Below are 117,078 nucleotides of genomic sequence, written 5' to 3'. Positions count from 1 at the left end.
GGACATCCATCAATCAGCCGCGAGAATAGACTTAATTGTCACAGACATCCACTCCCTGACAAAATTCAAGGAAATATCAATTGGAGTTAGGTCAATTTCGGACCATGCTCCTGTCTACGGGAAACTCACAATAGGTCCCCCTCTCCTAAATGCCAGATTATGGAGATGTAGCGCCAAAATCCTACACAATCCAACTAATAAAAACACTATACAAAGCGCAATAAATAACTACTTTGAGGTCAACAAATCAGAGTCAACCAATCCTTGCATCAATTGGTGCGCACACAAGGCAGTTATCAGAGGACTGTTGCTGGGAATGGCATCCAGGGAAAAAAAGGAGTCTAGGAGAATAATTAAAGACCTATCTAATAAAATTCGGACACTAGAAAACAATATACTAAACAATAACACAGCCCCCCAGAACACCCAAAAGGAGCTTTCCAAACTAAGATCAGAATTAAGAGAGACCCTATTTTCGCCATATGACAACATAGTTAAAATGTCAAACTACAAATTTTATACATCACACAACAAACCTACTAAATACATGGCCAATAAAATAAGAACGAACAGAATCAAAAGTAGCATCAACAGAATTAAAATCTCCCACCCTAACGAGATAGCAAATGAATTTGCAACATTCTACACCAAGCTTTATAACATAAACCCCCAAAATAACGACTCCACAGACAATTTGGTCAAAATAGACAGAATCAAAGACTTTCTAAAACAAATAAACCTCCCCACCCTAACCCTAGAAGAACTTACCGCCCTCAAAGCCCCTATAACGCCCAACGAAATAGAAAACACTATCCAAGGGTTTGGCCTTCACAAGTCCCCAGTCCCCGATGGATTCGCAAATGCATACTATAAAACTTTCTCAAAAAATCTTTCCCCACACCTAGCAGAGGTTTTCAACTTTATCTTCCATGGCGGCTCCTTCCCCTCAGAAATGTTAGCGGCCACAATTTCGGTTATCCCCAAATTAAAAGGAGATCCTGAGGCCATGGAAAATTTTAGACCTATCTCCCTAATAAACGTTGATGTCAAGATTTATTCAAAAATCCTTGCAGATAGGATCGGCCTGGTGATTCCAAGGTTGATTCAAAACGACCAAATGGGATTCGTGAGAGGTAGGCAACCAGCGGATTCTACTAGAAGAATCATTAATATCTTAAGCTGGGCTAGGAAACAGGGAATCCCCATGACTCTACTGTCGCTTGATGCTGAAAAGGCCTTCGACAGAGTGGATTGGGATTTCTTGAGAGAATGCCTAAACAAATTTGGCTTCGACAAACCCCTGACATCACACATAATGGCCCTATACTCAGATCCCAAGGCCAGCGTCTACTGCAACTGTCAAATTTCGGACCCCTTTAGTATCAGGAACGGTACTAGACAAGGTTGCCCACTCTCCCCGATCCTATTTAACCTAGTAATTGAACCACTGGCAGAAATTATAAGATCCAATAACAAAATAACAGGCATTTCCACACCCACCAGACACCACAAAATCTCCCTCTTTGCAGACGACATTATTCTATCCCTCTCCAACCCAGAAACCTCAATTCCCGAAGCAATCCAAACTATCGAAAGATTCTCCTCATTCTCAAACTTTAAAATGAATAAAGCTAAATCCAATATACTCCCAATAGGTCTTAGTGAAGCCCAAGCCCATACTATAAAAAACCTAACAACCCTAAACTGGTGTGAAAAAGAACTCACTTACCTAGGTATCATAATAAATAAAACAAATATAGGGACAATAAAATCTAACTTCAATCTACTGAAAGAAATATTAAACAAGGAAACCATAACACATAGGCACAACACACTTACATGGTGGGGCAGAGCTCTGACAATGGGTCTATTCATTCTACCTAGACATTTATACATCCTGAGATGTGTCCCCCTACCATTTTCAGACATCAGCTTCACACACCTACAGGAACAGATAAAAACCTTTATCTGGAACTCAAAAAAGCCACGTACTGCCACCCAAACTCTTTTTAAAAGAAAAATAAACGGAGGGATTAATATCCCAAACATAAAAGCCCACTTCCACACACTGCTTATAAAACAGAGTATCCACTGGATGCAGAACTCCAACCCGCCAGTATGGCTTGATCTCGAGACAGCTCTAAATAACAATAGCCACCCAAAATCGATTATATACAAATCAATATTTGGCAACCTCCCAAATTCAGTCTCCCACCCCATCTTTCAGGCAACAGCCTGGAAAAAATTATCACTCCAAAAGAAAGGCCTTAAACACTCAGCTATATTAAGATACATTCCCATCTCCTTGGCCTATTCCATAATTGGCCAAACTTTCCCAAAAATTTGGTCAGACTCAAAAATTAAGAAGATTGGGGACATACACTCAGGAGAGACCTTTATAAGCTTCCAAAATATGAAACGCCAATATGGCACTCAACCATCCTCTTTCCTAGAGTTTCTTATACTCAAAAAGAACATAGGATCTTTTATGGGGAGGAGACCCAAATTATCAGAATCATCCATTAAACTCCTAAGCAATATTGGACATAGCATATTTTGGAGCCACAAATTCATTTATAGCAATTTCAACTCTGACTTTACTCTCTCTAAAAGTCCCCCAATGTTCAAATTGGAACAAGATTTAAAAAACACTTATAGTATTGAAGAGTGGGAAGAGGCTTTCACCACCTCTTACCAGTCCACTCTTTCAATGGCCCTACAAGAAACACACTTCAAGGTAGTATCAAGATGGTATTACACCCCCAGCAGATTGGCGCACATGGACACCATAAATTCTGCCCAATGCTGGAGAGGCTGTGGCCAAAGAGGAGACATTATGCACATTTTCTGGAGCTGTCCCGTGATAAATCCCATATGGAAAAAATTATCTAAAGAAATCATCAACAAACTTACTAGCACACCCTTTGACTTGAAGCCCCAGGGGGCTCTGTTGTCTCTTGGACTCGGTCAGCTCGACCATAACCAAAAACTACTGATAACTCATATCTGCTTAGTCGTAAAAAATCTCATAGCATCAAATTGGAAAACTCAACAAACCCCATCAACAAAAGACATCATCTCAAGGATCTCTCTTCATAGATCCCATGAGTCTCACTTCGCAATTGCCAATAACCAGTACTTAAAGTTTGCAAAAAAGTGGTCCAGATGGGATCAGCAATTTCCCACACCCATCACCTGAACACCAGTCAAGTTCATGCTCCATTTGCCAAGTATAAAATAGTCCTACTGTTTTGGTGCTGTTGTCGACTCATAAAGAGTCAAATATTGTGTTGTTTTGTGTTATTACTGCTTTTTCAAATATCACAAAAAAGCTCTATAGCTTATGATGCTCTCTTCAACTCATAAAGAGTCAAATTCCATGTCGTTTGTGATACTACTGCTATTTCAAAAGTTTTGTTTTGTGTTATTACTGCTTCTACACATATCACAAAAAAAAAAAAAAGTTCTATTGCTACCGATGCTCTCTTCGACTCATAAAGAGTCAAATTTCACGTCGTTTGTAACACTACTGCTATTTCACAAGTTCATTACTATTATGTTTTTGTATCTGTACATAGTTCCTGCAATTTCTACATTTATGCACTTCAAATGTGAAAATGGTTCTGTTTTCTCCCCCTCCCCCTACTTTGGCAGGGGGTCTGACCTTTCCCTCCCCCTTTTCCCATCCCTACCCTCCTTTCTTTCCCTCTTCCTACCCCCCCCCCCCCCCACCTTTCCCTTCTCAACTCCCCTCCCCCTCTCCTCCTTTTCTCCCTATTAAAGTTGAAAATCCAATAAAAGATTTTGAAAGTAAAATTTATTGTGGTAATGTCTATAACCAAAATTAGAAAAATGTTGTCTTTGTCCAAATATATATGGACCTAACTGTACACTGTCATGGTTACCTTCAGCTGCCACATGAGTACCCAATGGGAAGTGGTCAATTAAGCACTTTTTTCCACCTCCTGTTTTACTATTTAAATACAAGCCCTACGCTGTTGCCACTCTCTGCAGGACAGCATAGAGGGTGGCAGGACACTTCGTGTCCCTCCTTTCTAGCACATAGGCACTTTATCTCCATGCACAAGCAAGTCCCCTGAAGAATCGACTTGGATGAAACGCGTCGGGATGAACGATATAGGGAGAGTGCAGGGCATGTGTACATAGGGGTAGCTGTGGACTGCCCTTGTAAGGGCAGGAGCTCTGGGGATAGCTGATTGATAGCCCCATTGGGACTGACATAGGGTTTGTCGTCCCTCTTTTTCCGGATCATCCCCTGACCAGAGGCCATCCGGTGCTCCTTGTGCCCACACATTGGAACTGGTGAGATTGTTCCTTTTTTACTATGTATATAGCCACCAGTGGTATTGACCATATGATATGCTTCCACTGCTGGCTAATTGTTGTTTTTACATGCAACTAGGTATATGGTGCTGTATGTTTCTTCATTTCAGCTGGTCATAACCTAGTCTTTTGATTTCACTAATATATTATAGGTGGAATCATATAATCCTGTCAGGGGTTAATCGTCTCTGTGGTTACCATACCATTAGGTTGAGATTTTTTCCCCTTTTTTTTATTTACTTGGGTGTTTGTTTGTTTGTTTTTTTGTGTGGCTTTAGTTATAATAAAAGTTACGTTTTATATTTCCACTTTCGCTTTGTTAGATATCATTTATAGTGGTTTTTTCTATGTGACTTACAGTCAATATATCGAAACTTGCTTTTCGCATGTATACTAATGCCAGAAGCCTCGCCAACAAAATGGACGAATTAGAATTAATGTTGGAGCATAATTATGAGATGGTGGGGATATCTGAAACATGGCTGGATGAGAGCCATGACTGGGCTGTTAACTTGCAGGGTTATAGTCTGTTCAGAAATTACCGAATGGATAGGCGAGGGGGAGGGGTGTGTCTATATGTAAAATCATCCTTAAAACCCATCCGGCATGATAATATAGGTGAATCTAATGAAAATGTAGAATCCCTGTGGGTGGAGATATGGGGAGGGGGAAAAAATTATAAATTACTGATAGGGGTTTGTTATAAATCTCCACAAATAATGGAAGCAATGGATAATATCCTCGTAAAGCAAATAGATGAAGCTGCGACTCAAGGAGAAGTCATTTTTATGGGGGACTTCAACTACCCTGAAATAGATTGGGGAACAGAAAGCTGTAGTTCCAGCAAAGGTAATCGGTTTTTGACAACTATGAGAGACAATTACCTTTCACAACTGGTTCAGGACCCAACAAGAAGGGGGGCACTGCTAGACCTAATATTACCAACAGGCCAGACCGCATATCAAATTGGGGGTCACTTGAGGAATAGTGATCACAAAATTATAAGTTTTCATGTATCCTTTAATAAGATGTATAGTAGAGGGGTTACAAGGACACTAAACTTCAGGGGGGCAAATTTCCAACGGATGAGATGAGAGGATCTTGGTGCAATTAACTGGGACGATATCCTGAGACATAAAAATACACAAAGAAAATGGGAGACGTTTATTAGCATCCTGGATAGGACCTGTGCACAATATATACCGTATAGGAATAAACATACTAGAAATAGGAGGAAACCAATATGGCTAAATAGAGCTGTAAGGGGCGCAATAAGTAACAAAAAGAAAGCATTTAGAGAATTAAAGGAAGTAGGTAGTGAGGAGGCATTAAATAAATACAAAAAGCTAAATAAATTCTGTAAAAAGCAAATCAAGGCAGCAGAGATTGAGACAGAGAGATTCATTGCCAGAGAGAGTAAAAATAATCCCAAAATATTCTTTAACCCCTTCCCGACCCATGACGCCACGTAGGCGTCATGAAAGTCGGTGCCAATCCGACCCATGACGCCTATGTGGCGTCATGGAAAGATCGCGTCCCTGCAGATCGGGTGAAAGGGTTAACTCCCAATTCACCCGATCTGCAGGGACAGGGAGTGGTAGTTTAGCCCAGGGGGGGATGGCTTCACTCCCCCCCGTGGCTACGATCGCTCTGATTGGCAGTTTCACTTTCAAGAGCCAATCAGAGCGATTTGTAATATTTCACCTATTATAACTGGTGAAATATTACAATCCAGCCATAGCCGATGCTGCAATATCATCGGCCATGGCTGGAAACACTAATGTGCCCCCACCCCACCACACCGATCGCCCCCCCAGCCCCCCGATCTGTCCGGTACACTGCTCCGGCTCCCCTCCGTCCTCCTGTCCGCTCCCCCTGTGCTCCAATCACCCCCCCCCCCCCCGTGCTCCAATCACCCCCCCTGCACTCCGATCCACCCCCCATGCTCCGTTCCACCCCCCGTGCTCCGTTCCAGCCCTTCCGCGCTCCGATCCACCCCCCCATGCTCCGATCCCCCCCCCCCCCCCGTGCTCTCCCCCCACCCCATCATACTTACCGATCCTGCCGGGGTCCGTCCATCTTTCTCCCTGGGCGCCGCCATCTTCCAAAATGGCGGGCGCATGCTCAGTGCGCCCGCCGAATCGGCAAGCAGATTCGTTCCAAAGTGAATTTTGATCACTGAGATAGATTATATCTCAGTGATCAAAATAAAAAAAATAATAAATGACCCCTTCCCCTTTGTCACCCCCATAGGTAGGGACAATAAAAAAAATAAAGAATTTTTTTCCACTAATGTTAGAATAGGGGTAGGGTTAGGGCTAGGGTTAGGGTTTCGGTATGTGCACACATATTCTGTTCCTCTGCGGATTTTTCCGCTGCGGATTTGATAAATCCGCAGTGCTAAACCGCTGCGGATTTATGGCGGATTTACCGCGTTTTTTCTGCGCATTTCACTGCGGTTTTACAACTGCGATTTTCTATTTGAGCAGTTGTAAAACCGCTGCAGAATCCGCAGAAAAAAGTGACATGCTGCGGAATGTAAACCGCTGCGTTTCCGTGCAGTTTTTCCGCAGCATGTGTACAGCGATTTTTGTTTTCCATAGGTTTACATTGAACTGTAAACTCATGGGAAACTGCTGCGGATCCGCAGCGTTTTCCGCAGCGTGTGCACATACCTTTAGAATTAGGCTATGTGCACACGGTGCGGATTTGGCTGCGGATCCGCAGCGGATTGGCCGCTGCGGATTCGCAGCAGTGTTCCATCAGGTTTACAGTACCATGTAAACCTATGGAAAACCAAATCCGCTGTGCCCATGGTGCGGAAAATACCGCGCGGAAACGCTGCATTGTATTTTCCGTAGCATGTCAATTCTTTGTGCGGATTCCGCAGCGTTTTACACCTGTTCCTCAATAGGAATCCGCAGGTGAAATCCGCACAAAAAACATTAGAAATCCGCGATAAATCTGCAGGTAAAACGCAGTGCCTTTTACCCGCGGATTTTTCAAAAATGATGCTGAAAAATCTCACACGAATCCGCAACGTGGGCACATAGCCTTAGGGTTGGAATTAGGGTTGTGGTTAGGGTTAGGGGTGTGTTGGGTTAGGGGCAGGGGCGTAACAACTGCGGTCGCAGGGGTCGCGACTGCGACGGGGCCCACAGTGTTTTTAGGGCCCGCCCAGTCCAGCAAACAAGTAGCAGGGGAAGGAGACAAGTCACGCACGCATCCTGCTGGCCACGCCCACAGCTTCCCCAGACTTTCAGCAGTGTGCGGCGAGTGGGCGTGTCCGTGAAGGACATGTGACCTAGCAGAAGGGCTGTGCGTGTCACTGACTGAAGCTGGAGAGATGGCAGGCATTAGCTGGTGAGTGATGTGCTGCTTACACCTGACACACACACACACACACACACACACACACACCTACCTGTTCTATGCGCACAGGACCTGTGATGAGGTCACAGGAGGGGAGGAGTCAGGGGTCACATGATCAGTGGCCTCAGTGTATGCACTATGCAGGACTCTGCTGTGCTTGATTGTCATGGTGCTGAATGAGGGGATGTTTATGTAACAGAGCCGTGTGTGTACAAGGTGTTCAGAGCGGAGCCGTGTATGTATGTAGTGGAGCAAGGTGTACGGAGTGGAGTCAGGTGTGTACAAAGCTGAGCCGTGGGTGAAAGAGTTGAGCGGATTCGTGTATGTATGGGGTGTATGGAGTGGTGCTGCGTGTGTAAGAGGTGTATGGAGCGGAGCCGCGTGTGTACAAGGTGTAAGGAGTGGAGCCGCGTGTGTACAAGGTGTACGGTGCAGAGCCGCGTGTGTACAAGGTGTAAAGAGCGCAGCCGCATGTGTACAAGGTGTAGGGAGCGGAGCCGCGTGTGTACAAGGTGTAGGGAGCGGAGCCACGTGTGTACAAGGTGTAGGGAGCGGAGCCGCGTGTGTACAAGGTGTACGGTGCAGAGCCGCGTGTGTACAAGGTGTAAAGAGCGCAGCCGCATGTGTACAAGGTGTAGGGAGCGGAGCCGCGTGTGTACAAGGTGTAGGGAGCGGAGCCACGTGTGTACAAGGTGTAGGGAGCGGAGCCGCGTGTGTACAAGGTGTAAGGAGTGGAGCCGCGTGTGTACAAGGTGTACGGTGCAGAGCCGCGTGTGTACAAGGTGTAAAGAGCGCAGCCGCATGTGTACAAGGTGTACGGAGCGGAGCCGTGTGTGTACAAGGTGTACGGAGCGGAGCCGTGTGTGTACAAGGTGTACGGAGCGGAGCCGTGTGTGTACGGGTTCTCGGAGCGAAGCCGTGTGTGTACGGGCTGTACACGGCTGTGGGCAGAGCCCAGCATGTGCATTGTGGGTTAGTATTGCGTGTACTCGCCAGTGTCAGAATGTGCAGTGCGTATGCTCCAGAGCCAACCAGTACACCCAATACACCCCCACACTGCAGAGGTCCGGAAATGACGCACTGCAGCGTCATACCAGGAAGAAACAGCACACAGAGTTCAAACGCCGGGAGTGCGCTTGGAATTAGAGCGAGGGAGGACATATTACTATAGGGACATGTTAGTTATAAGATCATTTTTCTCAGCGAGTACAGGGCAGTATTAGGTCAGACTACACAACATTGCAACACGACTATAGTGTGCGAAATGAATAGGGAAAATGTGAATTTCGGTGGGAAATATTTTGGCGCGGGGGGGCCTCATTTGAAAGTTCGCATCGGGGCCCCTCACTTTGTAGTTACGCCACTGGTTAGGGGTGTGATTAGGGTTATGGCTACAGTTGGGATTAGGGTTAGGGGTGTGGGGGGTTAGTGTTGGAGGTAGAATTGAGGGGTTACCACTGTTTAGGCACATCAGGGGTCTCCAAACGCAACATGGCGCCACCATTGATTCCAGCCAATCTCGTATTCAAAAAGTCAAATGGTGCTCCCTCAATTCCGAGCCCCGACGTGTGCCCAAACAGTGGTTTACCCCCACATATGGGGTACCAGCATACTCAGGATAAACTGCGCAACAATTACTGGGGTCCAATTTCTCCTGTTACCCTTGTGAAAATAAAAAATTGCTTGCTAAAACATAATTTTTGAGGAAAGAAAAATGATTTTTTATTTTCACGGCTCTGCGTTGTAAACGTCTGTGAAGCACTTGGGGGTTCAAAGTGCTCACCACATATCTAGATAAGTTCCTTGGGGGGTCTAGTTTCTAAAATGGGGTCACTTGTGGGGGGTTTCTACTGTTTAGGCACACCAGGGGCTCTGCAAATGCAATGTGACGCCCGCAGACTATTCCATCAAAGTCTGCATTTCAAAAGTCACTACTTCCCTTCTGAGCCCCGACGTGTGCCCAAACAGTGGTTTACTTCCACACATGGGGTATCAGCGTACTCAGGAGAAACTGGACAACAACTTTTCGGGTCCAATTTCTCCTGTAACCCTTGGGAAAATAAAAAATTCTGGGCTAAATAATTATTTTTGAGGAAAGAAAACGTATTTATTATTTTCACGGCTCTGCATTATAAACTTCTATGAAGCACTTGGGGGTTCAAAGTGCTCACCGCACATCTAGATAAGTTCCTTTCGGGGTCTAGTTTCCAAAATGGGGTCACTTGTGGGGGGTTTCTACTGTTAAGCCACATCAGGGGCTCTGCAAACGCAACGTGACGCCCACAGAGCATTCCATCAAAGTCTGCATTTCAAAACGTCACTACTTCACTTCCGAGCCCCGGCATGTGCCCAAACAGTGGTGTACCCCCACATATGGGGTATCAGCGTACTCAGGAGAAACTGGTCAACAACTTTTGGGATCAAATTTCTCCTGTTACCCTTGGGAAAATAAAAAAATGCAGGCTAAAAGATCATTTTTGAGAAAATAATTTTTTTTTTAAATTTTCATGGCTCTGCGTTATAAACTTTTGTGAAGCACTTGGGGGTTCAAAGTCCTCACCACACATCTAGATTAGTTCCTTTGGGGGTCTAGTTTCCAAAATGGGGTCATTTCTGGGGGATCTCCAATGTTTAGGCACACACGGGCTCTCCAAACGTGACATGGTGTCCGCTAATGATTGGAGCTAATTTTCCATTTAAAAAGCCAAATGGCGTGCCTTCCCTTCCGAGCCCTGCCGTTCGCCCAAACAGTGGTTTACCCCCACATATGGGGTATCAGCGTACTCAGGACAAACTGGACAACAACATTTGGGGTCCAATTTCTCCTATTACCCTTGGCAAAATAGGAAATTCCAGGCTAAAAAATCATTTTTGAGGAAAGAAAAATTATTTTTTATTTTCATGGCTCTGCGTTATAAACTTCTGTGAAGCACCTGGGGGTTTAAAGTGCTCAATATGCATCTAGATAAGTTCTTTGGGGGGTCTAGTTTCCAAAATGTGGTCACTTGTGGGGGAGCGCCAATGTTTAGGCACACAGGGGCTCTCCAAACGCGACATGGTGTCCGCTAACGATGGAGATAATTTTTCATTGAAAAAGTCAAATGGCGCTCCTTCCCTTCCGAGCCTTACCATGTGCCCAAACAGTGGTTTACCCCCACATGTGAGGTATTGGTGTACTCAGGAGAAATTGCCCAACAAATTTTAGGATCCATTTTATCCTGTTGCCCATGTGAAAATGAAAAAATTGAGGCTAAAAGAATTTTTTTGTGAAAAAAAAAAAGTACTATTTCATTTTTACGGATCAATTTGTGAAGCACCTGGGGGTTCAAAGTGCTCACTCTGCATCTATATAAGTTCCTTGGGGTGTCTAGTTTCCAAAATGGGGTCACTTGTGGGGGAGCTCCAATTTTTAGGCACACGGGGGCTCTCCAAACGTGACATGGTGTCCGCTAAAGAGTGGAGCCAATTTTTCATTCAAAAAGTCAAATGGCGCTCCTTCCCTTCCAAGCCCTGCCGTGCGCCCAAACAGTGGTTTACCCCCACATATGGGGTATCAGCGTAGTCAGGACAAATTGGACAACAACTTTCGTGGTTCAGTTTCTCCTTTTACCATTGGGAAAATAAAACAAATTGTTGCTAAATGATAATTTTTGTGGCTAAAAAGTTAAATGTTCATTTTTTCCTTCCATGTTGCTTCTGCTGCTGTGAAGCACCTGAAGGGTTAATAAACTTCTTGAATGTGGTTTTGAGTACCTTGAGGGGTGCAGTTTTTAGAATGGTGTCACTTTTGGGTATTTTCAACCATATAGACCCCTCAAACTGACTTCAAATGTGAGGTGGTCCCTAAAAAAAATGGTTTTGTAAATTTCGTTGTAAAAATGAGAAATCGCTGGTCAAATTTTAACCCTTATAACTTCCTAGCAAAAAAAAATTTTGTTTCCAAAATTGTGCTGATGTAAAGTATACATGTGGGAAATGTTATTTATTAATTATTTTGTGTCACATAACTCTCTGGTTTAACAGAATAAAAATTCAAAATGTGAAAATTGCGAAATTTTCAAAATTTTCGCCAAATTTCCGTTTTTATCACAAATAAACTCAGAATTTATTGACCTAAATTTACCACTAACATGAAGCCCAATATGTCACGAAAAAACAATCTCAGAAACGCTAGGATCCGTTGAAGCATTCCTGAGTTATTACCTCATAAAGGGACACTGGTCAGAATTGCAAAAAACGGCCAGGTCTTTAAGGTCAAAATAGGCTGGGTCATGAAGGGGTTAACTACGTAAATAGTAAGAAACTAAAAAATGATAGTGTGGGTGAAATGGTGGATGAGGATGAGGAAAAAGCCAATATGCTAAATGACTTTTTTCATCAGTATTTACACACAAAAAATCCCATGGCGGACAAAATGACTAGTGATAAAAATTCCCCATTAAATGTCACCTGCTTAACCCAGCAGGAAGTACGGCGGCGTCTAAAAATCACAAAAATTGACAAATCTCCGGGATCGGATGGGATACACCCCCGAGTACTGCAGAAATTAAGTACAGTCATTGATAGACCATTACAGTTATATGAAAAAGTTTGGGCACCCCTATTAATCTTAAGCTTAATGTTTTATAAAAATTGTTGTTGTTTTTTTTGCAACAGCTATTTCAGTGTCGTATATCTAATAACTGTTGGACACAGTTATGTTTCTGCCTTGAAATGAGGTTTATTGTACTAACAGAAAATGTGCAATCTGCATTCAAACAAAATTTGACAGGTGCATAAGTATGGGCACCCCACCAGAAAAGTGACATGAATATTTGGTAGATCCTCCTTTTGCCAAAATAACAGCCTCTTCCTGTAGCTTTTAATGAGTTATTAGATATATGAAACTGAAATAGCTGTTGCAAAAAAAAAAACTATTTTTAGAAGACATTAAGGTTTAGATTAATAGGGGTGCCCAAACTTTTTCAAATAACTGTATTTTTAATCTTTAAAGACTCCAAAATAACAGGGTCTGTACCACAGGACTGGGGTATAGCAAACGTGGTGCCAATATTCAAAAATGGGACAAAAACTGAACTCCATAATTATAGGCCGTTAAGCTTAACCTCTACTGTGGGTAAAATCCTGGAGGGCATTCTAAGGGATGCTATACTGGACTATCTGAAGAGGAATAACCTCATGACCCAGTATCAGCACGGGTTTACTAGTGACCGTTCATGTCCGACTAATCTGATCAGCTTCTATGAAGAGGTAAGTTCCGGACTGGACCAAGGGAACCCAGTGGACGTGGTGTATAAGGACTTTTCAAAAGCTTTTGATACGGTGCCACACAAAAGGTTGATACATAAAATGAGAATAATGGGGATAGGGGAAAATATGTATAAGTGGGTTAAGAGCTGGCTCAGGGATAGGAAACAAAGGGTGATTATTAATGGAGCACACTCGGACTGGGTCGCGGTTAGCAGTGGGGTACCACAGGGGTCAGTATTGGGCCCTCTTCTGTTGTGAATTCTGTTGTCGGGCTCCCTCCTGTGGTCATGAATGGTACTTCGGCTGGTTCTGTCAATGGACTTCCTCTGGTGGGTGTTTCTGAGTTTCCTTTCACAGGTGACGAGGTTAATTCGTTAGCTGCTGCTCTATTTAACTCCACTTAGATCTTTGCTCCACGCCACCTGTCAATGTTCCAGTATTGGTCTAGTTCACTCCTGGATCGTTCTTGTGACCTGTCTTCCCATCAGAAGCTAAGTTCCAGCTTATACTTCTTTGGTTTGCTATTTTTCTGTCCAGCTTGCTATTTAATTTGTTGTCTTGCTTGCTGGAAGCTCTGGGACGCAGAGGGAGCGCCTCCGCACCGTGAGTCGGTGCGGAGGGTCTTTTTGCGCCCTCTGCGTGGTCTTTGTAGGTTTTTGTGCTGACCGCAAAGTAACCTTTCCTATCCTCGGTCTGTTCAGTAAGTCGGGCCTCACTTTGCTTAACCTATTTCATCTCTGTGTTTTGTATTTTAATCTTTACTCACAGTCATTATTTGTGGGGGGCTGCCTTTTCCTTTGGGGAATTTCTCTGAGGCAAGGTAGGCTTTATTTTCCTATCTTCAGGGCTAGCTAGTTTCTTAGGCTGTGCCGAGTTGCATAGGGAGCGTTAGGGGCAATCCACGGCTGTTTCTAGTGTGGTTGATAGGTTTAGGGATTGCGGTCAGCAGAGTTCCCACGTCCCAGAGCTCGTCCTTTATTATCAGTAACTATCAGGTCATTCCGTGTGCTCTTAACCACCAGGTCCATTATTGTCCTGACCACCAGGTCATAACACTCTTCTTTTTAATATATTAATGGGCATTCAGAGCAGAATTTCAATATTTGCAGATGATACTAAGCTCTGCAGGGTAATCAATACAGAGGAGGACCATTTTATATTACAGGATGATTTATGTAAACCAGAAGCTTGGGCTGATAAATGGCAAATGAGCTTTAATGGGGATAAATGTAAGGTCATGCACTTGGGTAGAAGTAATAAGATGTGTAACTATGCACTTATTTCTAAATCTCTGGGCAAAACCGACAATGAAAAAGACCTGGGAGTATGGGTGGATGACAAACTCATGTTCAGTGGCCAGTGTCAGGCAGCTGCTACAAAGGCAAATAAAATAATGGGATGCATTAAAAGAGGCATAGATGCACATGAGAAGAACATAATTTTACCTCTATACAAGTCACTAGTTCGACCACACTTAGAATACTGTGCACAGTTCTGGTCTCCGGTGTATAAGAAAGACATAGCTGAACTAGAGCGGGTGCAGAGAAGAGCGACCAAGGTTATTAGAGGACTGGGGGGTCTGCAATACCAAGATAGGTTATTACACTTGGGGCTGTTTAGTTTGGAAAAACAAAGACTAAGGAGTGATCTTATTTTAATGTATAAATATATGAGGGGACAGTACAAAGACCTTTCTGATGATCTTTTTTAATCATAGACCTAAGACAGGGACAAGGGGGCATCCTCTACGTCTAGAGGAAAGAAGGTTTAGGCATAATAACAGACGCGGGTTCTTTACTGTAAGAGCAGTGAGACTATGGAACTCTTTGCTGTATGATGTTGTAATGAGTGATTCATTACTTAAATTTAAGAGGAGATTGGATACCTTTCTTGAAAAGTATAATGTTGCAGGGTATACATACTAGATTCCTTGATAGGGCGTTGATACAGGGAACTAGTCTCATTGCTGTATGTGGAGTCGGGAAGGAATTTTTTTCCCCAAAGTGGAGCTTACTATTTGCCACATGGTTTTTTTTTTGCCTTCCTCTGGATCAACATGTTAGGGCATGTTAGGTTAAGCTATGGGTTGAACTAGATGGACTTAACGCCTTCCTTCAACCTTAATAACTATGTTACTATGTTTTCAGTCAAACGGATCAAATTTAAGTTCGCTCCAAATTCAATCATTTGTAGTGAACATGGAAAATATTGTCCTTCATTTAAAATTGGCAAGACATGTGGCAAGGGACGGGGAACTGGAGGTGATGGTGATGGTTCATGCAGAGGCCGAGGCCAAGCTGAAATTGTGCCACAACAAACACCCACATCTTCTCGCCCGACCATCTTGTCCCAATAACTAGGGGACTGCAGCACACCAATATTGAACTCAGAGCAGTGTCAAAAGGTTTTTGTTTGTATAGCGGCTAATGCTTCCAGTCACTTTGCCACCACCAACCTGTCTTCCACTCGGTCAAGTCTCAGTAGACATGAGTATGGACCGCATATTCCTGATCCTTCTTCCTCCCACCATGCCGAGTGCCTGGAGACAACTGATCCCACACTTGGACACTCCAAAGAGCTGTTCACTTTTCCATTTACAGATTCGGGCTTCTCGCCCGGTCCTCTTGAAGCGGAGCAAGAGGAGATCGCATGTAGCGATGCCCAATTATTTGAGCAGCCACGGTCACACAAAGGCGACGTTGTGAAAGTGTCACAAGAAGTGGACAATGATGACACACAATTGCCAGAAAGTCAGGAGGAAGACCAGGGTGCGGAATTGGAAGAAGAGGTGGTGGATGATATAGTAACTGACCCAACCTGGCAGGAGGACATGGAGAGCGAGGATAGCAGCACACAGGGGAGGGAAGGCGTAGCACCCTAACAGGCAGGAAGAAACAGTGTGGTGGCCGCAGACAAGACGGGCAACCGTTCCCTGTAACACCAACACAACGGAAGTTTCCAGTACAACTGTTAGGTCTTCTCGAGTCTGGTTGTTTTTTATAGACTGCTGATAACCACAAAAAGACCATTTGCACCACCTGCCAGGCCAGGGTAGCAAAACTACCAGCCTGACTACCACCAGCATGATCAGGCATGTGGCAGCAAAGCACCTGACTTTGTGGGCTGAACCCCAGGATCCAAGAACAGTGTCTGCGGGTAACACCACTGCTTCTTCTGCTGATATGTGGGCTAGCCAATCCCCTGTCCATAGTGCATACGAAGATGCCTCCAGCCCTGCACCTGTCGTTGCACACACTCAACTAGCACCATCAGCAAGCACGTCCACATCCTTGTCCCAGCCCAGTGTTCAGTTGTCCATACCCCAGTCCTTGGAATGCAAGTGCAAATACACAGCCAACGCCCCACAGGCTACACTACTAAATTCCCACATTTCACGACTGCTTGCACTCGAAATATTGCCTTTTAGGCTTGAGGAGACGGAGCTTTCTGCAACCTGATGGCAACGGCCATCCCTCGGTACTCTGTCCCCAGCCACCACTTTTTCTTACGGTGTGCTCATTACATAAGCACATGTCCCACAACATTTGCCGCACCCTCAACAATGCTGTTACTGGGAAAGTCCATCTGTTATGATCTGGTGGCCTAGGAGCAGCATGAGACGGACTCTGGAGAAGGTGGTCCCTATACTGACCGCAAACCCTGAACCTAGCAGCGCAACTGGAAGTAGCCGTGGGGGGTGCCTAACACTCCCTAGACCCCTCGGCACAGCCTAAGATCTAACTACCCCTAAAGACAGAAACAGGAAACCTATCTTGCCTCAGAGAAAATCCCCAAAGGCTAGATAGCCCCCTACAAATATTGACTGTGAGAGGAGAGGGAAATAACATGCACAGATATGAAATCAGATTTTAGCATAGGAGGCCATACTAGCTAAAAAGAAAGAATAGAACAGAGTACTATGCGGTCAGTATAAAAACACTAGAAAATATCCACCGCAGAAAATACGAATCACCACATCTGACTAAAGACATGGAGTTTATATCTGCATCTCCAGAGAAATAGCTAGGCTGCAAAAAATCCTTCACAGACTAAGCTGGACAAGACAAAAACAAGAAAATGCACAGAACTATAAGGTCCACAGCGGTGGACAGCAAAAACAAAGCCAGGACTTATCTTTGTAGAAAAACACAGCAAACTGGAGAGACCAGCAGGGAAGTGAATCCTTCAAGAACAATGAACAACTGGCACTGACTAAAGGATCCTGCAAAGCTATATACCCCAGTCAGTTTTGCAATTAGTAGATACACCTGTCCACTCCTGCAGTCCAGGCACAACTGCATTACCCTCTACAACCACCGGAGGGAGCCCAAAAGCTGAATTCACAACATCCATCTAACCATGGACATGTGGACAAGTGCTTGTGGGCAGGGATGGTACAACTTGCTGACAGCACACTGAGTTAATATAGTGGAAGCCGCTACCCAGTCGGACCTTGGGATGGAAATCGCCCTCCAGACGCTGAGGATTGCGGGCCCTAGGTATATCGGTTGCCCCCACAGTCAACAGCTCCTGTATCTCATACTCCTTCTCTTCAGCCTCCCTCTCCGAAATGACCACATCAGTCACAAGCTGGAAGCACTGTAGCACTGCCTCAGCCAAGCGGCAACAAGCTGTGCTGAAGCTAATATGCTTAGGTGACAAACCACACAATGCTGAAGAGTTGTGGACAGCTCTGATAGACCAGGCAGATCTGACCAGCATCAACAAGACTGTCGGTATTCAGTTCAGACTCCACACATAAGACCTCAGGAGTGGACATGGATGTCAGACATATGTGCCATTCTCCAAAACTTTGAGGACTCCACCAAAATGGTAACCGGCGATGATGCCATTATTAGCATCCCCATCCCGCTTCTGTGTGTTCTGCTTACAATCAAAGAGGATGCATTGCAGGCGAAGCACGATGAGATGGAGCAAGGAACCATACAGGGTGATTACACACAGCCCAGCCTCATCTCATCCAAAAGTGGATTGGGTGACAAAGAGGAAGAGAAGGAAGAACAGGAGCTAGTTTCATGCGCTATAGACGGTACTACCTGCACAACTGTCATACCGTCAGTTCAGCGTGGAAGGCCTGAGGACAGGGAGGAGGAGGAGGAGAGCATGGTCAGTCGTCCTCTTGGTGAGGACATGGATGTCTTGCCTGTTAAACTCAGCCATGTGTGCCAGAGTGCTATGTTATGCTGCTTTTCCCATGACCATCGTGTTCTCAAAATTTGGGTGACAGTCATTACTGGTTGGTGACACTTCTAGACCCACGTTACAAGGAAAGTGGACAGGTTTACTAAAATGGGGCAGTACCAAAATGCCCTTGTTGTGGAATTATTTAAAAAATTTCCATCTGAAAATGCTCGCAGCAGAGGTCACAGTTCATTGGACAACTAAGGAGTACAGGTGAGAGAGACACAACTCCAATCCAGCAGAGGCGGTGGAACACTGGCAAAGTTCCGACAGAGTTTTCTCAGACCCTTCCATCGTACAGGCCCTGAGGCGTGGGGTACTCTCGCAAGGAGTGCAAAGTTTTTGAAGATCCTGAGGGAATACCTTGCTGACTGTACCAACGGCCTCTGTGATTCCTCTGTGCCTTATAATTATTGGGTATCCAAGCTGGACACGTGGCATAAACTGGCTCTCTACGTCTTGGAGGTCCTGGCCTGCCCAGCCGCTAGCGTTTTGTGAGAGTGGGTTTTTAGTGTCGCTGTTGGAATTATAACTGATAAGCGCATCTGCCTGTCAACTGAAAATGCTGACAGGCTGACTCTTATAAAAATGAACAAGGGCTGGATTGGGCCAGACTTCTCAACATCAACGAATGATAGCAGCGTACCATAAACTCTAATCAGGTGTCTTTTTTTGAGAGGTCTATTCACATGCACCTCTTCACACCCACACATGGGTATACGCTTCCTGATTTTGGCTATTGGCTGTTGTCCTCCTTCTCTTCCTCATCCTCCACCACAATATCACCAGGGTAACCGTGGTCCATGATGCAAAACCCACATAATTTTTTTTAAAGGTTGTTTATGATGCCCGTAAAAAAAAAATTGGTATACAGTATGCTCATGTATACACCCTAAGGGAAAATGTTTGTCAGCCCATACACTTAGTGCATGGGCATTACAAGTCTAGGAGACCCGCTACTTTCTAATGGAATCTTTTTATGAGGCCCTCCTCCACGTGTCTTCCAAGGGGCATTGGAGTGCCTCCAAATTTTTGGCAGCCCTTGCATTCACTCATTAGGCAAACAGCATGGGAGATCCACTTCCTAATAATGGGAACATTGTTTTCATGAGGCCCTCTATGCCTCTTCAAAGGGGCTTTGTAGTGCCTCCACATTTTTGGCAGCCCTTGTATTCACTGCATAGGCAAACAGTATGGGAGACCCTCTGTGCAAAGATGGGGAGGTTTCCCAAGCCCCCCAGGGCAGCCCATATCGGGGAGAGGAGGGTTAAGCTGCCATAATTGTGGACGCATGGGACACTGCCAGGGAATGCCGGGAACTTTCTAACCCACATCATCCACGTCCCAAACTGGTGAATACTGTGCTACAATGGGGCTGGAATGCTGAAGGAGAGAGGATCCCACTACCCCGACCGGAAGAGGACGAGGCATATGTGGTACAAGGACAAGTGTCCCAGACTAGACGGGACATCTCAGCGGCCATGAACCAGCATCTGCAGCTGGTCGGGTAGAGGGCGTGGAGGCTGTGGGGCTCTGTGACTCAGGAGCTTCTGTTACATTGATCAAAGAACATCTAGTACCGGATCAATGTATTGTTCCAGGCAGCTGGATGTTAGTCAACGTAGCCGAAGGAGAATCTCTGAACATTCGGAGGGCCCGGCTGCATTTAGACTGGGTTCACAGACAAGGAATGGTGAATATAGGAGTAGTGCGACGCCAACTAGTAGATGTGTTGCTGGGAAACAACCTAGGAGCAGGGTTGGTGTGCCACTGGACCAATGTCGTAACCCCAAGCCCATTGTGTGGATGGGAATGTTGCGGGGGCAAGGAGTTTTTGCTTATAAGTTAAAGTTACCGTAGTCCTTCTGGAGGGTTTACTCCCTCTAATTTTTTTTTTGTTTGTTTTCTCTCTTTTATGTAAGATTTATGCAAGGTTTGTGAATGAGTGTTTTTTGTGTTACTCTTCTCGAATTGTATATTATAAGGAAAAGTACTTTGCTCATTGTCGTAGTTTTTAACTACTGTTTTTCTTGTAAAATTCTCTTCTCTTTAATAAAAATATATTTACAAAAAAAAAAAAAAAAAGTTTAACAAGAGCCTGAAGATCAAAGCTCAGGAAAGGCAACCAGGAGAACACCTTGGAGCGGCAGACACTGGTAGTAGGCCCCAACCCAACTAGTAGCCCCACTGCAGTTTGATTAAAAAAATGTTTAACAAGAGCCTGAAGATCGAAGCTCAGGAAAGGCAACCAGGAGAACACCTTGGAGCGTCAGACACTGGTAGTAGGCCCCAACCCAAGTACTAGCCCCACTGCAGTTTGATTAAAAAAATGTTTAACAAGAGCCTGAAGATCGAAGCTCAGGAAAGGCAACCTGGAGAACACCTTGGAGCGTCAGACACTGGTAGTAGGCCCCAACCCAAGTACTAGCCCCACTGCAGTTTGATTAAAAAAATGTTTAACAAGAGCCTGAAGATCGAAGCTCAGGAAAGGCAACCTGGAGAACACCTTGGAGCGGCAGACACTGATAGTAGGCCTTAAACAAAAAATTTGGCTCAATGCAGTTTATAAAATGTTCCAGGGGTACACAGGCAGCATTGGTGTGGTAAGCGGAGGACAATTTCAATTAGGGACTGCAGACAGACTTAGTAGGCTGTCCCCTGTGGACCATGCATCCACCACATTAACCCAATGCGCCGTAATGGACATGTAAACTTCCGTGGACATGCCTACTGGTCCATGCATCTGTTGTCAGGTGCACCTTTCTACTATTAGATTACCTGAGAGCATGGACAATGCGGATTTTTACATGATGGTGGAGGGCTGGGATGGCTTTTCTCGCAAAAGAAGTGACGACTGGGTAGCTCGTACCGTGGTACAGCATAGTCCATCTGGGCTTTATAATTTTAAAATAAATTAAAAAAGTAGGCTGTAGGCACTTTAAAATAGGTTCCAGGGGTACACGGGCAGCAGTGGTCTGGTCAGTGGAGGACTGGTGGAAGGAGGGACCGCAGACAGGCTTAGTAGGCCTAACATAACAAAATTAGGCTGTAGGCACTTTAAAATAGGTTCCAGGGGTATACGGGCAGCAGTGGTCTGGTCAGTGGAGGACTGGTGGAAGGAGGGACCGCAGACAGGCTTAGTAGGCCTAACATAACAAAAGTGGGCTGTAGGCACTTCAAAATAGGTTCCAGGGGTACACGGGCAGCAGTGGTCTGGTCAGTGGAGGACTAGTGGAAGGAGGGACCGCAGACAGGCTTAGTAGGCCTAACATAACAAAACTGGGCTGTAGGCACTTTAAAATAGGTTCCACGGGTACACGGGCAGTAGTGGTCTGGTCAGTGGAGGACTAGTGGAAGGAGGGACCGCAGACAGGCTTAGTAGGCCTAACATAACAAAATTAGGCTGTAGGCACTTTAAAATAGGTTCCAGGGGTACACGGGCAGCAGTGGTCTGGTCAGTGGAGGACTAGTGGAAGGAGGGACCGCAGACAGGCTTAGTAGGCCTAAGATAACAAAAGTGGGCTGTAGGCACTTCAAAATGGGTTCCAGGGGTACACGGGCAGCAGTGGTCTGGTCAGTGGAGGACTAGTGGAAGGAGGGACCGCAGACAGGCTTAGTAGGCCTAACATAACAAAAGTGGGCTGTAGGCACTTTAAAATAGGTTCCAGGGGTACACGGGCAGTAGTGGTCTGGTCAGTGGAGGACTAGTGGAAGGAGGGACCGCAGACAGGCTTAGTAGGCCTAAGATAACAAAAGTGGGCTGTAGGCACTTCAAAATGGGTTCCAGGGGTACACGGGCAGCAGTGGTCTGGTCAGTGGAGGACTAGTGGAAGGAGGGACCGCAGACAGGCTTAGTAGGCCTAACATAACAAAAGTGGGCTGTAGGCACTTTAAAATAGGTTCCAGGGGTACACGGGCAGTAGTGGTCCGGTCAGTGGAGGACTAGTGGAAGGAGGGACCGCAGACAGGCTTAGTAGGCCTAACATAACAAAATTAGGCTGTAGGCACTTTAAAATAGGTTCCAGGGGTACACGGGCAGCAGTGGTCTGGTCAGTGGAGGACTAGTGGAAGGAGGGACCGCAGACAGGCTTACTAGGCCTAACATAACAAAAGTGGGCTGTAGACACTTGGAATTCTCTTGCAGGGGTACACAGGCAGCATTGGTGTTGTCAGCGGAGGCCGCTTGTAATGAGTGTCTGACAGTTAGTACTCACAAAAAATAAATAGATGTCAATGTCTCGCAATACAACAAAACGAAAACACAAAAGGGTGGAATAATTAGGTACAGGGGTGGGCTACTCTGCTGAGTTTCAGACCTAGTAATTTGGCGCTAAGTATTTACTGGTGTAAATATAGGACACTGCCCCTGACTATTTAAAGTACCATCATACATGTCAACACATTGGTATTGTCAGTGCCAGGCATTGAATGATGTCAGCGCATAGACTAAACATTGGTGGAACTGTGAGAGATAATTTTGCAAGCGGTAGAGCACTGTTTGAGCTGGGGGGGAACTCTCTTGTGGCCGGTGGTACAGGCCCAGGGCCCCTCATGTTACAACGGTGTGTCTGACGTTGGGTGCGCACCACCACCGCCAGAGACACTTTATTGTACTATGAGGGACCCAGTATCAGTGCCGTCGACCAAAAGCGTGCACACCCACCTCTTCAGACAAACGGCACTCTCATGGGTGCTTCCGAAAAGTGGCGAGACCACGGCCCCGTGGGGGGAGTTTGGCCATTTAGGGAGGTGTAAACATGTCGTATGCTGGACAAACAGCTGCTGCAAATTACGAGATTGGAAAAGTCAGTCAGAGCAGTCCACAAGCAAGACCTTTTCATAGGAAAGCTAGGTGTCATCCGGGCAAGGTGGGGCAAAATAATTCGAAATCCAGTTGTGGTTCATTTTAATGAAGGTTAGATCATCTACATTTTGGGTAGCCAGACGAGTCCTTTTTTCGGTTAATATTGAACCTGCAGCACTGAATACTCTTTCTGATAGGACACTAGCTGCTGGGCAAGCAAGCTCCTGTAATGCATATTCTGCCAATTCTGGCCAGGTGTCTAATTTGGATGCCCAGTAATCAAATGGGAATGATGGTTGAGGGAGAACGTCGATAAGGGATGAAAAATAGCTAGTAACCATACTGGACAAATGTCTCCTGTGACTTTGAATTGATGCTGCAGTACCTGTCCTGTCTGCGGTCATAGCAAAATCACTCCACAACCTGGTCAGAAAACCCCTCTGTCCAACGCCACTTCTGATTTCTGCCCCTCTAACACCTCTGGCCTGCTGCCCCCTACAGCTCGTGTGATAACGATCACCGGTGCTGTGTGCTGGGAATGCCTGAATCAAACGGTCAACAAGAGTTGATTGTTTGGTTGCTAATATTTGTTCCAGGTTTTCATGTGGCATAATATTTTGCAATTTGCCTTTATAGCGAGGATCAAGGAGGCAGGCCAACATGTAATCGTCATCGGCCATCATTTTACAAATACGTGTGTCCCTTTTGAGGATACGTAAGGCATAATCCGCCATGTGTGCCAAAGTTCCAGTTGACAAATCTGCGGTTGTGCTGGGTTGAGGGGCAGTTTCAGGCACATCTAAGTCACTTTGCAACGCCACCAGTTGCTATTGGCCCCGGAGAAGCTTCCTCATTACAAAAATACTCATCCCCATCATCCTCCTCGTCCTCCTCCTCCTCCTGTTCGCCCGCTACCTCGTCCTGTACACTGCCCTGACCAGACAATGGCTGACTGTCATCAAGGCTTTCCTCTTCCTCTGCTGCAGACGCCTGCTCCTTTATGTGCGTCAAACTTTGCATCAGCAGACGCATTAGGGGGATGCTCATGCTTATTATGGCGTTGTCTGCACTGACCAGCCGTGTGCATTCCTCAAAACACTGAAGGACTTGACACATGTCTTGTATCTTCGACCACTGGACACCTGACAACTCCATGTTTGCCATCCCACTGCCTGCCCGTGTATGTGTATCCTCCCACAAATACATAACACCACGCCTCTGTTCACACAGTCTCTGAAGCATGTGCAGTGTTGAGTTCCACCTTGTTGCAACGTCGATGATTAGGCGATGCTGGGGAAGGTTCAAAGACCGCTGATAGGTCTGCATACGGCTGGAGTGTACGGGCGAACGGCGGATATGCGAGCAAAGTCCGCGCACTTTGAGGAGCAGGTCGGATAACCCCGGATAACTTTTCAGGAAGCACTGCACCACCAGGTTTAACCCCTTTACCCCCAAGGGTGGTTTGCACGTTAATGACCGGGCCAATTTTTACAATTCTGACCACTGTCCCTTTATGAGGTTATAACTCTGGAACGCTTCAATGGATCCTGGTGATTCTGACATTGTTTTCTCGTGACATATTGTACTTCATGACAATGGTAAAAATTCTTTGATAGTACCTGCGTTTATTTGTGAAAAAAACGGAAATTTGGCGAAAATTATGAAAATTTCGCAATTTTCCAACTTTGAATTTTTATGCAATTAAATCACAGAGATATGTCACACAAAATACTTAATAAGTAACATTTCCCACATGTCTACTTTACATCAGCACAATTTTGGAACCAAAATTTTTTTTTGTTAGGGAGTTATAAGGGTTAAAAGTTGACCAGCAATTTCTCATTTCTACAACACCATTTTATTTTAGGGACCACATCTCATTTGAAGTCATTTTGAGGGGTCTATATGATAGAAAATACCCAAGTGTGACACCATTCTAAAAACTACACCCCTCAAGGTGCTCAAAACCATATTCAAGAAGTTTATTAACCCTTCTGGTGCTTCACAGGAATTTTTTGAATGTTTAAATAAAAATGAACATTTAACTTTTTTTCACAAAAAATTTAATTCAGCTCCAATATGTTTTATTTTACCAAGGGTAACAGGAGAAAATGGACCCCAAACATTGTTGTACAATTTGTCCTGAGTATGCCAATACCCCACATGTGGGGGTAAACCACTGTTTGGGCGCATGGCAGAGCTCGGAAGGGAAGGAGCGCCGTTTGACTTTTCAATGCAAAATTGACAGGAATTGAGATGGGACGCCATGTTGCGTTTGAAGAGCCACTGATGTGCCTAAACATTGAAACCCCCCACAAATGACACCATTTTGGAAAGTAGACCCCCTAAGGAACTTATCTAGAGGTGTGGTGAGCACTTTGACCCACCAAGTGCTTCACAGAAGTTTATAATGTAGAACCGTAAAAATAAAAAATCATATTTTTTCACAAAAATGATCTTTTCGCCCCCAATTTTTTATTTTCCCAAGGGTAAGAGAAGAAATTGGACCCCAAAAGTTGTTGTACCATTTTTCCTGAGTACGCTGATACCCCATATGTGGGGGTAAACCACTGTTTGGGCGGATGGGAGAGCTCGGAAGGGAAGGAGCGCCGTTTGACTTTTCAAAGCAAAATTGACAGGAATTGAGATAGAACGCCATGTTGCGTTTGAAGAGCCACTGATGTGCCTAAACATTGAAACCCCCCACAAATGACACCATTTTGGAAAGTAGACCCCCTAAGGAACTTATCTAGAGGTGTGGTGAGCACTTTGACCCACCAAGTGCTTCACAGAAGTTTATAATGCAGAGCCGTAAAAATAAAACAAAATTTTTTTCCCACGAAAATTATTTTTTTAGCCCCCAGTTTTGTATTTTCCTGAGGGTAACAGGAGAAATTGGACCCCAAAATTTGTTGCCCAATTTGTCCTGAGTGCGATGATACACCATATGTGGGGGGAACCACTGTTTGGGCGCATGGGAGGGCTCGGAAGGGAAGGAGCTCCATTTGGAATGAGGACTTAGATGGAATGGTCTGCAGGTGTCACATTGCATTTGCAGAGCCCCTATTGTACCTAAACAGTAGAAACCTCCCACAAGTGACACCATTTTGGAAACTAGACCCCCTAAGGAACTCATCTAGATGTGTTGTGATAGCTTTGAACCCCCAAGTGTTTCACTACAGTTTGTAACGCAGAGCCGTGAAAATTAAAAAAAAAATCTTTCCCCCCAAAATTATTTTTTAGCCCCCAGTTTTGTATTTTCCCGAGGGTAAGAGGAGAAATTCGACCCCAAAAGTTGTTGTCCAATTTGTCCTGAGTACGCTGATACCCCGTATGTTGGGGGAAACCACTGTTTGAGCGCATGGCAGAGATCGGAAGGGAAGGAGCGCCATTTGGAATGCAGACTTAGATGGAATGGTCTGCAGACGTCACATTGCGTTTACAGAACCCCTAATGTACCTAAACAGTAGAAACCCCCCACAAGTGACCCCATATTGGAAACTAGACCCCCCAGGGAACTAATCTAGATGTGTTGTGAGAACTTTGAACCCCCAAGTGTTTCACTACAGTTTATAACGCAAAACCGTGAAAATAAAAAATCTTTTTTTTTCCCACAAAAAATATGTTTTAGCCCCGAGTTTTGTATTTTCCCAAGGGTAACAGGAGAAATTGGACCCCAAAAGTTTTTGTCCTATTTGTCCTGAGTACACTGATACCCCATATGTTGGGGTAAACCCCTGTTTGGGCACACGGGAGAGCTCGGAAGGGAAGGAGCACTGTTTTACTTTTTCAACGCAGAATTGGCTGGAATTGAGATCGGACGCCATGTCGCGTTTGGAGAGCCCCTGATGTGCCTAAACAGTGGAAACCCCCCAATTATAACTGAAACCCTAATCCAAACACACCCCTAACCATAATTCCAACGGTAACCCTAACCACACCTCTAACCCTGACACACCCCTAACCCTAATCCCAACCCTATTCCCAACCGTAAATGTAATCTAAACCCTAACTGTAACTTTAGCCCCAACCCAAACTGTAGCCCTAGCCCTAACCCTAGCCCTAACCCTAGCCCTAACCCTAGCCCTAACCCTAGCCCTAACCCTAACCCTAACCCTAGCCCTAACCCTAGCCCTAGCCCTAACCCTAGCCCTAACCCTAGCCCTAACCCTAGCCCTAACTCTAACCCTAGCCCTAATGGGAAAATGGAAATAAATACATTTTTTTAATTTTTCCCTAACTAAGGGGGTGATGAAGGGGGGTTTGATTTACTTTTATAGCGGGTTTTTTAGCGGATTTTTATGATTGGCAGCCGTCACACACTGAAAGACGCTTTTTATTGCAAAAAATATTTTTTGCGTTACCACATTTTGAGAGCTATAATTTTTCTATATTTTGGTCCACAGAGTCATGTGAGGTCTTGTTTTTTGCGGGACGAGTTGACGTTTTTATTGGTATCATTTTCGGGCACGTGACATTTTTTGATCGCTTTTTATTCCGATTTTTGTGAGGCAGAATGACCAAAAACCAGCTATTCATGAATTTCTATTGGGGGAGGCGTTTATACTGTTCCGCGTTTGGTAAAATTGATAAAGCAGTTTTATTCTTCGGGTCAGTACGATTACAGCGACACCTCATTTATATCATTTTTTTTATGTTTTGGCGCTTTTATACGATAAAAACTATTTTATAGAAAAAATAATTATTTTGGCATCACTTTATTCTCAGGACTATAACTTTATTTTTTTGCTGATGATGCTGTATGGCAGCTCGTTTTTTGCGGGACAAGATGACGTTTTCAGCGGTACCATGGTTATTTATATCTGTCTTTTTGATCGCGTGTTATTCCACTTTTTGTTCGGCGGTATGATAATAAAGCGTTGTTTTTTGCCTCTTTTTTTTTTTTTTCTTACGGTGTTTACTGAAGGGGTTAACTAGTGGGCCAGTTTTATAGGTCGGGCCGTTACGGACGCGGCGATACTAAATATGTGTACTTTTATTGTTTTGTTTTTTTTATTTAGATAAAGAAACGTATTTATGGGAATAATATTTTTTTTTTTTTCATTATTTTGGAATATTTTTTTTTATTTTTTTTTACACATTTGAAAATTTTTTTTTTACTTTTTTACTTTGTCCCAGGGGGGGACATCACAGATCAGTGATCTGACAGTTTGCACAGCACTCTGTCAGATCACTGATCTGACATGCAGCGCTGCAGCCTTCACAGTGCCTGCTCTGAGCAGGCTCTGTGAAGCCACCTCCCTCCCTGCAGGACCCGGATCCGCGGCCATCTTGGATCCGGGGCTCGAGCAGGGAGGGAGGGAGGCAAGACCCTCGCAGCAACGCGATCACATCGCGTTGCTGCGGGGGGCTCAGGGAAGCCCGCAGGGAGCCCCCTCCCTGCGCGGTGCTTCCCTGCACCGCCGGCACATCGCGATCATCTTTGATCGCGGTGTGCCAGGGGTTAATGTGCCGGGGGCGGTCTGTGACCGCTCCTGGCACATAGTGCCGGATGTCAGCTGCGATAGGCAGCTAACACCCGGCGGCGCTCCCCCCGTGAGCGCCGCCGATCGCGCTGGACGTACTATCCCGTCCATGGTCATAGGGGCCCACCCCACATGGACGGGATAGTAAGTCCGATGTCAGAAAGGGGTTAAGGTGTGAGCCAGGCAAGGAATGTGTTTCAGTTGGGAAAGGGAGATGGCAGCCATGAAATTCCTTCCGTTATCACTCACTACCTTGCCTGCCTCAAGATCTACAGTGCCCAGCCACGACTGCGTTTCTTTCTGCAAGAACTCGGACAGAACTTCCGCGGTGTGTCTGTTGTCGCCCAAACACTTCATAGCCAATACAGCCTGCTGACGCTTGGCAGTAGCTGCCTCATAATGGGACACCTGGTGTTCAACAGTGGCAGCTGCGGATGGAGTGGTTGTGCGACTGCGGTCTGTGGACGAGCTCTCGCTTCTGCAGGAGGAGGAGGAGGGGGTGCGAACGGCTACAGCCAACTGTTTCCTAGACCGTGGGCTAGGAAGAACTGTCCCAAAATTGCTGTCCCCTGTGGACCCTGCATCCACCACATACACCCAGTGTGCCGTGATGGACACGTAACGTCCCTGGCCAGGCCTACTGGTCCATGCATCAGTTGTCAGGTGCACCTTTGTACTCACAGACTGCCTGAGTGCATGGACGATGCGCTCTTTAACATGCTGGTGGAGGGCTGGGATGGCTTTTCTCGAAAAGAAGTGTCGACTGGGTAGCTCGTAGCGTGGTACAGCGTAGTCCATCAGGGCTTTGAAAGCTTTGCTTTCAACTAACCGGTAGGGCATCATCTCTAACGAGATTAGTCTAGCTATGTGGGCGTTCAAACCCTGTGTATGCGGATGCGAGGCTAAGTACTTCCTTTTTCTAACGAGAGTCTCATGTAGGGTGAGCTGGACTGGAGAGCTGGAGATCGTGGAACTAGCAGGGGTGCCAGTTGACATGGCAGACTGAGAGACGGTTGGAGACGGTATTGTTGCCGCCGGTGCCCTAGATGCAGTGTTTCCTACTACGCAACTGGTGATTCCCTGACCCTGACTGCTTTGGCCTGGCAACGAAACCTGCACAGATACTGCAGGTGGTGCGGAAAATGGTGGCCTTACAGTGACGGAAGGGATGTTGCGTTGCTGACTAGCTTCATTGGCCGAGGGTGCTACAACCTTAAGGGACGTTTGGTAGTTAGTCCAGGCTTGCAAATGCATTGTGGTTAAATGTCTATGCATGCAACTTGTATTTAGACTTTTCAGATTCTGACCTCTGCTTAAGGTAGTTGAACATTTTTGACAGGTGACTTTGCGCTGATCAATTGGATGTTGTTTAAAAAAATGCCAGACTGCACTCTTTCTAGCATCGGATACCTTTTCAGGCATTGCAAACTGAGCTTTAACCGGATGGCCACGCTGTCCTCCAACAGGTTTTGGCTTTGCCATGCGTTTTGGGCCAGATACGGTCCCGGCAGATGGAACCTGTTGCGATGTTGATGCCTGCTGCGGCCCCTCCTCCTCCGCTTCAGAACTACTGCCGCCTGCACCCTGTTCCCCCAATGGCTGCCAATCGGGGTCAACAACTGGGTCATCTATAACCTCCTCTTCTATCTCGTGTGCAACTTCGTCTGTTTGACCGTGTAAGTCGGTGGTATAGCGTTTGTGACGGGGCACCATAGTTTCATCAGGGTCTGATTCTGGATCAGTACACTGGGAGGGCAATGCTGTGGTCTGAGTAAAAGGAACAGCATAGTAATCTGGCTGTGGCTGTGCATCAGTGCACTCCATATCCGATTCAACTTGTAATGAGCATGGCCTCTTAACTGTTTCACTTTCTAAGCCAGGGACGGTATGTGTAAAGAGCTCCATGGAGTAACCCGTTGTGTCGCCTGCCGCATCCTTCTCTGTTGTTGTTTTTGCTGAAGAGGACAAGGAAGCGACTTGTCCCTGACCGTGAACATCCACTAACGACGCGCTGCTTTTACATTTACCAGTTTCAGAAGAGGAGGCAAAAGAGCTAGAGGCTGAGTCAGCAAGGTAAGCCAAAACTTGCTCTTGCTGCTCCGGCTTCAAAGCGGTTTTCCTACTCCCAGAAAAGGGAGCGTTCGAGGCCTTGTGTAGCCAGACGACGAACCTGGCTCCACAGCTCGAGACTTAGGTGCTATATTGTTTTTCACACAACCACCTGATGCTCCACCACCACTACCATCATTACCAGCTGGCAATGAACGCCCACGGCCACGACCTCTTCCACCAGACTTCCTCATTGTTTTAAAAACTTAACCAAAGTAACGGTATTTGTTACTGTAAAACAACTTACAAGGTGAACTCAAACTTCTGTAGGATTCAGATCTCCCTTTATAGGTGGGTAAGATTGCAAGGAAAATCAGGCACAATGTTACACACTCGGTTTTCTGTGGCACCAAATGAGAGAGATGCCACACACGCAGGACTGGCACACAAGCACAAAGGCCAATATTAATCTCCCACTGTTTTTTTTTTTTTCAGGGATAATTTTAAAACCAAAATCAGACACTAGGCTTTCTGTGGCCCAATATTTGAGAGATGGCACACAGGACTGGCACACAAGCACAAAGGCCAATATTAATCTCCCACTGTTAATTTTTTTTCAGGGAGAATTTAAAAAAAACAAAAAAACAGGGACTGTCCTACAATTACTAACTCCCTGCAGTAGTCTCTGCCAGGTATGGCAGGCAGCAATAACAAGGAGTGGACTGCTGCACAAATTAAATCAAAAGTGTTGTGGACAAACAAACAAGATAGCTGTGCAGAAAGGAAGGAACAACAGGATTTGTGCTTTAAAAAAAGCAGTTGGTTTGCACAGCGGCGTACACACAGCAATGCAGCTATCAGGGAGCCTTCTAGGGCAGCCCAATGAGCTACAGCGCTGAGGAAAAAAATGTAGCTTCCACTGTCCCTGCAAACAAAAGGTGGTGTTGGACAGTGGAAATCGCTACAGCACAAGCGGTTTGGGGGTTAATGGACCCTGCCTAACGCTATCCCTGCTTCTGACGAAGCGGCAGCAACCTCTCCCTATGCTCAGATCAGCAGCAGTAACATGGCGGTCGGCGGGAACGCCTCTTTATAGCCCCTGTGACGCCGCAGACAGCAAGCCAATCACTGCAATGCCCTTCTCTAAGATGGTGGGGACCAGGACCTATGTCATATCGCTGCCCACACTCTGCGTCCACCTTCATTGGCTGAGAAATGGCGCTTTTCGCGTCATTGAAACGCGACTTTGGCGCGAAAGTCGCGTACCGCATGGCCGACCCCACACGGGTCGGGTCGGGTTTCATGAAACTCGACTGTGCCAAAAGTCAGCGACTTTTGAAAATGAACGATCCGTTTCGCTCAACCCTACTCGGTACATTAACTCCTGAGGGGCTTAACTTAATGATTGAGAAAGTAGCTAGATAAGTCGTAATTATTGAGCACGTAACTTTTTGTCTATATAGGTGTAGATTCATAATGACTTTTATTTTTTATCTGTGATATGGTTTTAAATATTATAAATAAAAAATTCTCTTGTTTTTATGATTTTAATGTTATATTTGAATTTATGTGATTACATTTATCAGTGAATGTTCCTTTAAATTTGTAAATCTGTGAACAGCGTTGTGATTGGCTGTTTATTGTTTAAATACTGCCTTCCTGTTCCCATTAATAAACTCCCACCTGAAGAAGACGGTGTTTACCGTCGAAACGCGTTGTGGTAAACTACATATGTTGTCTGAATTTCCTTCAGCGCTCCTGGGACTGATTTCTGTTTGACAAAAGCTGATTATAGTCATGGCTCCGCTCCGTAAACCTCGCACACACGCGGCTCCGCTCCGCACACCTCCTACACATAAGGCTCCGCTTCGTACACCTCGTACACACGCGGCTCCCCTCCGAACAGCTCGTACACATGCAGTTCCGCACCGTACAGCTGATACACACAGCTCCCCTCTGTACACCTCGTACACTAAGCTCCGCTCCATACACCTCGTACACACTGCCCCGCTCAGTACACTTTGTACACACATGGCTCCGCTCCATACAAATCGTACACACACGGCTCTGCTCCGTACACTTTGTACACACATGGCTCTGTTCCATACACCTCGTACACACACGGCTTCGCTCCGTGCACCTCGTACACACGCGGCTCCGCTCCGTACACCTCATACACGCACGGCTCTGCTCCGTACACCTCGTACACACGGCTCTGCTACATCCACCCTGTACACCCCTCCTGACCCCACACATAAACTTCCCCTCATCCAGCACCATGACAACCAGCACAGCATAGTCCTGAGTACAGGGAGGCCCCTGATCATGTGACCCCTGGCTCCTCCCCTCCTGTGACCTCATCACAGGTCCTGTGTGCACAGAGCAGCTGTGTTGTGGGGCTCTGCAGGTGGAGGTAGGTGCTGGAGGTTCCCCATTACTGAGCGGGGGAGGGTGGGTATTAACCCCTTCAGCACTGAGATTCGTTTGGGGTTTTTTGTTGCCACTTTAAAAGAATCATAACGTTTTTGTTCTGTTTCCTGTAATAGATACATACGACCGAACTATGGAAGACAGGAAGTGGGGGAAGGGATTGTTCTCATAGTACAGGGCCCCATTCTGGCCCCTCACATAGTGTAATGTCTTATGCAGTACTGCCATCCCCTCACACACAGTATAATGTTCCCAGAGTACCTCCTGAGGTGCACGAGGCTGAAGTTGGTTTCTTATTCGTCAGTTTCTTATTCGGCATTTTTTTCATTTCTGTTTTTTATAGGGTTAGCAATAAAAAATAATCATCACAATAATAAAAGACAATGCAGCGAGGAACCCTGATGTGAATACACTTAAAAACGGCAACAAAAACAATAAAACTGGCACAAAAATGGGCATCAAAGTGGGCACCAAAGAGTGCTGAAGAAAGGGTTAAATGCCTTTAGGCCACTGATCTCACACTGCAGACATATAGAACAGGGCGCCCCACATCCAAACCAGTTATTTCCAGCCTGGCCCAAATGGGTTCTGGGCATCAGAACTGGCATCAAAGTGGGCAAACAGCCCATTTTCACAGATTTGAATACGTAACTGATGTTTTTAAGGGGTTAAATGCCTTTGGGCCACTGATCTGATGCACAAAATACACAGACAGTGATGCCCTGCATCAAATCCATGTCCCTCCAGACTGGCCCAAATGGGTTCTGGGCACCAGAACTGACATTAAAGTGGGCAAACAGCCCATTTTCTCAGATTTGAATAAGTAACTGATGTTTTTAAGGGGTTAAATGCCTTTGGGCCACTGATCTGACACTTAAAATACACAGATAGTGATGCCCTGCATCAAACCAAGGTCCCTCCAGCCTGGCTCAAATGGGTTCTGGGCACCAGAACTGGCATCAAAGTGGGCAAACAGCCCATTTTCACACATTTGAATAAGTAACTGATGTTTTTAAGGGGTTAAATGCCTTTGGGCCACTGATCTGACACTTAAAATACACAGAAAGTGATGCCCTGCATCAAACCAAGGTCCCTCCAGCCTGGCCCAAATGGGTTCTGGGCACCAGAACTGGCATCAAAGTGGGCAAACAGCCCATTTTCACACATTTGAATAAGTAACTGATGTTTTTAAGGGGTTAAATGCCTTTGGGCCACTGATCTGACACTTAAAATACACAGAGAGTGATGCCCTGCAAGCAACCCAGGTCCCTCCAGTCTGGCCCAAATGGGTTCTGGGCACCAGAACTGGCATCAAAGTGGGCAAACAGCCCATTTTCACACATTTGAATAAGTAACTGATGTTTTTAAGGGGTTAAATGCCTTTGGGCCACTGATCTAACACTTGAAATACACAGATAGTGATGCCATGCATCACACCAAGTTCCCTCCAGCCTGGCCCAAATGGGTTCTGGACACCAGAACTGGCATTAAAGTGGGCAAACAGCCCATTTTCACACATTTGAATAAGTAACTTATGTTTTTAAGGGGTTAAATGCCTTTGGGCCACTGATACCACAGTGCAAACATATAAAACAGGGAACCCCACATCAAAAACAGGTCTCTTCAGCCTGGCCCAAATGGGTTCTGGGCATCAGAACTAGCATCAAAGTGGGCAAACGGCCCTTTTTCACAGATATGAAAAAGGGGTTAAATGCCTTTGAGCCACTGATACCACAGTGCATATGTCAGGAAATAGGAAGAAGTCCTGATTACTTCAATTACACATACAGCGCTCTGAGCTGCAATTTCCTCTGCTTGCCAGCACAAGGCTGGAATTCTAAGCCACTCTTTCTCCCTCCTCCCACTATACAGCCATCATGTAAGATGAGCCTGCCAGCTTCATTGAAGAATTTATATGGCCCTGTGCTGCTGTCACGATAATGCCAAAAAATGTCATACTGTGAATGTAGTTTCAGAAGGACATGGCGAACTACACACACACAATCACAATTCAGTTGCGACCCCTTGCTCTCCTGCCCCCTCCCCCCCCTCAGCTTCACTCCTACCCGAAACAAAGCCTATGATAGAGATTGGGCAACCTGATTCTAATTGTGGGCAGGGTGTGGCTTTAAACTGCAGGTGACCAATCCGGCAAAGCCACCCATTGTCCCTCCCCTCTCACTCAGGAATGCCTTTGTCTGAGACCTTGGAATAAGGTAAAGAACTATCCGATCAGTGCATATCATTAACCAGCCCTTTAGTGATGTCACAAGCTCAGAAGTATAAGTCACTATAGTCTTAGACCAGCCATCAGTCTTGGCCGGGAAGCGATCCAACACAGCTTGGCAAAGCTGTTCCATGCATCTGGATGTATTTATCCTCCTAAGCCACAGGCCAGCCAAGATGATACCATGACATAACCTGTAAGTTTTCTTTTCAACGTTAATCCTATTTTATTTTGTAATCTGTAATGTACCGTATTTTCCGGCGTATAAGACGACTTTTTAACCCCTGCAAATCATCTCAAAAGTCGGGAGTCATCTTATACACCGGGTACGGCATGTGCAGGGAGCGGTCCTGTATGGTTCCCAGGATCTAAAGGAGAGGAGACTCTCCTTCAGGCCCTGGGATCCATATTCATGTAAAAAAAAAAAAGGGATATACTTACCCTCCGACGACCCGCGGCTCTCAGCGGTGCAAGCGGCGGCCTCCGATCCTAAGGATGCATTGAACTAAGGACCTTTGATGACGTTGCGGTCGTGTGACTGTGACGTCACAGAAGGTCCTTCGCTCAATGCATCCTTAGGATCGGAGGCCGCCGCTTGCACCGCTGAGAGCCGCGGGTCGTCGGAGGGTAAGTATATCCCTTTTTTTTTTTTTACATGAATATGGATCCCAGGGCCTGAAGGAGAGTCTCCTCTCCTTTAGATCCTGGGAACCATACAGGACCGCTCCCTGCACATGCCGTACCCGGCATAGAAGACGACCCCCGACTTTTGAGATGATTTGCAGGGGTTAAAAAGTCGTCTTATACACCGGAAAATACGGTACATTACAGATTACAAAATAAAATAGGATTAACATTGAAAAGAGAACTTACAGGTTATGTCATGGTATCATCTTGGCTGGCCTGTGGCTTAGGAGGATAAATACATCCAGATGCATGGAACAGCTTTGCCAAGCTGTGTTGGATCGCTTCCCGGCCAAGACTGAAGCTGGTCTAAGAGTATAGTGATTTATACTTCTGAGCTTGTGACATCACTAAAGGGCTGGTTAATGATATGCACTGATCGAATATAGTTCTTTAAATTATTCCAAGGTCTCAGACAAAGGCATTTCTGAGTGAGAGGGGAGGGACAACGGGTGGCTTTGCAGGATTGGTCACCTCCAGTTTAAAGCCACACCCTGCCCACCATTAGTATCAGGTTGCCCAGTCTCTATCATAGGCTTTGTTTCGGGTAGGAGTGAAGCTGAGCGGGGGGGCAGGAGAGCAAGGGGTCGCAGCTGAATTGTGAGTGTGTCGTTCGCCATGTCCTTCTGAAACTACATTCACAATATGACATTTTTTGGCGTTATCGTGACTGCAGCACAGGGCCATATAAATTCTTCAATGAAGCTGGCAGGCTCATTTTACATGACGGCTGTATGGTGGGAGGAGGGAGAAAGAGTGGCTTAGAATTCCAGCCTTGTGCTGGCAGGCAGAGGAAATTGCAGCTCAGAGCGCTGTATGTGTAATTGAAGTAATCAGGACTTCTTCTTATTTCCTGATATATGCATTGTGGTATCAGTGGCTCAAAGGCATTTAACCCCTTCAAAACATCAGTTACTTATTCAAATCTGTGAAAAAGGGCCGTTTGCCCACTTTGATGCTAGATCTGGTGCCCAGAACCCATGTGGGCCAGGCTGAAGGGACTTGTTTTTGATATGAGGCTCCATGTTCTGTATGTATGCACTGTGGTATCAGTGGCCCAAAGGCATTTTACCCCTTAAAAACATCAGTTACTTAAATCAAATCTGTGAAAATGGGCTGTTTGCCCACTTTGATGCCAGTTCTGGTGCCCAGAACCCATTTGGGCCAGGCTGGAGGGACCTGGGTTTGATGCAGGGCATCACTTTCTGTGTATTTTAATTGTCAGATCAGTGGCCCAAAGGCATTTAACCCTTTAAAAACCTCACTTAGTCAAATCTGTGAAAATGGGCTGTTTGCCCACTTTAATGCCAGTTCTGGTGCCCAGAACCCATTTGGGCCAGGCTGGAGGGACCTGGGTTTGATGCAGGGCATCACTTTTTGTGTATTTTATGTGTCAGATCAGTGGCCTAAAGGGATTTAACCCCTTAAAAACATCAGTTACTTATTCAAAACTGTGAAAATGGGCTGTTTGCCCACTTGGTTGCCAGTTCTGGTGCCCAGAACCCATTTGGGCCAGGCTGAAAGGACTTGTTTTTGATGTGAGGCTCCATGTTCTGTATGTATGCACTGTGGTATCAGTGGCCCAAAGGCATTTAACCCCTTAAAAACATCAGTTACTTATTCAAATCTGTGAAAAATGGGCTGTTTGCCCCTTTTTAATGCCAGTTCTGGTGCCCAGAACCCATTTGGGCCAGGCTGGAGGAACCTTGGTTTGATGCATGGCATCACTATCTGTGTATTTTAAGTGTCAGATCAGTGGCTCAAAGGCATTTAACCCCTTTACCCCCAAGGGTGGTTTTCATGTTATGGACCGGGCCAATTTTTACAATTCTGACCACTGTCCCTTTATGAGGTTATAACTCTGGAACTCTTCAGCGGATCCCGGTGATTCTGACATTGTTTTCTCGTGACATATTGTACTTCATGATAGTGGTAAAATTTCTTCGATATTACCTGCGTTTATTTGTGAAAAAAACGGAAATATGGCGAAAATTTTGAAAATTTCGCAATTTTCCAAATTTGAATTTTTATGCAATTAAATCACAGAGATATGTCACACAAAATACTTAATAAGTAACATTTCCCACATGTCTACTTTACATCAGCACAATTTTGGAACCAAAATTTTTTTTTGTTAGGGAGTTATAAGGGTTAAAAGTTGACCAGCGATTTCTCATTTTTACAACACCATTTTATTTTAGGGACCACATCTCATTTGACGTCATTTTGAGGGGTCTATATGATAGAAAATACCCAAGTGTGACACCATTCTAAAAACTGCACCCCTCAAGGTTCTCAAAACCACATTCAGGAAGTTTATTAACCCTTCAGGTGTTTCACAAAAAATTTACTTCAGCTCCAATTTGTTTTATTTTACCAAGGGTTACAGGAGAAAATGGACCCCAAACCTTGTTGTACAATTTGTCCTGAGTACGCCAATACCCCATAAGTGGAGGTAAACCACTGTTTGGGCGCATGACAGATCTTGGAAGCGAAGGAGCGCCATTTGACTTTTTAATGCAAAATTGACTGGAATTGAGATGGGACGCCATGTTGCGTTTGGAGAGCCACTGATGTGCCTAAACATTGAAACCCCCCACAAGTGACACCATTTTGGAAAGTAGACCCCCTAAGGAACTTATCTAGATGTGTGGTGAGCACTTTGACCCACCAAGAGCTTCACAGAAGTTTATAATGCAGAGCCGTAAAAATAAAACAAAAATTTTTTCCCACAAAAATTATTTTTTAGTCCCCAGTTTTGTATTTTCCCAAGGGTAACAGGAGAAATTGGACCCCAAAAGTTCTTGTGCAATTTGTCCTGACTGCGCTGATACCCCATATGTGGGGGGGAACCACCGTTTGGGTGCATGGAATGGCTCGGAAGGGAAGGAGCGCCATTTGGAATACAGACTTAGATGGAATGGTCTGCAGGCGTCACATTGCGTTTGCAGAGCCCCTAATGTACCTAAACAGTAGAATCCCCCCACAAGTGACCCCATATTGGAAACTAGACCCCCCAAGGAACTTATCTAGATGTGTTGTGAGAACTTTGAGCCCCCAAGTATTTCACTACAGTTTCTAACGCAGAGCCGTGAAAATAAAAAAAAAAAATTCCCCCCAAAATTATTTTTTAGCCCCCAGTTTTGTATTTTCTCGAGGGTAACAGGAGAAATTGGACCCCAAAAGTTGTTGTCCAATTTGTCCTGAGTGCGCTGATGCCCCATATGTGGGGGGGATCCACCGTTTGGGCGCATGGGAGGGCTCGGAAGGGAAGGAGCGCCATTTGGAATGCAGACTTAGATGGAATGGTCTGCAGGCGTCACATTGCGTTTGCAGAGCCCCTAATGTACCTAAACAGTAGAATCCCCCCACAAGTGACCCCATATTGGAAACTTGACCCCCCCACGAACTTATCTAGATGTGTTGTGAGAACTTTGAGCCCCCAAGTGTTTCACTACAGTTTATAACGCAGAGCCGTGAAAATAAAAAATCTTTTTTTTTTCCCACAAAAATTATTTTTTAGCCCCCAGTTTTGTATTTTCCCAAGGGTAACAGGAGAAATTGGACCCCAAAAGTCCATGTCGCGTTTGGAGAGCCCCTGATGTGCCTAAACAGTGGAAACCTCCCAATTATAACTGAAACCCTAATCCAAGCACACCCCTAACCCTAATTCCAACGGTAACCCTAACCACACCTCTAACCCAGACACACCCCTAACCCTAATCCCAACCCTATTCCCAACCGCAAATGTAATCCAAACCCTAACTGTAGCCCCAACCCTAACTGTAGCCTTAACCCTAGCCCTGACCCTAGCCTTAACCCTAGCCCTAACCCTAGCCCTAACCCTAGCCCTAACCCTAATGGGAAAATGGAAATAAATACATTTTTTTAATTTTTTTTATTTTTCCCTAACTAAGGGGGTGATGAAGGGGGGTTTGATTTACTTTTATAGCGGGTTTTTTAGCGGATTTTTATGATTGGCAGCCGTCACACACTGAAAGACGACTTTTTATTGCAAAAAATATTTTTTGCGTTACCACATTTTGAGAGCTATAATTTTTCCATATTTGAGTCCACAGAATCATGTGAGATCTTGTTTTTGCGGGACGAGTTGACGTTTTTATTTGTAATATTTTCGGGCACGTGACATTTTTTGATCGCTTTTTATTCCGATTTTTGTGAGGCAGAATGACCAAAAACCAGCTATTCATGAATTTCTTTTGGGGGAGGCGTTTATACCGTTCCGCGTTTGGTAAAATTGATAAAGCAGTTTTATTCTTCGGGTCAGTACGATTACAGCGACACCTCATTTATATCATTTTTTTTATGTTTTGGCGCTTTTATACGATGAAAACTATTTTATAGAAAAAATATCTATTTTTGCATCGCTTTATTCTGAGGACTATAACTTTTTTTTGCTGATGTTGCTGTATGGCGGCTCGTTTTTTGCGGGACAAGATGACGCTTTCAGCGGTACCATGGTTATTTATATCTGTCTTTTTGATCGCGTGTTATTCCACTTTTTGTTCGGCGGTATGATAATAAAGCATTGTTTTTTGTCTCGTTTTTTTTTTTTCTTACGGTGTTTACTGAAGGGGTTAACTAGTGGGACAGTTTTATAGGTCGGGTCGTTACGGATGCGGCGATACTAAATATGTGTACTTTTATTGTTTGTTTTTATTTAGATAAAGAAATGTATTTATGGGAATAATATATATATATATTTTTTTTCATTATTTAGGTTTTTTTTTTTTTTTTACACACTTGTAAAAAAAATTTTTTAACTTTTCTACTTTGTCCCAGGGGGGGACAATACAGATCGGTGATCTGCCAGTTTGCACAGCACTCTGACAGATCACCGATCTGTCTGAGAGCAGTGCAGCGTTACCAAGTGCCTGCTCTGAGCAGGCACTTGGTAAGCCACCTCCCTCCCTGCAGGACCCGGATCCGCGGCCATCTTGGATCCGGGACTTTCTGCAGGGAGGAAGGTAGGAGACCCCCGGAGCAACGCGATCACATCGCGTTGCTGCGGGGGTCTCAGGGAAGCCCGCAGGGAGCCCCCTCCCTGCGCGATGCTTCCCTGCACCGCCGGCACATCGCGATCATGTTTGATCGCGGTGTGCCGGGGGTTAATGTGCCGGGGGCGGTCCGTGACCGCTCCTGGCACATAGTGCCGGATGTCAGCTGCGATAAGCAGCTGACACCCGGCCGCGATCGGCCGCGCTTCTCCCGTGAGCGGGGCCGATCGCCTATGACGTACTATTCCGTCCGTGGGAAGTAAAGCCCACCCCACATGGACGGAATAGTACGTCTAATGGCAGAAAGGGGTTAAAAACATCAGTTACTTAGTAAAATGTGTGAAAATGGGCTGTTTGCCCACTTTGATGCCAGTTCTGGTGCCCAGAACCCATTTGGGCCAGGCTGAAGGGACTTGTTTTTGATATGAGGCTCCATGTTCTGTATGTATGCACTGTGGTATCAGTGGCCCAAAGGCATTTAACCCCTTTAAAACATCAGTTACTTATTCAAATCTGTGAAAATGGGCTGTTTGCCCACTTTGATGCCAGTTCTGGTGCCCAGAACCCATTTGGGCCAGGATGGAGGGACCTGGGTTTGATGCAGGGCATCACTGTCTGTGAATTGTATGTGTCGTATCAGTGGCCCAAAGGCATTGAACCCCTTAAAAACATCAGTTTCTTATTCAAATCTGTGAAAATGGGCTGTTTGCCCACTTTGATGCAAGTTCTGATGCCCAGAACCCATTTGGGCCAGGCTGGAAATAACTGGTTTGGATGTGGGGCGCCCTGTTCTATATGTATGCACTGTGAGATCAGTGGCCCAAAGGCATTTAACCCTTTATTCAGCGCTTTTTCGTGCCCACTTTGATGCCCATTTTTGTGCCAGTTTTGTTGTTTTTGTAGCCTTTTTTAAGCGTATTCACATTAGGACACCTCACTGCATTGTATGTTATTATTGTGATGATTATTTTTTGTTGTTAAACCTATAAAAAACAGAAAAGAAAAAAATGCCGAATAAGAAACCAACTTCAGATTCCGAATAAGAAAATGAACGAATAAGAAACCAACTTCAGCCTCGTCTGAGGTGCTGCAGTTGGAATAATCCATCTGGAGAATGCTTTTACCTCTGCCTGCTCCCCTACATGTATACCCTGTAGGCCGTACCGTATATCGAGGCTTTGTACAGTAATATACCACATGAGGATGGTATCAGAGGAGTAAGAGATATCTTGAAATCAAGATGAATAGAGTGTACCAGACACAATGACTTCATAGAGGATCTGCTAAAATTCAGTCTTATAACTTCTTTCTTTTTGACAGGAAGTACTTCCACCAGCTCAGAGGTACTGCAATGGGGAGCCCCTGTGTCACCGTATATGCTAATCTATTCCTGGGCTGGTGGGAGGAAACCACAATATTCAGGGGTGATCATAAATAGTGGCATCCATATATTTGGGTATAGTATAGATATATTGATGACATTTTTAGTATCTAGGCAGGAACGAGTGAACAATTTCATGAACTGGTCAGGGAACTGAACATCAATAGAGTGGGCCTAAGCTTTAGATAGGAATTTAACCCCATTCTGACATCTGACGTACTATGCCGTCGAGGTGGCTTGGGCCCGTATGACCACCGACAGGATAATACGTCATATGCGCTCAGCCGTGCTCACGGGGGGAGCGTGGCCGATCGCGGCCGGGTGTCAGCTGATTATCACAGCTGACATCCAGCACTATGTGCCAGGAGCGGTCACGGACCGCTCCCAGCACATTAAGCCCCGAAACACTGCAATCAAACATGATCGCAGCATTCCGGTGGCATAGGGAAACATCACGCAGGGAGGGGGCTCCCTGCGTACTTCCCTGAGACACTCAGAACAATTCGATGTGATCGCGTTGTTCCCGGGGGTCTCATCCGATCTCCCTACAGGCCCCAGATCCAAAATGGCCACGGGGGTCCTGTTGTGAGTTCTGTTTTTGGGCTCCCTCTGGTGGTTACTGATTGTACTGGGTGATTTGTGTTCTGCTGTCTCTGGTGTCCACCTGTTCTATTAGGATTTGGGAGTTTCCTATTTAACCGGGCTTTCTTGTCATTTCCCCGCCGGCTATCAAGGTTATCAGAGTGTTTTGTTACCTCAGCTTCTGGCTTCAGTAATCTTCAGGACAAGCTAAGTTTTTGATTTTCTTGTTCCACGTTTTGATTTATTTTTGTCTTGTCCAGCTTGCATATAATTGTTTCTTTGCTGCTGGTTGCTCTAGCGGGCTGTAATTGCTCCTCATGTTCCATGAGTTGGAACATGAGTTCAAGTAATTACAGGATGGTTTTTGAAGGGTTTTTTGCTGACCGCGCAGTTTACTTTTGTATCCTCTGCTATCTAGTTTTAGCGGGCCTCTTTGCTGAATCTGATTTCATACAGTGTATGTGCCTTCCTCTCATTTCACCGTCATTATATGTGGGGGTCTGCTATTTCTGTGGGGTATTTCTCTGGCGGCAAGAGTGGTCTGTGTTTCTTCTAATAGGGGAAGTTAGATCTTCGGCTGGTGCGAGACGTCTAGGATCAACGTAGGCACGTTCCCCGGTTATTGTTATTTGTGTGTTCAGGTTTAGGGTCGCGGTCAGCTCAGGTTCCATCACCCTAGAGCTCGTTGGTGCTTGTCCTTTTCTGATTCCCTGCCATTGGAATCATGACAGTATAGCCGGCCAAAAATGTTTGGGCTGAAGTAGGAGGAAAAGTAGTCTGAGGAAGTTTTTTTTTTTTTTTTTTTCTTCTAGGTTGCTGCCTAGCCCTAATTGCAGCCTGGCTGATTTTTTTTATTTTTTTTCCTCCTTTTAATCCTTGAATGGCTCTGACCTTAGCTGTTTATCATGGACGTCCAGAGTTTAGCTTCCAGCTTGAATAATCTTGCTGCTAAGGTTCAAAATATACAAGATTTTGTTGTACATGCTCCTATGTCTGAACCTAGAATTCCTATTCCAGAGTTCTTTGCTGGAGATAGATCTAGTTTTCTGAATTTTAGGAACAATTGCAAGCTGTTCCTTTCTTTGAAATCTCGCTCTTCTGGAGACCCTGCTCAGCAGGTTAAGATTATTATATCTTTCCTGCGGGGTGACCCTCAAAATTGGGCATTTGCATTGGCACCAGGGGATCCTGCGTTGCTTAATGTGGATGCGTTTTTTCTGGCATTGGGTTTGCTCTATGAGGAACCTAACCAAGAGATTCAGGCTGAAAAAGCTTTATTAGCTCTCTCTCAGGGGCAAGATGAAGCAGAAATATATTGTCAAAAATTTCGGAAATGGTCAGTGCTTACTCAGTGGAATGAGTGCGCCCTGGCTGCAAAGTTCAGAGATGGCCTTTCTGAGGCCATTAAAGATGTTATGGTGGGGTTCCCTGCGCCTACGGGTCTGAATGAGTCTATGACTATGGCTATTCAGATTGATCGGCGTTTACGGGAGCGCAAACCTGTGCACCATTTGGCGGTGTCTTCTGAACAGGCACTTGAGACAATGCAATGTGATAGAGTTCAGTTTAGAAGTGAACGGCAAAACTATAGGCGGAAAAATGGGTTGTGCTTTTATTGTGGTGATTCAGCTCATGTTATATCAGCATGCTCTAAACGCACAAAAAAGGTTGATAAGTCTGTTGCCATTAGTACGTTACAGTCTAAGTTCATTCTGTCTGTGACTCTGATTTGCTCATTATCATCCATTTCCGTCGATGCCTATGTAGATTCAGGCGCTGCCCTGAGTCTTATGGATTGGTCATTTGCCAAGCGATGTGGGTTTAGTCTTGAGCCTCTGGAAGTCCCTATTCCTTTGAAGGGAATTGACTCTACACCTTTAGCTATGAATAAACCTCAGTACTGGACACAAGTGACCATGCGTATGACTCCCGTTCATCAGGAGGTGATTCGCTTCCTGGTGTTGTATAATTTACATGATGTTCTAGTACTTGGTCTGCCATGGTTACAAACTCATAATCCAGTCCTTGACTGGAAAACAATGTCTGTGTTAAGCTGGGGATGTCAGGGGGTTCATGATGATGCACCTCCGATTTCTATCGCTTCATCTACTCCTTCTGAGGTTCCTGTATTTTTGTCGGATTATCGGGATGTTTTTGAGGAGCCTAAGCTCAGTTCGATTCCTCCTCACTGGGATTGCGATTGTGCTATAGATTTAATTCCTGGTAGTAAATTTCCTAAAGGTCGTTTGTTCAATCTGTCAGTGCCAGAGCATACTGCTATGCGGGATTATGTTAAGGAGTCCTTGGAAAAGGGACATATCCGTCCATCTTCGTCCCCTTTGGGAGCAGGTTTTTTTTTCGTGGCCAAGAAAGATGGGTCCTTGAGACCTTGTATAGATTATCGTCTTTTGAATAAGATTACCGTAAAATATCAGTATCCTTTGCCTTTGTTGACTGATTTGTTTGCTCGCATTAAGGGGGCTAAATGGTTCACTAAAGGTACCTTCACACATAACGATATTGTTAACGATATCGTTGCTATTTGTGACGTAGCAACGATATCGTTAATTAAATCGTTATGTGTGACAGCGACCAACGATCAGGCCCCTGCTGGGAGATCGTTGGTCGCTGAATAAAGTCCAGAACTTTATTTCGTCGCTGGACTCCCTGCTGACATCGCTGGATCGGCGTGTGTGACACCGATCCAGCGATGTCTTCACTGGTAACCAGGGTAAACATCGGGTAACTAAGCGCAGGGCCGCGCTTAGTAACCCGATGTTTACCCTGGTTACCATGCTAAAAGTAAAAAAAAACAAACACTACATACTTACCTACCGCTGTCTGTCCTCCAGCGCTGTGCTCTGCACTCCTCCTGTACTGGCTGTGAGCCGGAAAGCAGAGCGGTGACGTCACCGCTCTGCTTTCCGGCTCCCAGACAGTACAGGAGGAGAGCAGAGAAGCAGAGCGCAGCGCTGGAGGACAGACAGCGGTAGGTAAGTATGTAGTGTTTGTTTTTTTTTACTTTTAGCATGGTAACCAGGGTAAACATCGGGTTACTAAGCGCGGCCCTGCGCTTAGTTACCCGATGTTTACCCTGGTTACCGGCATCGTTGGTCGCTGGAGAGCGGTCTGTGTGACAGCTCTCCAGCGACCAAACAGCGACGCTGCAGCGATCCGGATCGTTGTCGGTATCGCTGCAGCGTCGCTAAATGTGAAGGGGCCTTAAGATTGATCTCCGGGGTGCGTATAATCTTATACGAATAAAGCAAGGTGATGAGTGGAAAACCGCATTTAATACGCCTGAGGGCCATTTTGAGTATTTGGTAATGCCTTTCGGACTTTCTAATGCTCCTTCAGTCTTCCAGTCCTTTATGCACGATTATTTTCCGTGAATATCTGGATAAATTTATGATTGTGTATTTGGATGATATTTTGGTTTTTTCTGATGACTGGGAGTCTCATGTTCAGCAGGTCAGGAAGGTGTTTCAGGTCCTGCGGGCTAATTCCTTGTTTGTAAAGGGCTCAAAGTGTCTCTTTGGAGTCCAGAAGATTTCTTTCTTGGGGTATATTTTTTCCCCTTCTACTATTGAGATGGATCCCGTCAAGGTTCGGGCTATTTGTGACTGGACGCAGCCTGCATCTCTTAAGAGTTTGCAGAAGTTCTTGGGCTTTGCTAATTTCTATCGTCGTTTTATAACTAATTTTTCTAGTGTTGTTAAGCCTTTGACGGATTTGACTAAGAAGGGTGCTGATGTTGCTGATTGGTCTCCTGCGGCTGTGGAGGCCTTTCAGGAACTTAAACGCCGGTGTTCTTCTGCTCCTGTGTTGCGTCAGCCTGATGTTTCGCTTCCTTTCCAAGTTGAGGTTGATGCTTCCGAGATTGGAGCGGGGGCGGTTTTGTCACAGAGAAGCTCCGATTGCTCGGTGATGAAGCCATGTGCGTTCTTTTCTAGAAAATTTTCGCCCGCTGAGCGGAATTATGATGTGGGTAATCGGGAACTTTTGGCCATGAAGTGGGCATTTGAGGAGTGGCGTCATTGGCTGGAGGGTGCTAGACATCGTGTGGTGGTCTTGACTGATCACAAAAATCTGATTTACCTTGAGTCTGCCAGGCGTCTGAATCCTAGACAGGCTCGTTGGTCACTGTTTTTCTCTCGTTTCAATTTTGTGGTTTCATACCTGCCAGGTTCAAAGAATGTGAAGGCGGATGCTCTTTCTAGGAGTTTTGTGCCTGACTCCCCTGGAAATTCTGAGCCCACTGGTATCCTTAGGGATGGGGTGATTTTGTCGGCCGTCTTCCCAGACTTGCGACGTGCTTTGCAGGAGTTTCAGGCGGGTAAACCTGATCGTTGTCCGCCTGAGAGACTGTTTGTTCCGGATAGCTGGACCAGTAGAGTCATCTCTGAGGTCCATTCTTCTGCGTTGGCAGGTCATCCTGGAATATTTGGTACTAGAGACTTGGTGGCCAGGTCTTTTTGGTGGCCTTCCTTGTCTAGGGATGTGCGTTCTTTTGTGCAGTCTTGTGAGGTTTGTGCTCGGGCTAAGCCTTGCTGTTCTCGAGCCAGTGGATTGTTGTCACCTTTGCCTATCCCGAAGAGGCCTTGGACGCACATTTCCATGGACTTTATTTCGGATCTCCCTGTCTCTCAAAAAATGTCCGTCATCTGGGTTGTGTGTGACCGCTTTTCTAAAATGGTTCATCTTGTACCCTTGCCTAAGTTGCCTTCCTCCTCTGAGTTGGTCCCTCTGTTTTTCCAGAACGTGGTTCGTTTGCATGGGATTCCGGAGAACATCGTTTCTGACAGGGGATCCCAGTTTGTGTCTAGATTTTGGCGGACGTTCTGTGCTAAGATGGGCATTGATTTGTCCTTTTCGTCTGCATTCCACCCTCAGACGAATGGCCAGACGGAGCGAACTAATCAGACCTTGGAAACTTATTTGAGGTGTTTTGTTTCTGCTGATCAGGATGACTGGGTTACCTTTTTGCCGCTGGCCGAGTTTGCCCTTAATAATCGGGCTAGTTCTGCTACCTTGGTTTCTCCTTTCTTTTGTAATTCGGGGTTTCATCCTCGTTTTTCCTCTGGTCAGGTGGAGCCTTCTGATTGTCCTGAAGTGGACATGGTGGTGGATAGGTTGCATCAGATTTGGAGTCATGTGGTGGACAATTTGAAGTTGTCCCAGGAGAAGGCTCAGCAGTTTGCTAATCGCCGTCGCCGCGTGGGTCCTCGACTTCGTGTTGGGGACTTGGTGTGGTTGTCTTCTCGTTTTGTTCCTATGAAGGTCTCTTCTCCTAAGTTCAAGCCTCGGTTCATCGGTCCTTATAGGATCTTGGAAATTCTTAACCCTGTGTCGTTTCGTTTGGATCTCCCGGCATCGTTTGCTATTCATAATGTGTTCCATCGGTCGTTGTTGCGGAAGTATGAGGTACCTGTTGTTCCTTCGCTTGAGCCTCCTGCTCCGGTGCTGGTGGAGGGAGAATTGGAGTATGTTGTGGAGAAGATCTTGGATTCTCGTGTTTCCAGACGGAAACTCCAATATTTGGTCAAGTGGAAGGGTTATGGTCAGGAGGATAATTCTTGGGTGGTTGCCTCTGATGTTCATGCTGATGATTTGGTCCGCGCTTTTCATAGGGCTCATCCTGGTCGCCCTGGTGGTTCTCGTGAGGGTTCGGTGACCCCTCCTCAAGGGGGGGTACTGTTGTGAGTTCTGTTTTTGGGCTCCCTCTGGTGGTTACTGATGGTACTGGGTGATTTGTGTTCTGCTGTCTCTGGTGTCCACCTGTTCTATTAGGATTTGGGAGTTTCCTATTTAACTGGGCTTTCTTGTCATTTCCCCGCCGGCTATCAAGGTTATCAGAGTGTTTTGTTACCTCAGCTTCTGGCTTCAGTAATCTTCAGGACAAGCTAAGTTTTTGATTTTCTTGTTCCACGTTTTGATTTATTTTTGTCTTGTCCAGCTTGCATATAATTGTTTCTTTGCTGCTGGTTGCTCTAGCGGGCTGTAATTGCTCCTCATGTTCCATGAGTTGGAACATGAGTTCAAGTAATTACATGATGGTTTTTTGAAGGGTTTTTTGCTGACCGCGCAGTTTACTTTTGTATCCTCTGCTATCTAGTTTTAGCGGGCCTCATTTTGCTGAATCTGATTTCATACTGTGTATGTGCCTTCCTCTCATTTCACCGTCATTATATGTGGGGGGCTGCTATTTCTGTGGGGTATTTCTCTGGAGGCAAGAGAGGTCTGTGTTTCTTCTAATAGGGGAAGTTAGGATCAACGTAGGCACGTTCCCCGGTTATTGTTATTTGTGTGTTCAGGTTTAGGGTCGCGGTCAGCTCAGGTTCCATCACCCTAGAGCTCGTTGGTGCTTGTCCTTTTGTGATTCCCTGCCATTGGAATCATGACAGGGTCCTTCCCGATCCTGCAGGGAGGTGGCTTGCGAGTGCCTGCTGAGAGCAGGCGCCGGCAAGCCTCCTGCACTGCCTGTCAGATGGCTGATCTGACACAGTGCTATGCAAAGTGTCAGATCAGCGATCTGACAATATATAGTGATGTCCTACCCTGGGACAATGTAAAAAAAAATACATTGTGTAAAAATATATTTTTTTTAAATTCCTAAATAAAAAAAAAATATTGTTCCAATAAATACATTTCTTTATGTAAAAACAAAAAAACAATAAAAGTACACATATTTAGTATCACCGCGTCTGTAACGACCCGACCTATAAAACTGTCCCATTAGTTAACCCCTTCAGTGAACACTGTAAAAAAAAAAATTAAAAATGAGGCAAAAAACAATGCTTTACCATCATACCGCCGAACAAAAAGTGGAATAAAACGCAATAAAAAAGACGGAAATAAATAAACATGGTACCGCTGAAAATGTCATCTTGTCCTGCAAAAAACGAGCCGCCATACAGCGTCATCAGCAGAAAAAAAAAGTTCTAGCCCTCAGAATAAAACGAAGCAAAAATAATTATTTTTTTATATAGAATAGTTTTTTTGGAAAAAAAGGGCCAAAACATAAAAAAGATATACCGTATATACTCGAGTATAAGCCGAGATTTTCAGCCCAAAATTTTGGGCTGAAAGTGCCCCTCTCGGCTTATACTCGAGTCAAGGTGGGTGGCAGGGTCGGCGGGTGAGGGGGAGAGGGCGCTGAGGCATACTTACCTAGTCCCAGCGATCCTCGCGCTGTCCCTGCCGTCCCACGGTCTTCTGTGCTGCAGCTTCTTCCCCTCTTCAGCGGTCACGTGGGACCGCTCATTACAGAAATGAATAAGCGGCTCCACCTCCCATAGGGGTGGAGCCGCCTATTCATTCCTCTAATCAGCGGTGCCGGTGACCGCTGATAGAGAAAGAAGCTGCGGCACCGAAGACCAGGCAGAGGGACAGCGCGAGGATCGCCAGGACTAGGTAAGTATAGCATATTCACCTGTCCTCGTTCCAGCCGCCGAGCGTCGCTCCATCTTCCCGGCCGGCGCCTCCATCTTCCCGGCGTCTGCGCTCTGACTGTTCAGGCAGAGGGCGCGATGACGCATATAGTGTGCGCGGCGCCCTCTGCCTGATCAGTCAGAGCAGAGACGCCGGGAAGATGGAGGCGCCGGAACGAGACGCCGGGAGCTGCAATCAAGGGAGGTGAGTATGTGTTTTTTTTTTTTAATTGCAGCAGCAGCAGCAGCGGCGGCAGCGACGGCAGAGATTTATGTGGAGCATCTATGGGGCACAGTGAACGGTGCAGAGCACCGTATATGGCACATCTATGGGGCACAGTGAACGGTGCAGAGCACCGTATATGGCACATCTATGGGGCACAGTGAACGGTGCAGAGCACCGTATATGGCACATCTATGGGGCACAGTGAACGGTGCAGGGCACCGTATATGGCACATCTATGGGGCACAGTGAACGGTGCAGAGCACCGTATATGGCACATCTATGGGGCACAGTGAACGGTGCAGAGCACCGTATATGGCACATCTATGGGGCACAGTGAACGGTGCAGAGCACCGTATATGGCACATCTATGGGGCACAGTGAACGGTGCAGAGCACCGTATATGGCACATCTATGGGGCACAGTGAACTGTGCAGAGCACCGTATATGGCACAGCTATCGGGAAATATGAACGGTGCAGAGCACTGTATGGCACAGCTATGGGGAAATAATGATCTATTTTTATTTTTGAAATTCACCGGTAAATGCTGCATTTCCACCCTAGGCTTATACTCGAGTCAATAAGTTTTCCCAGTTTTTTGTGGCAAAATTAGGGGGGTCGGCTTATACTCGGGTCGGCTTATACTCGAGTATATACGGTAAATCAGATTTCACTGTAATCGTACTAACCCGAAGAATGAAGCTGCTTTATTAATTTTATCAAACGGAACAGTATAAACGCCCCCCCTCCCCCCAAAAGAAATTCATGAATTACTGTTTTTTGTTAATTCCTCCTAACAAAAATCGGAATCAAAAGCGATCAAAAAATTTCATGTGCCTGAAAATGGTACCAATAAAAACGACATCTCGTCCTGCAAAAAACAAGACCTCAAATGACTCTGTGGACCAAAATATGGAAAATTAACAGCTCTCAAAATGTCGTGATGCAAAAACTATTTTTTGCAGTAAAAAGCGTCTTTTAGGAGATGTGCACATGTTCAGGTTTTTTCGCATTTCTTTTGCGTTTTTTCACGATAAAAACGTGATAAAAACGCATTACAAACTGCAGACATATGCATCCTATCATTTAGAATGCATTCTGCAATTTTTGTGCACATGATGCCTTTTTTTCCGCAAAAAAAATGCATTGCGGTAAAAAAAGCAGCATGTTCATTAATTTTGAGGATTTTCTGCATTTTTCCTGCTATTCTATGCATTTGGGAAAAAACGCGAAAAAAACGCATGCGGATTTCTGGCAACGTGACGCCCGCAGACCATTCCATCAAAGTCTGCATTTCAAAAGTCACTACTTCCCTTCTGAGCCCCGACGTGTGCCCAAACAGTGGTTTACCCCCACATATTGGGTATCAGCGTACTCAGGACAAATTGGACAACAACTTTTGCAGTCCAATTTCTCCTGTTACCCTTGAGAAAATAAAAATTTGGGGGCTAAAAAAAAATCACTTTTGTAGGAAAAAAAGATTTTTTATTTTCATGGCTCTACGTTATAAACTTTAGTGAAGCACTTGGGGGTTCAAAGTTCTCACAGCACATCTAGATAAGTTCCTTGGGGGTCTAGTTTCCAATATGGGGTCACTTGTGAGGGGTTTCTACTGTTTAGGTACCCCAGGGGCTCTGCAAACGCAACGTGACACAGACCATTCCATCAAAGTCAGCATTCCAAAACGCCACTTCTTCCCTCATGAGCTCCGACGTGTGCCCAAACAGTAGATTTCTCCCACATATGGGGTACCTATGTACTCAGGACAAATTGGACAACAACTTTTGGGGTCCAATTTCTCCTCTTACCCTTGGGAAAATACAAAACTGGGGGCTAAAAAATATTTTTTGTGGAAAATAAAAGATTTTTTTATTTTTCACGGCTCTGCGTTATAAACTTTAGTGAAACACTTGGGGTCTAGTTTCCAATATGGGGTCACTTGTGAGGGATTTCTACTGTTTAGGTACAGTAGGCTCTGCAGGGGCTCTGCAAATGCAACGTGACGCCAAAGTCTGCATTCCAAAACGGCGCTCCTTCCCTTCCGTGCTCTGCCATGCACCCAAACAGTGGTTCCCCCCACATATGGGGTATTAGCGTACTCAGGACAAATTGCACAACAACTTTTGGGGTCCAATTTCTCCGGATACCCTTGGGAAAATAAATAATTGTGAGTGAAAAGATTATTTTTGTGGGAAAAAAAAATGTTTTAATTTTCACGGCTCTATATTATAAACTTTAGTAAAACAATTGGGGGTTGAAAGTGCACACCACACAACTAGATAAGTTCCTTAGGTGGTCTCGTTTCCAATATGGGGTCACTTGTGGGGGGTTTCCACTGTTTAGGCACATCAGGGGCTCTCCAAATGCGACTTGGCATCTGATCTCAATTCCAGCCAATTCGGCGTTGAAAAAGTCAAACGGTGCTCTTTCTCTTCCAAGCTCTGCCATGCGCCCAAACAGTGGTTTACCCCCACATATGGGGTATCAGCATACTCAGGACAAATTGCATAACAACTTTTGGTGTCCACTTTCTCATGTTACCCTTGGGAAAATATAAACTTGGGGGCGAAAATATCATTTTTCTGAAAAAAATATGATATGGCTCTACATTATAAACTTCTGTGAAGCACTTGGGGGTTCAAAGTGCTCACCACCCATCTAGATAAATTCCTTAGGGGGTCTTCTTTTCAAAATGGTGTCACTTGTGGGGAGTTTCCACTGTTTAAGCACATCAGGGGCTCTCCAAACGCGACATAGCGTCCTATCTCAATTCCAGCCAATTTTGCATTGAAAATGTCGCTCCTTCCCTTCCGAGCTCTGCCATGGGCCCAAAACAGTGGTTTACTCCCACATATGGGGTATCGGCGTACTCAGGACAAATTGTCCAAAATTTCTGGGGTCCAATTTCTCCTATTACCCTTGGTAAAATAAAACAAATTGGATCTGAAGTAATTTTTTTGTGAAAAAAGGTTAAATGTTCATTTTTTTAAACATTCCAAAAATTCCTGTGAAGCACCTGAAGGGTTAATAAACTTCTTAAATTAAATGTGGTTTTGAGCACCTTGAGGGGTGCAGTTTTTAGAATGGTGTCACTTTTTGCTATTTTCTATCATATAGACCCCTCAAAGTGACTTCAAATGTGATGTGGTCCCTAAAAAAAATGGTGTTGTAAAAATGAGAAATCGCTCGTCAACTTTTAACCCTTATAATTCCCTAACAAAAAAAACTTTGGATCCAAAATTGTGCTGATGTAAAGTAGACATGTGGGAAATGTTACTTATTAAGTATTTTGTGTAACATATCTCTGTGATTTAAGGGCATGAAAATTCAAAGTTTAAAAATTGCGAAATTTTCTAAGTTTTCGCCAAATTTCCATTTTTTTCACAAATAAACACAAGTATTATCAAAGAAATGTTACCACTATCATGAAGTACAATATGTCATGAGAAAACAAGGTCAGAATCACCGGGATCCGTTGAAGCCTTCCAGAGTTATAACCTCATAATGGGACAGTGGTTAGAATTGTAAAAATTGGCCCGGTCATTAACGTGCAAACCACCCTTGGGGGTAAAGGGGTTAATATCTGCTTTTTTCTGGTGTTTTTTCTTGCAATATAGGAAAGCCTAAGGCCAGAAATAAACCCCATAAAACACTGTACATGGAGAGTTTGGGATCAAATAGTTTCTGTCCGCGGTATTTGTGCAAACAGAAACGCCCATCATATACAGAGGATTGTGAAGTTGAAGGAAATTTATTGGTTATTTTAAATTTTTGTGGAAATTGCAAAACTGAAAAGTGGGGAGTGCAATATTATTCGGCCCCTTTAATTTAATTTGCTGCGCCACCTTTTGCTGCGATTACAGCTGCAAGTCGTTTGAGGTATGTCTCTATCAGTTTTGTACATCGAGAGACTGAAATTCTTGCCCATTCTTCCTTGGCAAACAGCTCAAGCTCAGTGAGGTTTGATGGAGATCGTTTGTGAACAGCAGTTTTCAGCTCTTTCCACAGATTCTCGATTGGATTGAGGTCTGGACTTTGACTTGGCCTTTCTAACACCTGGATACGTTTATTTGTGAACCATCCCATTGTAGATTTTGCTTTATGCTTGGGATCTTGTTGGAAGACAAATCTCCGTCCCAGTCTCAGGTCTTTTGCAGACTCCAACAGGTTTTCTTCAAGAATGGTCCTGTATTTCGCTCCATCCATCTCCCCATCAATTTTAACCATCTTCTCTGTCCCTGCTGAAGAAAAGCAAGCCCAAACCATTATGCTGTCACCACCATGTTTGACAGTGGGGATGTTGTGTTCAGGGTGATGAGCTATGTTGCCTTTACGCTAAACATATCGTTTGGCATTGTTGCCAAAAAGTTCCTTTTTGGTTTCATCTGACCAGAGCACCTTCTTCCACATTTCGTGGTGGTTTGGTGGCTTGTTGAAAACATTAACCGACACTTTATGGATATCTTTGAGAAATGGCTTTCTTCTTGCCATTCTTCCATAAAGGCCAGATTTGTGCAGTGTTCGACTGATTGTTGTCCTATGGACAGACTGTCCCACCTCAGCTGTAGATCTCTGCAGTTCATCCAGAGTGATCATGGGCCTCTTGGCTGCATCTCTGATCAGTCTTCTCCTTGTTTGAGATGACAGTTTAGTGGGACGGCCTGGTCTTGGTAGATTTGCAGTGGTATGATACTCCTTCCATTTCAATATGATAGCTTGCACAGTGCTCCTTGGGATGTTTAAGGTTTTGGAAATAATTTTGTATTCAAATCCGGCTTTAAACTTCTCCACAACAGTACCACGGATCTGCCTGTTGTGTTCCTTGGTCTTCATGATGCTCTCTGTGCTTCAAACAGAACCCTGAGACTATCACAGAGCAGGTGCATATATACGGAGACTTGATTACACACAGGTGGATTATATTTATCATCATTAGGCATTTGGAGACAACATTGGATCATTCTGAGATCCACAATGAACTTCTGGAGTGAGTTTGCTGCACTGAAAGTAAAGGGGCCAAATAATATTGCACGGCCCACTTTTCAGTTTTTGAATTTTCACAAAAATTTAAAATAACCAATAAATTTCGTTCAACTTCACAATTGTGTTCCACTTGTTGTTGATTCTTCACCAAAAATTTACATTTGGTATATTTATGTTTGAAGCATGATATATGGGAAAAGGTTGAAAAGTTCCAGGGAGCCGAATACTTTCGCAAGGCACTGTATTTCTCATGTTACGTGTAATGAATATCTCCTGCAGTATTGCTAATTCCAATTCCAGTGTCGGTAAATGAGACAAAAATTAGCGTTATGGAATATGAATCTATGAGAAATGTATTCAGCTGCCGACTGCAAGGAAGAAACTGCTTGTTGTCTGTGACCTAAAATGTATAGGTTTTATTACTAGATGTAAAGAAGACAACTAAATAATGTAAAATAATAAATCTCATATTTCCCTTATTACCTCCAGTAATTGTATTATTAGGCCTTTTTCAAACATTTCTGTCTCCGGTACTTGTGGTGAAAGTTTTCACACGTACCAGAGACACACAGATCCATTGAAGTGAATTGGTCTGTGCACATGTCAGTGTATTTCTATGCTGACGTGCCCATTTTTTACCAGCAGCACGGGTCCCAAAACGTTCTGCTCCCGTGCACACTGATGACATCATTTTGACATGCATCGGTGCCTGAGAAGCAGCAGTACAGTTAGCGCCGTTACCCAGTGTCGGATGCTGAAGACTGCTAGCATTATTTTCCCCTGCTCTGCCGGTGATCAGCACAAGCTGGGGAGAATGATGCATTATATTCAACTGGTATTAGCGACAGCAGTCGGCAGCTGATGGGACTATTACTTCCATCAGCCTACACCTGCTGCAGTTAATACCAGTGAGAGCAGGCGTTGGCTGATGGGAGTATTCATCATCCGCCGCCTGTGCTATAAATAAATAAAAAATCTGACATGAATTCCCCTGTATTTTCTATAAGAAGCCAGGCAAAACTGACAGCTGGAGGCTGTTGTCAGAGTTAGCAAGGCTGGTTATCAAGAAAAAAGGAGTCCCTACGCTAATTTTTTAATATGATTTAAGTAAATAATAAATACATTTTAAAAAATGGTGTGGGGTCCCCCTCATTTTTGACAACCAGCCAATCTAAAGCTGGGGGCTGGTACTCTCAGCCTAAAAATAGCAGTCTATCGCCGCCCCAGAAAAGACACATCTATTAGATGCGCCAATTCTAGCGCTTTGCCCAGCTCTTCCCACACTATCTGTAACGGTAGCAAGTGAGGTTCATATTTTTGGGGTTGATGTCACCTTTGTATTGTCCGGTAACATCAAGCCCATAGGTTAGTAACGGAGAGGTGTCTAGACTCCTCCATTACTAATCCTATAGTTGTATGGTAAATAAAGACACAGCAAGTATAAAGTCCTTTATTTGAACTTAAACAAAACACACTTTTCCATGTTTATTTAAACATAACAAAGTTATACTCACCTAGCGCCCATTCACTTGAAGCCAACGTCTCCTGTAATAAAACAAAAACAAAAAACAATCATTTCATTTGTTTAAATAATTTAAAATACAGCGCTGGAACCCCTCTATTCTTAATAACCAGCCTGGCTAACGCTGACAGCTGAGACTTGTAGCCCCCAGCTGTCAGTTTTGCCTGACTGGTTATAGATAATACAGGGGAACCCACGCCAGATTTTTTATTTAATTATAGAGCAGGCGTGAGTGATGAATACTCCCATCAGTCACCACCTGCTCTCACTGGTATTAGCAGCAACAGGTGTAGGCCAATGGGAGTAATAGTCCCATCAGCCGCCGACTGCTGTCACTAATATTAGTTGAATATAACTCTCATCATGTTCCCCTGCTTGCACTGATCGCCGGGAGAATGATGCGCGCTGTCTTCAGCATGAGGAACAGCGCTAACTATACCTCTGCTTCACTGGTGCCGATGCGTGTGGTATTAATGTGGCACACAGTTGCCACATGTGTGCCACAATTATTACACACACAGACACGGATATCTCCGGTACCAGTTTTTCTGGTACCAGACATATCAAGACGTGTGAAACCGGCCTTACACAGGATTTTTATGATGTTGCATCAACTCCTCTTCCCATTCAGGTCTCTACAGTATTGGATTCTCTCAGAGAAGATCTTCTATAGAAGATAATTTTCCTGAATTACCCATCAAGGATTGATATGGACCAGGACAAGATGGTGGATAGGATATTACACCTCACCCTAGAGATCCTCTTCCGGCTTACTGGAGAGGTGAGAGATTCTAATGTCGTCACAGTACATCATTCTTATTGATGGGATTAACAGATGGACAGAACTGGAGAGGTGAGGACTCTGGAAATGTCTGTAGTGAGATTTATTAATGTGTCTCTCCATAACCAGGATTACACAGTAGTGAAGAAGACCTCTAGTGATCGCTGTCAGGATTCTTTGCCGGAGGGATGGGGTAGACCCCTTAGCCCAATCACGGGGCTTTCACCTCACTTCATGATACATGAGTACATCAATGACCAGAAGATTCTAGAACTCACCTACAAGATGATTGAGTTGCTGACTGGAGAGGTGACACTGCTGGGAATGCTGGGACATTATACAGTAACGCTATGAAGGGATCGAAGTGATGATGGTATCATTGTATGTGTCAGGTTCCGATAAGGTGTCAGGATGTCGCTGTTTATTTCTCCATGGAGGAGTGGGAGTATTTAGAAGGACACAAAGATGTGTACAAGGATGTCATGAAGGATCTTCCACAGGACTGTAAACAAGAATATCCTAATGTTCCTCAGGATCATCAGGTAGATGGAGAGAAAGTGTGATGTGATCTCTTCTATGATGTGTAGACGGCTGTGAAGGTCTTGTGCTCAGTCCTGTTTTATCCACCAGTATTATTTGTTTTATACATGTGTAATGAGAATGGTGGAGATGGCAGGATTAGAGCTGATTGTAGATGTGACTTGTTCATTTGTCGGTAAATTTCACAATATTTGTTTCAGGCTGAAGATCTGATCCATTTTAATACTACAGAGACATATGTGAGGGGTGATGAACGGTGTAAAGAGGAGATTCCTACATATGAATACCCAGGTGAGTAGTAACCACTAAATGTAGGGAAGTTACAAGTTTTTCTCAGTCACCAGTTGTGGCTGCTTTTTTCGGTGGTGTAGTCCGGCCGTATCACAATAGTGTGATCACCATTTTGCCTGTACACCACAACATTCTCCTCCATCCAAAACTGTTCAACTAAAGGTACCTTCACATTTAGCGACGCTGCAGCGATCCAGACAACGATCCCGATCGCTGCAGCGTCGCTGTTTGGTCGCTGGAGAGCTGTCACACAGACAGCTCTCCAGCGACCAACTATGCCGAAGTCCCTGTTAACCAGGTTAAACATCGGGTTACTAAGCGCAGGGCCGCGCTTAGTAACCCGATGTTTACCCTGGTTACCAGCGTAAAAGTAAAAAAAAACAAACACTACATACTTACCTTCCGCTGTCTGTCCTCCGGCGCTATGCTTCTCTGCACTGTGTAAGCACAGCGGCCGGAAAGCACAGCGGTGACTTCAGTGCAGCGCCGGGGACAGACAGCGGAAGGTAAGTATGTAGTGTTTGTTTTTTTTTACTTTTACGCTGGTAACCAGGGTAAACATCGGGTTACTAAGCACGGCCCTGCGCTTAGTAACCCGATGTTTACCCTGGTTACCAGTGAAGACATCGCTGAATCGGCGTCACACACGCCGATTCAGCGATGTCTGTCTGCAGGGAGTCCAGCGACGAAATAAAGTTCTGGACTTCTAGCTACGACTAACGATGGCACAGCAGGATCCTGATCTCTGCTGCGTGTCAAACTGAACGATATCGCTAGCCAGGACGCTGCATCGTCACGGATCGCTAGCGATATCGTTCAGTGTGAAGGTACCTTAACTTTGGGGATTTAATGTCCTTCTATAGAACTTACAACCTGGAAGATCTACCTTCCTAAATTAGAAGACGCTGACCCTTACCTGCCCCGATCTGTAAACTTCAAAGCCAAATGACAGTGTGCGTAAAATGTGTTGACAAATTATAAAATCACTTGAAGACATTTTTTTTGATAGGCCTCTAACATAAAGTTGAGGGTAATGATGCTGTTAACTTCCTACAACCCTGATATCTTATTGGATGAATCTTCCTTCTCCCTTCTGTGCTTCTGAATGTGCTCATATGGTCCCTACAAGACTTCACTTTTATGATTGACAACATTAAACGTGCAGTGAGGCCAAGTGTAAATTTCTGTTCAATAACAGCAGTTTCCCTTTATCCTGACTTTTCAATTTCTTTTAAAACCTTCTAACTTCAAACGGGATTGTGATAAACTACACAAAAAACATTACACCTGTGCCATGATATATCTCTAAGCTGTACGTGGTTGACGGTTGTAATATACATTTATTCACGCCTCATAGTAGCGCCAATGTTCCACCATGAATGAGTGTGTGACATGCTGTGACTGTCTTCAGTAAGGAAGAGGGGCCTCAAACTGTCTCTGGAGCTGGGACCCTAACTATCCCTGCCTGGGGGTACTTTTAAAGTTACCACACCGTGGTGCATGGGGCAGAAATGAAAGGTAAACCAGACACAAAGACAAAACACGGATGATAGAAAACCTCTATCATAAAAAAAACACTAACCAACAATAGGGTGGAGGATAAAGATAGAAAGGAATAAACTAAATGAGAAAGGGAACAGGAGATAATCACACATGTACAACAGCAAACTGCAGAATGCCACAACTCCAAACTACAACCACATAGCTTTAGCACACTGCACATGAAGACGAATCTTAAATAGCAGTAACAAACTCCTATTCAGCACATCTTCTCCTATGAGCAATGAAGCAGAGCTTTCACCAGCAGAACACAGAGGGTCTGGCCAGGTTTTATAGGAAGAGTTAACGACCAGATCAGAAGAAGTTGAAATGGATTTGCATGTTTCTGTCCAGCATAGAAATCTTTTCAGCACCAAAGGAAACCAAATTAATTTCATATGAGATCCAAATACACAGGCTAAATGCAAGATCTGCGATTCACAATACACAGAGATCTTCTTCCTCCAGAGCTCCCAGGTTGGCATGACACAGTCGTGACAGTACTTCCCCTTCTACGAGGGGCCACAAGACCCTCGTGGCCGGGTTTACCCAGATTGGTCAAATGAAAGGACCGTATCAACCTACTGGCATTAACCTCAGATGCCAGCACCCACATCCTCTCCTCCGGACCATATCCTTTCCAATGTACCAGGTACTGTACAGAGCAGTGAACCAGATGGGAATAAGTGATTTTCGCTACCTGAAATTTTAAATCGCCACCAACAATAACCGATGGCGGCAGTAAAGGTGACAGTTCCACAGGCGCAACAAGTTTTATGAGCAAAGACCAGTGAAAAACAATATGGATCTTGAGAGTCAATGGAAGCTTGAGATAAAAAGCTTGTTTACGGTGACCACCTTATAAGAACCAATAAACTAGGACCTAATTTCGAAGAAGGAACTATCCGTTTAAGATTTTTGGTGGATAGCCATAAATCATTCACCCCCAGATCCGGACCTGACAATCGTTTCTTATCAGCCATACATTTTTATTTGTCCCCCATGATCCTTAAATTATACTGAACCCCTTTTCACACAGATGAGAGCCAAGAAGTCAATTGTTTCTCTCCCGGAAGCCACAAAGACTCATCTTTACTGAAGGTGCAGAATTGTGGATGGTAATCATGTGCGCCAAAAAATGGCAACTTACCAATAGACTCACTACAATGATTGTTTAATGCAAACTCAGCCAGTGGTAGAAAAGAAGGCCAATCCTCCTGGTTATCTGACACAAAACATTTGAGGAAAGTTTCCAAACTTTGGTTTATGCGTTCAGTCTGGCCATTAGTTTGAGGATGGTACGCAGAAGAAAAGAATAGATGCATCCATGAACGACCACAAAACACCCTCCAAAATTTAGATACAAATTGGATCCCCTAATTTGACACAACAGCGGAAGGAACCCCTGGGAGTTTCACAATCTCAGTGATAAACACCTGAGCCAATGTCTTGGCATTAGGGAGAGCAGGTAAAGCAATAAAGTGCACCATTTTACTAAACCTATCCACTACAACTAAAATAACGCTTTGAACAGAGGAGAAATCCATGGATAAATGAGTCCACAGTCAGTCAGGAATGGTCAATGGCAAAAGATCCGCAGACGGACAAGTATGCAGGGTCTTGGAACATGCACAGACACAACACGAAGACACAATGTCAACTACATCCTAACTCAAGCTTGGCTACGAGAAATGACGAGAAAGGAGGTCCAAGGTCGCCTTATCACCTGGGTGACCAGCCAGTGCTGAATCATGATGTGCCCTCAAAATTTTAAGACGCAGATTAACAGTTACAAACAATTTTACTGAAGGACCTGCAGGGGCATCCCCCTGAGCCTTCAATACCTCACCCTCAAGTTCATAACACACTGCAGAGACGACCTCACCTTCTTCCAAAATATGGACCGCATCGTCCGTACTTCCACTCCCAGGTAAACGCCAAGACAAAGCATCCACTTTGACGTTTTTAATCCCAGGACAGTCATGCACACGATCAGGGGACAGTTCTTGACACCCTTTTTCAGATAACACTTTTTCAAAATCACACAGGCAAAATGGAGTGATTTTAGTGGAGACACAATAGATGGCAGCACCTAAGCAATTATTTTTGAAAAAATCACTGTACTTGATAATCTCTCTGGCCTGCCTGTCTATGACTATGTTTAGTCAACCAGGAAGTACCCAACACAATAGGAGTAGGGAGACTTTCCAAGATTTAGCAAAAAAGGAGCTCCCAGTGAAGAGCCCCTATGCGCAGGTTAACACTATGCACTACTTACGTAAAATTTCCCTGACCGAAAGGCGCAGAGTGAATTGTAAGTATCGCCAGAGTACTACAGGAAAGACCAAGGCTCCTTGTGATCCGAACATCCACCGTACTGGCTCCCGCCCCACTATCCATGAGGAAGGATATTTTCTCAGTTTTCATACCAAGAACCAGTTGTGCGGGTAAGAAAAACTGAGATACACATGCGGTAGAGATATATACACCTAGGTTGTTATCCTCTGCACAACCTGGGATAAGAAGTTTTCCGATAGCTTTTTTTTTTTTTACCACTCCTGACCACAGAAAAAAATACAATTTTATTTTGTGGCGAACCATAAGATATTGATACCGAGGGGAGGCCCTTCCTAACTTCATTGGTTCTTCAGAGCACACAGTGAGAACCTCGTTTTTAGGGAGTACCATGGGGTCAGAGTCATAACAGCTCTACCCCTGAGACACCTATCAAGGCATATGGCCATAGTCATGGCGACCTCCAACAACTCAGGAGTCTTGCAAAGCGCTAGTGCGTCTTTCAGACAGGCCCTGACAAAACTGACTCCTAAGATCAGGATGATTCCACTGAGTGTCAGTGGCTCATCTACGAAACTCTGAGCAGAATTCCTCTGCCAGCCGCCTCCCTGCTTTAGCTTATGTAGCTTAGATTCAGTAAGGGAGACACAGTTCAAGTCATCATACATGAGGCCTAGAGCCTCAAAAAAAACATCAACCGACCGGAGAGGTAGTGAGTCCACTGGAAGTGAAAAAGCCCAGGATTGAGCATCTCCTTGAAGGAGAGAAATAACAATATCAACCCATTGCTCCTCACTCCCAGATTAACTAGGATGAATCGTAAAATACAGCTTGTAGGCTTCACAGAACACCATAAATTTATCCCGTCCCCCACAAAACCTATCCGGGAGAGCTACCTTAAGTTCCGGTTCAGCCTGACTGCCCGCCAGACCAACAGTCTGCTGCTGAGAGACCCTAGATTGCAAGTCTGACACTTCAAGCGATAGGCCCTGCAATTGTTTGGCAAGGACTAAAATGCGATCCATACCAAGATGCAAATGTTTTGGCTGGTAAAAATGTCATGCTGTGACTGTCTTCAGTAAAGGTACCGTCACGGAGTATAGGCCTAGAGTAATATCGGACCATAGCCCAGTACTGGTCTCTGTACAAATGACTGGGAAGAGTGGTCTGACGGGGTTGGGATGGAAATTTCACCCCTCCTGGCTACAGTATTTGGATATGGAACAGGTGGGAACTGAACTCGGGGAGTTTTTCAGGATAAATGAAGGGAGTGCGGGGAATCTTGTAGTGTGGGACACCATGAAGGCATACCTGAGAGGAATTTTATTCCGGGACATCTCGAGACATAAAACTAAGTCTAAAATTCAAGACAATGCAGTGATGGAGGAACTGAGGGTGGCGGAAGAGACACTGGCCTCTCAGAATTCAAGAGAAGCACAACTTCGTATGAGGGCGGCTCAGGTAGCGGTCGATGAACTCCATATGCGTAGGGCAGATAGGTTGAGAGCCTTTCAAAAGGAAACATTTTATTCTGAGGGAGAGAAGGTAGGACATTTGCTCTCGGTGGTGGTTTCTGCGCAGCGGGATTCTTCACATGTATACTCCATAAGAACAGAGGAAGGTAAAACGGTTACTCAGGGGGGGGAAATTTTAGACGTTTTTCGGAGATTTTATAGTAAATTATATTCCTCTAGGGTGGATAAAAGTCCTGAGGAAATGAATAGATATCTGAAAGAGGTTGACTTACCCAGACTAGGTAGAGAGGAAAGGGAGTGGATGGATAGACCGCTTGGGGAGGAAGAATTGAAGGCGGCTTTGGCGAATATGGCGGGGGGCAAGGCTCCGGGGACGGACGGTATCCCAGTAGAGGTTTATAAAATTCTTAATGCAGAGTTAATGCCCAAATTGGAGCGAGTGTTCTCTGAGTCGTTGGAGAGGGGAGTGCTGCCCCCATCAATGAGAGAGGCCATCGTGGTGGTTATTCCTAAAGCTGATAAAGATCCTCAACAGCCGGAGTCGTATAGACCAATTTCACTTCTAACGGCTGACATAAAGATTTTGGCGAAGGCCCTGGCGAACAGGCTGACCCAAGTGATCGATAAATTGATTCACCCAGACCAGTCTGGCTTTATGCCCAATAAATCCACGGCAATTAACTTGAGAAGGCTATTTTTAAATATGCAAATTCCTGCAGACAATGCCGGAAAAAGAGTTGTGGTGTCTTTAGATGCCCACAAGGCCTTTGATTGTGTGGAGTGGAGTTACTTGTGGTCGGTACTGGATCGCCTGGGGTTTGGTCCAAAATTCATCTCCTGGGTTAAGTTGCTGTACTCGTTCCCAATGGCAAAAATTAGAGTTAATAATAATTTGTCAGAGAGTTTCCCGCTGTTTAGGGGTACCAGACAGGGGTGTCCGCTGTCCCCGTTGCTCTTCGCTCTGGCCGTGGAGCCGTTAGCGGCTAAAATAAGAGGTGCTCAGGAGGTTAGAGGTTACATCTATGGTAGGAGGGAAGACAAAATTGCATTATATGCTGACGATATTTTGTTGTTCCTGGAGGATTCTGAAAGGTCCCTGTGCAATGCGGTTGCTTTGATTGAGGAGTTTGGTCGGTTTTCGGGTCTCACAATAAACTGGGATAAGTCTTGTATGTTGTTGATTGAGGGGGACAGTATGGGCAGTGGAGAGAGGGCGATAACCACAAAATTAAAGATTGTTCAAAAATTCAAATATTTGGGTATTCAGATTGCTCTTCCTCTAACTACCTTTGAGGAACTGAATTTAAGTCCATTAATGCAGAAAATTCGTACCAAGATTGCGGCATGGAACAAATTACATTTATCGGTGGTTGGTAGGGTGAACCTCTTAAAGATGATTGTAATGCCACAGTTGTTGTACGTGCTACATAACTCTCCCATTTGGATTACACAATGCAGATTCCGTAAGATTAGGTCTTTGTTTGGGGAATTAATATGGGGAGGAAAGAGTCCTAGGTTTAAACAGGAGATACTTCAGAGGGCCAAAACAGAGGGGGGTCTTGCACTTCCTAATCCATGGCTATACTTCTTAGCAGCACAGTGTCAACATCTCAAAGGATGGGGGGAGGAGGCAGGGAGTGTGCAAATACCTAATAGCTTGAGGTTCTTACTACAGGCAGACGTTTTGAGTGACAGTTTGGAGGGAGGACAATTCAAAAAAATGGGTTCACATGGGTGCACTATCAAATTAATTCACAGAGTATGGGAAAAAGTCAAACTCATTAGGGAAGTGAGTGGGTTCACCAGATTCTCGCCTATTTGGGACAACATTTATCTACCGGAATTTAGGCAGAGGGAGGGTTTTCACTTTTGGTCTGCAGCAGGTATTAAATGGCTGGGGCAGCTGATAAGTCAGGGCAGACTTAAAACATTTGAGGAGTTGCAGGAAGAATTTCAGTTGCCACGGTCTGAATTGTTCCAGTATAATCGTATCTCTCATGCTTATCAGGCACAGAATAAAAGGGGAGCCATAGTGGTACAGATTGATCTCATGATCGACTATATCCTTAAGAATAGCTGCACGAAGGGGGCGATTTCAGAAATATATGGGTTTCTACTTTTTTCTTTCCTGGAAAAATATCCCATCCGAGCCAAAGGGAAATGGGAAGCTGAATTGGGAATAATTGACAATGATAGATGGGAGTCGGTCCTAGAATATGTGCCCAAGATATCAATGAGTGAACCAGGCAGGCTATCACAGTTATTCGTAATCCATAGGGCCTATAGAACCCCTGACAGGTTGTTCAAGGCTGGGCTTAGGCAGAACTCGGACTGCCCTCGGTGCTCACAATCCCAGGCGGGGATATTGCATATGATGTGGCAGTGCCCTAGACTGTCCTCCTTCTGGATAGTTGTTTTAAATCGTATTGAACTGGTGTATGGATGTTCTGTCCCTAGGGTTCCACTGACTTGCATATTGGGATATGTGGAGGAAATTGTTACGGACAACATGTTTAAAATAGCTATTGCACGATTGTTATTCATTGCTAGGAAATTGATCGCCAAATTTTGGATTAGAGAGGAACCTCCAACAAGAAGAGACTTTCTTAAGCAAGCGGAGCATATACTTACTTTGGAGAAAAGTATCTACACCAAAAGGAATAAGCTGGACATCTTCCACAAGCTGTGGCAACCGTGGATGGACTTGAATTAGGATGATAAATGAGAATATAGGGAACCTAGTATTCAATGGAAATATAACGGATGTTTATTCAAATGGTTGTATGATGATGGGAAGTGGGGTGGCTCTGGCTGAGGTCTCGGGTTGGGCAGGGTGGGGGGGCTCTGGGTCGGGGGGGAAAAAGTTATCTGTAAATGTTTAATGAAACATTGCCATGAGAAATATTCTGATTGTTTATTCTTTGCGGATAATAAAAATCTATCTGATAAAAAAAAAAAGGTACCGTCACACTTAGCGACGCTGCAGCGATACCGACCACGATCCGGATCGCTGCAGCGTCGCTGTTTGGTCGCTGGAGAGCTGTCACACAGACCGCTCTCCAGCGACCAACGATGCCGGTAACCAGGGTAAACATCGGGTAACTAAGCGCAGGGCCGCGCTTAGTAACCCGATGTTTACCCTGGTTACCATCCTAAAAGTAAAAAAAAACAAACACTACATACTTACCTACAGCCGTCTGTCCTCAGACACAGCGGCCGGAAAGCAGAGCGGTGACGTCACCGCTCTGCTTTCCGGCTGACCGACGCTCACAGCCAGTACAGGAGGAGTGCAGAGCACAGCGCTGGAGGACAGACAGCTGTAGGTAAGTATGTAGTGTTTGTTTTTTTTTACTTTTAGGATGGTAACCAGGGTAAACATCGGGTTACTAAGCGCGGCCCTGCGCTTAGTTACCCGATGTTTACCCTGGTTACCAGTGAAGACTTATCGCTGAATCGGTGTCACACACGCCGATTCAGCGATGTCTGCGGGGAGTCCAGCGACCAAATAAAGTTCTGGACTTTCTTCCCCGACCAGCGACATCACAGCAGGGGCCTGATCGCTGCTGCCTGTCACACTGGACGATATCGCTAGCGAGGACGCTGCAACGTCACGGATCGCTAGCGATATCGTCTAGTGTGACGGTACCTTAAGGAAAAGAGGCCCCAAACTGTCCCTGGATCTTGGACCCTAATTATTCCTGTCCCAGGGGTTCTCCTAAAGGTAGGGAGGCCCAAGTTTCTGACTTTATTATGCTCCTGTAAAAACCCTAATCTGTCTCCGCTCCCATCTCACTAAGAATGGAACAGAAATGAAAGCTAAACCAGACACAAAGACAAAACAGAGATAACAGAAAACCTCTATTATACAAAGCACTAACCAACAATAGGGAGGAGGATAGGGACTAAATGTAGATGGCCTATAATTATCTGTTTGTAAAGAATTAATTCACTTTCTGTATTTGTTTCTTCCAGTTCTATCCAGTAAGACAACAACAGAGAGATGTCCCCGTCCTCTTCTTCCACAGAACTGTAATCAAGAAGATCCCAATGTTCCTCAGGATCATCAGGTAGATGGAGAGAAGGTGTCATGAGATCTCCCCTATGATGGGTAGATGGCTGTGAAGATCTTATGCTCGGTCTTGTTTTATCCTCCAGTATTATATGTTTTATACTTGTGTAATGAGAACGGTGGAGATGGCAGGATTAGAGCTGATCATAGATGTGACTTCTCCATCTGTCTGTGACTTTTACAATATTTGTTTCAGGGTGAAGAGCTGACCCACATTAATACTACAGAGACATTTGTGAGGGGTGATGAGCAGTGTAAAGAGGAGATTCCTCCATATGACTACCCAGGTGAGTAGTAACCACTAAATGCAGAGAAATGACAGACTCTTCTCAGTCACCAGCTGTGGCTGCTTTATCGCTAGTGTAGTCCGGCCTTATCAGAATCGTGGGAGCACCATTTTGCCTCTAGTCTACAACATTCTTCTCCATCCAACTGTTCAAATGTCTTTGGGCATTTAAAGCACTTCTATAGAACTTACAAATTGGAACCTACCTAAATTAGAAGACACTGACCCTTACTTGCCCAGATCTGTAAACATCAAAGCCAAATGACAGCGTACATAGAAAGTGCTGCCAAATTATAAAATCACTTGAAGAAAAAAAAATTTGGTAGGCCTCTAACATAAAGCAGAGAGTAATGATGCTGTTGGCTTCCTAGAACACTGATATCTTATTGGATGAATCTACCTTCTCTCCCTTCTGTGCTGCTGAATGTGCTCATTTGATCCCTACAAGACCAAGTCCAGTATTTCTGCCAAACTTTGCTTTTATGATCGACAACATTAAATGTGCAGTGGATTTCTGTAAATAACAGAGTTTCCCTTTATCCTGACTTTTTAATTTCTTTTAAAAATGACTAGCCAAATAGGATAGCGATAAACCACACAAAAAACATTACACCTGTGCCATGATATATCACTAAGCAGTGCATAGTGGTTGACTATAATATACATTTATTCACACCTGCAGGAGATGTGTTGGCATGGCTTGAGCCCTGTTTGGAGACACAGGGGGATCAGCAGGTTCCTTGATCGGCTAGCCGAAACCGCATGGACCAGGGAGCATCGCCAAAAGCCCGCTCTCCTTTTACCGTGGGTGTAACGCTACTCAGACATCACAGAGTGAGGGTAAAACAGGGTAAATACTTTATTAAACCACAAAACAGGCATATAACAAGTAGAAAAGTCCCAGCAAAATACCCAAGTTGGGGCACATTAAAGAGTCTCACCCTTCCCTGACGTGCTGGGATAAGAGCAACTGTTACTTCAGGGCTTCCAGGGCCAACTACGCCACCTGTGGCATGCACAGAGAGGAGGTAACGACAAGCATAGGAAGATGACAGTCCATTCAAGTACAAGGCCAGTTGACTGGAGGGTCATAACCTGGCTTCTCCGAACATCTCCATGGGGCCGGGTGATCGGTGGGTCTCATTCCTGGCTTTCACAAACGTATCCATTGTTCAGCGATGGTCAATGGAGCAAATCTGTATTCTTCCAACTGGGGCCGAGGTTCCCTAAGCTGTAATTGTCACGATCAGTTCCCTTGATAAGTCTTTTATTTAAGTGTGCTAGCTTCTTCACCCAGTGTCAATCGTACACTTGCTGCTGCCTGTATAAGACTGATCTCTCTGTGCTCTGTGCCTGACCTAGCTTGACTTGATTTCCTACCCGGACTTTGACCCTTTGCTTGTGACCTGACTTTTCTTGTGCCTGCTCCCTGAAAACTGCCTTGTCTTTCTGGCTTTCCTGACCTCGGCTCGTGAATTGGATTTTGCCTCTGACTATCCCTTGTTGTACTGTGCCATTTCCTGGACTTGACCTCGGATTATCTGACTCAGTTAGTCCAAGATTTAGCCTCGGAACAACACAAACTGACATCCTCATAGGCTCAGGTACAGATTTCTGGTACTCTTTCGGCCCCTCAGAATGTCTCTCCTCAGACTGCTATTATGACTTCTGAATCATCTGATGTATCTTTGAGCCCCCCTGAACCAGTTATAGCACTCCCTGTCAAATTTTCGGGAGAAAAAGAACAGTTCAGAATTTTTAAAGAGTTGTAAATTATTGTTTACCATGCACCCCCAGTCATCAGGGAATGAGTCACAGCGGGTAGGAATTATAATGTCACTTTTGCGGGGGGTCCTCAGACCTGGGCATTTTCCCTATCTTGCTCCTGAATGTCTTTCGGTGGACTCCTTTTTTTATACTTTAGGACAGATCTATGACGAACCTGACAGGGTCAAGGTGGCAAAGACAAGGATCATGAACCTAATACAAGGTACCGTGCGCACAACTATATATAAGGGTGCCTGCGTAGGTTCCCACACCATGAATATACGAAAAACCCAGCACTCATCTTAAATGATCAAACGGAATTTAACCCCTTAACCCCCAGGGAGGTTTGCACGTTAATGACCGGGCCATTTTTTACAATTCTGACCACTGTCTGTTATGACCTGGTGGTTAGGAGCACCCGGCACGACCTGATAGTTAAACTCACACAGGACAAGCTCTGGGATGTGGGAGCTCTGCTGACCGCAGGCCCTAATCCTATCACAACAACTAGAAATAGCCGTGGAGCGTTCCTGACTCTCCCTAGATGCCTCTTCACAGCCTAAGAGCTAGCTAGCCCTAGAGATAGAAAATAAAGCCTACCTTGCCTCAGAGAAATTCCCCAAAGGAAAAGGCAGCCCCCCACATATACCAACCGTGAGTAAAGATGAAAGTCACAAACGCAGAAATGAAGCAGGTTTCAGCAAAGGGAGGCCAGACTTACTAAACAGACAGAGGATAGGAAAGGTATCTTTGCGGTCAGCACAAAAAACTACAAAAGACCACGCAGAGTGTGCAAAAAGACCTCCACACCGACTAACGGTGCGGAGATGCCACTCTGCATCCCAGAGCTTCCAGCTAGCAAGACAAAATCATGATAACCAGCTGGACAAGGAAACAATGAACAAATAATAACTATCAGGAACTTAGCTTCTGCTGGAGAAGACAGGTCACCAGAAAGATCCAAGAGCGAACTGAACCAATGCAGGAACATTGACAGCTGGCAAGGAGTAACGATCTGAGTGGAGTTAAAAAGAGCAGCCAAACAAAGGATAAACCACGTCACCTGTGTAAGGAACCTCAGAAGCAGCAGCTTCACTCACAGCCACCAGAGGGAGTCCATGGACAGAACTCGCCGAAGTACCATTCACGACCACAGGAGGGAGTTCGACAACAGAATTCACAACAACTGTCCCTTTATGAGGTTATAACTCTGGAACGCTTCAACGGATCTTGGCGATTCTGACATTGTTTTCTCGTGACGTATTGTACTTCATGTTAGTGGTAAAATTTATTCGATATAACTTGCGTTTATTTGTGAAAAAACGGAAATTTGGCGAAAATGTTGAAAATTTCGCAATTTTCCAACTTTGAATTTTTATACCCTTAAATCACAGAGATATGTCATGCAAAATACTTAATAAGTAACATTTCCCACATGTCTACTTTACATCAGCACAATTTTGGAACCAAAATTTTTTTTTGTTAGGGAGTTATAAGGGTTAAAAGTTGACCAGCAATTTCTCATTTTTGCAACACCATTTTTTTTTTAGGGACCACATCTCATTTGAAGTCATTTTGAGGGGTCTATATGATAGAAAATACCCAAGTGTGACACCATTCTAAAAACTGCACCCCTCAAGGTGCTCAATACCACATTCAAGAAGTTTATTAACCCTTCAGGTGTTTTACAGGAATTTTTGTAATGTTTAAATAAAAATGAACATTTAACTTTTTTTCACACAAAATTTATTTCAGCTCCAATTTGTTTTATTTTACCAAGGGTAACAGGAGAAAATGGACCCCAAAAGTTGTTGTACAATTTGTCCTGAGTATGTTGATACCCCATATGTGGGGATAAACCCCTGTTTGGGCGCATGGCAGAGCTCGGAAGGAAAGGAGCGCCATTTGACTTTTCAATGCAAAATTGACTGGAATTGAGATGGGATGCCATGTTGCGTTTGGAGAGCCCCTGATGTGCCTAAACATGGAAACCCCCCACAAGTGACACCATTTTGGAAAGTAGACCCCTTAAGGAACTTATCTAGATGTGTGGTGAGCACTTTGACCCACCAAGTGCTTCATAGAAGTTTATAATGCAGAGCCGTAAAAATAAAAAATCATATTTTCTCACAAAAATGATCTTTTTGCCCCCAATTTTTTATTTTCCCAAGGGTAAGAGAAGAAATTAAACTACAAAAGTTGTTGTGCAATTTGTCCTGAGTACGCTGATACCCCATATGTGGGTGTAAACCATTGTTTGGGCGCATGGCAGAGCTCGGAAGGGAAGGAGCGCCATTTGACTTTTCAATGCAAAATTGACTGGAATTGAGATGGGACGCCATGTTGCGTTTGGAGAGCCCCTGATGTGCCTAAACATTGAAACCACCCACAAGTGACACCATTTTGGAAAGTAGACCCCTTAAGGAACTTATCTAGATGTGTGGTGAGCACTTTGACCCACCAAGTGCTTCATAGAAGTTTATAATGCAGAGCCGTAAAAATAAAAAATCATATTTTTTCACAAAAATGATCTTTTTGCCCCCAATTTTTTATTTTCCCAAGGGTAAGAGAAGAAATTTAGACCACAAAAGTTGTTGTGCAATTTGTCCTGAGTACGCTGATACCCCATATGTGGGTGTAAACCATTGTTTGGGCGCATGGCAGAGCTCGGAAGGGAAGGAGCGCCATTTGACTTTTCAATGCAAAATTGACTGGAATTGAGATGGGACGCCATGTTGCGTTTGGAGAGCCCCTGATGTGCCTAAACATTGAAACCACCCAAAAGTGACACCATTTTGGAAAGTAGACCCCCTAAGGAACTTATCTAGATGTGTTTTGAGAGCTTTGAGCCCCCAAGTGTTTCACTACAGTTTATAACGCAGAGCCGTGAAAATAAAAATTCTTTTTTTTTTTTTTCACAAAAATGATTTTTTAGTCCCCAGTTTTGTATTTTCACAAGGGTAACAGAATAAATTGGACCCCAAAAGTTGTTGTTCAATTTGTCCTGTGTACGCTGATACCCCATATGTGGGGGGGAAGCACTGTTTGGGCGCATGGCAGAGCTCGGAAGGGGAGGAGCGCCATTTGGAATACAGACTTAGATGGATTGGTCTGCAGGCGTCACGTTGCATTTGCAGAGCCCCTGATGTACCCAAACAGTACAAACCCCCCACAAGTGACCCCATATTGGAAACTAGACCTCCCAAGGAACCTATCTAGATGTGTTGTGAGAACTTTGAACCCCCAAGTGTTTCACTGCAGTTTACAACGCAGAGCCGCGAAAATAAAAAAATCTTATTTTTCCCACAAAAATGATTTTTAGCCCCCCACATTTTTATTTTCCCAAGGATAACAAGAGAACTTGGACCCCAAAAGTTGTTGTCCAATTTGTCCTGAGTATGCTGATACCCCATATGTTGGGGTAAACCCCTGTTTGGGGGCACCGGAGAGCTCGGAAGGGAAGGAGCAGTGTTTTGCTTTTTCAACGCAGAATTGGCTGGAATTGAGATCGGACGCCATGTCGCGTTTGGAGAGCCCCTGATGTGCCTGAACAGTGGAAACTCCCCAATTCTACCTGAAACCCTAACCCTAACACACCCCTAACCCTAATCCCAACGGTAACCCTAACCACACCCCTAACCCTAACACACCCCTAATTCTAATCCCAACCCTAATCCCAACCGTAAATATAATCCAAACCCTAACTTTAGCCCCAACCCTAACCCTAACTTTAGCCCCAACCCTAACCCTAACTTTAGCTCCAACCCTAACCCTAGCCCCAACCCTAACCCTAGCCCCAACCCTAGCCCTAACCCTAGCCCCAGCCCCAACCCTAGCCCTAACCCTAGCCCTGATGGGAAAATGGAAATAAATACATTTTTTAAATTTTATTATTTTTCCCTAATTAAGGGGGTGATGAAAGGGGGGTTTGATTTACTTTTATAGCGTTTTTTATATCGGATTTTTATGATTGGCAGCCGTCACACACTAAAATACGCTTTTTTATAGCAAAAAAGTTTTTGTGTCTCCACATTTTGAGACGTATAATTTTTCCATATTTTGGTCCACAGAGTCATGTGAGGTCTTGTTTTTTGCGGGACGAGTTGACGTTTTTATTGGTAACATTTTTAGACACGTGACAGTTTTTGATCACTTTTTATTCCGATTTTTGTGAGGCAGAATGACCAAAAACCAGCTATTCATGAATTTCTTTTGGGGGAGGCGTTTATACCGTTCCGCGTTTGGTAAAGTGGATGAAGCAGTTTTATTCGTTGGGTCAGTACGATTACAGCGACACCTCATTTATATCATTTTTTTATGTTTTGGCGCTTTTATACGATAAAAGCTATTTTATATAAAAAATAATTATTTTGGCATCGCTTTATTCTCAGGACTATAACTTTTTTATTTTTTTGCTTATTATGCTTTGGGGTGGCTCGTTTTTTGCGGGCAAGATGACGTTTTCAGCGGTAGAATGGTTATTTATATCCGTCTTTTTGATCGTGTGTTATTCCACTTTTTGTTAGGCGGTATGATAAAGCGTTGTTTTTTGGCTCGTTTTTTTTTTTTTTTCCCCTTACGGTGTTCACTGAAGGGGGTTAACTAGTGGGACAGTTTTATAGGTCGGGTCGTTACGGACGCGGCGATACTAAGTGTGTGTACATTTATATTTTTTTTGTTTTGTTTTTTTTAGATAAAGAAATGTATTTATGGGAATAATATTTTTTTATTTATTTATTTATTTAGTAATTTATTTATTTTTTTTTTACACATGTGGAAATTTTTTTTTTTACTTTGTCCCAGGGGGGGACATCACAGATCGCCGATCTTACAGTTTGCACAGCACTCTGTAAGATCGGCGATCTCATTGACATTGCTGCAGGCTTACAGAGCTGCAGGCGACCCGGAAGTACTCCCTGCAGGACCCGGATGCAGCCCCGCGGCCATTTTAGTTCCGGGGACTGCAGGGAGAAGACGCTCGGTACACGGTGAGTACATCACTGTGTACCGATCGTCTCAGGGAAGCACGCAGGGAGCCCCCTCCATGCGCGATGCTTCCCTGTACCGCCGGCACATCGCGATCATGTTTGATCGCGGTGTGCCGGGGGTTAATGTGCCGGGAGCGGTCCGCGACCGCTCCTGGCACATAGTGCCGGATGTCAGCTGCGATAGTCAGCTGACACCCGGCCGCGATCGGCCGCACTCCCCCCGTGAGCGCGGCCGATCGCATATGACGTACTATCCCGTCACTGGGAATTAAGTCCCAGTTCACCTGGACGGGATAGTACGTCATATGAGATTAAGGGGTTAATAGAATTCACTGTAGTAGAGAAACGTTTCGGTCTTGACTTCAGACCTTCATCAGAATAATAATAATAATGGTGACATAACATAATGCAAAAAACAAACAAACAAATAAAGTATATACAAAGAGATACATGAGGACGATGGTCAAACATATATATAAACAGCAATACAGTATAACTGAGACTCAGAGAACTTAGTACGTTTCAAGATAGACGTGTAAAAACATGACATAAATGTCAATCTATAGGAAGACTGCTGATCTGAGAGCCGGGCCACTAGGTGAAAGTATATGATCATATAAAATGGCACATTCCACTGTATTAAGATGCAAATTCACTGTGAACCAGAGGTGACCCCATTTAGATAGCTAGTTCTATAGTAGAGGAGGTTGGAACCTATGGAGGTTGGTCCTGCCAGCTCAAGGATTAAGGAAAGGAGACACCGTTGGGAAATTGGACTTTGTCTCTATTGTGGCCAAGGATTGCTTGGCACGATCTGCAGCAAACAAGCCTTCGGGAGACGTCTAAAGGTACCATCACACATAACGATATCGTTAACGATATCGTTGCTTTTTGTGACGTAGCAACGATATCGTTAAGGAAATCGTTATGTGTGACAGCGACCAACGATCAGGCCCCTGCTGAGAGAGCGTTGGTCGCTGCAGAAAGTCCAGAACTTTACTTCGTCGCTAGACTCCCTGCAGACATCGCTGAATTGGCGTGTGTGACGCCGATCCAGCGATGTCTTCACTGGTAACCAGGGTAAACATCGGGTTACTAAGCGTTAACGTAAAAAAAACAAACACTACAAACTTACCTTCCGTGTCTGTCCCCGGAACTGTGCTTCTCTGCACTGGCTGTGAGCGCCGGCCAGCCGGAAAGCACAGCGGTTACGTCACCGCTCTGCTTTCCGGCTGACCGGCGCTGACAGTGCAGAGGAAAGCACAGCGCCGGAGGACAGACACGGAAGGTAAGTATGTAGTGTTTGGGTTTTTTTACGTTAACCTGCGCTTAGTAACCCGATGTTTACCCTGGTTACCAGGGGACTTCGGGATCGTTGGTCGCTGGAGAGCTGTCTGTGTGACAGCTCTCCAGCGACCAAACAGCGACGCTGCAGCGATCGACATCGTTGTCGGTATCGCTGCAGCGTCGCTTAGTGTGACGGTACCTTTAGTCTGGGTGATTCTCGAGGAGGTCACTCAGACTTACAGGTACCTTTTTACTCCTCTGATAAGTATTGTTGAATGCTGAACTTCTTTTTCAAGATCAGTGTCTGTTCACATTTGCCTTTACTGACTGTGGATCTGCTGCTAATTTCATTGATTAGGAACCTTTTCTGAAGTTAGAATTAGGGACAGTTAAGTTAGAAAGCCCTATCCAATTTGTGGCCATTGATAGAACACCATTGCTCAAAAATCTGGTTCAGTTAGGCCTTTTTCACATTTCCGTCGGTATGGGCCCGTCACAATGCGTCGTGTCGACGTACCGACGGACGTTGTGAATTTTTTGCAGGAAGTAGGCAGCGGATGCAGTTTTTCTACACATCCGCTGCCCACTCTGCAGTCCGGGGAGGAGGGGGCAGAGTTTCAGCCGCACATGCGCGGTCGAAAATGGCAGATGCGTCGCACAAAAAACGTTACATTGAACTTTTTTTGTGACGACAGTCCGCCAATTACCGACACATCCAGTGCACGACGTATGGATACACGTTCCATACGTCGTGCACTGGATGCGCCGTTAATACAAGTTTATGTGCAAAAAACGCATCCTGCGGGCAACTTTGCAGTATGCGTTTTTTTCCACAGAACGACGCATTGCAACGTCTTCAAAAAGACGGAAGTGTGAAAGAGGCCTTAGTTACAGTGGAGTTCACACTCAAGGTGGGGACTCTTCATATGGAATTAATCTCGTAATATGTTTTGGACAATTTACCTGCTGGAATTGTGTTGGGTATTCCTTGGTTGTGTATGCATAATCCAATTATTGACTGGAATCGGAAAGATATTGTCAAATGGGGTCCTTGTTGTTTGAAAAAATGTCTTAAACCTGTGCATGTTTGCTCCTTTAGTCTGCAGGATTTTCTGGAATACCTGAAAGACTTCGAAGATGTTTTTTTTTTTTTAAAAGAGTCTGAGATATTACCTCCTCACCGCCCCTAGACTGTGCTATTAATCTCATTCCTAATGCTAAATTACCCAAGGCTCGCTTATATAACTTATCTGGCCCTGAGCGGTCAGCCATGAATGTTTATATTAACGAAAGTTTACGAAAAGGTCACATTCGCCCTTCCTCATCACCTCACCGGTAGCTGCCAGATTCTTTTTTGTTAAAAAGAAAGTTGGAGGTATCCATCCCTCCCTCGATTTCCGAGAATTAAACTAAATAACGGTTAAAAATACTTATCAGCTTCCACTTATACCCAATCTATATAATCAGGTTTCCGTATATCCGTACAGGTATATATATACACGGATTTATGAGGGTGATGAGTGGAAGACAACATTTTTAACGTCTGAAGGTCTCTTTGAAAATCTCATCATGCCTTTTGGTCTAACCAACAGTTTTTCAAAATTTTATGACTGATATTTTTTTCTGATTTTATTGGGAGTTTTATTATGGTTTATTTGGATGATATTCAAATGTTCTCACCTGATCTGCATTCTCATTATAAACATGTCCGTTTGGTTCTGCAAAGGTTGAGAGATAATTATTGGTTCGCTAAAATTGAAAAATTTACCTTTTCTGTTCAAGAAATATCATTTTTGGGTTTCATGTCAGCCTCTGGGTTTAACATGGATCCTGGGAAAGTTCAGGCCATCATTGATTGGGTTCAACCCAGTGACCTCAAGGGTCTGCAGCGCTTTTTAGTGTTCGCAAATTATTACAGAAAATTTATTAGAGGATTTTCTCAGATTGTCAAGCTTTTTACGGGCTTCACTCGTAAAGGGGTGGAGCTATAGGTTTGGTCACCGGAAGCAGTTGGGGCTTTTGAAAATTTTAAGAAATGTTTTATGTCTGCTCCTGTTCTTGTGCAACCAGATCTCGAGAGGCTGTTTATTGTGGAGTTAGATGCTTCTGAGCTCGGGGTGGGGGCTGTATTGTCTCAAGGTCCTGAGACTTTAACTAACCTGGGACCATGTGCCTTCTCTAAAAAAAATTCACCTGCTGAAAGAAACTATTATGTGGGTAGTCGGGAGTTGCTTGCTGTCAAGTTGGCTTTTGAAGAGTGGAGGCTTTTTTGGAGGGAATCGTTCATCTAGTCATCATGGTGACAGATCACAAAAATCAAACTTATATTGAATCTGCCAAGCGGTTGGCACCTAGACAGGCCCGATGGTCTTTATTTTTTTTCACAATTTAGTTTTTCTATTACTGTCAGACCAGGGTCTAAGAACATGAAGGCGGATGCCCTGTCTCGTATTCTTGATTCTATGTCTCCTCCAGAACCTCCTTCCTCAGGGTATTGTTGTGGCCATGGTTTTCTCTGAGATGGAAGCTGATATCCGTACTGCTCAATCCTTGGCTCCTTCCAATACCCCTGAATGTAAGCTGTTTGTCCCTCTGCATCTCAGATTATACCTTTTGCATGAATTCCATGATTCTGTGTTGAGTGGTCATCCTGGAGTCACTGCCACCCAGAAGGCAGTTGCTAGACTCTTTAGATGGTCCGCTACGCATAAGGATATTAGAGATTTTGTGTCTGCTTGTGAAACTTGTGCTAAAGTACAGCATTGCCGGCCGGCTGGGAAAATGGCTCCTTTGCCAATTCCAGAAAGACCATGGACTCATTTGTCCATGGATTTCATTTTAGCTTTGCCGCTGTCTCTGGGGATGACTGTTATTTGGGTGGTAGTTAATCACTTCAGCAAACAAGCTCACTTCGTTCCATTATCTGGGTTACCCAATGCTGAAAATCTCTCGAAACTGTTTATTATTCATATGGTACGATTGCATGGGATTCCTCTAAACATTATATCGGACAGGGGTGTACAATTTGTCTCTAGATTTTGGAGGTCTTTCTGCAGAAAACTGGGGATTGATTTGTCCTTTTCCTCTGCTTATCAGCAGGAGAATTGGTCATCATTTCTTCCTCTGGCTGAGTTTGCCTTTAACAGTCGGGTTAATCAGTGCATTAGGACCTCACCATTTTTTCTGTAATTGCGGGTTTCATACGAGGTACACGAGGTATACGAGGTACACATAAAATTGGCCATTTTTGTGCGCTAAAAGCTCTCATTTTTCATATTTCTAGTGCAGTAATGCAGTTCAAATTTCGTTTTTTCAAGTTTGCATGTTTTGGCGCTGCAGTGTGCTGCCCTATTTATTTAATCATATTCATTATGGTGAGTTCTCCAGGATAAGTTCTGGGTGTTCTGGGATGGATGTCACCATTACAGAGCTGGAGGATGTCTGGGGGATGAGATAGGTTAAAAAGAACATTGGGGTGGCTCATAATCGGCAGAAGCGTAAGGCCAATAGGAGGCGCTTGTTAGGGATCGCCGTCAAAGTGGGAGATAAGGAATGGCAATCCTCTAAGAATAATAGATTGAAGATACCCTCGCTGAAGTTGGGTCCACGATTCACTGGTCCATATGAAATTCTGGAGGTGGTCAATCCAGTTGCCTTTAGATTAAAGCTCCCTTGGTCCTTCCGTATTCCTAATGTGTTCCACAAGTCGCTGTTGAAAGAGTTTTTTCCCCCTGTTCTGTCTTCCTTGCCCCCGCCTCCTGTGGTGTCTATTGAGGGAAGCTTGAAATATGAGCTACAAAGGATCATTGATTCCCGAATGGTATCGGAATTCTCTTCAATATTTGGTACATTGGAAGGGGTATGGACCTGAGGAATGCTCCTGGGTCCCAGCTCATTCTGTAAAGGCTGATCGATTGGTTCAGGCCTTTCATCTGAGGTTTCCTAGGAAACCTGGGGGTCTGGTGGCTCCCCCTTGAAGAGGGGGTACTGTCACGATCTCCACTCTGTTCTGATTTGTTACTTTGTGTAGGGGCTGTCTGTTTTGGTTGTGCTAGGTCTGTGCTGCAATCATCTGTGTTCACTTCCCTTGATTAGTCTTCTATTTAAGCATGCTAACTCCTTCACCCAGTGTCAATCGTACACTTGCTGCTGCCTGTGTAAGACTGATCTCTCTGTGCTCTGTGCCTGACCCAGCTTGACTTGATTTCCTACCCAGACTTTGACCCTTTGCTTGTGACCTGACTATTCTTGTGCCTGCTCCCTGAAAACTGCCTTTTCTTTATGCCTTTCCTGACCTCGGCTTGTGAATTTGATTTTGTCTTCCCCTTAACTTCCCCATGTTGTACTGCGCCATTTTCTGGACCTGACCTCGGATTATTTGACCTCCTGTTACCTACTTCTGTAAGTAGTATATATTTTTACTATCTGATATTGCAGTCTTTCTCTCCACTTCTGGGACTAATACTTACTATAGTGACTCGTGTCACAGTCATCCTGTAGAATGAGAAATCTGCGTCCTTCGTGATGGAGCCATGGTCTCTTGGCTGCTGCCCTGTAGAGAGTCTTTGGTTCTCTGAATCTCTTGGCTGTCTTGAGGTCTCCTCTGTATATCTGGAGGTATCTCTCCTTTTTATAGTTAACAAATGTCCTTCAAACCAGCATTCTCAGGTTAAAGGGAAGAACGGTGATCTATTTGCATAGTTTTCCCTCTGTTTTACAATTCAACAAAATAGCTGGCCTGGACAATATGTCATTTGCATATCAGCAAAGATCATTATTCAATAACCCTGCATGAAAATAGAGTCAACATTTCAGACTCTTGCCCAACCAAAGAAAAAACACAAACATTCAAAAGTCAACATATAGATAACAGTCTATTCCACCTGGCTTGCTGAAAATAGACATCTTGTTAATTAAGATAAAATGCTGTGTCCCCACATTGCTTCCCCATCTTAATTAGCCAGACGTGATAGGATTCCGATCATCCTTCATCACTTATGGAGGGACAGTCCACAGCATGTCTTTAACCCCTTTACTCGTTTTTTCATGACATATTGTACTTCATGATAATGGTAAAATTTCTTCAGTATGACTTGTGTTTATTTGTGAAAAAAAACGGAAATTTTGCAAAAATTTTGAACATTTTCCAACTTTGAATTTTCATGCTTTTAAAACGCAGAGATACAATACAGACCAAAAGTTTGGACACACCTTCTCATTTAAAGATTTTTCTGTATTTTCATGACTATGAAAATTGTACATTCACACTGAAGGCATCAAAACTATGAATTAACACATGTGGAATTACATACTTAACAAAAAAGTGTGAAACAACTGAAAATATGTCTTAGATTCTAGGTTCTTCAAAGTAGCCACCTTTTGCTTTGATGACGGCTTTGCACACTCTTTGCATTCTCTTGATGAGCTTCAAGAGGTAGTCACCGGGAATGGTTTTCACTTCACACGTGTGCCCTGTCAGGTTTAATAAGTGGGATTTCTTGCCTTATAAATGGGGTTAGGACCATCAGTTGTGTTATGCAGAAGTCTGGTGGATAGACAGCTGATAGTCCTACTGAATCGACTGTTAGAATTTGTATTAGGACAAGAAAAAAAGCAGCCAAGAAAAACGAGTGGCCATCATTACTTTAAGAAATGAAGGTCAGTCAAACCGAAAATTGGGAAAACTTTGAAAGTGTCCCCAAGTGCAGTGGCAAAAACCATCAAGAAAGAAACTGGCTCACATGAGGACCGCCCCAGGAAAGGAAGACCAAGAGTCACCTCTGCTTCTGAGGATAAGTTTATCCGAGTCACCAGCCTCAGAAATCGCAGGTTAATAGCAGCTCAGATTAGAGACCAGGTCAATGCCACACAGAGTTCTAGCAGCAGACACATCTCTACAACAACTGTTAAGAGGAGACTTTGTGCAGCAGGCCTTCATGGTAAAATAGCTGCTAGGAAACCACTGCTAAGGACAGGCAACAAGCAGAAGAGACTTGTTTGAGCTAAAGAACACTACGTATGGACATTAGACCAGTGGAAATCTGTGCTTTGGTCTGATGAGTCCAAATTTGAGATCTTTGCCTTCAACCACCGTGTCTTTGCGTGACGCAGAAAAGGTGAACGAACGGATGGACTCTGCATGCCTGGTTCCCACCGTGAAGCATGTAGGAGGAGGTGTCATGGTGTGGGGGTGCTTTTCTGGTGACACTGTTGGGGATTTATTCAAAATTGAAGGCATACTGAACCAGCATGGCTACCACAGTATCTTGCTGCGGCATGCTATTCCATCCGGTTTGCGTTTAGTTGGACCATCATTTTTTTTTTCAAAAGGACAATTGCCCCAAACACATCTTCAGGCTGTGTAAGGGCTATTTGACCAAGAAGGAGAGTGATGGGGTGCTACGCCAGATGACCTGGCCTCCACAGTCACCAGACCTGAACCCAATCAAGATGGTTTGGGGTGGTGAGCTGGACCTCAGAGTGAAGGCAAAAAGGCCAACAAGTGCTAAGCATCTTTGGGAACTCCTTCAAGATTGTCCCAGTAACTACCTCTTGAAGCTCATTAAGAGAATGCCAAGAGTGTGCAAAGCAGTCATCAAAGTAAAAGGTGGCTACTTTGAAGAACCTAGAATATAAGACATATTTTCAGTTGTTTCACATGTGTTAATTCATAGTCTTGATGCCTTCAGTGTGAATGTACAATTTTCATAGTCATGAAAATACAGAAAAATCTTTAAATGAGGTGTGTCCAATCTTTTGGTCTGTACTGTATGTCACACAAAATAGTTAATAAATAAGTTACCCACATGTCTACTTTACATACGCACAATTTTGGAACCAATTTTTTTTTTGTTAGGAAGTTATAAGGGTTAAAAGTTGACCAGCGATTTTTCCAACAAAATTTACAAAACCATTTATATAGGGACAGCATCACATTTGAAGCCACTTTGAGGGGTCTATATGATAGAAGATACCCAAAAGTGACAACATTCTAAAAACTGCACCTCTCAAGGTGCTCAAAACCACATTCTAGAAGTTTATTAACCCTTCAGGTGCTTCAGATTAATTTTTGTAATGTGGAAAAAAATGAACATTTAACTTTTTTTTCATAAGAAAATTACTTCAGATCCAATTTTTTTATTTTGACAAGGGTAACAGGAAAAAATGGACCTCAAATTTTGTTGTGTAATACCCCATAAGTGACCCCATTTTACAAAGTACACCTCTCAGTGAATTAATGTATTGGTACATTGATCTTATTAACACCATGGGTGTGTCTCAGAATTTTATACTATTGAGCATTGAAGAAGAAATAACTACATTTTTACCATAAAAATTTAGTTTTAGCCCCAGACTTTAAATGTTCACAAAAGAAGTGGATAAAAATGGCACAATTTCTACTGAACATGGCAATACCCCATATGTGACTGTACACTACTTCTTAGCCATACAGAGAGACTCAGGAGGAACGGATCGCTATTTGCCTCCTGGAGTGCAGATTTTCCTAGAAGAGTTTGCAGATTCCATAAACAGAGCCCCTAATAGCTAGAAAAGCAGAATCCCCCCTCAAGAGACCCCATTTTGGAAATGTTACCCCTTTGGAAATTTATCTACAGGTGTAGTGCCGATTTTGACTCCATGGGTATTTTCCAGAAGCTGCAATGAATGTTGCCGAGTGAAAATTGCAAACTGCCATTGTAGTGAGCAGTACGGCAGGCTCTCATTGCTTAAAAAATGCCAAACATTTGCATGCTATATGTAGTTTAGGTACACTGTGGGGCTCAGAAGGCAGGGGGCATTTGGATTTGGTAGCACAGAATTTGCTGAATTTCCTTTGGAGGGTTATGCAGCCATTTTGCTTTTCCAGAGCCTTTGTACTACCAGTAACTTTGAAGCCCCCTATATTTCTCCTTCGCCTCATTGGGGGACACAGACCGTGGGTGTATGCTGCTGCCAATAGGAGGCTGACACTAAGTGATACAAAAAAAGTGATCTCCTCCCCTGCAGTATAAACCCTCCTGCTGGCTCTCAGCTAACCAGTTCTTGCTTAGTGTCTGTAGGAGGCACATGGGTCTGTTTCAGACCCCAACGTTTTTATTTTATTGTTTACTTTTCTGTAAATTTTTATTTTTTAATTAACGGAGTGAAGGGGGCGACGGTTCTTTTCAAGGCTCCGATCTCCCCCGAACCATCAACAGGCAAGCACGGCGAGTATTCCTCCCCGTACCCTCTCCTGCGACGTAGGAAGCCATGCCTGAGCTCACTTCAGGGGCGACGGTTCCTTTCATGGTCCCGATCTCCCCACACCAGCAGCAGGCGACCACATGGAGTGTCGCCTCCATGTATCCTCTCCTGGAGCCAGGCCTAATGCCGGACAACTGGCCCTGTCCACCCGGACTGAACTCCGTGGCTGTACAGAGGCCCCTCTCTATGGCGTCCGAGCAGCCCCCACTGTCCCACCACTGTGAAAGCGGATGGCACAAGGAGGCAGATGGTTCCTCTCCACCTCCCTAACAAACGGATGATGGATTGAGGCTTATCCCTGCACCGTCCACGCTGCACAGAACAGCGCTGAAACCCACATCCGCGGCGGCTCCATGCCGGGACGCGCACCAATGGTGAGTGGATCCATCTTCAGTGGGATATTCACATGCTGACAGGCAGCCTCAGCCACTTCCCTGTGGCCTACCTCTCTGAGGTAACGCTCTGGATGGCTGCAAAAATTTAGTCCCCGGCTTCGGCCGATTTGTAGGCCGCATCCTGGAAGTCTTGCCTGGAACGCCCCGCTGGTGTCGCCCGCCGGCTACAGAAATTTAGGCCCCGGCTTAGGCCTATTCAACATCGTATCTGTGGCTCCGCCCCCCAAATTGGCGCTTCTCGCTCTCTGCGAGATTTTATCAACTCTGCAGCTCCCGGTGGCCATCTTGGTCCACCCGGCCAGCTCACACTGGGGTGACAGTATTTTTGCATTAAAGGGGCACATCGATTCTACATCAGTACCCGGGTAAGGAAGTACCTGGCCTGGTCTTAAAGGCATATGGCCAGTATTCCCAGTCTTAAAGGCGCATGACCAGTATTCTCTCTTCTTAAAGGTGCATGACCAGTATTCCCTGGTCTTAAAGGCGCATGACCAGTATTCCCTTGTCTTAAAGGCGCATGACCAGTATTCCCTGGTCTTAAAGGCGCATGACCAGTATTCCCTGGTCTTAAAGGTGCACGACCAGTATTCCCTGGTCTTAAAGGCGCATGACCAGTATTCCCTGGTCTTAAAGGAGCACGACCAGTATTCCCTGGTCTTAAAGGTGCACGACCAGTATTCTCTGGTCTTAAAGGTGCATGACCAGTATTCTCTGGTCTTAAAGGTGCGTGAATAGTATTCTCTGGTCTTAAAGGTGCGTGACCAGTATTCTCTGGTCTTAAACGTGCATGACCAGTACTCTCTGGTCTTAAAGGTGCATGACCAGTATTCTCTGGTCTTAAAGGTGCATGTTCAGTATTCTCTGGTCTTAAAGGTGCATGACCAATATTCTCTGGTCTTAAAGGTGCATGACCAGTATTCCCTGGTCTTAAAGGTGCATGACCAGTATTCCCTGGTCTTAAAGGTGCATGACCAGTATTCCCTGGTCTTAAAGGTGCATGACCAGTATTCCCTGGTCTTAAAGGTGCATGACCAGTATTCCCTGGTCTTAAAGGCGCATGACCAGTATTCCCTGGTCTTAAAGGTGCATGACCAGTATTCTCTGGTCTTAAAGGCGCATGACCTGTATTCTCTGGTCTTAAAGGTGCATGACCAGTATTCCCTGGTCTTAAAGGTGCATGACCAGTATTCCCTGGTCTTAAAGGCGCATGACCAGTATTCTCTGGTCTTAAAGGCGCATGACCAGTATTCTCTGGTCTTAAAGGTGCATGGCCAGTATTCTCTGGTCTTAAAGGCGCATGACCAGTATGCTCTGGTCTTAAAGGCGCCTGGCCAGTATGCTCTGGTCTTAAAGGCGCATGACCAGTATTCCCTGGTCTTAAAGGCGTATGACCAATATTTTCTGGTCTTAAAGGCGCTTGATCAGTCCGAGGAGCCCTCCGCCGCCGACCCCAGCTTTATCCTCTAGTTCCCCTCAGTGGACTTCTTCACTGACCAATCCATGGTTCTCTGACCAAGAGATTGAATCCCTCTGTGTACCCTCTGTGTTTGGAGTGCTCGCAGGACCAATATACATGGTCCCTTTCCTACATGGGAGCCGTCGGCTAGCAGGGGCCGCAAGTATTCTAGAAACGTGCAGGCGTCTAGAAACATACAGGCATCTAGAAAACGGAAGTTTTCCGTTTCCTGCTCCCTCACCAATGATTTGATGACAACAAGGCTCTGAATATGGATTGGATATTGCCTGAGCTTGCCAGAGCTTCAGAGACTAAACTCCCTCGAGAGCATTTGCCATTCAATTCGGATAAGCGATTCACTGGACAGAAGCCTCTACTTGGGATGCCATGCCTGGCCTGTTTTTTAAGGGCGACGGGTCCTTTAAAGGGCACCGATCTCCCCACACCATCAACAGACGAGCACACGGAGTGTCGTCTCCATGTTTCCTCTTCTGCATCCAGGCCTAACACCAGACAACCTGTCCTGTCCACCTGGAGACCTGTACTCTGTGGACATATAGAGGCACCCTTTTTTGGCGTACGAGCTCCCCCCTCTGCATCACCACTATTTAGTGGATGATGCAAGAAGGCGGACAATTCCTCTCCACTTCCCTGTTAAGAGGTTGATGGATCGAGGTTGCCTAATTTTTATCTCTGCACTGTGAAAAGAGGAGATGGCAAGAGACTATGACCTGCTGGATGCAGCCGCACATTCTGCCATGGGGCAGATTAACCAGGTAGAATCTCCTGTGGTATTCCTACCAGTATCCCTACCTGATGGGTCATCAATTAAAAACACCACGGACTGTCAGATAGCAAATCTGGTTCGTTCCGTCTTGCGGCTTCGAGTCCAGCGCTCTATCCTCCCTAGCGGCCGCATGGATTGCTAGAGCAATGGTCTCCTGGCTGGAGACCTTAACTACCTTGATTCACACCAGCAACAACTGGCCAATCAAATCCTTTGAGCGGGAGACTGACAAAGGATTGTATAAGGATTGTCCAGCACAGTCTAGATCTAAGGGATCTTGGTTCCAAACAGGGGAACGAAAAGTAAGATCGACCCTGGACCTCAAACTTCTAAAAACCTTTGACATGGTCCTCCTTCTTTGGATGGAGTTCCTCCGCTCAGCCATTACTTCAACAGAAAAAGGTGCAGTTTCCGGCATCCATCGACATTCGGGTTGCTTGCCCTCTGCAAAAATTCCTTCGCCTTTCCATTCGTCAACAGCATTTTCATGTCACAACCTTGTCCTTTGGCCTTGCTTCCGCACCCAGAGTGTCCGCTCGGGTCATGGCGGATGTCATGTTTATCTTGCACTCTAGAGGCATGCTCGTCCTGCCCTGTTTGGTCTGTCTAGCCGCCCTTCCAGGACTACGCTGAGTCGTCTATATCTCTTGCGATACCTTCTCTCCTGGGCTGGCAGCTACACTTAGACAAGTTCTCCTCATTTCCAGCCCAGCAGATATCCTTTTTGAGGATATCCTGCACACTTCTAGAAGGATGGTAATTCTTCCTCGAGACAAGGTCATGGCCCTTCAACAGGGAACTCTCGCAAGGAGAGTTCTGAGGACTTGATTACTCACCCCTCATTTCATTCGATTTGCTAAGAGAGTTCTGAGGAAAAATGGTGACGACAATGGAAGCGGTTTCCTTCGCTCCGCTCGTTTTCAGCAAGTCAAATAGACTTTCAGACAATAGTCTCTGAGCTCCTTCTTTATCCAGGGCCTTTCTCCCGGTTCAATGGTTATTAGTAACTACCAATGCCAGTCTTCTTCTCCCCATCATTGTTCTGGAGATCCGAACGGTAGTCTTACATCAGGTCCACTGCCTTCTGGCGGGTCACCCTATCCGAATTCAATTGGATAATGCCACGGCGGTGCCTTATGTCAGTCATCTAGCAGGTACCCACGATCAGGCGCCATGACCGAGGTACCTCACTTTCTCTGATGGGCCGAAGTCTATTATTCGGTGATCTCGGCAGTATATATCCCAGAAGTAGAACTCTGAACGGCAAACAAATTCAGCCGTCAGGGTTCCGCCTCAAGTCAGTGGGAACTTCTCCCCGAAGTCTTCCATCAGATCTGTCCTTACTGGAGCTCTCCAGTTGTAGGTGGGATGACATCCAGACTGAAGGCCAATGTACTCGAGTTCGTGGTTCGGCCTCGAGATCCAAGAGCCATCGCTCTCCATGCTCTGGTTCTGCCGTGGTACCAGTTTCCATAACTCCCCTTCCACTGCTTCCGAAAGCCTCTCGGAAGCAGAAAGGGGCCCCAGTGATCCTCAGAGATCCGCACTGACCACGTCCGATTTTTGTTTGCGGAGCTAGTATCTTTTCGCCTTATCGCAGCACAACTGCAAGTAGGGACTTTCTCACAGGGAGTTTTCACACGTAGTTCTTCCCTATCGCATACCGTTAGATCATTGGGACCTTATTATTCCTAGGAGCCTTACAGTAGGCTCCTTTTTCATCCGGGCAGACTTTGCTATCAGGGAAAGTCGTCCCGTTCTCCTCTGCGATATTCTCACTCTGACGAGTCTTCGGAGCTAGCTTCTCTGCTCTTTCAGATTTTTTTCCCTTATTACCTTCGAGGCAAGGTTGTCCTCAGGCCATCTCCATCCCTTGTTACCAAGGTGGTACTGTATTACCACTGTTATGAGGGCATAGTTCTTCCCTCATCTCTTTTGGCTCCAGTCCACAAAATGGAATAAGATCCCCCATATTCTGGACGAAGTGAGTGCTCTGAGTAGGTACGTCTTGAGGACAGCGTCCTTCTGAAGGTTGGACATTATATTTGGGCTTCCTGACGGCAGAGGAAGGCTTCCTGACATTTTCAGGAAGGGTTTAGCCGTTTCATCGACCATGATAACATGGTGAATTCTTTTCACCATCCTGGAGTCCATCCGTGCTAGATGTCAGCCTATCTCCCTGTCTATCAAGGGTTCTAGGCACTAGGCGTCAGCAAGGCACGCCTGCAAGCTTGCGGATTCGTCCAGTCCGCATGCATTCTTGTAGCACTATAATTCCCACACTTCCACAGATGTGAGTCTGGGCAGGCGGACTCTGCAGGCCGCGGTGGCGCACTTGTAAGTAGCGGTTACACAGGGCCTGATCTATTGTTGTCCCCACCCAGGGACTGCTTTGGGACGTCCCACGGTCTGTGTCCCCCAATGAGGCGAAGGAGAAATAGGGATTTTTGTGTACTCACCGTAAAATCCTTTTCTCCGAGCCATTCATTGGGGGACACAGCTCCCACCCTGTTATTAGCTTATGCTTGCTTTTTAGAATATGACATGCTATACGCTCATATATTGTTATTGATCTCCTACTGCTTTTGCACCGAACTGGTTAGCTGAGAGCCAGCAGGAGGGTATATACTGCAGGGGAGGAGCTAACTTTTTTTGTATCACTTAGTGTCAGCCTCCTATTGGCAGCAGCATACACCCACGGCCTGTGTCCCCCAATGACTCGGAGAAAAGGATTTTACGGTGAGTACACAAAAATCCCTATTTCTCTTACCAGATGACAGACCTGAGTGAGGGCTTGCTTTTTTTGTGGATTAAGTTGCAGCTTTTATTGGGAACATTTTACATAACGTTGGAGATCATATTTATCTGGTGCTCTACTCCAACTACATACTTTGGGTTTCCATCTAAATCTCTGAGTGACGCGATTCAGATGAAACCCCCGAGGGATCCATTCACTATAATGACGCAGCAGAGTTACTGTGGACTCCGTCTGGCCTCTGTTTAGCTGTATCCTTCTTTTCAGAAGTGCCCAAAACCGTGGCCGACAGCACTTTTATGCACACCTAATAAGACAGACGTCGCCGGATAACAGGTTAGACGGCATCCACAGTGCCTCCATCTGCCTCATTATAGGGAATCTTCCGCCAGAGGTTTCGCCGGAATAACGTATTTCAGACATTTACACAGAAATCCCGGTGTAAGCGCTCAACACAGAGCACAGGATAAATGTGCGCCGAGCCTTACTACGATCTTTGGGAGGAAGAATGAAAAAATCAACTGCAGGAGAAGAATTAGTTTTATTTATTTTTTTACGCCTTTTCTCTTGCGGTATACGTGATAAGGCAACTTTATTCTTCGGGTCGATACGATACCAGATTTATATCTGGTGTTTGTTTGTCTGCTGTCACACACTAAAAGACACTTTTTATTGCTAAAAATTGTTTTGCAGCACCATATTTTGACAGTTATAATTTTTCCATATTTTGGCCCACCGAGTCATGTGAGGGCTTGCTTTTTGTGGGACGAGTTGACGTTTTTATTGGTATAATTTTTGGGCACATGAGATTTTTGATCACTTTCTATTTTGATTTTTGGGAGCCAGAATGAACAAAAACCAGCATTTTTTTTGAGAGGGGGTTTTTGCTGTTACATATGTGGTAAAATTGATAACGCAGTTTTATTCTTCAGGCTTTTACACAATAAAAACTATTTGATAGAAAAATTAACTATTTTTGCATTGCTTTATTGTGAGAGCTATAACGTCATGGAGCTGTATTGCTGCTTGTTTTTTGCGGGACAAGATGACGTTTTCAGCGGTAACATGTTTATTTATATCTGTCATTTTTATCGCGTTTTATTCCACTTTTTGTTCAGCGGTATGATGATAAAGCATTGTTTTTTATTTATTTTTCATGGTGTTCGCTAAAGGGGTTAAGTCGTGGGACAGTTTTATAGGTCAGATCGTTGCGGACTCGACAACACCAAATATGTGTACTTTTATTGTTTTTTTTCATACAAATATTTTGTTTATGGATATCTTTGGGTCTTTTTTATTATCATTTTAGAGTTTTTGTTAAAATATTTTTACAACTATTTAAAAAAAATGTTTTACCTTTTTGTAGGCTGATCGCTTCTGCAGCATGGGGGTGTAGCATCCCCATGCTGTACAAACTGTCATCTCTGCACTGACAGAGAAAGTTAGAAAGTGGCTGAACATGCACTGCACGTGATATAGCAACTTTACTTGCTCTGGTGACCCAAATGTCGTGACGACATCCGGTCACCATGGCAACGATCGGAACCCCGCATCACGCTGCAGTTTCTCCAGTACAAAGACAGAGGGACTGTCAGCATTCGATCGCAGCTTTTCGGTGGTTAAAGTGCTGGGAGAGGTGCGTCAAATAGGCCCAGGACACATGGACAGATTATTACGTCCAATGTCAGAAAGGGGTTAAGGACAGTCACGAATGTAAGAGGTCTGACCTTCATGACGACAAAACTTTCTATCATCTAGTTTCCTCAGAGTATATTCCATGTCTTCCTTGCGAAAAGAAACTGCACACGTAATTGAAGAGAAATGACGCCTATCCATTGTGTCCACACATGGCATCCTCTTAATTCCGTAATTTTTGGATAAAATCCGTTAATTCCATCGAAGCTGGCACAGCTCTTGTAGTTGCCGTTTCATATTGAGGTTATACATCCACTCTGTTACGCTTCCCAAGGCAGAGTTGGTGGGGTTGAATATAGTGGAGTCCGTTACGTGTTGTCCATGCCTCATCAGTGGTTTTCTGGGTCTGTTTACCTACCTGATTGTGGAGCCCTGGACGGTGTCTGAGAATACCAGTCCCCTGCATCTTCCTTGCTTCCGCCGGGCTGAGTCGTATCCCACTGCTGCCACCATAATGTGGAGACACGGGACAACGGGTGCCCTGATCCGCTAGCTGAAACCGCATGGACCAGGGATCATCCCTTCGAACGCCCGCTCTCCTTTTACCGTGGGCAAAACTCTACTCAGAGAACACAGGGTCAGGGTAAAACAGTGTAGCAATGCTTCATTGAACCACAAAACATGCAGATAACACTTAGAATAGTCCCAGCGAAATACCCAAGATGGTGCACATTACAGAGTCTCACCCTTCTGCTGACTCACCAGGATAAGAGCAGCTGTTACTTTAGATATTCCAAGGCCGACTACCCCACCTGTGGCACACACACAGAGAGGAGGTAACGACAAGCTTAGGAGGAAGACATTCCATTCAGGTACAAAGCCAGTTGACTGGAGGGTCACAACCTGGCTTCAGCTTTCAGGGCTCACTACCCCACCTGTGACACGCACAGAGAGATTGTAATGACAAGCTTAATAAGATGACAACCCACTCAGGTACAATGCTATTTGACTGGAGGGCACAACCTGGCTTCTCTGAATATCTCCATGGCACCAGGCGGTGGCTCTCATTCCTGGATTTCACAAACGTATCCATGGTTCAGTGATGATCAGTGGAGCAGATCTGTATTCTTGCAGCCGGGGCTGAGGTCTCCTAGGCTGACATCCTGTAGAATGACAAATCTGTGTCCCTCATGATGGAGCCATGATGTCTTGGCTGCTGTCCTGTAGAGAGTCTCTGGTGGATTGGATCTCTTGGCTATCTGTAGGTCTTGTTCTGTATATCTGGAGGTTTCTCTCTTTTTATAGTTAACAAATGTCTTTCAAAAAGCACTCTCATGTAAAGAGGAAGAATGGTGGTCTATTTGCATAGTTTTTCCTCCCCTGTTTTACAAGTAAACAAACTAGCTGACATGGACAATGTGTGTCACGGACATGGTTTGTGGAACCACTGTGCCTCGGACCCCGGATAACCTGGAGGGGCGTGACTAAGCGAGCACTGAACTGTTCACTATAGCCTCTGATGGTGAGGTTAGACTTGGCTCCTGATGAACACCAGGTGCCACTCCAGGACAGACCAAAGGACACTCGGCAGCTGGACCCAGAAGGACAGACTGGATGGTGCAGCCGAGTCTGAATCAGAGTGCAGGGGCCTACACTTTCACTTTTTATTCTTTTACTGTTGATATAGTTGAAGAATAGTTTGGGATTAGTTTTACTCTCCGTAGCAATGTACTGGAACAATCTACAGAATGCCACAACTCCAAACTTCAACTATTTAGCTTTAGCACACAGCACAGAAAGACGAATCTTCAGTAGCAACAACGAACTCCTATTCAGTACAGCATCTCCTAAGAGCAAGAAAGCAGAGCTTTCATTGGTAGGACAGAGAGAGACTGGCAATGTGTTACGCCGCCTAATACTTACCTGTCCGGCCGGAGCGCTCCCGATGCTCCTTCTCGCTCTCCTTCCTCTGGCCCCTCGGGCACTCGTCCTTTCTGCGGTCCGCGCATGCGCAGGCGCACTCCTTTAACCACTATGGCTTCTGGGAGGGCGTGACCCGGTGGCTCTGCCCTCAATATGGCGGTTCCCGTCGGGTACTTCTTCCCAGCATCTGTCCAGGTAAGATGCCTTTGCGTCTATTGCGTTCACTGGCTCCTTGCTGGCATCACCTTAGGTTCTTTGGCTCCAGTCTCTGCTCCTCCCGCTTTGACTCAGTCTTGACTCGTCTCTGTTTGCTATCCCTGCCAGTCCTGTGTTCCTGCCATGCCTACCAGTCCTGTGTTCCTGCCATCCCTGCCAGTCCTGTTTTCCTGCCGTATCTACCAGTTCTGTGTTCCTGCCGTGCCTACCAGTCCTGTATTCCTGCCATGCCTACCAGTCCTGTGTTGCTGACGTACCTACCAGTCCTGTGTTCCTGCTGTTCCTGCCAGTCCAGTGTTCCTGCCGTCCCTGCCAGTCCTGTGTTTCTGCCGTATCTACCAGTCCTGTGTTCCTGCCGTTCCTGCCTGACCTGTGTTTCCAGCTGTCCCTGCCAATCCTGCGTGCCTGCCTATTCTGTGTTCCTGCCATATCTACCAGTCCTGTGTTCCTGTCGTTCCCTGCCAAATGTGTCTTTTCACCATACCGGTCAGTACTCTGTCCTGGCAGCCTCTGCCCGTCCTGTGTCTCTGCTGTTCGGGTCATCTCGGTGACTCCGTCTCTCTCCCGTCTGCTGTCCTTCTTTGGTTCAGCCCACAGTTGTCCCTTTGGCTCCGGCAGTTGCGGCTTCACCCTCCTTCGGCCTGTCCCAAACACTCCCTGTACAGGGGGTGGCGCTATCTGGTCCGCTCGTCCTCGGGGGCTCTGAAGTCGCGACCCAGAGGGTCCACTACTCGAGTTCTTATACAATGTTTTATAGGAAAAGTTAACAACTAGATCAAAAGTAGCTGTAATGGAGCTGCTTATTTATGACCAGCATAGAAAGGATTGTTAACCTCTACAGCACCAAAGATAACCAAATTGATTTAATACGGGATCCAAATACACAGGGTAAATGGAAGATCTGCAATTTACAATATGCAGTGATCTTCTTCCCCCAAATCTCCCAGGTTGGCATGACACACTCTTGACAGCGCGACTTTTTAGTGTTGGAATTCTTCCCCCAAATAGACGTAGTTGTTGGGGATTTAACGTGTGTTTTATTCCATACATTTTGCTTTACAGGTTCATTATCCATGGTAGTTTGATTTTGGTGGGATTGGCCAGCCTCACTAATGTGAGTCTGCAACTCCCTGGTTGTTTTTTAAAAAAAAGTCTCCATTGCCTAATGGCCATGATCTAAATTTAAGACACCCCAGCTCTGCACTATTATAAAAAGTGAATGTCTTTGAATGTCTTATGTCTTCTTAAAACTCATCTGACAGAAAATATTGGCCCTTACGATAGTTTAGATTGCCAAGAGCCACCGAGCCTTATACTGTAATTACCCCAGAGAGGTTTCACAACTAGTTAGTCATTTTTTTTTACTGATGGAGGCTGTTGAGTTTGATCATATCAGTTGATGTGTTATCTATAGTCACAGTTTTTTACTACAGTAGTTACAGCCCAGAATACTCTGATTTAACCACTTTCCTAATCAGGCCCCATTTTTCAAATCTGAAGTGTGTGGTGATAACTTTGTAATTGTTCACAAATGATAATAGGAAACTGCAGCGCCCCAGAGTCCCGGTCGTTGCAGTAATGTCGCTCTGCCACTAAGGGGAGTGATGTTATGTCTGATTGCACTAAAGGAGTTCACCTGACCAGGTATCACAGTTACACATTACACTTCACACTCTGGCCACCAGGGGGAGCAAAAGGCACTATGTATTAGGCCACTTCTCACACTCTGGTAAAACTGGGGGTTGGATAGAAAGTGAGGGAGAAAGCAACCTGGGAGAGCTCCAGGGAGGACCTGTCAGGGGTGGGTTCCTGGCAGGTACCTAGCAGAAAGGACAGAACGTGACGGAGCCGCGCCTGCACTACCTTGCGGCGGCATCCTAAGCAAGGATGGAGCGCCCCCAGACGCAGAGCCACAGGGTACTCGATACCGGTCCTCTCTGTCTCAGTTCTGGGGTTGTCACGGTGGCTGGACCCGGTCCGTGACCCTGCCAAGGGGCGTCCTATAAAAGGGTGGTGGAGGTTGTTAGGTGTTTGTGACGCCACCTGTGGTATTCGGTCAGGTCGACCGACGCTGCTTGGGGGCCCACTGGGGTGATGTAGTGGCAGCTGGATGGTATACCTTCCCACAGGTGAAGTATGTCCCCAGTGCTTCCCAGTAGTGTAGATGGTGATGGTGTGAGGCGCAGTCAATAATGAGGACACAGGGTTGCAGTCTCTTTACTTTTTACTGAAGGCTTCGGGATCCTCAATCCAGAGCACTGTCAACCAGGCTGTCTGAGACCAGCCGTTCCGAAGGCACATTCAGAGTTCCCTTTGCAGGTGGAAATTGTTGCCTACCACTAGCGCCTGTGTGTTGTAGTGCTTCCCTGCTGAGCATTCGGGATAGTCCTCACAACTTCTGTTCTCGTTCTTACTGGTTCTTTCTCCTTCGTTCTATTCTCCGTCCCCCAAGTTTGTTATGGCTAGGACGCACCCGTTTGACGGGAAGGCTTGGAGCTATTCTGGGACCCTAGAGACGCCCCTCTCCACGGTTGCCCCCTATGTCTGCTTAGGTGATGTATGGTAGACAGCCAACCTATAATTAACTGTCCTGCGGTATTTAAAGTAAGGCATAGAGTCAGTTACTTCCTCGGTGTTCCGGTCACCGGCTACGCGCCTCAGTAAGATGTTGCCGTTCTCGGGGCACGACTCCTACTGGTTCTCCTTTGTGCTTGATCTCGTTTCTCACTGTCCACAATATCCTTCGCTTCGTATCCTTTCTTTAGATGCCGCCGCAAGGTAGTGCAGGTGCGGCTCTGTAACAATCTGTCCTTGTCGCTAAGTCACTGCCAGGTTCCCACGCCTGACAGGGACCCCTCTGAATCTTCCCCGCAACACCCCCTGCCACGGGATGTTGCCTGGGCAAAACCCAGCCAGCTTCCCTCTAACTTCCTATCCAACCCCTAGTTTTACCAGTGTGAGGAGTGGCCTAATTAATAAAACCTTTTGCTCACCCTAGTGGCCGGAGTGTGAAGTGTAATGTGTGCTGGTGATACCTGGTCAGGTGAACTCCTTTAGTGCAATCAGACATAACATCCTCCCCTTAGCGGCAGAGCGACATTACTGCAATGACCAGGTCTCTGGGGCGCTGCAAGGACAAGAAGCGAAGTATATTGTGGAGAAGTGAGAAACGAGATCACAGCACAAGGAGATAGAACCAGTAGGAGTCGTACCCCGAGATCGGCAACATCCTACTGAGGCGCGTAGCCGGTGACCGGAACGCCGAGGAAGTAACTGACTCCAAGCATTACTTCAAACAGCAGCAGGACAGATAATTACAGGTTGGCTGTCTACCTTAAATCACCTAGGCAGACATAGGGGGCAAACGTGAAGAGGGGCGTCTTTAGGGTCCCAGAATAGCTCTGAGCCTACCCGTCATACCGGTGCATCCTAGCCATATTATCTGGGGGACGGAGAAGAGAAAGAACTGATACGAGAGTTGTGAGGACTATCCCGTGGTGCTCAGCAGGGAAGGACTACAACACACAGGCGCCAGTAGGTAGGCACTGATTTCCACCTGCAAAGGGAACTCTGGATGTGCCTTCGGACCGGCCGGTCTCAGCCAGCCCTGTTAACAGTGCTCTGGATTGTGGATCCCGAAGCCTTCAGTAAAAAGGTAAAGAGACTGCAACCCTGTGTCCTCGTTATTAACCGCGCCTCGCATCATCACCACCTACACTACTGGGAAGCCCTGGGGATATACTTCACCTGTGGGAAGGTATTCCATCTAGCTGCCATAACATCATCCCAGTGGACCCCCCAAGCAGCGTCGGTCACCCTGACCAAATACCACAGGTGGCGTCACGAAACCTTGAAAAACTTGCATCACCTTTCATTGGACGCCCCTTAGCAGATTCACGGACCGGGTCCAGCCACCGTAACAACCCCAGGACCGAGACAGAGAGGACCGGTACCGAGTATCCCGCGGCCCTGTGTCTGGGGGCGCTCCAAAACAAATGGACCTTACAAATTATTTTCTAAATTCTGTTGAATCTGACAATACCCTATATACAGTTGTACACTACTGTCTGGGCACATGGCAGAGTTAAGAAGGGAAGGAGTGTCATTTAGATATTTGAATGCAGATCTTGCTGGAATAGTTTGAAGACACAATGTATTGGGGGAACTGTTCATGTTACCCTGCCAGCTCAGAAGATGGTTACCACAAATAGGCTTGACGCTATCAACTCCTTTGTCTAGATCCCAGGGATTTCCTTGCTCATCACCATTTAATCCCTCTATATGGCTCTGGATTTACACAAGGACCCTTAGGCTTGGGCCGTGGTGTTACCTGCTGTTCTGTGGTGTGAGATGGCAGGAAGAATAGTCAGGTAGTTGAGTCAAAACCAGGAGGGCAGACAAAATACAAAATCAGAAGACACAAGAGTAGTCAGTAAAAGGGCCAGGCTCACAACAGGGAACAAATGCACAAGCCAGGAGCTGAGCACAGAGGACTGAACCAGAGGAGAACAAGGCTGTGTCTGACAGCTTCTGGCACTATGCTTCGAATTTTAGTAGGATGGTGCTTTCCATTTGGATGAAGCAGGGAGCAGATTACTTCAGCTGGATAGCACACACCCATACTGCCAGACTGGATGATTTTCTATTGGTTCCAGTCACCCTAATCTTAGTTTCTGGACAAACCCTGTGCCACCCAGAGCTCTTGGTTCCGAAACCACCTGCAGAATGAATAAGGTGGCGCAGGGTGACGGAAGCAGATGTCACAGGATCTGGTTCCATAGGAGATGAAGTATAACATTTACAGAAGCCCTAATATGACAAAATAGCAGAGCAGTAAAAATCCCGATAAAGTGACTCCATTTTGGAAATTCTAACCCTCTGTGAATTAATCTACAGCAGTAGTGACTATTTTGACTCCACAGCCAATTTCTGGAAACTAACATGCAGTGGATGTTGCAAAGTGAAAATTGCACATTTACCATTTTATTACCACTACATAGTGCCCAGAATGTGCTCCAGGAAACACAGTAAATTAAGTGGATTCTTCACACTGTAGTAATGCCAAATACATGGATGCTAAATGTGGTTTGGGCATACTTGCAAGGCTTAGATGCGAGGTGGAGATTTGACTTTGGGAGAGCGGATATTGCTGGATTGGTGTATGGAAGCCATGTTGCTTTTCAAGAGTCTTTGAGAAACTAAGAAGGTTTTATTAGTATTATTTTCGCCTACATAACATTGTTAGGTGATTTTTTTAATTTCATATTTGGGAGGCAGAATGAACAATTGAACACCATTCTCTACTGGTTCATCCTGTGAGGTTTTCTATTAACCTGTAAACTGTTATTATCTTGGTGAATAAATAAATAGTTTTTACATAACTTACTATTTTTACCGAGAGTTTTAGTAGAAATGTTCAAAAATATATATTTCAAGAATATTTTATACAAAAATAATAATTTGTTTTATTCTTGGCAGATGACTGTGGCAGGAGATCAGAGGGACATCTGACATCTTCAATTTTTAAATCAGATGATATTGAGATCCCACAGGATACGATTGAAGTGAATGCCATTACTCCAGATATACCATCATCCCTTCACAGGAAAGATCTGTCATCTGATCTGTTGAAACAGTTCCTGTCTTCTGATTCATTACCGACTACTGGGAAAAATCAAAGTCACAAAATAAGCATTAAAAAACAAACTGCTCCTAAAGCAAAGAAGCCATTTTCACATTCAGAATGTGGAAACAGTTTTCCCATCGCAAAATCTATTCTAAAACATCAAAAAATTCATGCAGCGGAGAATAGATTTTCTTGTTCCACGTGTGGTAAATGTTTTAACCACAAATCACAACTTGTTAGTCACCAGAGAATTCACACAGGGGAGAAACCATTTTCATGTTTAGAATGTGGGAAATGTTTTAACATGAAAGCACATCTTGATGGCCACAAGAGAATCCACACAGGGGAGAAGCCTTTTTCATGTTCAGAATGTGGGAAATGTTTTAGCCAGAAATCAAGTCTTATGAGACATCACAGAACGCACACTGGGGAGAAGCCTTTTTCATGTTCAGAATGTGGGAAATGTTTTAACCAGAAAGAACATCTCGATACCCACTGGAGAATTCACACAGGGGAGAAGCCTTTTTCATGCCCAGAATGTGGGAAATGTTTTAACCAGAAATCAGATTTGGTTAAGCACCAGAGATCTCACACAGGGGAGAAGCCATTTTCCTGTTCAGAATGTGGGAAATGTTTTACAGATAAATCAAATCTTATTGTACATCAGATAACTCACACAGGGAATCGTATATCAGAGACCTCACACCGGGGAGAAGCCTTTTTTCCTGTTTAGAATGTGGGAAATGTTTTGTGAGTAAATCATCTGTTCTTGCCGTGCCTACCAGTTGTCACGATCCAATTTTGGATTTGTGGTAGATCTGGTTTGCTTCAGTTTAATGCCTTTTTTCCTTTCTGGTCATCAGGGGTTAATGCAGTTTTTTTCCCCCCGGTGGCCGCTGATGTTACTGCATTGCTGCTGGCTCAGCTGATGCTTGTGATGACTACTCCCTCCATCCTTTAAGAGGTCACCTGGTTCATCAGCTGACTGTCGGTGTTAGTTTATTCTTCAGCGACCAAGCCAGGAGTAGATTATAGCTGGGAACTGCTGTTCTTCAGAAGTGTCCGTTGTATCTGGTGTGTCTTCCTGCTGTGCTGTGCCTTGCAGCATTAAGCTAAGTTTGGTTTTTCTTTTCATTATCCGTTTACCTGTTTATTGTACAGCTATACATTGGTGCAGTCCACCTCCCTTGGGGGGGGGAGTGTGGGTCACTATAGGGTCTGCATAGGAGACAGGGATATGCTGGCGGCTCGGGCCTCCTAACCTTCATAGGTACCCCCCGAGATAAGGGAAAGCCAGGGCCCCTTATAGTGGCAGGGACAGGTGCGGGTTCCAAATACGCCGTCCTGCCCCTTTTATCGCCGTATTCACCGTGACATTAACACCGACCATCACATTTTTTCTGGTGAACCATGGCTCAAATGCAGGCCTTTGCCCAACTGCTTCAGGTCCTCACCGATGAGTTTAAGGTGCTGCGTGGTGAGGTGGTGCAGCAGCTGCAGCATTTGGTGGGGTTTTGAGCTTCGGCCCAGGTAAATGCTCAACCTGAGCCCAAGTTATCTCTTCCTGACAGGTTCTCTGGTGGGAGAGATACATTTTTGGTTTTTAAGGAGGCCTGTAAGTTATACTTCAGGCTCCGCCCTCGTTCATCAGGGAGTGAGGAACAACGGGTGGGAATCATTGTTTCCCTTCTTAAGGGTGATCCCCAATCCTGGGCCTTCTCTGTTATGACCTGGTGGTGAGGACAATAATGGACCTGGTGGTTAAGAGCACACGGAATGACCTGATAGTTACAAATAATACAGGACAAGCTCTGAGACGTGGAAACTCTGCTGACCGCAATCCCTAATCCTATCACACACACTAGAAATAGCCGTGGATTGCTCCTAACGCTCCCTATGCAACTCGTCACAGCCTAAGGAACTAGCTAGCCCTGGAGATAGAAAAATAAAGCCTACCTTGCCTCAGAGAAATTCCCCAAAGGAACAGGCAGCCCCCCACATATAATGACTGTGAGTAAAGATGAAAATTACAAACCCAGAGATGAAATAGATTTAGCAAAGTGAGGCCCGACTTACTGAACAGACAGAGGATAGGAAAGGTAACTTTGCGGTCAGCACAAAAAACTACAAAAAGACCACGCAGAGGGCGCAAAAAGACCCTCTGCGTCCCAGAGCTTCCAGCAAGCAAGACAAAAATCAAAATAGCAAGCTGGACAGAAAAAATAGCAAACAGAGAAAAACAAGCAGTAACTTAGCTTCTTCTGGGAAGACAGGTCACAAGAACGATCCAGGAGCGAACTAGACCAATACTGGAACATTGACAGGTGGCCTTCAGCAAAGATCTAGGTGGAGTTAAATAGAGCAGCCAGCTAACGAATTAACCTCGTCACCTGTGGAAGGAACCTCAGAAGCCGCAGCCCCACTCACAACCACCAGAGGAAGCCCATGGACAGAACCAGCCGAAGTACCATTCATGACCACAGGAGGGAGCTTAACAACAGAATTTACAACACTTCTCCCTGCCGCCCGGTTCTCCATCTCTATGGAAAGTGGACGAGTTTTTTGCAGCTCTGGCGCTGGTATGTTGTGACCCGGATGGCGTCTCCTTGGCGGAATCCCGACTCCGTAAGATCAAGCAGGGGGGTCGGCCGGTGGAAGAGTACTGTTCAGAGTTCAGGAGGTGGGCCACTGACACACAGTGGAATGACCCGGCCCTTAGGAGTCATTTTGTGCAGGGTCTGTCCCCTAGATTACAAGATACTCTGGTACAGTACGCCGCCCCCAAGTCATTGGAGGCCGCCATGTCTCTTGCCATCCGGGTGGATAGACGTTTGAGGGAGAGGCATACACCAAATGTGCCCCCGGTAGTCCTTGCTAGGGAGGAGGACACACCTGACCAGGTGGACGAACCCATGCAGGTGGGAGGAGTTGCTTCCCAAACGGGGTTGTCTGAGGTTCGCCGTGGTGTGGGGGCATGTTTTTACTGTGGGCAGACTGGTCATTTTATCAATGTCTGCCCAGCTCGCGCCAAGATACCTGTTCCATCAAAAAAGCCACGTCCCCCTGGTTGTGTGGAAGGAAGCGACCAGGGAGTGTATATTTCCTCCATTTTTTCGTCTCAGTGTACCTTACCTGCTGAGGTGGTTGTAGGTGGGGTAACTGAGAATATTCCGGTGCTTGTGGACAGTAGTCAGCTGGGGTCAGTCGTGTAAGGACTGCTGTCCAGGAGCTACGACCTCTAACGTCCTTCTACAACCTACCCCTTCTGTGGGGGGAGTAGAAGGTGTTTGAAGGGAGTAGGGGCAAGACTCTACCCTCATTACATTCTAACCCGGTATGTCAGAGACCTCTTAGGAGGAGGGGTCGGAGGAGGGTGGTGGTTCCCTCAGTGCATAGTAGGGGTGTGAGTTTGGTGACACAGGGGGACGCCTCTGTTGTCAGTTCTATAAAGAGTTCACCATCTTGTGGCAGACGCATGCGTGAAAATAAACGTTCAGGTCCGGACCTGTGTGTGAATGATTACGTATGGGTGTCCACCAAAAATATCAGGTGGAAGTGTAGAAATGGAATCTGGAGTTCGAGGGTAATCAGCCCATACCGAGTGTCAGCCATTGTCGGTCTGAAGACTTACCAGTTGGAGTTACCCTCTGTAATGCCCATACACAATTCATTCCACAGGTCGGCGCTTTGGAGATTTGTGCCGCCTACGTTGTCCTCTCCAATGTGCTGTGTCCACCGTAAACATAAGGGTCAGGTGACTGAGGAGGTGAACTCTGGTGAATCGAGACGTTCTCACTGTAGGTTGTTTGCTGGTGAGGTCCAGTGTTGAGGGTCCAGAGGCCACTCATTGAAAGGGGTGTACTGTCACAATCCAATTTTGGATTTGTGGCAGATCTGGTTTGCTTCAGTTTAATACCTTATTTCCTTTCTGGTCATCAGGGGTTAATGCAGTTTCTTCCCCCCGGTGGCCGCTGATGTTACTGCATTGCTGCTGGCTCAGCTGATGCTTGTGATGACCACTCCCTCCATCCTTTAAGAGGTCACCTGGTTCATCAGCTGACTGTCGGTGTTAATTCATTCTTCAGCGACCAAGCCAGGAGTAGGATATAGCTGGGAATTGCTGTTCTTCAGAAGTGTCCGTTGTATCTGGTGTTTCTTCCTGCTGTGCCTTGCAGCATTAAGCTAAGTTTGGTTTTTCTTTTCATTATCTGTTTACCTGTTTATTGTATCGGTATACATTGGTGCAGTCCACCTCCCTTGGGGGGAGTGGGGGTCACTATAGGGTCTGCATAGGAGACAGGGATACGCTGGCGGATCGGGCCTCCTAACCTTCATAGGTACCGCTGAGATAAGGGAAAGCCAGGGCCCCTTATAGTGACAGGGACAGGTGCGGGTTCCAAATACGCCGCCCTGCCCTTTTTATCGCCGTATTCGGCGTGACACCAGTCCTGTGTTCCTGCTGTCCCTGCCAGTCCTATGTTCCTGCCGTATCTACCAGTCCTGTGTTCCTGCCGTGCCTACCAGTCCTGTGTTCCTGCCGTGCCTACCAGTCCTGTGTTGCTGCCGTACCTACCAGTCCTGTGTTCCTGCCAGTCCAGTGTTCCTGCCGTCCCTGCCAGTCCTGTGTTTCTGCCGTATCTACCAGTCCTGTGTTCCTGCCGTTCCTGCCTGACCTGTGTTTCCAGCTGTGCCTGCCTATCCTGTGTTTCTGCCGTATCCACCAGTCCTGTGTTCCTGTCGTTCCCTGCCAATTGTGTCTTTTCACCATACCGGTCAGTACTCTGTCCTGGCAGCCTCTGCCCTTCCTGTGTCTCTGCTGTTCGGGTCACCTCGGTGACTCCGTCTCTCCCGTCTGCTGTCCTTCTTTGGTTCAGCCCACAGTTGTCCCTTTGGCTCCGGCAGTTGCGGCTTCACCCTCCTTGGGCCTGTCCCAAACACTCCCTGTACAGGGGGTGGCGCTATCTGGTCCGCTCGTCCTCGGGGGCTCTGAAGTCGCGACCCAGAGGGTCCACTACTCGAGTTCTCATACAATGTTTTATAGGAAAAGTTAACAACTAGATCAAAAGTAGCTGAAATGGAGCTGCTTATATATGACCAGCATAGAAAGGATTGTTAACCTCTACAGCACCAAAGATAACCAAATTGATTTAATAAGGGATCCAAATGCACAGGCTAAATGGAAGATCTGCAATTTACAATATGCAGTGATCTTCTTCTTCCAGATCTCCCAGGTTGGCATGACACACTCTTGACAGCGTGACTTTTTAGTGTTGGAATTTTCCCCCCAAATAGACGTAGTTGTTGGGGATTTAACATGTGTTTTATTTATTACATTTTGCTTTACAGGTTCATTATCTATGGTAGTTTGATTTTGGTGGGATTGGCCAGCCTCACTAATGTGAGTCTGCAACTCCCTGGTAGTTTTTTTTAAAAAAAAGTCTCCATTGCCTAATGGCCATGATCTAAATTTAAGACACCCCATCTCTGCACTATTATAAAAAGTTCTCTTTGAATGTCTTATAGGTCTTCTTGAAACTCATCTGACAGAAAATATTGACCCTTACGATAGTTTAGATTGCGAAGAGCCACCGAGCCTTATACTGTAATTACCCCAGAGAGGTTTCACGACTAGTTAATGTTTTTTTTTTACTGATGAAGGCTGTTGAGTTTGATCATATCAGTTGATGTGTTATTATCTATAGTCACAGTTTTTTACTACAGTAGTTACAGCCCAGAATACTCTGATTTAACCACTTTCCTAATCAGTCCCCATTTTTCAAATCTGACGTGTGTGGAGATAACTTTGTAATTGTTCACAAATGATAATAGGAAACAAATGGACCCTACAAATTATTTTCTAAATTCTGTTGAATCTGACAATACCCTATATACAGTTGTACACTACTGTCTGGGCACATGGCAGAGTTAAGAAGGGAAGGAGTGTCATTTAGATATTTGAATGCAGATCTTGCTGGAATAGTTTGAAGACACAATGTATTGGGGGAACTGTTCATGTTACCCTGCCAGCTCAGAAGATGGTTACCACAAATAGGCTTGACGCTATCAACTCCTTTGTCTAGATCCCAGGGATTTCCTTGCTCATCACCATTTAATCCCTCTATATGGCTCTGGATTTACACAAGGACCCTTAGGCTTGGGCCGTGGTGTTACCTGCTGTTCTGTGGTGTGAGATGGCAGGAAGAATAGTCAGGTAGTTGAGTCAAAACCAGGAGGGCAGACAAAATACAAAATCAGAAGACACAAGAGTAGTCAGTAAAAGGGCCAGGCTCACAACAGGGAACAAATGCACAAGCCAGGAGCTGAGCACAGAGGACTGAACCAGAGAACAAGGCTGTGTCTGACAGCTTCTGGCACTATGCTTCAAACTTTAGTAGGATGGTGCTTTCCATTTGGATGAAGCAGGGAGCAGATTACTTCAGCTGGATAGCACACACCCATACTGCCAGACTGGATGATTTTCTATTGGTTCCAGTCACCCTAATCTTAGTTTCTGGACAAAGCCTGTGCCACCCAGAGCTTTTGGTTCCGAAACCACCTGCAAAATGAATAAGGTGGTGCAGGGTGAAGGAAGCAGATGTCACAGGATCTGATTCCATAGCCCTAATATGACAAAATAGCAAAGCCGTAAAAATCCCGATAAAGTGACTCCATTTTTGAAATTCTAACCCTCTGTGAATTAATCTAGAGCAGTAGTGACTATTTTGACTCCACAGCCAATTTCTGGAAATTAACATGCAGTGGATGTTGCAAAGTGAAAATTGCACATTTACCATTTTATTACCACTACATAGTGCCCAGAATGTGCTCCAGGAAACACAGTAAATTAAGTGGATTCTTCACACTGTGGTAATGCCAAATACATGGATGCTAAATGTGGTTTGGGCATACTGCAGGGCTTAAGGTACCGTCACACTAAGCGACGCTGCAGCAATATAGACAACGATGTCGATCGCTGCAGCGTCGCTGTTTGGTCACTGGAGAGCTGTCACACAGACAGCTCTCCAGCGACCAACGATCCCGAAGTCCCCGGGTAACCAGGGTAAACAGGCGCTCACAGTCGATGCGGGAAGCTGACGGCGAGGGACATGACCAGACACCGGAATGTAATTATGTAGTGTTTGTTTTTTTTACATTTACAACGGTAACCAGGGTAAACATCGGGTTACTAAGCGCGGCCCTGCGCTTAGTAACCCAATGTTTACCCTGGTTACCAATGAAGACATCGCTGAATCGGCGTCACACACGCCGATTCAGCTATGTCAGTGGGAGATCAGCGACGAAATAAAGTTCTTATCTTTCCCCAACGACCAACGATCTCCCAGCAGGGGCCTGATCGTTGGTCGCTGTCACACATAACGATTTCGTTAACGATATCGTTGCTACATCACAAAAAGCAACGATATCTTTAACGATATCGTTATGTGTGACGTTACCTTTAGATGCGAGGTGGAGACTTGACTTTGGGAGAGCGGATATTGCTGGATTGGTGTATGGAAGCCATGTTGCTTTTCAAGAGTCTTTGAGAAACTAAGAAGGTTTTATTAGTATTATTTTTGCCTACATAACATTGTTAGGTGATTTTTTTATTTCATATTTGTGAGGCAGAATGAACAATTGAACACCATTCTCTACTGGTTCATCCTGTGAGGTTTTCTAGTAAACTGTAATTATTTTGGTGAATAAATAAATAGTTTTTACATAACTTGCCATTTTTACCGAGAGTTTAAGTAGAAATGTTCAAAAATATATATTTCAAGAATATTTTATACAAAAATAATAATTTGTTTTATTCTTGACAGATGACTGTGGCAGGAGATCAGAGGGACATCTGACATCTTCAATTTTTAAATCAGATGATATTGAGATCCCACAGGATACGATTGAAGTGAATGCCATTACTCCAGATATACCATCATCCCTTCACAGGATAGATCTGTCATCTGATCTGTTGAAACAGTTCCTGTCTTCTGATTCATTACCGACTACTGGGAAAAATCAAAGTCACAAAATAAGCATTAAAAAACAAACTGCTCCTAAAGCAAAGAAGCCATTTTCACATTCAGAATGTGGAAACAGTTTTCCCATCACAAAATCTATTCTAATACATCAAAAAATTCATGCAGCGGAGAATAGATTTTCTTGTTCCACGTGTGGTAAATGTTTTAACCACAAATCACAACTTTTTAGTCACCAGAGAATTCACACAGGGGAGAAACCATTTTCATGTTCAGAATGTGGGAAATGTTTTAACATGAAAGCACATCTTGATGGCCACAAGAGAATCCACACAGGGGAGAAGCCTTTTTCATGTTCAGAATGTGGGAAATGTTTTAGCCAGAAATCAGATTTTATTAAGCACCTTAGAACTCACACAGGAGAGAAGCCTTTTTCATGTTCAGAGTGTGGGAAATGTTTTACTGAGAAATCAAGTCTTATGAGACATCACAGAACTCACACTGGGGAGAAGCCTTTTTCATGTTCAGAATGTGGGAAATGTTTTGTAGATAAATCAACTCTTCTTACACATCAGAGAACTCACACAGGGGAGAAGCCTTTTTTATGTTCAAAATGTGGGAAATGTTTTACAGAGAAATCAAGTCTTATCAAACACCACAGAACTCACACTGGAGAGAAGCCTTTTTCATGTTCAGAATGTGGGAAATGTTTTACACAGAAATCAAATTTTGTTAGGCATCAGAAAACTCACACAGGGGAGATTCTTATTTCCTGTTCAGAATGTGGGAAATATTTTAACCTTGTTATGCATCAAATAAGTCACACAGGAGAGAAGCTTTTTTCATGTTCAGAATGTGAGAAATGTTTTAACCAGAAATCTGATTTTGTTAGGCACCAGAGAATTCACACAGGGGAGAAGCCTTTTTCATGTTCAGAATGTGGGAAATGTTTTAATTGGAAAAACCATGCTGATAGCCAACAGGGAACCCACCCAGGGAAGGAGCCTGTTTCATGTTCGGAATGTGGAAAATGTTTTGTGAATAAATCATCTCTTCTTAGTCACCAGAGAAGTCACACAGGGTAAAAGTATTTTTTTTTAATTTTATTAATTTATATTCTTAATGTTAATAATAATAATTTTATTTATTTAGCGCCAACACATTCCGCTGCGCTTTCCAATTTATAGAGAGGACTTGTACAGACAATAGACATTACAGCATAACAGAAATCACAGTTCAAAATAGATACCAATAGGAATGAGGGCCCTGCTCGCAAGCTTACAAACTTCAGAATGTTTGAAATATTTTATACAGAAATAAAATTTTGTTAAGCACCAGAGCAATCACACAGCAGAGAATACTTTTTTATATTCTTAATGTGGAAAATGTTTTACTTGGAAATGAAATGTTAAGCTTCAGAGAAGTCACACAGGGGAGAAGCTTTTTTCATGTTCAGAATGTTGGAAATGTTTTAACCGAAAATTGTATCTTAAAGGAGTTGTTCAATACTAGGACACCCCCTTGCCATTTCTCATGTTTGGCCCAATAAAATAAAAGTAAGAATACTCAGCTCCCGTGCTGTTATTGTTCTAGTGGTGTTGGTGTTGGGACTTGCGTTCCTGGGGCTCACGTGAAGTTTTTACATCACACGAGCCTTGCGCTTAATTAGTGCTGGCTTCGCTGTCACCACATTCGGACGTATTGAACATCAACAGGAAACAAGGGCTCCAGCTAGTCTCTGACTTCTTTATGAGATTTGATTTGTCTGAAGGTAGGGACAGTGATGCTAGCGCTGATTGGCCACAAGGCTTACATGGTGTAAGAACCTCAAATGAGGCCCGAGAACGCAAGTGCCAACAGTACTGGAACAGGTCCGGCATGGGAGGTTTGTATAAGTGTTACTAGGACCAAGCAAGAGGAAATAGGATTGTCCAACCTTCTTTTTTTTTTTAAATCAGATATTTTTTATTAACCACGAAAACCATTTTCCATAAATGTATACAATTAATTTGGATATTACATACAAATAAAGAAAAAACAAACAAATATATTTTGTTATACCCGAACTATAACCAACCCACCCACATATCTCAACGGAATGTCTCATGTATCCTATTTTCTTTTAATTCTCAATGCATGTTCTAAAGCACCATATATCATCCATTTAGTTTAACCTTCAATACAATATACTATGCCTGCAGCGGTATCAGCAAGTCCAGTATTCTATCCCTAAGTAATTGTATAGATAGTAGGTCAGAAGTGTCCTCTCATGGACCCCAGACTCTTTCATATTTACTCAGCCATTCTTTTTATATATATACTAGATGGTTGCCCGATTCTAACGCATCGGGTATTCTACAATAGGTATGTCTACGTAGTATATTGGCCAGCCACGTAGTATATTGCCCAGTGACGTAGTATATTGCCCAGCCACGTAGTATATTGCCCAGCCACGTAGTAGATTGCCCAGCCCACGTAGTATATTGGCCAGTGACATAGTATATTGCCGAGTCACGTAGTAGATTGTCCAGCCACGTAGTAGATTGCCCAGCCACGTAGTAGATTGCGCAGTCACGTAGTAGATTGCCCAGTTACATTGTATATTGTCCAGTGACGTAGTATATTGCCCAGTGACGTAGTATACAGCACAGAGCCACGTAGCATATTGTACAGCCCACGTAGTAAATTGCTCAGCCACGTAGTAGATTGCCCAGCCAGGTATAACAGGTTAAAAAAAATAAACATAAACTCACCTTCTGCAGGCGCGTTGTAGCACTGTCGCCTGTGTGGGGTGCAGGCGTCATCTTCCGGTCCCAGGGTGTGCCGACGTCGCGGTCACATGACCGTGTAGCGGTCACATGACCGTTACGTCACGGCAGGTCCTTTCCGCGCATGTGCGCAGGACTTGTGATGACATTGCGGTCACATGACCGTGACGTCATGGCAGGTCCTTCTGCCAGACCATCCGTGCGACCGGAACGTGCTGGTTGCATCGCGAGGAGCTGGAAAGGCGGCGTAGGTAAGTATATAATTTTTTTTTTTTTTTATTATTTTTAACATTCAATGTTTTTACTATTGGCGCTGCATAGGCTGCGTCAATAGTAAAAAACTTGGTCACACAGGGTTAATAGCAGCGGTAACAGACTGCATTACACCGCGGCATAACGCGGTTCGTTACCGCTGCCATTAACCCTATGTGAGGTCAGACTGGAGGGGTGTATGCGGGCGCAGGGCAGTGAGTGCGGGGAGTAAGGAGCGGCCATTTTCTTCCAGACTGCGCGTCGCTGATTGGTCGCGGCAGCCATGACAGGCAGCTGCCGAGACCAATCAGCGAACCAATAACCGTTACAGACAGAAGGACAGACGGAAGTACCCCTTAGACAATTATATAGTATATATATATATATATATATACACACACACTAGATGGTGGCCCGATTCTAACGTATCGGGTGTTCTAGAATATGTAGTTAGTATATAGCACAGGCTACGTACTATATTGCACAGTGATGTAGTATATAACAACCAACGTAGTATATAACAGCTAAGTAGTATATAAGAGAGCTACATAGTATGTAACACAGTGTACGTAGTATATAGCAGAGGTACGTAATATATAACAGCCACGTAGTGTATTGCACAGGTATGTAGTATATTGGTCAGCCACGTAGTATATAGCAGAGCCACGTAGTATGTAACATAGCCATGTAGTATATTGTAGAGCCTTGTAGTATATTGCACAGGCACATAGTATACTGCACAGCCACGTAGTATATAACACAGTCACGTAGTGTATTGCACAGCTACGTAGTGTATTGCACAGCTATGTAGTATATTGGTCAGCGACGTAGTATATATAGCAGAGCCATGTAGTATATAATGGCCACGTAGTATATTGCATAGCTATGTAGTATATTGCATAGCCACGTGGTATATAACAGAGCCACGTAGTATATTGCACAGTCGACGTAGTATATAACAGAGCACATAGTATATTGCACAGCCACGTAGTATATTGGACAGTCACGTTGTATATTGCCCAGCTACATAGTCTATAGCACAGAGATGTAGTATATAACAGAGCCCACGCAGTATGTAACAGAGCCCACGTAGTATATAGCAATGTGGGCACAATATGAGTGGTTAAAAAAGACTTAAAATAAAAAATAAACATACTCACATTTCCGAAGGGCCCTTGAAGTCCTGGCCCTGTGTGCGGTGCACGCGGTAGCTTTTTTTTCCCAGGGTTGGTATGAGCGCAGGACCTGTGATGATGTCGTGGTCACATGACTGTGACGTCATGGCAGGTCCTTCTCGCATAGCATCCTTGGCACCGGAACCTGACGCTTGCACTGCCGAGGACACCGCGCCACGTCAGAGGGTGAGAATAACCTTTTTATTATTATTATTATTTGTAACAGATCTTTTTACTATTGATGCTGCATACGCAGCATCAATAGTAAAAAGTTGGTCACACAGATTTAATAGCTGCGGTAATGGAGTGCATTAATGATAAACTTACCTGGAGCAGCCAGTGCCAGGCAGCAGCTGCCAAGGCAAACAGGATCATGGGGTGCATTAAAAGAGGTCTGGATACACATGATGAGAGCATTATACTGCCTCTGTACAAATCCCTAGTTAGGCCGCACATGGAGTACTGTGTCCAGTTTTGGGCACCGGTGCTCAGGAAGGATATAATGGAACTAGAGAGAGTACAAAGAAGGGCAACAAAATTAATAAAAGGGATGGGAGAACTACAATACCCAGATAGATTAGCGAAATTAGGATTATTTAATCTAGAAAAAAGACGACTGAGAGGCAATCTAATAACCATGTATAAGTATATAAGGGGACAATACAAATATCTCGCTGAGGATCTGTTTATACCAAGGAAGGTGACGGGCACAAGGGGGCATTCTTTGCGTCTGGAGGAGAGAGCGTTTTTCCACCAACATAGAAGAGGATTCTTTACTGTTAGGGCAGTGAGAATCTGGAATTGCTTGCCTGAGGAGGTGGTGATGGCGAACTCAGTCGAGGGGTTCAAGAGAGGCCTGGATGTCTTCCTGGAGCAGAACAATATTGTATCATACAATTATTAGGTTCTGTAGAAGGATGTAGATCTGGGGATTTATTATGGAATATAGGCTGAACTGGATGGACAAATGTCTTTTTTCGGCCTCACTAACTATGTTACTATGTTACACCGCGGTCCATTAACGCTGGCATTAACTCTGTGTGACCGCTCAGCGCTGACTGCAGTGCGCTAAAGCAGCGGCCATTTCGCTGCCAGACTATGGCCGTCGCTGATTGGTCGTGGCAATGGTCGTGGCCGTTTTGCCACGACTAATCAGCAACTTGGATTTCCATGACAGACAGAGGCCGTGACCAATGAATATCCGTGACAGACAGACAGAAAGACGGAAGTGACCCTTAGACAATTATATAGTAGATATACTTCTCCATTCTAATAATGGAGTTCATTGTATTTTTAAACTCTGATAGCGAAGGAGGTACACTTTGAATCCACCGAATATTTATACATTTTCTGGCCTGGAATAAGATTCTAAAGATTCCTATTTGTAGTGGGTCGAAATCCATTCATCCTCTATCATTCCCAGGATACATATTTTAGGATTTATCTGTAAATCAATATTGTATATATTATGGATTAATTTAAGTGTTACCTTCCAATAATTACCCATAGCCGGACTCTCCCAGAGCATGTGCAGTAGATCTGCAAGTGATTTACAGTACAATGTACAGTACAATGGCAAAGTACGGTATAATCAATGGCAAATAAAAATGCTGTGCCAATGGTGAAGAAAAATCTGCACGGAAAACGCAGCAGATTCAAAAAAGGACCATGTCACTTCTTTTGTGCAGATTTGCATCGTTTCTGCACCCATTCCATTATAGAAATCCGCAGGGGTAGAAAACGCATGAAATCCGCAAGAAAAGCGCACCAAATTTGCACCTGCGTTTTCTGCCAAGAGATGCAGAATCTGCACAGAAAATTCCAGAGCCAAATCTGCAACGTGTGCACTGTGCACATACCCTAAATCTTCCAAAACCTAGGAAAGATCATATCTCCTTTCTGGGCGGTCTTAGGGCAGTGGTTCTGACGCCATCAGATCCAGCCCCTGCTACTCATAGAGAGTAAACACAATTTTGCTACCTAGCTGCTAGTCACTATTCTATGTATCTCCCTTCCCGTGCATGTTAGAATGACTAAAGACCCAGGCAGGGGCTTGCCTTGTTGTGGGGATCTCAGAAATATACACGATGTGCAGCTAAGATGTATAGTATTTCCATAATTTCTTTACGAATTCCTAGCTGGCTGATCAATGGACTCAAGCTGCATGGCTTGGATTCGCCGGAGGCCTTCCTGTAGAAAGTTGCATACCAGCTAGTTAGTGGGGGTGTGAATCCCTTTGTTGATGCTGGCTAGGTGTCATGTTACTACAGCATGTGCTGAAGAGTTTTTTTTATAATTGTATGCCAAATAGGATAGAGATGCTTGACATGGAATTGTCTCCAATATTCTTCACATCTCCCTCCTTTAGAGGGTGCAAGGAAACAGCACTTTCAGGTATTCCCCAGTGCACCTGACCTCAACCTCCCCTCTGCGGGATAACCCATCAGCATTACTGTGGGCACAGCCCTTCTTGTGGTGAATGGCGAAGTGGTACTGCTATAGTGCAAGGCTTCAGCGGAGCAACCTCCCATTTGTTCTGGATACAGTGTGTTTCCAGCTGAGGGGGTTGTGGTCCATTTCCAAGGTGAAATGGTGTCTGTAAAAGTATGGCTGCAGATGCTGCAGGGCCCATTCAGTTGCCAGATTTCCTTCTCCATCATGGAGTTGGCCACCTCCCTCGACAGGAGCATCCAGCTCAGGTACAAAATGGGGTGTTCATGGCCTGTAGTGTCGACCTGGCTGATCACAGCACCGAGGCTAAAGTCACTGGCGTTGGTCTGTACTACAAACGGACTTGTAAGGTCGGCTGCCTGTAGTATCAGGAAGCTGGAAATGGTGGTCTTCAGCGCTCAGAAGGCCATTTCAGTCATTGGTCCAATTGACTGCAGAGAGCAGCTTCTTGTTGAGGTCTTTTAGGGGCTTCACCAGGCTACTATGATCAGGGACGAACCTCCTATAGTTCCCAGCGGTGCCAAAGAAGGATATCACTTGATTCTTGGTCCTGGGAATGGCCTAGGATGCAATAGCATACAACTTCCCGTGCTCCGGACTTGGAGCCCTAATGCCTACCCGGTGTCTCAGGTAGTGTGAACCTCCTTCATTCCCAGCTAGCACTTCTCCAGCTTGATGGTCAAGCCTGCTCGGTGGATCCACCCGAGCACCTGCACCAGATGCTTTAGGTGATCTTCCTAGGTGGGACTGAAGATGGCAATATCGTCCAGGTACGCGGCCAAGTCCCTTGAGCAGTGTGTTGACCATCCACTGAAAGTAGCAGGGGCATACTTCATCTCTAATGGCATCACTGTGGACTCGTCCAGTCCAAATGGGGTGATAAAGGCAGAGCATTTTCAGGGCATCAGAGGGATCTTCCAATATCCTCGCCTCAGATCAATGATGGTTAGGTACTTGGCCCCAGCGAACTGGTCAAGCAGGTCATCGATGCACTGCATTGGGAACTCCTGTAACCCTAACAGCATTGAGCCCCCTGTAATCCACGCAGAACCAGGTTGTCCAGATCCTTCTTTTGGACGAGGACTACAAGCAAGGCACAAGCGCTTCTGGTTGGTTGGATGACCCCCAGCTTCAGCTTCTCATTAATCTCCTGGCGCATGTTTTGCTGTACCTCCAGGGAGACCCAATATGCTGACTGCCAGATTGGGGGTTGATCCCCAGTGTCCATGTGATGAATAGCCGACTATGTCCTTCCGGGCTTGTTGCTGAACAAATCTCGAAAGGGGTGTAAGGTCACACATAGCTGGGACTTTTGGTCAAACTAGAGCTGGTTGCAAACCTTCACATCCTCAATGGTCCAGCCTGCCTTAGTTTGGGCGAGCATATCCGAGAAAGTCTGAGCCTCTCTTTCTCTCTTATGGCAGGTTGCATATGGGGAGGGTGCAGTCCTCTTGCTCATGATGGTCCATCATGTTCACGTGGAAGGCCTTCTGCCTTTCCTGAGTGTGGTGCAGGGTGATCATTGTGGCATTGAGCTGCTGGTGCACGAGATACGGACCCTTCCAGGCTGCCTGAAGCTGGTCTTGGGGTACGGGGACCAGTACCCACACCTTTTGAACCACCTGGTAGGTCCTCTCACAAGCGTTCTGGTCGTACTATCCCTTCTGATCAGCCTTGGCTCACATCATATTATCATGTACCAACTGCGACAAGGCCTGCATCTTGTCACGGAAGCATCCAACATACTTGATAACTGACCCTCCAGGAATGGCTAAGTCTCCTTCCCAGACCTCTTTCACCAGAGCTAGGGGCCCATGCACATATTGTCAGTGCAGGAGCTCAAAGAATGAGAACCCTGTTGAGGCCACTCCTGAAAGGCTCTTCAATGATGGACAGTTTCCAGTTGGACTTTGGGGCGCTGCGCCGCCTTCCCCACCCTCTGACAAGTGTCACACAAAGAGCAGTAGGCAGCCGCATCGACCCCCATCCTCAGCCAGTAAAAATGCTGGGCTAGCCTAGCCTTGGTGATCCCTAAGTGTCCAGCCATCAGAAGCTCATGTGCCATCCGCAACAACTCTGCCCTGAACAGATAGGGTACAACCAACTGTCGAGTCCTGGGCCGAACCCCCGGTGAACCTCGCTAGACCATTACCTGGTACAGCCGTCCTTGGTCCCAGACCACCCACTTGAGGTCTGTGTACAAGGGAGATAGTGCCGTCTGCACTTTAAAAGCTTTTAGGCTGTTGTCGGCCTCCAATGCCACCTGAAATCCCTGACTAGACGTGACCATAATAGACGAGACTGCCACATCTTCGGTCAGTTCCCCAGGACTTGTCTCCTGGCTTCCATCTTATGCAGCAGCCACTTGGTGGGATGTGGGGAAGCCATTGGACCCCCTGAGGGCTCCCGGTGCGACCACTGCACGTGACATCGGCCACGGTCCCTGCAACCGCGGGTAGTGCCCGCCTCTACTTACGACCGAGTTGCTTGTCCAGATTGAATAACCTAGCCCTCTGACATCCCGGTTGTGGAGGAACCTTGCAATGAGGCCTTTCCTGTGAAGCCTATTTCTTCTGGGACCACCCCACCCTCAATTGCATGCTCCTTAGCTGTCTACCCCCTTTGACAACCTCATAGAACAAACTGTTCCAGCCAGCCTGCTGGCCACACTCAGAGGCATTATCACAGATGGCTTGATTAATTTCCTTCTCCCCCCGAGGGAAGTGAGAAACAGTACATCACCCACCCCCAGAGCCCCATCAGTAGACACATTATTCAAATTGACACCAAACGGGTGGACATTACATTTTGGTCTGGAGGATCAGGTCACATGGTGGGACAGTAGCTGCCACAAGTATGTCCCAAGCAAAACACTTTCGGGAATATCCAAGCTTACCCCCACCTCCTGAACTCACATCCTGGCACCCCAGTCTAAATACATCTTCGAAAGGGCAGCACCAGTTCAACGCCTTCAATCCTGGAGGTGAGAGTTTTCCTGGGTACAAAATCCTGTGAAGACACCAGGTCAGGGCGCACAAGAGCCATCTCAGCGCCGGTGTCTTGCAGTCCCATGGCCAATACCTGGCCTTTGGTGACGGGCTAAAGGTTATATA

General features: G+C 45.2%; 2 protein-coding genes across 2 annotated transcripts; both read left to right on the top strand.

The window, feature by feature from the left end:
* The first annotated feature begins 32,866 nt into the window (after positions 1–32,866).
* LOC138663699 (oocyte zinc finger protein XlCOF8.4-like) lies at positions 32,867–103,227 on the top strand. The gene is made up of 8 exons (XM_069750002.1): positions 32,867–32,920; positions 57,620–57,769; positions 57,899–58,078; positions 58,162–58,311; positions 58,510–58,600; positions 67,882–67,976; positions 68,175–68,265; positions 99,196–103,227. Exons 2-8 carry the CDS (start codon positions 57,698–57,700, stop codon positions 100,074–100,076), a joined length of 1,560 nt encoding a protein of 519 aa, XP_069606103.1. The 5' UTR covers positions 32,867–32,920; positions 57,620–57,697; the 3' UTR covers positions 100,077–103,227.
* LOC138666516 (oocyte zinc finger protein XlCOF7.1-like) lies at positions 100,754–108,831 on the top strand. Its single transcript, XM_069754732.1, has 4 exons — positions 100,754–100,820; positions 104,867–104,945; positions 107,291–108,356; positions 108,733–108,831. The coding sequence occupies exons 1-4, from the start codon at positions 100,754–100,756 to the stop codon at positions 108,829–108,831; spliced, it is 1,311 nt and encodes a 436-aa protein (XP_069610833.1).
* The last annotated feature ends 8,247 nt before the right edge of the window (positions 108,832–117,078 follow it).

This window comes from Ranitomeya imitator, chromosome 2, assembly GCF_032444005.1.
Source record: "Ranitomeya imitator isolate aRanImi1 chromosome 2, aRanImi1.pri, whole genome shotgun sequence".
Lineage (NCBI taxonomy): Eukaryota > Metazoa > Chordata > Amphibia > Anura > Dendrobatidae > Ranitomeya > Ranitomeya imitator.
This window is presented reverse-complemented; position numbering and strand designations above follow the sequence as displayed.

Coding starts and splice junctions, on each gene's coding strand:
- LOC138663699 (XM_069750002.1), top strand. CDS start 57,698: ATGGACCAGGACAAGATGGTGGATAGGATATTACACCTCACCCTAGAG. Junction 58,079..58,161: donor TTGAGTTGCTGACTGGAGAG/GTGACACTGCTG, acceptor TGTATGTGTCAG/GTTCCGATAAGGTGTCAGGA. Junction 58,312..58,509: donor ATGTTCCTCAGGATCATCAG/GTAGATGGAGAG, acceptor TATTTGTTTCAG/GCTGAAGATCTGATCCATTT.
- LOC138666516 (XM_069754732.1), top strand. CDS start 100,754: ATGGCTCAAATGCAGGCCTTTGCCCAACTGCTTCAGGTCCTCACCGAT. Junction 100,821..104,866: donor TGAGTTTAAGGTGCTGCGTG/GTGAGGTGGTGC, acceptor AATGTCTTATAG/GTCTTCTTGAAACTCATCTG. Junction 108,357..108,732: donor CGGAATGTGGAAAATGTTTT/GTGAATAAATCA, acceptor TGAAATGTTAAG/CTTCAGAGAAGTCACACAGG.